Source organism: Lathamus discolor, chromosome Z (genome assembly GCF_037157495.1).
Source record: "Lathamus discolor isolate bLatDis1 chromosome Z, bLatDis1.hap1, whole genome shotgun sequence".
NCBI classification, from domain to species: Eukaryota; Metazoa; Chordata; class Aves; order Psittaciformes; family Psittacidae; genus Lathamus; species Lathamus discolor.
In genome coordinates, this window is record NC_088909.1 from 45,879,492 (window position 1) to 46,023,670 (window position 144,179).

A 144,179-nucleotide genomic window follows, 5' to 3' on the forward strand; every position below is an offset into this window, starting at 1 on the left:
TGTCTCCTTCATTTAAACCATTCTTTAGAAGTTTTAAATATAACCACTGAAATGCTTGCTAGATTTTTTTCCCCTTTTTTAACATATCCACATATTTTAAAAATGTGTTAATGTATTCTTATATAACTCAGATTAGGTTTCTGGGATTTTTAGAAATCCAGGTAATAAAATCCTTTTAAGACAGAAAAGTTATTAATTAAAAAGTATTTAAAATCAGTTTTCCTTTCATAATCTCTCTTCTTTCTGTATGTGCACATACTTTAATGCTTCATATTTCAGGCTGAGGCATCCCAGCCCATGGCAGGGAGATTGGAACTGGATGATCTTAAGGTCCTTTCCAACCATAACTATTTTGTGAGTCTATGATGTTGCTGCAAGCGTAAAAGATGCATTTTACACTATGACTTTATGTTCTACACAGCAGACTCGTAAGAATTTGTTTGTCCATTCTTGTACACTTCCATTAAGTATGTCTGGTTTTATTATGTTATGGAGTCATAACAGGATAATTAAAGAACAAATAATTCTTGCTGAAAACCCCAAGGAGAAAAAACTATGGTGACATAAGGATTACTGCCAATTAACTCTGCCTTGAGAATATATTGACATGTCAAAAACACTAGATTCATGTTTTTAAAAAATTAGGAAACCAAGCAATTCAGCAACAGGAATGCAAAGTAAACTGCTGAACTATAAAATTAAAGAAGGCAGAGGAAAATTATTTTTCCATTCTGCAATGGCCTAGCAATGGCCAGCAATATCAAATGCTCTGGCTTTCAGTGATAACAGAAAGGTTTTTTATACAGCGAACATTTAAAATCTGGGCTTGCCCTAATTTTATCTGTATAAGGTGCAGACATACAGCTGTACATAGTCACAGAAGTTAAGTAAAACATGCTCTCACACAGTCTTGGAGCACAAAAAAAGCTCCTACCTGGAGCTGGATGGACTGAGCACTGAAGACAAACTTTCTCTCCTTGGAAACTCCTGTACTTTCTACCTGACTTCTATGATGTGCAGGAGGGATACCACATCCTCAGGGTCCTTGACAAGAAAGACTGTTTTCTATAGAAAAGGGAAGTAGTATCTTATCTTGGTGAAGACCCTCATCCTGAAAAGGACACCTAGCACCAAACCCTACAAGTTTTCGCAGAATTGTAACATTCCTGAAATGCTTCAGACACTATTTTTTTATCTCCTTCCTTATAAGCTTTCCCTCAGCAAGAGTGGGCTTTCTATAGCAGACCTGAGCAGAAAGCAGTGAGGAAGTCTAATGCTTCCCTGCACTTAGAAAAGAATGTTCTTCTGGGGTTTCATCAGAGGCACTAGTCACAGGTGATGGCAGTAGATTCTTCTAGTAGCAATGAAATTTAGCAGACATCTGTTTCATGTGTGTTTGCCACAACTTTATGCCAAACTGGCATCTGAAAACGTTCTCTGTTTAGACCTGACTGGCATTTACTCTCGATGCTCCTCTATAGAATTAGTCTTTTTCCAGTGGCTATACTGGAGGGTTCTCTAAAAAGTTCCCCTTTGCTGCAGAGACTTATAACAACAACAACATACAACAAAAAGTCTGCTGCCTTCCTGGGACATACTATAGGTGTGGCTTTTGTTGTTTGGATATAGGTCTCATACTTGCTTAGGACTTGGGAATGAATTCTGTGGCCTATGATGTTTCAGTAGTATGTAGAATACATATTCTGTGCACCTCCTAAAATACTTATTGTATGGTTTTCTGTGATGGGAGGGATTTGGCCTTCTTCCCAAACCTCTGCCCTGGTGTGTCCTCTTACAAAATGGTTAGGAGTTTAATGATTTTAGTTCTAGTTCTGCCACAGACTTCATGTGTGACACTTGCACTTGTCCATACTACCTGTGTATTTATCAATTTGTTCACTAGACAATATTTGGGCTTCTGCCACATATTCTGAAGGGGTATTTATGAACACCTGTTTGAGAAAAAAACCACACTTCCTTGGGATTTTTTCAACTATTTGTGGGCTTGTGGTGTAAGACAGAAAAAAACCAACAAAACCAAACAAACCAAGAAGGATTTTTTTCTGTCTTTGAGAATACTTGCTCACAAAAACTTTATTAATGCAAGTTGAGTCAACTACCAGGGCCTTGCAGGCTCAGAGTATACTAAACTGCATTTATAACACTGCCCCTGGAAATCAGGGCTTACCTCTGGCTTTATCTGAGACTCAATTGCAGTACCTGCAATTTAGTACCTGTCCTATTTGCTTTAGGTGATGCCATAGTATTATGCTGGGTTGGCAGCATGACTACAGTTAGTTAAAGTCCCACCACTATAACAACCTTTTTTAAAAATTTTTTATTGATTAATTGGATGACTGATATGACCTTACAGATCTAGAATTAATAGTGAGTCAGTGCCAGTCCCAGAAGTAGGACTGCCTCTCAGAGATATTTCCTCATGCTCAACTTCAGAGCTGAAGAGACAAAGTGAATGTGTCAAGAAAATTCACTAAAAAGTTCTGGTTTTGTTAAATTCACAGAGAAGAGTAAGACTGTTGAATCCACTGTCAAAAAATACAAATCTGTGGCTCCATGTGTGTTAGTGAATGCATCCCACACTGATGCACTGAAGCTGAATGGTGATACAGCACAAAGTAGTCCAGATAGGCAAGTCTCACACAGACATGCGATGCTTCAACAAATAAGAAGCCTGCCTGGAGACAAGGAAGGAGTCAGTGGGCAGCTAGGCAAGAGATCAGATGACTTTGTATCAGGTTCCTCGTATCTGAAAGAAGTTATACGGAGATTTACTTAGGGTTTCTAAAATTGGTCAATGAATTTAACTCAACACAAAAATACATAGACCAAGACAAGAAACAGTAATTCGTGTAATTATTTCCTTACTCCTGATTTCTTACCATTTTGGAACATTCTTCTGTAGCCAATGGCCCGGTCCAGAATATTCTGTGTGACTCTTCCAAAACATTTTTCTTCCCAACCATTTACTGCCTTCAGCTCAGCTCATCATCTATTATGTATATTGATCTAACCGCCAAACCTTTCTGCTCTGCTATGAAAACAAGTTATTCTTTCTCTTCCTATAGGATTTCCTATGCATCTCTGTAAGTCCCTGTTCCAACACCTTGATTTCTTTGCGCCCCCTTTTTTTTTTTTCCTTCAGCGAGGAAGTTACTGTAAAGTTGTGAATTTACAGCACAGTCATTCTTCTGCACTAAATCCTTCACACTGCAGATGCTCTGAGGACAGAGGCAGGTCATTTCTTTTTACTGCAGCCATGCCAGATAAAATGGTTTCTAGCCATAGGTACCAAAAGTTTTTACCTGGTCCTCTGAATGAGGTGCTTTCATGAGTATATCTTAGTCCGCTCCCAGCAAAATGATTGGTTGATGTTTAAAATTGGGGTCTTTTTTTGGCAATTAAAGCCCACAGATTTGCTGATGGCAGCTGGGACAGCAGTCTGAGAAGAGGCAGTTCTCTGTCCTTATGGTATAGTTAGATGATATGGCATAACGCAGTTTAATGGTTCACTGAAACTAAAAGGGGTGGTCCTGGCCTGTTCAGCCCTCAACTTCCTCTCCCTTGCTCCCACCTAACCTGCATGCTGCCAGAGACCCCCTTAGAGGTGACAAACCACTCTTCTGACTGCAGAGTGAGCTGATTCAGCTCACTGAGCCAGCAGCAAACTAACCCCACAAAACAGTCAACAGGTTTTTGTTGGCTTAACAAACTCCACTGATTCACTTAGGGTCAAATGAGTGCCAGAGCTGTGCAATGGAGAGGATGAGACCACACAGCTTGAAGAAGGCCGGAGAAAAAGTGGGAAAACAAGGCCTGAAGAATAGGACTGCCCCTTTTGGCAGCAGCAAGCTGTTAGAGCAGCTCAAGTGTCTGGCTGAGCTGCACCCTCACCCTGCACAAAGGATACCCGCGTGAGAAAGTGTGCAGCAGTTAGCGTGCTGTAAAGTCACACCCCTGCATACTTCGCAGTAACTTCACTAGATCCATAGAAGTCTTTTGTTCTGTGTTTGTTCTCCAAATTCCCTCCCTCCAGGCAGGTAAGGGAAGTAGCTTCAGCTAATCTCCTTAGCATACCTATTGTCTAGCTAAAGTACAGTCATTATGTCCAACAAGCCTCCATTGTAACCCGTCTGGGAGAGAGAAGACACAATCCATGTGGGTTGGATACCCATTTGCCGGGACATTCAGAAGTACTGCAAGCCTGCCACATCAACTGGGACTCCTAAACCTCACCCATTCACCCCAGTCACTGCATTATGTCAGACTTCAAATTACTAGACATTGATTAGGTGGGATAAAGGTTTGCCAGCAAACTTCTTTTGGCTGAATGCACATACATTGCCCAGCAGAACATGTCGGGCCCCTTATCTAATTAATTCTGTAATTAACAGACATTGCCCAGTTTTGGAAAGATCAGCTTTTTTGTGAGCACAAGGGCGGCGAGTGACTGGGACAGAACATGTGGGTTTGAATTAAACTTTCAGTGATCAGTTTTGACCTTATTCCCTCTAGTAATTAGCAAGAATATTTTACTAGAATCAATGGCTTAACAACAATAGAGGCAGCTCCAGGATATGACTATTAGGCTGTAAACAGCCACTGTAGATGAAATATTTTCTAAGTCTACTGTGACTTGTTTATCACTGTATTCCCCTGCCTCTTCCAAGAAATTACTAAACTTCACCTCTTTCAGTAAAGGCCCCTCTAACTCACTTCTGCCTAACTGTGTTGAACTACTGACAGTGGAGAAAATACAGTCTTGCTAATTTGTCTCATTTTGGCCAGAATAGTCTAGGGAGTGCTCAAGTCAGGAAGAATATGATGTCCTGTCCCCAGGCAGATGATGGGCAGTACCTCTTTCACTGGCACACTGATCTGCAGAGTAAATGTCTATTTCTACCACTTCAGTCTCCCAGGGAGACATCCAGCAATGTCTTCAGAGTAAGAAACTTTTAGGAACCAATTACATATATATTGGATAAGCCATTAAAACATCACTTCATTTTAATGATTTGTATCTGTAAGAGGATTTAAATTAGTAATGGCTTATCAAAATTTACAGCTGAAGTTATTAAAAAAGAACTCTGAATTATTAAGAAAAATCATATACGTATGTATGTACATATGCTCACAGATGCACATACTCACATCACTGCAGGAAGAGCTGAAATCAGCTTGAGGTTTTTTGTCTCTCATAAAAGAAATGGCTCACACATGTCATCCAGCTTGAAAGTTTCCAAGAGAGCTGATTGCCAGCAATTATATTTTATGGTGCATTCTTTCACTCTATATTTGGTTTTGTTCATATGGAGTGCTCAGTGCAATACAAAGGCTTGCAGAGGGTTGGAATTCCTAGATCCCTTCTGAAAACTTGTTATTAACAGAGGCTGCTTAAAAGTACTTTCCATAGCTGCTGGCTGCTCCTGAAATGCATAACAAGAAGCTTTTGGGGGAGAAGGGGAGAATACCTTAAAAGAGAAAAAAAAAACCAAACCCAAACAAAAAAAGTATAAACAGAAGATAACACTATTTTTCCTCCTTCTTAGTAGGAGGTATAATGTCTTTATAAAGTAATAATTAAGAGAAAAAAACAATTACTGGTGCCTTATCTGGACCTTGCAGCTGTACTTCACCCTTTTGCATCAGTAGCATGTGTTTTAAGGTTATGAAAAACCATGAAAATTGCATCTTAAAAGGAGTTTTTGTCTTTTTCCTAGGATTTGATTGAAACAGGCAGCTACATTTTGTGTATATATAATTAGGCAGTAAAATAGGCTTTGAAGGCAGATTTCTGTTTAGTATGTGAGTCACATGCACAACAGTCTTTCATTCAACAACCAAAGACTGATCTTTTTAATGCCTCAAGTCGCTCGACATGTTTTCTGAATGCCACATCTTGGAGGAAAAAAAAAAAAAAAAAAAAAGAGGAAGAAAAAAAAAAAGAGAAGGAAAAAACCAAATCCCAACTAATCAGCTTTTAAGCCATATTTCTCTCTTTCTTTCTGTTTTTCCTCATTTCTCCAAATAAAAAACAATCTGAAAAGCCAATCTAGTTAGTCTGTGGTGATTTAACCTTATGACAAACTGATTTTTACCGCCTTTCTTTCCAGATTGTTGTCCAGGGCAGCACTGAATGCTGCACCAGCTCTAGGCATATCTAATCCCTCTCATAAAAGGCCATTGTGGTAGTAAAACTGAGACCAATGGCTTTTTCATTCTCCACCTCTCAGCTCTCCAAAGTAATGGCAATGGGGTGTCCTCTTCATGTTTTTCTTTTCAGATGCATAGTTTCTCCTTTTAATAAGGCTAAAATGAAGAGAAATAAAGGAACACAATCACATTTTACTCAAAGCTCTTTCTATAAATACCTTCTGGAGAACTGAATTTAGGAACAATTATCTGCAATCCAAGTTGTTCTGACAGTCTGAATACAGCACTGTACCCTTGGAAGTTTCTGATCATTCTGAACATGATAAAATGTTGGGAGATAATACTTAGGGCTTCATATTTTCTGCTTAGGGTCACACTGGCATTCTTCCTCACTGTGAAGCATGTGGAAGAAAGGATGTGGTAAGGTTAGTGCGTAACATTGGCACAGTTCTCACATAGTTCTCACACTTGCAAAATAATCACGTAGAAGTCATTGTCCACTTTGTGCACTTGCAATGCATTCCTGTCAACAATATTTTCCCCCAAAAGACAAATTATAACCCCGTATTTTTGCAAAAAACAAGTAAGTAGTGAGCCGTCTCCTCAAAAAGTGGTGTTGTTGGTTTTTTTTTTTTGTCAAAAAGCCTTGACCTCGGTGCTAGCTGTTTTAATTAATAATATAGCAACAGATTATATTTCAGAACTGGTTCACCCTTTTGAACAGCAGGACAAGAGAAAGTTGGTCTGCATTTGCTTACAAATTTTTACTTGACCTCAGAGGAATGCTTCTAACCAGCAAAATACAGAGTGTTAGATAAAAACATTTACAGCTAGAAACAGTTCACGCAAATTCATTTCTCCAAATAAAAATCACTGCATTTTAATACTTCTTATCGATCTCAGTGTATTTACAGATACTTTTTAACACAATTATTAAAATTAAAAACCAGCAACACTGTTTAAAAGCTGTAAAACCTTTATTTGGGCAAGATTTTAACACAAGTGTTTTGATTCTGAGGATATTACATTTGTGCATTTATAGAAGCAGAAAATTGAGAAGCAAAATTTTAAAATAAAAATTATGTAATTAATTCCTAAAGTTCAAATATGGACAGAAAGATATGGAGGATTATGTACTCGGCAAATACTATTTCATGGTCCAGAGCAGGGAGTAATTTCTAAGTATCATTGTCTTTTAAGTACAATTTGGAAATCTTCTGTTGGGCATGACTACGAGCTGGAATACACTCTGTAGAAGCAGTGATCCTCTCAGCATTTCTTCCAAGTTCTTTCCTAGTATTTCTGTGGGAAGATAGTTCAAAAAATAGCACTTGTGCCTTCAGGACACCACAGAAAACCTTAGGCTCCAGGAGGATCCCTTGAGCATCTCCTAAATTCCCAAGACTTCTGTAGCCAGAATTATGAAATGTACACCATGTATTTTTTCACACCCCAGTGGCTTCTCAGGGAGTAAGACAAAGAAGTCTGCTGCCATCCCCATTTGAAAGGTTTGGAAGCACAGAGCATCTTCATATAAGGCAGATAAAGCTGGGACCTGTGTGTGACTCTCTGGACTGCCTTTTCTGTAGTCCCAAAGAAGAGAGCAGTTGCAGTCAGTGGAAGGTCTGCTTGAATAGTACTTATTTGCAATATACATGTCTAAATCTAATGCAGATGTTGTTAATCACATTACACTTGATCTCAATATGCTTAACAAACATAGTCCTCAGGGCACGCTGAGAGATAAGTAATCCTTGTTACAGGAAACTGCAAGTGAGGAAGTAGAAGCATTGTGATGAAAAGATCCATGGGTTTCAAAGCCCAGATTGTGCAGAGGCTCACCAGCAAGAACAGATCACCTCTGCCTTGTGTCTGACATGAACAGCGCCAACTCAAGTCCATGTCGCTGCTTTAAAAGAAAGACACGAGCAATGCACTCAGTTTAGCTACAACTGTAACTTTCTTCCCAAAGAAGAAGAATGATCAGCCAGTGATGATGGTATTTGCTATTGTATCACAGCTGTGGTGTGGAACACCAGCTAGGTTTCATAGCCCCTGCTGTGGTTCAACTCCTAGATGTTGAACAAAGGAGTACTTGAACAAGTCCACTGGAGTAATGTACACATACCATACATTCACAGGGTAAGACATCACTGAAAACATTTCAAATGCTGTATAAAATTTTCTGGATTCTCAGGTGATTTATTGCCTTTTGTGGGAAATTCTCACAACATTAAAATTTTTTGTGATTTGATATTCCTTACCACTGAGCTTCTAATCCTCAAATCTTCTTTTCTTGCCGTTTTCTTAATCTATCAGGCTTCTCTTTTTAAATTAAACGTCTGCAATCCTACCTGTGCAGAAAACATTTAAAGGCTGGATGGGTCTTCTTGAACACCAAGTATGCAGTTCTGTGACTTTCCAGGTAGCTCCACAGAGAATGTCAACCTTGAAAGTGATTAATACCTCATCTGATCCAGGCTCTCCCTCCACTAAAAAACAGCTGCGTTATTTCTGGCTGAAGAATTAAGGAATCTTTTACATTCATGCATTGTTTCAGTCACCATTTCAAGGCGAGATGGCCAAGTCACAGACAGAAGTACTATGAACTTCCCAAGGGAAGTGAGACAGCTGAGAACAGACCACCCCAATTCCTCTGCACTATTAAGATCATCCTTCTCCTTTTGTATTTACACTGTCCTCTTTTTTGTCTCACTCTTCCAGTCTCAAATTCCCATCTCCTTCTTTCCTACTGCCTTGATCTCCATCTCCTCATGCTTCTTTTCCAGCAGGTCCCTTCTTCTTGTGCAGCCTGAAGGTACAAAACAAGGCCAGTCAGGAAAGCAAGAGGCCATGGTTGCCTGCTCTGGTAGACACAGGGAAGTCTTAGGGATACTGTCTTCACTTGCAGCTCCAGTGGCCCACAAGCTTCATTTGATAAAATGCCTCTTGGCCTGATTATCAAGATCTCTCTCACACATTCATCTTGCCCCAAAGCATTTATTTCTCCTTCCACATCTCTGCAGTTTTTATATCTACCAGATGTAATTTTACATCTACCAACTCCAAAACACATACTTCTTTGATAACTTCTTTGGTGAGTTTTCAGGGTCATTCCCCTTCAAGCTGTGTTCTGTCAAAAATGTATCAACAGGCTTCCTCATTCCTCCCCCAAGGATGACACACCTAACCTTGGCTTTGAAAACTTTTACAGATTCATCACTCCCTTCAACAACCAGTACACACTCTGCCTTTTAATCATCTTTATCTTACTCCTAGCCATGTACCATCTGATCTAATCTCTGGCCTATTTCTCACGTTCATCCAGCATCATACTTCTTGCTCTCCTTTCTTACTGGACAAAACCTTCCCACTGCCACTTCTGCTGCAGACTCCCTACATCTAAGCAGCTACATCTCTGCAAATTCCACTTCAAGACTCACCTTCCCCCTCCCTGTCCTATGACTCCTAGCCTTCTCTATAATAAAACAATCCAATCCTGTTCCCTAAGCTTCAGTTTCACTTCCCCATGCTCATCTGTTCCCTTGGAAAATCTAAGTATGGCACCCAGCCACTGGACTTTTAAACTTCTTCCACCTTAGCACTGCTAGAACAAGGATGCTGCTCGTCTAAAATACTGAATCTGCATCCATCATTTCTATTAAAAATTATAATTGACTGTAAAACATTAAACTATTTTGAATGAAAGTAGCTGTAAAAACCACACGGTGTAATTGAGTACTAAAGCTATGACAAAAGGCTATAATAGGTTTTAACATGTATTGCCTGTTTCTCATCATACACAGCCTATTAAGCAAGAAACACGTTTGTAATATTATATGAATGTTTACTCAATGCACTACATAAATAAATAAGCTGTTTTTTAAATTACTTGAGGAGAAATTGAGCATCTATACAGTGAACCAAAGGCTATATTCATGTTAGGGTAAAAGGTTTCTAGTTCAAATTCTACAGCAGAACTTCACAGAAGAGTTAAGTTACAAAACGGGAAACACTTACTAGGTCATTCAGTCCAGTTCTGATGCCAAAATGGAGCAATTCCCCATAGTATTTATTTTTAGTGCTTTTTCCAGCCTAATTTTCAACCCTGTGCAATGGGACTTAAGAACTTCCTTTGGGACATTATTTATTTCACTGATTAACATGTTACACTGCTACAGGTTTTAAAAACAATCTTCAACTCTTTATTTGGTGGGTTTTGTTTCTTCTTTGGTTATCCTCCCCCTGTGCTCTCAAAAGGATGAGAGCACCTTTTACACTCTCTCCCTACCCCCAAATAAATACACATACACACACACGAGTCTTTCATAAATCATTTCCTCCACTTGCCAGGCCATTTTTGTTGCTCTTCTATAAACAACACAGCAGCACTTTGTTTCCATATATAACCTGTATTTGTGTGCTGAAACATCAGAGGCACTGACCTTTAGCTCAGATATCAAATTGAGACTCCTTGTGAATGTTCAGATAAATGTAAAAGAGTCTGTGGACTGTTATAAAGAAGAAAACATTATTAGCATTGCCTCTGTAGAAAAAGAAAGTAGTATCTAATGCAAGTATCTGCCAAGTGTAAAATAACCTGACTGTATGTTTTTATTACCGGTTCCCACACTGGGCTGTGGATCACTGGCAGTCTGCAATGCCATATTAAATTATCCACAACTAATCCAAAGAGATGGCAGCTTGTGCCCATCAATTAAAAGTTTATCCACAAGACTATGCGATAATTCTGAGGATTTTAAGGATGTGCTGACCCAAAATTTCCAGATCAGTACGTTAAATTTCCCAGGGACTGCTTTCAAGTCTGCTGTAAGGGAACTCTTTATGTGCAAAACGTTGCATACAAGAGAAATGTCACCTATTGTTTACCTAATCGATCTGGCAAGTAGGAACTTGAAATAGGTTTTTGTCCTGGGCTCAGTGCCCGCTTAAGAAGCGTGGGACGGTGTCACCGTCGTGGACGTGCTGTGTGCGATACGGAAAACGTCTGCACACACGCGTACCTCTGCGACAGGAAACGCAGGAACAAAGGGTGCGGTTGGATGAGGTCGTCTGAGGGGAGGTGGCTGAGACCCAGCTGCAGATGATGGTCGGACAGTGTGGCGTCCTCATTTAGACATTACTGCATCTTGCAGTTGGCCCTACGGGGGCACAGCCAAGGGCGGAAAACAGCCCTTCCCGTACTTGTAGGTGCAAGCACTCGCTGCAGCCCTTACTTCCCGCTTACCGGCACAGGTACGTCGGGAAACCAGCGGCGCCACTGACCCCCTGCCCCGCAGTCAACACCGCCGCCGCCAGCCGCACACCCCCACCCAGCCTCAGCCAATGAGAGCTCGGCAAAGCGATTTCTGGAGAGCTGATTGGCCACTGCCCGATCCGCGCCCAGAGCGCTGGTGGGCGGGGCGCAGGGCCGGACGGGGGGAGCGGCACCGGGATGGGGGGGCCGGGCGCAGGGAGGCCGCTGTGCCGAGCTTCGGCCGGAGGAAGGGCGGGTGTGCGTTAGCGTGTGTGATGTGCGTGTCTGCGGGAGTAGGAAAAGGAGGAAGGGGAGGGGAGGACGGGGGTGCGAATGGGAACGCGTCGGGAGTATCAGTGGTCTGCAGCTGCATTAATTAAAGACAGATTTCCTATTTTAGACAAACATCACTAATTTATTGGCACTCTGTCTGCCTTGTAAAACGTGCATGAATGCAAAGTTGTAATTTAATTTGGCGAGCGGTCATAAATTAAGGCGAAAATAAGTCACACGGTGGGCACCGGCCTCCTTCTGCAGCTGGGGCAGTTCCCCCCAGGCAGGATGGAATGAGGTCAGTGGTCTTTTTGCAGCCATTCCTGGGAATCGGGTTCTGAAGAGGAACCACCGGCCCTCAGGCTGTTCTGCCACAGAAACGGGTGAATAAAACGGGTGAATAAAGCGTCCGCAAATCACATAGTGCCTTGGAGTGGCTCCTTACCCGTGTGGCCGTACACAAAAGCCAGGAGGGAAAGGAGGGACTCAGCTCTGAATTTTGTCACAAGCCTGTATTTTGCCCATCATCTGGCAGCTCTGGCTAGAGAAACGTCTCTCCCACTGACCGCCGCTTTTCAGAAATTAAAGTGATGCTGTAGCGCAGATAAAGCAGAGACATTTTTGCAATCTCTCCCAGCGGCTGTTCTTTGGCTAGTTAACAGACCATCTATTCAGAAGCAATTTTCTTTGGGCTGAAATTATGTGCTGACCGTAGCAGATCGCTTCCCATAATACCCCTTCCCCCACCCACTACTAAATACAAACTATCTCCTACTCACTGTATAATAATGTGAAAATGACTGTAATTTTGGAGATGAGAAGCAGCCCAAAGTGAAACATGTCTAAACAGAGGTCGATATTGAAAAATCAGGGCCATTACCTAAATATGAAAAACACATATTGTAAAGAAACAGGCACAGTGATCCACAACTAAGTAAACTAACAAAAAAAAAAAAAAAAAAAAAAGGTAGGCTTGGCGTTGCTGACCTGAACATTTTTGCTAACTAGTTGAATAAAATAATCCAAAAAGTTATCCCCGGGAATCCGTGATTTTCAGTACCTGTAACATCAGCACGTTCTTGTGTGTTCCCCAGCCTAAACTGCTAGTGTCTGGTCACGAGTGGGCCTCACCAATGCTCCAGCCATGTCTGCAGCCTTTTGCTGAGCTCTTTCCATCCCATCATCCCAGCGTTGTTGGAAGGCCACGGCAGGAATTTAGGGACGCGTTTGCACCCTAACGTGTGGCGTTTCTCGTCTGCGCTACTCACACTCGGTGCCTCTATTTTTCATTAAAATTTGGTTTTGGCCTTTGTAATGGCTTAAAAATTTAATGTGATCCAGGGCTTCCCTGGCAGTGAACTTCCCCTGTTCATGAACCATTCGTTACCAGCCACTGAGGGGAAGTGTTTTTACACCGGGAGGAACGGAGCTGGTTGTCCCCGCGCTGGCTAGGGGCCCCACGAGGCAGTGTGTCTCGGTGCCCTCGGCGAGATGGTGAGCGGAGGGCAACATTTCCGCCAGGGACGCTGCTCACGGTGGCTTTTACCCCCACTCGCCTCTCCCCCAGTCTTGTGCGTCGGTCCCCGGAGTCCCGGCAGCGAGCACGCTTTGCCCCTCCGGTACCGCACCGTTAGGCGACGAGGGCACTTCGCGTCCCGCTCGGCTGGAGGAGGTCCGAAAATGCGTTTCCCTACTCTGTCGCGGGTGTGCGGAACGCGGTAAACGCTACACTGTGACTTCCCGACAGACACCGTGACCTGGGCAGCGCGTGTCTGGCAGGGAAAACATCCCAGATCCATTTTTCACAGGGAAATCAAGGGGAAAAAGGGAAAACCAGGGAAAATGCAAGAAAGTCAGAGCTCAGGGCCATGAGAATGATCGGAGCCCGACCCCCGGCCCGGCGGCGGGCAGCGCCCCTTTCACCACCCCACCCTCCCGCCTGCGAAGGGTTAAACGCAATTTAACGCAGTGGTGTAGCATAATGGCTCCCAACCTAAACAAAAGGAATGATTAAGGGGGATATTTTCGAGCCACACAAAGCCCGATAGGGAAGATTTGTGTTACTAATTCCTGTGAAAGGATGTTCGCGCGGTAGTTACAGGGTCGCCGGCATTCACACCACAGCGCCCGCAGCCGTAAATCAGCAGCCCGGAGACAAAAGGGTTATTTTATGCGCCCCCCCCCCCCCGCCCCCGCCCCGCGAAAGGGAAAAGAGGGGGGAAAGAAAGACTAAAACCTGACCTGCACAACTTAAGTCATATTGTAAGAATGAACATGATATAAAATACGCGGGGGGTGGGGAGGGGGGGAGGGGACGCAAGGGTTAGGGGCTGGTCTGGGTGCTCCCCCACGAGCAGGGATGGGGAGCTTCGGCCCCTTCCTCCAGACAGTGCTTGCTTTTTTCCTCCACTGAGCACGAAAATAATTGCACATGTGTACCAGCAGCCCTCTCTCGCTGGCTTCAAGCTGTTATAATTTTGAATGAGGGGGCATTTAAAAATTATGAGTGAGGTTCTAAATTGCCTCTTTGAAACCGGCACAGAAAAATCATTCATCATCGCTCCGAAAACTGCCCTGAAATTAAATTAAAACGAAATGAGGGAGTCTTCCTCCCAACGTGTGAGTCTTGGCAGAGCTACTCTCCACCCTGGTTTTCTGATTTTTTGCGCCTCCTTCCTCTCTTTATCCTTTTTTTCTTTTTTTTTTTTTTTTTTTCCCTTTTCCTAAGCCCTAAATGTTATATGAGGTAATTGAAATGGGAAACATGATTTGTATCTGGCTGCAGCGGGAGGCTGCCGGCTGCAGCTCGACGCACGCTGAGGGCTGAAGAGCGATGGGAAAGGTTTTTTTTCTGGGGGGTGAGGGGGAAGAGGGATTGGTGGGGTGGGGGGGCGCGCCTAACGCCTGTGTGTACAGTGTGCGTGTGTCTCTCACCCTCGCCGGCAGGCAGGAGGAGCGGCGGACCAATCAGAGAGCCCGGTTTCATAAAAGCTGGCTCCTGATTGGCCGGCAGGGTAAGGGCATTGTGAACAAAGAAAAGTCCCTCTCAGGTACCGCGCTCCCCTGCCCCGGCCGCCCCGCGGCCCCTGCGCCCGCCGGCCAGCCCTCGAGGGGCCGGTGCGGGTCCTGCCTTCCCTTCTCACCACCCCCCGCCGCCGGGTTTGCTTTAATTTCGCTTATAGAGAGAAAGGAAGGTTCACGGTTATCTGGTGCTCTCTTCTTCCAAACACAATAAATCTGTTGGAAGATAGTAGGGTGGTTTTTTTTTATTTTTCTTCCCTAAAATAAAAAGCGGCTGCAACAAAAACACACTCAATGCAGTTAGAAGGAAAAGGTCAACTCGATCCAATACAGACCGTAAGTACGGTTGCGTGGTGTGTCTCTAGCACTTAGAGGGGATTTTTGTGGGTTTTTGTTTTTTTTTCTTTTTTTTTTTTTTTTTCTCTGCAAAGGGGAGTGCTAAAGAGTTCTGGGAGTTGTGACAACTAGGGATATATTTTTGGCTTTTAAAAAGAAGACGAAGGAAAGAATAATCCCACAAGCAGAATGAGTTATTTGAGGGAAGTAAGAGGGCGAGAGCGCTGTAGCCACACAAATCATACTTGACGGTGCACTTGGGGGGCGTAAAAGCGTTGTGCCTTTCTGCGGTATTAACTATCCAAGCGGGAGCGGTTCCAGCGACACAGCTCCCGACAAGCATGCGCCCCATTCGTCCGGGGAGCGGTGGGCACGGGCAGGGGGCCGCCGAGGGGGGTGGTGGTGGTGGTGGTGGTGGTGGTGAGCATCCCGGAGCGAGAGCCCCAGGACACCGGGGGTGCGAGTGGTTTAGCGGGAGCGCCCCGCCGGGACACCCCTTCCCCGTCTCCCGACGGCGGTGGCAGTGCCGCCCGCCCGTCGCGGTGCGGTGTTGTGCGTGTGCGGGGCCAGCCCGCGCTGCCGGGACACGGCTTGTCACCCGTTCCTGCTCTCACGACAGCCAATGGATCCCGCCGGCCTCACGTGACTTTGTAACGGAACCGCCGCGCCTCGGGGGTTGGCGGCGGCGGCCGCGAGCGCCCCTCCCCCCACACCCTTTGCCTTCACCCCTCCTCCCGCCGTCCGCCGCCGGCAATTCATTACGGCTTTTAGCTTCCCATCGCCGGCTAATTAAAAATACTAAGCTAGAGCGCCGAGACAGCCTGACGCGGGGAGGGCGGGGGGCCTGGAGCAGGCTGCGAGGTTTGCCAAGACGAGGTGGGAGCGATCTGTCCTCGAAAAAAGGTCGTCTGCTTTATCTCCTCGGACTCTAATTACCGAATTACTTACCGCGTGACTGATTAGCCCCAGCTCCCGGGGTTCTTCATTATTATTACTATTGTTGTTTATTTTCCGAGATAGCAATCTGAAACTCTCTATGCTTTTTTTTCCCCCCTTCTTTTTATCATTACTATTTTTCAAAGCGCTGATTGAGACGAGTGGGGGGAACACGGGGACAGAGAGCAAACACTCCCCCCCCCCATTCCCCTCCCCCCCCGAAATCGTATCTCTGGGAAAATATACTTCGTTAGAGAGCACGCTGACCCTCCCCCACTCCTACAAAATGTTTTGATAACCGGTTTATCAGATCAGTGATTCCCCCCCTCCCGCTCCTCCTCCTCGCTCCCCCTTCGTCTCTCCCTCCCCTCGTTTCCCCTTAAGTTACTTCAAGAAATCAGATCTGTCAGGACGGGCGAAAAAAATGCCACTTCCCAACTAACAGGCGGAATCCAGCCCAGATTTTCAGTCCTTTCTTCTTTTTTTCCTTCCTCCCTTTCACTAATTTATCCCGATGTTAGCACATTCTGTCTTGTAACACCCGGGCGCCTGTAGGTTTGTTTCATGGGATCATTACTTACTGATGAGGATGGCTCCCAGGTCCGGGGCTGAAGACGGAGTGTGAAGTTGGGGAAACAATTTATTTTATTTTTTTTCTCTTTTAAATTACTCTGATGATTATTACCTCTCGGTGCTTATTCAGGAAAAGCAAACAAACAAAAACCTGTTCCTTGATGCTTCAGTTCTGAATGTTACCTACCAGCTGGTAAAGTTGTGAGGCTCAGCATTTTTTTGGTTTTTTTTTTTTTTTTTTTCTTGGTCTTTAAACAAGGATTTAAAAAAAAAGCCTAAACAAACAAACAAAAAAGGACTTCTGATCCGTGTGCCAAAGTAGGGGGAGATATGTTATTGACCGATTTATACTGGCTGAGATGATACTTGCGCTCTACTTCTTGATCACTTGCTGTTTAAGTAAAATGAGGCACAGAGTTGTTGCTGAGACGAGTGGGAACAGCATTTTGATTTGCTGGTTTAATTAAAAAATGATAAAGAACTAAAGGTAAGCATTATGCATATATATATATATATATAACTATTTCAACAGTCGACTCGAGAAGGGAGAGATCCCTTTAAAAATCGTTTTAACTAAGCTTTGTCAAACACACACTCATTTGCGGTCACTGAGGCCACCTTGGTGCAGATCACTTAAAGTGTATGTCTTAATCAGTTTCCTGTACAGTCAGTAATACTATATTTAACAGCCCTAACAATTGTGTGACATAGGAGTACATTAGAACTGCTTTTAAAATTGTTACCTTGAGAATACAGGGTTTTTTTTTTTAAGAAAATAAACGTTTTTCTTTCTTTCTTTTTTTTTAACCAATGGAGTTTAATATTTTCCAGTAAACGTTTGTGTTTGTAGGTTGTTGGTGTTTAACAGAGGCTGTATTGTGGCAAAGAAAATAAGGTTTCCCACTTCCCTTAGCCCTCCCTTTCCCCCCACCCCAAGAGATTAAGTGTAAGGGGGGTAAAAGATAATACAGGAGAGTCACAAAACTTCAAGGGTCTGGTTTAAAGCCACAAAATCCGTGGAATGCAGCAAAGAGTGAATCTGTATTCTTACCTTTTTTTTTTTTTTTCTCCCTTTTGTGCCTAGGTGGTGGTCCAACGGGTTAGATTACAACATGTGCTCCAACAGCTAGGCACCATTTCTAAGACTCTATTCCTGAGCTTTCTGGATTTAAATACTAGAGTTTGGGGGTTTGGTTTTTTTTTTTGTTGTTGGCTTTTGTTTGTTTGTTTGTTTGTTTTGTTTTCCTTTTTGTGCACATGACTTTTTAAGGCAGGTTGTGGGTGTTGGTATGCAAAGTAGATTAAAGATACTCACTATAAAAGCATCATGGCCATTGCCTCCCATTTAACAAACTTGAGGGAGAAATGTGTCAATGGTGAATAATTTTGACCTCCCCTACCTCGCCCCCTTTTTATTAGTCCTATTATATTCTTGTTACACTCAGATAATAAATACTCGACTTTTCTCCTCCTCACAGGGCAAGGTGGATGTGGACTGCAGGTTGTGAATGTAGACACACCTGGGGGAGGAAGACAAGAAGAGTTGAACTTAAGAGAGCCCAGCGGAGATAAACGAATGTCCTCACATCTCCGACGGAAAGTTCATCGGATTTTGACTCTAGAGATCTCATCTTCAGGATGTCATTGAACACTTCTACTGCAGGAAAAGGTGTGGATCCAAACGCGGTTGACACTTACGACAGTGGCGATGATTGGGAAATCGGTGTTGGGAATTTAATTATTGATTTGGACGCCGATTTGGAGAAGGACAGACAGAAATTTGAGATGAATAATTCTACTAATACCACCAGCAACAGCAACACCAGCTCCAAGGATTGCGGGGGTCTGGCTTCCAGTGGTGCTAATGCTACCTCAGCCTTAGCTGATGGCCTAAAATTTGCTTCTGTTCAGCCATCAGCTCCCCAGGGGAATTCCTCTCACAAAGAGACTAGCAAATCAAAAGTGAAAAGGAGTAAAACTTCTAAGGATGCTAATAAATCTCTGCCTTCTGCTGCCTTGTATGGGATTCCCGAGATCAGCAGTGCTGGCAAGAGGCAGGAAGTCCAAGGGCGCCCTGGAGAGGCAACTGGCATGAATTCAGCACTGGGTCAAAGCGTGAGCAGTAACCCAAACAGCAATAATAACACCACCAGCAATAGCACCACCATTGCCTCTTGTGGGAAAAACAAAGAGGAGAAGCCAGGTAAAGCCCCAGGCAGCAGAGGCTCCAAGAGGGATAAGGATGGGGGAAAATCCAGGAAGGACAAGCAGCATGACCTGCAGCAGGGCCATCCCAATGGCAGTGGGGGTGGCAGCAGCCAGGCTCCCCCTGGGCACCTCTATGGCTTCGGGGCCAAGGGAGGCGGTGGTGGAAGAAGCAGTCCCTTCCAATGCACCTCCTCTGCCATGGGGGAAGTGAGCAAAAGTACCCCGGAGTCAGGGCTACTGGGAAACTCTATTTTGGTAAAGAAGGAAGAGGAGGAGGAGGACAGCCACAGGCGAATCAAGAAGTTGAAAACAGAAAAGGTAGGACAAAGCTCCTCTCCACATCTGCTCTTCTGTGTGTCCCTGTGTCTCTAATAACAGTACAGCAACTCTGTGTTTGGCTCCTTTGTCCTCTTTGGTGTATTTGTGATACACATCTGTTCTTCCACTTTCCCTTAAAAAAAGAAACACCAAGACCTCTTCCCTAGACAGAAGACCCCATGTTCTGAGTGTACTGCACTTCCTTATCTTCTCTCCCCATCCTTGGAACCTGGAGAATGTTTCTGTTTTGCCTGTCCACGATGCTGTTCCTTTTGATAGCACTCATCCAGAAGGAGAGACCTGGAAATGGCCCTGAGTGAGCTGTCCCTGGTTTTAGCAGAGGGCAGCAGTGTTGGTACCAGTGGGATGGCACGTGTTTGCAGGGTGGAGATCTGTGTGTTTGCCAAGGGGGGGGTGCATAGTTTTGGCTCCTGGAGCAGCAAGTCCCGTATTGTGCTGATCCTTTTCCACAACACCAGTGGGCATTCATGGCTGTTCCTCTCGAGAGTCTAAAGGGACCCTTCTCCCTTCTCCTGTCTGAAGCTGAGATTGTGCTTGGGGGGGCAAAACAGAAGGCATTGCCAGAGACCCCGGTCCCATTGTTGCTTTTTGTTTGAGACACAGGATGCCTATTGTACAAGGGGGTTCCTGTGGTACAACAGCAGCCCAGAGGCCCCAGGAACTGGTGTGGAGAGCAGGGAGGAGGGAGCCAGCAGACAGGCGGTGCCTCTCTTCTTCCTGGAAAGAGAGGGCTGGGAGGAAGGGAATGCACCTTGTGCTGAGATGCGTGCAAAGCAGCTTTCGGAACAGAGGGGAGCAGTTTGTCTCCTGTCTGGGGGAGCTTTCCTGTCTGAGACAGCTCTCAGGTGTGAGCTAGTCATTTATTGAGTGGTTGAAATGTATGAAAGAAATCCCATGAGTGTGTGTTTTTCTTCCTATTACGTTATGAAGGATGCTTTCTGTAAGAATAGATGGCCCACTCTTCTTTGGGAAGGGTGGAATGAGAGCTTGGCTTTTGTTAACTGCTGGCTCAAGGAGGTTCTGGTGTCAGTGGAAATTCTGTCTGTAGAGCAGAAGGTGGCTTCTGGAAGACCTTGGGGCAAGTGTTTGCCCTGAGATTACGAGTCCTATGGATTCTACAGGTTGTAAAATAAAGATAACCTGGTCTGCCTGAAAAATAAAGCAAATTGTCTGTCTCCCTGCCCGCCGAACAATCTCAGAGTATTAGATCGTGACTTTATTGTCAGCTGTTGGTCTTAAATTAATTGCTTTTACAACTTCCAGAATGAACATTCAGCGATGGGAAAACTTTTGGGTCAATGTTAACTGTATGGTCTGCAAGTGTCTGGGAGGGCTGGAGGTTGCAGACCTGTTACTAGCTTTTTTTGTATTTTGGTCATGTTGAAGGCTTTGTACTATTTAAATCTGCTGGAGGATTAGATCTGGGTGTTTATGACACCTGATACTTGCTAAAACTGGAAGATAATTTCAAGGGCTTCTGTTAAAGGCAAGGAACAGATTACATTTCATATTGTATGCATATTGCTGCTTTTAAGATAGCATATCTAGGGATGAATTTGAATGAGTATTGTGACCTTTTCTAAATGCAGACGAGAATCCAGGTTGCTGTAGTTCATGTGTTTATGTTTGTGCTTTTGGATTTATGAGAAGTTTTGTGCGCGGTGAAAAGGTGTCCTAAAATCTCATGGTCTCTTTATTAACTTAGTACAGTAGGCATTTACTTCTGTTGCCAATAGTCTTCAAATTGCAGTTCTCTAATCTGTTTTAACTATCTAGATAAATTGCCCTAATCCGGTCTTCACAATGGCTGTGGTTAAAGAGTCAGAGCCGTTTGATTGGATTCAGTGGCTGCCTGGAATGTGGGAGGTACTGCCCTTTTGCAACCCCCTTAGCCTTTTAATCTCTCAGCCAAATGTTCACATTCAACAATTTTGTTTAGCTGGCAATCTGAACATTTCAGGATCTCAAAGGCTGCTGTCATGGCAACAGAGATTAGAGGGTGGCGTGGTTTCTCCCGGTTTTGTGTTCTTTTAACTATGCTCAGACAGGAAACTGCATGAAGAATCCCTATACACACCAGTAATCCTATGTACGATGTAAATGGGACGGCATGCAGATTGAGAATGAACATGTATGGAATGCTCAGAGGCAGAGGTACGCGCTGTCTGGTGGCTCTTGCTCCAGGAGGAGGTTTGGAGCTTGCATTTCCAGCAACAGCCACTGCTGTTGGCACACACCGACTCTAACACAGACTTCACACATTAGAGTCGTGCAGTGTTAGCCATTGTCTGGCACAATGGTGTGCTTGCTTACTGTCTGAAGTAACATCCCTTAGTAAGTCTCACAATAATAAAGCTCGTTGCTGGCAATGATTGCGAGCTTAAGCACAGCCTGTGGCACTCTTAATAAAACTTAAGTGTATTATGTTTTGTTCCGGCTTCCCCACCCCCACCCCCCAGATGTTCAGTAATCATCAGAAAGATTTTTTATTTTTAAAAAGGTTTCAGATTCCTTAAGTGTTCTTGCTTTGCCTATACATTAGAACGTATCTGCTGTACTTGGCACAAAGCAGCTTGTGTCTGTAGATAACAAGCCCACATTTAAAAATCAATTTCAGGTTATCTTAATGTTGTGAAAGACATGTCTCACGAATTTGGATGTTTCCTCTTAGATACAAATGAGTTCATGCCTGCTGATTCAAAAATCTGCAGGTTTTTGTATGTGGTGTGCAATATAATACTGCATTTGTTTACAATTTGTGAAAAGCTTGGAGCAGATTCCCAGGAGTTTTAGTCACTGTTAAGCTTTCACAGTATGGTTCAGTGTCTATTTTTGGTCTATTTATTCTGTTTCCTTGCTGCAGAAAGGCATGTAAAGCATGATAAATTGGATCTTATGAAGCCTAATTAAATCAATGACTGTGTTCTGTTGGCTCTTTTATGCAGAAACCACAAGCATGTTGTAAAAGTCGCCACTCCCCTAATATGTGGATAAAGTCAAAGTATGCTGTAATTCTAAGATGTTTGAGCTATATTTGTGCAGCCCATTTTGTGGTTAAGCCACCAGTGACATGTCTGAATAAGTAGCTTTGACAGGTAGGCTAACCACTCCTAAGAATTTTGGTGTTAAAACCTGTCTCCATTTTTCCATTTCTCCTCCATACTGTTTTTAGCACAGTTACTGACTGTTTGTCAGCATGAACTCTTCATCTGTTTTAGCTAAGGTTTTTTTGTTTGTTTGTTTTGTGGGTTTTGTGTCTTTCACAGCTGCTACATTGAAAAGCATTCAGAGTATCTACAAGAATTTGCTTTGTGTGTGTTGCAGGGAGACTTTGGGATTCAGTCAGTCAGTTTATGCTGAGATACGGGAAAATTGTGTTTGACATGTGAAAATCAGTATATGTGAAAATAATGCAGAAGATACAAAGCTATAATCAGAGGTGTCTAGTTGCAGTTTTTAAATTAATCAGTCTAGTGATACTTCAGCATCGAATTTGTCTCTTGTATTGGCTTATTGCTTCTCATTAAGATTGCATTTTGCATCTGAAAGTCGTCTTCAGCAAATGAATATGTTGGCTGGTATTGTTTACTTTAGCTTTACTTTGTAATAGTTCGGATTAAGGATGTTTTGCACTTCATCAGGAAACTGCATTTTACCTATTGATGTAAGTCATTTAAGTACATGCTTTGATTAATTATGTTACGGAGAAATGCCTTTCATGTACTTTCCTTGCTGGCCTTGTGTGTAGTTTATTCACTGTGAAATAAAAGGGCAAGGAGGTCACTTGCTGTAATTAAAGAACAAAGTCTATTGTTGTTTGACAGCAAACTGTTTTGAAAACTACATAAGGGATTTAGCTGTTAAAAACATTGATAACTATGGGTGTCTAACAATAAGCACAGCTAAAGGTTCTTAAAGTTCTGTAGTGCTGTCTAGTAGTGTGAAGGTGCTTTTTGAGCTAGGTGAAGAGGTGTTGCCCTTTGGCCGAGGAAAGCTTTTTCGTGTGAACCTGCTGACCTCTGCTAATATGTATGACCAGAGCCTCTATTGAATTCCTGTGCAAAGCAAAGTTAGCGTAGCACAATGGATGCTGGTCTAGAACATTTATAAAATAGAGTAGGGAAGCTGATAACCTTACTCAGAACTACTGGAAAAAATATTTCACTTTGGGCATTGGTAATTTTTACGATTTTAATAACTTCATAAATAGCCAGTAAAAAGGGAAGGATTGATTGTCCAGGTGTCATGAGGTTAACCGTGTTCTCCATGTTAAAGGGCTTTCCAGCAAGACTGTTTTAATTACAGCTATATAAAGACTTGTTTTTCCAAAGTAGCATTTTATAGTCCAATAAATGAAATGTATGTTAAAAGTGCTAAGCAAAATCTCCCATAACCATAGAGGTGTTCAATAACCAGATTCAAGGAACATGGAAAGTCCCATCTGTTCCTAGTTTTCAGCATAAAACCAGGAATTGAATAGCTGAGATTTGCTCATATTTTTTTCCTTCTATTTTTTATTATTATTATCATTATTTAAAAAGTTCACTTGGCACTTTATAGAAGCTTTCTGAAATGCAGTAATACAGGAGAGACTGTGAAAACACATGTTCCTACATACAGTTAACCAGTTTCACTTTCATTTAAAGAGATTTCCAGAAGCTCAGTCATTGAAGAATTTATAACAGTGAATCACCTCCTGCAGGCCAACACAATAAGGGTCAGTTCTTCAAAGGTCGTACTATTTAGGTAGAACGTGAATTACTCTGTCAGGTTTTCCCTATGAGGTAAAAGGAAGCGGGGTGGGGGGGTCGGGTGAGGGGGAGGCGGCCTTTCAAAGGATAACTTTAGCAAGCTCTTATCAGTCACCTAATTGCTTATGATAAAACCATTGACTAAAATTTTCCATGCAGAGACTTTTCTGCTCTTCAGAGAAGTGTTCTAGAATTGTTGATAGGAGGAAAATGACTCTTTTAAAGATAACTTAAATTCTGAACTGTTAGGCAATGAGATTCTTGGCTGCAGCCCTGGATAAAAGACCATCCGGCCTTTGTTTGAGGTCTTTTACTGAAGCTAATGACTGGGCTTGTGCCTCCCTGAGATAAATGACATTATCTCTGAGTGGTCTGACAGGAAACAGACATGTTAATGGTGAAGCCGCGGGGAGGATCTGCTGTAGCTCTGACAAAAGAGTAAAGCGTGGACCCCTGGTTGTGATCATTAACACATAATGCATTCCAGCTTCTCCTACCAGGGTCTTAATAATTGGAAAGTTATTTTACTGACAGCAACATAAATCATAAATCTGAAATGTGCACTTTTTTCTTGTATGCTAAAATATTTTTCTTTTTATTTTCCTTTTTTTCCCCCTTAAGAAATAAGTGGTCTCTGTAGTACTGACTTTCTGTGGGAGATGCTGTGGCCTGCTTTCTGTTAATTGGACACAACCTTTCCATGTTGTATGCAGGTTCCCCTTTATTTGCTCTGTGTTATGCGTGCAATTTGTGTCTGTAAAAGTAGGCCGAAAGAGTAGAAGAAAAATCCATCTCCTCACATCTTACATGGTACATGAGGTATTGAGCACATTTTTGCAACCATCAACAGGAATACGGTCTCAGAAGTACTAACATTTTTGCTATCGCGAAGTCCACCTTTACATCTCTTTTGGATAAAAACACATACATTTTGGATTCCCATCACTCACCCTTGGAAAAAGTTTAGATTACGTCCGTAGTTACTTTGACAGCTTTGTGTGGCAGCCACGTGTTCTGTATTTCTCAGATACCAGTAGTATTCAGTTCTTGAATACAACAGCTGCATGTTTCAGATCTCTTCCATGGTATCAAGTTGGGATTGCTGGATATAACCAAGTTTTATAGTCTTGCCTTGCTCATTCATACAGATGATCCAACAACCAAGTTATTCTTTATGTAATATGCTCAGCACTGTACCAGCTTTATATTACACTTGTATAATGCTCTAATATACATGGTGATGATGTCACTGCTTTTCATGAAAGGCTGAAGAGACTCTGACCGCAACTGTGCTTTATTTCTTACAACTGAAATACATGAGTCCCCAGACAGGGGTCACACCTGTGGATCTGTGAATGCAGTGACCTCAGTTGAAGGGCTGGGCATAGTTTTGCTGAAAACCAGTGTTTGTTTTAGTGTGTTTATGTGTCAAGGGGTTATTTTTATTTCTTAGTAACAATCACAGAAAATGTGTTGACATTTTTAAAAAAATTTTGTCTTTACACAACATTCCTTGTTGGGTGAAAAACATCAAAATAGTGTTCCATGAAAATTTCAAAATGATGATGTAAGCACAAAAGGTAAATACCTTTTGAAATTTAGAGAAGTTTGTTATATTTGTTTTTCCGTTTCAGTTTGATGATTTTTTTTTTCTTTTTCCTTTTTTGCACCAGAGTGTTTCTGCCCAGTGGAGCTCTTTCATGGCGCAGTGTTTCACCAAAATAATGCAAGCTACGATTTTTTAATTTGATAAAAATGTGTTTAAAATAAGCTAATTTTAATAAAGGTAACAGTTTTTCGTAGCAGGACTTCACGAGTTTTCTTAATGAGATTTTAAATCACAAGATTTAAAAAAAAAAAATAAATTATTACACTCTTGAATTAAAACCACAATTTACTTCAGGCTGTAGTAACTTTTACTTCAGTGAATAGCCATTTGGGGAAATACGAAGATCAGACTGACTTTTGATTATGCTGTAGACAGGGTTTCAGTAAGACTCTGTGGCATTTTCTCTTTCAATTCTGACTAAATGGTCTTGGCAATTGGAACAAAACCTTTACATTTGAATAGAAGGTTGTAAAATTATTCAGAGTGACCTGACTGACAAGCAAGTTCTTGTAGGTTTTTTTCTCTGTTTTTTTGAAAGAACTGAGAGAAAATTCAGGGGAGTGGGAATAAGTGGTTTCCTCTCATGCCTCTGTTTGCGTGTACATGTACACATACATAATATGTATGCTTATATAGAAAACCATTTGATTAAACAACGTAAGTGAGAGTGTAGGGTAAGTTCCATGAAATGAAATAGAATTGATGACTGTACTTACTGGTTTTCCAGCTGCAGGCTAGCTATGGTGTTGATTAAATTTTCTCAAGTCTTAAGCCAACACTGCAAGTAAAGAAGTTATATTTCAGTGACAGAAGTTTTTAGTATGTCTGCTGTTCCTGTAAGTTGGCAAATACTGCTAAATCTCAAAGGAATCAGCATTTCTAGCATCTACCCGTAATGCTGACTGAGGCTGTTCAGATCAAAGCCCTTGGGAATTAGATGTGAATCTCGTTTCAGTGATTCTGAAGTGAAGACATTCTGTGTTGAATTGTATGTCCTTTATGATGAATCTTCCTGAACCATCCTGACTTGCCAGTCTTCAGAAAAAGAAGATACTGAACATTTGGTTCCTTATCTTCTCCCACCTTCTCCTCTCAGTGTTTGAGTCTTCCCAGTCTAGATCATATTCTTGGGCACAAACACAGCTTGGCTGAGATGTTTCTGTCTCCTGAGAATCTCCTCCAAATAATAACATAAGAAAACAGTCCTCGTGTGGGTGTTTGAAGTGTATGCCACTATTAGCATGTGGATGCAGTTGTTACAGTCGAAAGAGCGAACTAAAATCTATTGATTGTGGTTACTGGGTGCTTTCAAAACACTGGTATTCTAGTTGCTGAATTGTCTTGTCAAGTTAACCAGGAAACAGATGGCATTATGCCACAGAAGTGTATATTTACTTAAAGGAACTTTAGAGGTTTTGATGTGTTTTCTTTTCCTTACATTTCCCTCATGGCTTCTTTTTATTGAAGAGTAACATGAGGAGACCTGGTAGCAATTTTATTGCTTTCCCATAACAGTTTGAAATAATAGCTTGGTCTTTGGTTGCCAGTCAAACTTCTACCAGTCAGCTTGATTCTGTTTTTTATCATGTGGCAATGGAATATAAAAAGTATATGTTTGTAGTTTGCCCTCAGAAACTGGCTTTTTTGTTCATGCCTCAATTAGCAACAGAAGACTAAAGCTCCAATTGGTCACACTTTTGTAAACTCCTAGAGCTCGCTTTCTTCATTCTGATAAAAGAAAGCACCATGTTTAGGCTCAGTTTCCCAGGAAAGCTTGTGGCACATCTGGCCTCTTTAACTAGGAGGCTAGGCAGTTTGATTTTGCACACATTTAGTAATTTGCATTAGCCATTGATTTAATTCAAGGGTTTTGTTAAGTCCACCCCCTCAAAAAAAACCTACGACAAAGCCCAACAAACAAACATAAATTCACAGGATTCAGATGCCACCTTTACTGATAAATTTCAGTGCTGCTATGCCAAATGGGTGAAAAAAATACAACTGTCATGGGAGTGGTACCATCAGTGTCCATTAGATAAGCACAACTTTTACAGTCTTCAATGCTTCCCTCAGCCATTAAGAAGAGTGAAAACCAACTTGTAATCGCCTTTCTTATAGCGCTCAGGGCCAGACCAAATTATTTTTGGATTTCCTGTCACCCCCTTGGCTGATTTCTGTGGATGGCTTATATTAAAAGCAACAATAATGTTTGAATTGGAAGGGTTTTTTGGGTTTTCATTCTTCATAGAGAACTGTTTATTTGTGTGTGGTTCACCACACTACATGGATAGTGCTATCAAATCTGTGCTTTATTATAGGCTTATAGCAGTGGAGTAATGGCGGTAGTCATTTTGGGGTTTCATATTCTTGCCAATTCTTCCTTTTTGAAGGAGAAAATGAAACTAGATCTATATCTCTGTGACTAAAGATAATAGAAGCCAATACATTTAGAAATGGACCTCATTACTCAGAACTTTGTTTTGCTGTTAGTAATTTTAACTCTGACTTAGTAAATTTTCAGGGAGTTTAGTTAGCCCACGCTAATGATAAGGGTCTAATATTCCAGAACTATTTCTGTATATATTGAACATACCTGACATGAAGTTTTGCTGGTTAATTTTTTGCTCTGGGTTTAATGTTAGGCAGTGTGTGTTGAATTGCAGGGGAGTTCTGGAATTTGAAGGAAAAATGCTGGTTCAGTTTGAGAACAATGAAGGTGGTTTTCCACACCCAGTGTTACTAAAAATCTGAATTAGTGTTCTTGCCCACTTCAGCCAGTAGTAAGATGCAGTGTCATGTACTCGTGTTACTAGTTGCCTTTTAAACATAGGTTTGTATATGTGTATGTGTGTATGTATATCAATATATATTCTCATATATATGGGGGAGGTGCATATGTGTATAGATGCGTACATATAACATACGTGAAAAAAGAGCTGCTACTGTTTTATAAATGCAGCAACTGAGTCTGGATAATAGTCTATGTTTACATTTCATGTTCAGATCTTTTAACAATCTTTCCTGTGATGCTGCACCAGATGCCAGACATTGAAGGAGAAAGCAAGCAGCTGTTTCCATTACAGCATTGGTACATTAGCTTCTACACTTTATTTTGGTTTTTATATTCCCTTCCAATCTTTCCTAATCACCCTTTAAAAAGGATATTTCCCTCCTCTCTGTGATTTATCTGTCTGCAGGGTTCTGTGTTATTCTTAGCTTAAAAAATGTAAAATCTCTGTGGGGTTTTTTTCCATCTTAAGAACTTAATGCTTTGACTTGCTCACAAGGAGCAAGGGTTTACAGCCCTTTCTCAACTCAAGTCAATAGTTCATTGCATTACATCTGCGTAAACTCTACTTGAGATGAGTCCAGGTTACAAAACAGGGTCCAGTATGACCAATTTGATTGTTCTTGTAACAACTTGAGCTACTGTATGATTTATATTTTTTCTGCACACTGCCTGAATAGTGTTTTGTTCGTTCTTAGTCTTTCCTTCACCATCTCTCTCAAAATAATAGTTTCATGGCTGTATGCTGTTATTGCTGAGATGTGACTGAAAACTGCATTCACTACAGTGAAGCACATTCATTTTCATCTAGTACCTGTTTATTGCCTTGAGCACTGTAAATCTGTCAGCTCTTCACGATGCTTTCACCTCTTTCTTCATTGCTCCAGCTTCTAGTTTGACAATGTTCCCCTGAGGCAGAATTCTAATCTGCTTCCAATTAGTTGCAAAATGTGATTCAAATTTCCACATTATGGCTGCTGTTTTACTTGCACGCACACAACTAGAAACAAATTAATGCTCTTGAATATGTATTTTTGAGTCTTCAGATTTACTGTGGGAGGAAGAGTTGCCAACTATTTTCAAACTACTTCCAAGATTTACATTTTTCCTCAAACTGAAATATTTATTAGAGGCTTAAAATGCCTCTTACTATGTAATTTTACAAAACCTTCTCGGTTGGTTATTACGGAGTATATATTGCATGTCGCTAAATTAAAAGAAATAAAAAAGGACAATACTTACAGGTGAGGTTAAATTTTGGTTGTGAATGCTGTGCCAATTCACTATTTGAGGCACAAACCCTTCTCCCTCATCTCCCCCTCCACCACCCCTCCGCCTCCGCCTTCCCTTCCCCCTCCCTTCTCCTCTCTCCCTATTCTTTCTCCTTCTCTCCCATTTCTTTCTCCTTCTCTCCCTTTCTCCCTCTATCCCTTTTCTCTCTCTCTCGCTCTCTCCCTTTCTCCCTTTCTTTCTCTCCCTTTCTCCCCCATGCTCCCTCTCTCACTCTCCCTTGCTTGCTTTTGTCCTTTGCTTGCTCAATTTCCTGCTTGCTTTTAAGTAGTTTTGGAGAACAAACGTTCTTACCTGCCTCCAGCCTGCCTGCCACCTGCAATCTGCACCTCCAGAAGTTGTAATTTGGTTGGGGGGAGGGAGACAGAGACTCACTTGGTCATTGGTGAGTCTTAATAGGTGCAGTTAATTAAAAATTGTTTGTGTGTGTCCCTTTGTACGTGTCTGTACTTGTACGTACCTGCATATACATAAGTACCTGGGTATACTTTTAAAGTATTTTATATATATATTGAGTTTTCAGGTTTGTCGTGCAGTGTTCATATTCCTACAATCAGTTGCAATATGAATATGGCCTTTATTCTTGCATTGATTGGGGAGGAAGTTTTGAGTGGAAAGTGTAGAAATCTAGACTGAAACACCATGGAAAGGACTTGAATGTAAATGCAGGTGGGAGTCTGAATTTCAGACCTTGTTCAGGCAAAACTTGTGTCAGCGGGTCTGTGACAATTCGGCTCTATTGGCTGTCCACCTCAATGCCTTATGTCTGTAATTGCCTATATGGAGAAACACAGTGTGTTTAATTCAAGTATACCAGTAACTAAATTTATAGGTGCAAATCCTTAGTGGAGCTTAGCACTCTGTAGCTTGGCAGATTGATGTCAGCAGCCGTAATAGACTTTAAATAGGCTTGCAGAATTTCATTGGAAGTATATTGCTGAAGTTGATATTGCTAAGTACCTGTCATTTCTAAATTAGATTTACAACTGTAAATTTAGCTTTTCATTTGCAATAATTCACTTATTTATAGTCACATTTAAAAAAAATATTTCATTATGTTTACCATCCCACATTGAAGTGGTGGCCTGCTAGCCCTGTGTTGTATGTATAAATATCTGAATCAAGGTGAACACACATAGACAGGCTGTGTTTTGGTTCATAATCCCTGAGAACTTATTTTTCATCAAGAACAAAAATGTAAAAATAGGGGTAAGGGAAAATCACCTTTGTTTTACTTTGTTTTCTCTTGGGTTGTGAGGGACTCTTAACTGCAGAGATGAGAAGCCTAATGTGTTATTTATTTCTCTGAAGGTTTTGCTTAGCCTAGTAGGTCTCTGTGATTCACAACATCATTCTACAAGGGAACAATATATGCAAACATTGCGAAATGGTTCAGCAGCATGCTTTTTCCTTTTTTCCTCATACAACATCAAAGTCTTTGAGCTTCAGCTCTGTAGCCACGGTAAATTGCAGTTGTGGTTGTCAGTTATTGAGAAAAAAGTACAAGGACAAAATAGGAGTGGAAAAAAGAAGTATGCATTTGTAGCTTATAATAACTGACTTAAAGACATCCAGAGTTTTTAACCAGGACAGTACATAAAAAAACAGCCCCACACATCCACACCTATGTGTATACACACACACAACCACACATTATTAATTTATCTGGCAAAAGCCACTGTGCATCAGAGAAGCATTAAATGCTTTTGTTTATAGCTTATAGTTCTATAACCTCTAAATGAGCTTATTGCCTTTTAACTAGCACTAAATAATAGAAGAACCTATGAGCCTCCGCATTGGACAGCAGCCAAGAAGCCAAAGAAAGTAGGAAAAAAAAAAAAAAAGGAAAAAAAGAAAAAAAAAAAAAAGGCTGAATGGTTTAATTGTACAGCAAATCATTTGTTTACAGATTAAGACCTATTTGGTAGCCAAATAGGAGACAAGGAGATGAAAGTGAGGTGCTAAGGTACAGGAAATGAGCTTTATATTTTGTGACAAAGTCCTGCTATTTTTGCCTCCTGAAGCAGAGGAGGCAAGGAAAAAATGAATTGTTTAACAGCAAAGAAAGACTGCTGAGCAAAGTGCACATATTAAGTAGGAACAAAAGGGTGGGAGAAGGGAAGTGTTGGTGCACTTTGCATGCTGACAGGAATGTGACAACTGGGGTTGCTTCCAGCCAAGGGGCACCAGTTCGTGGCGAGAAGAGCTGCCCTATTTTGTTTTCTGTCTGAATGGGGTTGGGGAGAAATGCCTCTGTTAATGTGAGCAAACATAATAAATTTGCTTGAACCTTTCTCCCTGATACTCAGTTTTGCTTGCTCACAAGACCTTCCCTTCCCCCTTTCTTTTTCCCCTCTCCCCTTTATAAGGGCAAGTTTTTTTAAACTGGCCTTTGTTTCAGTATCGTAATTAATTAGTTGACAGTTCAAATGGTTAAGAAGTGCTTGTGATTCCTGCTTTATTGTTGTACAATATTTTTTAAAGACTACTTACTGGTGGCCTGTGAATTTGAAGATATTTTCATGAGTCATTGGTTTAAAGATCAAAGTCAAGAAAGCATTATAGCAGAAGTGGAGTAACTGCTACAGTAAAGGTTGTTTAAGCTTCTTCATTTGAACCTCCTCTTTTTATCTTTTGAGTTGAATTTTCTGTGACTTTGTTGCTGTAGTTTGCCCACCATGAAATCTGAATAGGGAAAATGTATACTAGGAGGAAAAAAATGTCATGGGAAAGAAAACATTTTATTCATACAGAACATCTGGGCTGCTAGTAGGTCAGTAAGCAAAGCCTTCTTAGAATATGTTACGATTGTGTGGCAGTTTGATATGACTTGATCAGATTATGAACCTCCTGAAGAATTATGTTTGGCCAATGTAAAACTGGCTGTAGATAGCCTGTTTTCCACCTTCAGTGGCAGTAGTAACTTTGCACGAAAGAGGTAGTATACGTCGCTGAGTTGGGCAAGTTGTGTCAGGTCATCTGAAGTCAGCATAAAATACACTTTTAGTTTAATCCCCTTTAAATTATAATAAAATGGACATTTTGGTTTTTATCCCTTTGACTAGTAGCAAGCCTATGTAAAGAAAAATCAAAAGATGCAGGAAAAAAAAAAACCAAGAACTTGTCTGTTGTTTATAGTTCAAATCTAGTACAGGAATAGGAAAGTTTTTAGTGTACATTATATTGTGTAGTTTCCATAAGGGGACAGGAAAAAAGTTAATGAGCTTCAGGTGTTCCCTTGTAAGTTCTTAGCAATACCATGTGTTGTTTTTTTTCATACTGCTTGATTGAAATTTACTGACCATACATGAAATGTTACTCTCCGGTTATATATAAACAAGCATGAAAAGATTTGCCAGTAACTTGTGCTATTAAAAATACTTCTCTCTCAAACTGCAGTGTACGAAGTAGTAACCCTAACGACAGTATTCTTCTTAATGGAAGATTCATAGTATTTGTACTATGTTCCTGGTGTATTTCTTGATCCAAAAAATAGGTGATAGATAATACATGGAGAAGTGCTTGTTCCTGTTTTTCCAGCAAGCAGGCTATTACATTTAGAGGTAGAACCTAGTTGCTTTGAAATGAGTAGCAACATTAGCACTGACACCTCTGCAAAGAGAATGCTGCCTTGCTAAGAATTGAGGTTTTTACATGCAGCCTAATTATATACATATTTGTGTGCGGTTATGTCCTTTTGTTTTCTCCCTAGGCAGTGAAATTACTGTTTCCATTGGAACATTAAATCAATCTGTTATCTGATATCTATTTGGTAAAATGAGCATTGACATTGAGTTTTAAGTGATTGAAAGCAGTGTTCTAAGTGACCCTTAGAACTTTATGTTCTGGTATTGTGATTTTGTTCGCATTGAATTTAAGAACTTGTATAACGGTACATTATAATGTATATTATAATGTATAATTATAATATAATTACATTGTGATGTATAATGGTACATTAAAAAGCAGAACTTTTATGTTCTGGTATTGTGATTTTGCTCGCATTGAATTTAAGAACTTGTATAATGTGACTGGCATAACTACAAAACCAGCCTATAATAGGACATTTGCAATAGGAAATGTTAAGGCATAGCCTCTGCGTGGTAATGTTTCTTTGCATCTACTTACAAGTATATAGTTTTATTGTTATTACTGCTTCTAGGAGATACACGGATGGTCTTTGCATTGCAGGTTAAAAATGATAGCATTGAAATAATGGGTGAAGTTTCATAAATTCGCAAGACAACATTATTCTTTTCTTGCAGGTATGAAAGGCTTGCTTACCTACAGGCAAATTCACTCCAGGCTGTCTTCCATTTTTGATCAATGTAGTGAAGTATGTAATAGAAAATTAAGGGTTTTCTTCCTCAGAAGTACTATATCCAAATTTTTCATAGATTTAATTAATTTCTCTGTCTCCTTGGAAGAGTAAAAAACATTAATTAAGCAATGTGGTCCTCAATGTGGGTCTCAGTAAATTCAAAAGGAGATACGCATTCTAAACCAACAACTGAAGACCAAGAAAATACATAATCTTGAGATATTTTGAAGTTTAATACAGCCTCAGTTTGATTTTTGTTATTTTTTAGTACCGGAAACTAAAGGATTGATGAAATTCTGAGAAAAAGGAAGTTGGTGAAATGATTTTAACTCATTAAGATAATAATAGTGCTGGATAATATTTATGGTAGCATAAGAGCTCCTCTTTCTTATAATCCATACAAATACAGTATTATGTTCAGAACTGAGTGAGCGGTGTGCTTAACCTACACTAACAAGTTTTCAGTATTTTGCAGAAGATAAACCTTTAAGTTTAAATGCAGAGGTCTGCGTGCATTTTTCTCTGTCCTATTTGGCTTGCATTGTATGGCCCATGGGTATTTTTGATCTGCTCTTGCCCCTGTTAATAGAGAGGAAGCACTGTATCTACTTACTTATGCGGATGAAAACCAGCCCCATGGATGAAGAATGTGTCACCTTTGGTGTTAATTCTTATACTTTAAGTATTTTCAGAGTTTTGACTTGGACATGGTTATATGATCTGGAAGCTGAAAGTCAGTATACCAGGTTTTCCAGGTAATTAGGCTGATTTGTTTTAGTCATTACTAAATTTGGAAAGCATTCACTGAGAGACCAGACTATGAGCAGGAAGGACATATTAGTTATTTTGAGATTGACCCTCCTTTAAAGCTTCATGTAAAAATAAACTAGTAGCCCACTTCAGAGTTGCATTACTGCATTCATTGATTTGGGGTATGAGAGCAAAGCATCATTGCAAGTCCTTTGAGTCAGGAAATATAATTTCTTTGGTTAGGTTTAAGTCAGCCTGCACTTAGTCCCCTACTTGTAAGACTAACTCCTCGTATATCACTATAGAAATTCTTCAATATCTTTATGGGCTTGCTGGCGTGGAAGTGGGCTATAGTAAGTCTTGTTTTCTTGATTTCCAAGACATATGGTCACATTTTTGTTCAGTTCTCTCACAACAGGTTTTGCACAACAACAAAAGACTGCAAATGTCTTGGCTGTACTGCATGTAGCCTTTGCATCTGGATGTGTAGTGAAGTTGTAGCTGTGAAACTGGTGTGAATGGAGGAGTGCAAGGACAAAACTGTAGCTGACTGCCAGAGCGTGCTTCAGCCTGCAGGTGTTGGTGGAACACTTTTGTTAGGCTTCTGAAAGTGAAACTCGAGCTGCAGTCCCATATGAGGTTATAATGGCATCTTCCCATAATACTACCAGTACTCATCGCTGATGAGTGCTTTCTTACTTTCTACAAGGTGGGTCATTCCCTAGCTATCTTATGTCAAATAAAATAAAAAGTCCAGATGATCACAGTGATGTTCTGCTTCTACCCAGATCCAGTGTGGCTGGTGTGAAAGGTGGGGTTACAGGGGCAACGTGAAGGGAAAGGCAGTGATCTCCAGAATAAGAGGTGGGCTGGTGATGAGTAGCTGGGTTTGATAGCATCCTTTTAATTTAGCTCAGTTGTGGCTGCAACAAGATGTGTGATTCCAGCCTAAATATATTGATTTTACTTGGGCCTTTAGACTGACATTTGCAATATCCTGGTTAACCAGAGGAATCTATTTATTTATTAAAAAAAAAAAAAAAAAGAAATCAAGATAAATGAGCACTAAAAGTCTTTCTACTTTATTGCATCACATTGTCTGCTTTCTTAATGAAGCCCATCACTGCTGTATATGTAATTCTGTCTCCCAATTTCTGCAAGCTGAGTGATTATTCTCACTTTTGTTTGTGTTTGTTCCTTAAATTTTAATATCACCATGTAGTGCCCCTTTAATTTTTTCCAATTTTGTGCTGTATTTAATGTTAGTAGAAGAGGTGTAGTACAGGGAGACGCTTTTCCTCAAGACATGTTCATTTGACAGGTTGTGTATGTAGCCAGATCTCTGGTTCCCTGGCATACTCTTTTCAGTTTTCCCTGTTGTTTGTGTGGACTTATCAACCCGTTACCAGCAAGAGAAAAGTATTTCCAAATTAGTAGGAAAACGTGTTGTGAAAGCACAAAAATATGTAGAAGTCTCCAGGGTAAGCTAAGTATCTGGAACATTTGACAGGGATTTCCTTTTTAAAAAGCTTTCATGAACCTGAAGGAACACAATGGTGCCTGTAGAAACCTGATTGCTGAAATCTTTGTCTCCTTTGCTGTCCTGTGTTGGCAGTCTCCATCTAGACCTCTTCTTTAGCAACATTTGAAACTTCTCATCTGTCTGTCTGGCACGAGGTGCTCTGGACGTAGCTAGGAAGAAAAATCACAAGAAGGACATGATTTACAGGCATGATTGTAGGAGCCAGAACTGAGTCACTTCATATGAATGAAGCTCACTTAAGTAAGATGAAAATTCACCCTTCAGTTCTTCAGAGGAAGCTGTCTGGGGGGAGGCTGGGCAACATCTGTCTTCTGGTCATGAAAAGGAACTTCTTAGTTTGTTTTCTTTCCCTCTGTTTCTACACTTACCACCATACCCTGGGAAACATATTTTTTGGAGCTGGCACAAGACAAGAGCAGCCTTATCTTTATGGCACTCTTGAGTGCTACGGCCTTTTGGGGATCTCTTATGGGTCTGTTGATTGCCCTGTATATGTGGTGAAATAGTTAATGGTAACCTATGGAGACAGGTAACATGCGATTCCTTGTGCAAGTGATGTAAGTTGATAGATTCTGTGCTTGTGTGTAAATCTATACTGTTGAGGGAGCCAGGTAGTGATGTGAGTGTAGAAATGGCATGCTGTTTCTGGCATTTAGTGCACATTGGCCCACTTTCTGTAAGCTGTGCTATGGTGAGGAGATAAAAAAGCGTCTCTTTGGAAAGGAAGAGGAAGCAAGAGAGTGCAAGCCCTCAGCGAGGGAAGGACAGCCACTTAGCGAACACTGAGTCTCTGTGTTGCCCACTTGAGGTTGTGACACAGAGTGACTCAAGAATCGTAGCTGCCTTGTCCTTCCATGGTCCTAGCCAGATTCTGCAAGGTGCTGTGTTTAATGCTGAAACGTAGCTTCTCAGTAACCAATATAAATTGACAAACATTTTATATGAACTCGTTCCTCTGAGATGTGTTTTCACAGTTCAGAGAAGCCTATGGCAAGAACGAATTACTGACGGGGTTTTCTTCACTACACCAGCATTTTCATATAGGTGCTTATGCTTGAAGTAACCTGGATTTCAAGATGCTTTAATCTCAGCAAGCGATGCCTCAGAAGCACAAGAGATGTATGTATATTGGCTGTTGCAGTACCAGAGGTTGAAAGCAGAACACCATCTTTCATGGTTACAGTTAACCTCTGGTTAAACTCCTGGCAGCTTTAACTGGCACTGTTGTCCCAAAAACTGGATCCTCAGAGACAAGACATTTGTTTATTCCAAGTTTGCACAGAAAAAGTGGTGGTATCCCACAAAGCTAGCACACCACCCCATACAAAATTCATGCATTTGTACAGTTCGGGTTTAGTAACTGCCTGTAGCCTTCCCACCTTTTTAGCAATTGGTCAGCTAATCTACGTGTGGCTACATCACTGATTTCTTACTACACATGCTCAGGGGAAGGGTCTTTTAATCTGGGCAGGAGACTTTTGACCTGTGGGTGTGATTTTTAGTAATATGATGAGGGTATAGTGAGGATAATTCATCTAAAGGGCACCCTAATCATGTTGTGCTGACATGCCGAAGTCGTATCTTGACAATGTCTCTGTGTTTCAGGATGTATAAGTCTTTAAGGGTTGCTTTGCCTGATTATAGATTTGTTAGTCATGTTTCTTAATCCTCCTACACAAAGGCAAAGCCTTCTCCCCAGCTGTCCGTGTTCATAGTCTCTTCTTTAGTCAGTGTTGTTGCCCGGTCATTCTGACCTTTTAGGAGGCTCTTGTATCAGTTCAGGCTTTTCCATATTGACACAAGTTTGAAGTTTTTTTACTATGTATCTATATAAGTCCCAATGTCTTTACTATATGTGTACAGAACCACCAGCCCCAACTCTCTCTTTTGGAGCTTCCTTTTCCAAATCTGTACATAGAGATACCATGGGAGTTGCCATGATGATAACTGATGCCATTTACAAGCCAGTGGAGGATTAGCTTAAATGATCTGGCCTGAGAAATGTGCTTTAGGTAGCTGTAGAATGAGGCAAAGATACTTAATGTATGAGGCAAATGAGTACGATAGTGACAAAAGTATTTCAAAACTGTTTTGCTTTCTCTAACCTCACTAAAAATTCAAAAAGCTCTATTAGTAAGCTAGAAATACTTTGTAGAGACCTATAGTTGCTTCCACATAAATGAGCTTGAAAAAGTGTGCGTAATTGGAGAAAACACGTTGCTGTAATGGGTGTGCTGTAAATCTTGGGCATTTAGAAAGTGGAGGTTCTCTTTAGTTTGCCCACAAAATCTGTGTCTAATTTAGTGTATATTTACGTTGCCTTTGATTATCAAACAGTTTCAAAGTACAGTGAAATAATGTTTGCTCCCAAGCTGTTGTCTTTCTGAAAAGCCGCTCTGTATCAGTTAATTAATGATGGTTATAGGGTCAGCATGTTGTTCGGTAAGTGAATTTCTCATGTTAATTAAAACGTGAATGTTATAATCTTAAAATACATTTATCTGACCTTTTAAAGGAACGGCTTTTGTGCTACTCTGTGCCACTGTTATAATGGATAGGAATCAAAATCTATTAATGACTACATTTTCTGTCTAATGAAATGAAGTGTGACAATCTCTTCCCAGTGTGTCAGTGCTGTTACAAGCAAAGGTCTTGCCAATATTAAAATTTGAACACCTCCTCCTTAGTCATCACTGCTGAATAAACTTGGTTTTGACTAACTTTACAGATTAGCAGTTTCTTACTGCCCGTATTGCTGTCCAGCACTCAAGGGTAGCCTAAAATGGCTGCAGATTATGATGTATGGCTGCTCTTGTGGAGCTGCAGCTGTGAATCTCAAAGAGGATGTAACCATGCAGAATCGCTCTTTTAGATGGTCATTAGTGCTGCGTAAGTACAAGCCTCTTTTTCAGATAGCATTTATTCTTCACGGTTCTTCTACTAGTATGTGATGGCAATGTCATTTGCCAAGCATTGAATAACAATGAATGTTTTATTGAAGTACAGTATTCTGAACCAGTGCTTTTTTAAGCTGTTGAAGTGCTTAATTTTCGTTTGACTGCTCCTTTTCATGCAAATGTGAGTGTAGCAGAAAAAGCCGATACATCCTCTTCTCTTCTGCTCGTGTGATGTATTGGACTAAGTGAAGGCTTGTGTGATGGAAGGAAACATAGCTTAATTTGTCAGTTATCCACTGGCATTCTATCTTACCCCAGTTTTAGTTCTCTTTCTTAATTTTGCTTAGAACAAATGTGAAAATAAAAGCAGAATGCTTTCTGTGTGATGCTAGGGAAAAAACAAGCCAAGAAACAACCTCCCTTGCTCCTAAACAGAATGAAGACCAAATTACTTTTACATGAACGAAAACAGGAATTAGGTTAAATATTTCAATGCATAGTTACTTCATTTGTCTTCCAAGGATCTCAAAGGACTTGGAGACATTACAAATTCGTTTCTGAAGGGCAGATTTTTAATGTGGCTAACATCTACAACTATGGTAAGATTTTTGAGCTGTCTAGCTCAACTAGAGCTCAACTAGAGCTCAACTAGCTCTACTTTTGCCATTATGAGAATCCGAGAGAAACTCATACACTCGCTGTGCTTTGTTCTTTTGAACATCTGGCCTCTTGTTTTGATTTGTGAGCTATTTTGAAAATTTGGCATCAGTTCTGCGTTTTAAGTTCTAATTAAGTATAGTACACTGTCTGGCCATAAGCTTCACAATACCCAGAGGGAAGGAAGGGAGGTTGGAGGGGAGGGAGTGAAGAAGCTATCCCCATTTTATAGTCAGTGAAATTGAGATGGTGAGATCATAGACTTATTGAAAATTGCCAATATATTACCACACTGAATAGCTCCATCAAAAGTGGCTTTTAGAGCCTAAATTCAGACCACAAGAAATGTGCCTGTGATACCACCACCCCTGGGTTTTAGAATCGCACAGCAAATTGTATTATGGCATGGGAATTACCCGTACTATGCCATAAGCACTATCTGCAGCTCTTCCCACATTATCATCAGACTCTTTAACATGATTTGTGAATGTGAAATAATACTTGTTTTTGGGGACAGAACAGCAGATACTGTGTTCTTTTCATGAAGCAGTAAACAAATACCCAAGTGCTGTGGTACTAATTTTAATAAAAGAGTGGAGACTTTTCTGTATCATACCTATCAAGATCAAAGGAGCTTGTGTTTATCTGATTCTTTTTGCCATTTTTTCTCTGTAGAAAAGTTCTAGGTTGCAATGTAAGAAATGTATGAAGCTCTTTGCCTTAACTGAAAGGCATTTCTGTTTCTGTGTCTTGGATGTTTGTGTATGTTTTTTTCCAGTGCGTTTGTATGTGCCTTTTCTTCTTTCTCTTTCCTCAGCACACAAGCAATGCGTCTTCAGGTATCTTTGATCCAGTCTTTCCTGCTTGCCCGTTACTCATATTGATTCTCTAGTGATAGAAGAAGCTTTGTTCTCAGTGCAGTTTTAAGAGTACATTATCAGAGCCTGTCACCTAAACATTATTGACGTCAAAGAGACCTTGCAAGACCACATAATTTTGTGAAAATACAAGCTGATTTGTATTTCGCATTTTGCAGTTCAGATACAAAAAGCAAAACTGACTGGATTGGTTTTAGTGCCCAAAAGGAGTGAAGCTTCAGAAGCAAAAAGTTACAAGAAAATTTTTCTTCCTTTTTCAGTAACCTAAAGTGGTAACAATAATAACACAAGCAAGGTAGCTTCATTTTTAGTGCCTTCATCCCCTTAGTGTAGTTTATTATTGATACCGTTTTCTACATTTTTAGGTGGAGTAGCTTACTCGGATTCAAAAGTTGAGTGTGCCATTAACTTCAGTGTCTGAGAGTAGTGTTTTGAACTACTTTGTTTGCAAATAGGCTTTGAACTAAAATATTGTGTTACTTACTGAAAACTGTTGTAAACCAATGAGCTTTTCATGTTTTGTTGTAGTACAGTATTTGTTTTAGTCAGTCCAATAAGAAGGAAAGGAAAGGTAGCAGAGGTGTAATAAACACTGGTTTGATTTGCACAGCACAGTACATTATAGAACTATAAAATTGCGTGATTAGCTAAGTCATTAACACTATCTTAAGGCGAGTAAGTGTTTAGAGTCTGACACAGTGCTGAAAACCTTTCTAATGGTGAATTTAAAAAGTAACTGGTGATGCTTGGAAAAAGATTCTGCTGTTGTGCATCATCGGGAGCTCTTTATTAAGGCTATCATCTGATTATTATATTCTAATACATTCCCTGTTTCACAGCGCTCTGTATCATTTTGACACTTCCTTGAGAACTGTACCGTGTAGAACCTGAACATTTATACAGGATCACCACTGAAAAAAAGTTAATAGATTTAAGTCCTGCTCTCCGCTTGATGAAAAGGTTCATTTTCACTTGCTCTTTTGTCCTGCTTTTATTGGCAGTGAGTTAGGAGACACAGTAAGAGCCAGTCTAAGAGTCATTAGAGTCAGTTAAAGTTTCCACTTCTCTAACAGCATCCCACTTATCCAGGTGCTGTGTTACTTATTTGTGCTCTTAAATCAAAATTTTCAATTATGACATGAGAGATCTCTGTCTGAGAGACATCTCAAAGGTCACAGATTTTTGTACGGAGACTGCTCAGTGCTTTCTGAGACGCAAAAGCTGGAAATTAAGAAAACCTTGACCCTGTTCTGAATACAGTCTAAAAATAGATCTAAATAGTACGAAAGAGCCTTGCTTTTTAATTTAATAGATAGTGGGAGGCCACTGCTGTCAAACTTTATTCATGTCACTTGGCACATTAAGTCCAACGTTTGGTATTAAAATGTATTAGTTCATTCGAATTTGAAAACAATGTTAGAGAACTTTTGGAAGACAAATTTCCTGTCCCAGCCAAATGAACAAAACCATGGTTTCTTAATAAATTTAACTTCTTTTCAATAATTTTGTTCTCTTATTTTTCTTTTTTTTTTTTTTTTTGCCATTATCAGCTGAACAATGGTTGAATCACTTGTTTTATGATGCATTCATGAAGTTATTGCTTTGGAAGACATCTGCCTGATAAAAGTTTTTTCCAGGTTAGCTTTTAAACAATTGAATTGCAAAATCGCTAGTCCTCGTAGAATGACAAAAAGAGAAAACACTTGGAAATGAAAAACTTCAGATATTTTAGGCTCACTCTCATAGCATGCTGTCTCTTTGGACATGTAAGAGAAACATACCCCTTTCGAATATATACTAGGGAGAATCTCTTCATTTAAAACAGTGGATTTACTCACAAAACGTGTCTAGGATAAGATAGAAAGTATTTCTAACATTGTCAGCTGTTAAGCTGCAACTGATAGATCTTTAAGGACCTGGTGTGCTCCAGGCATTGCTTTTACTATGGCAAAATAAAGAGCAAACCTAAGTGAGCAAAGGACTTTCACACAACTGTCAGGCATCAATGTGAGTTTAAAATCTTGCATGTCTTTGTCAGGAGTTGCCATCTCCGTGGCTATGCTGGCAGAATGATTGTGTGAGTGCTGTCTGTCCCCTTCAGTGCAAAGCCTACACTTAGCCTGTGGTTCCACGTCTGCAGGAGCCAATTTCAAACTGAGCTGTCACTGTCACACTTTTCCATGGGCCCTGGAGAGCTAACAGGCATCAAGATGAATCCCACCAAAAGTGTGAGACAAGTTGTGGGATATTTTTCCTTTTTGCCAGATGTGAGTTGTCCACATGTTCAGCTATAGAAACCCAAGGACTGATACAAGACTGTAACCTTAGTTAAAATGGCTATTCCAGCTGCTAATTAAAGGGTCAGTTCTACAGTATGAATCTGCTGTGTGAAACACTTCTGTCTGTGTGTCCTTCCATGTGTGATTGTGACCCTCTTAGCTATGTCATTTTGACTAACAATGTTATCCTCCAGTGGCATGTGTATGTGTAATGTTCTGGGTAAAAACAGCAGAAGGGAATGAGTATCTGTAAGACCACAGCAAAGTGGGAAAGTTCAGAAACTGGCTCATCTGACAAAGCATATGTTTCTGCCTGAAGGTGCAATATTCACATTACTGGCTTTGGGCAGCAAAGATGGTCCAAAAGGTTCCTGCTTCTTGTCCCCTCTTTGCTCAGAGGTTCATCAGTGGCAGTACCTCAGATAGCTTACATAAAGGCAGCCCTGCAAAGTCCCCACAGACTAAACTATCTCTTCCAAACTGCATACTCTTACATTTGGTATTGCTGGAATTAAACACAGGTTGTTTGCAACCATGCTGTCTCTCTATTTTTAGACCCTTGAGTAGGGTCCAGACAGGGTAATTGATGACTGGACAGTGATTGTGCCAGGCTTAAAGGCTATCCAGTTAATATTGCTGCATTTAAAATGCCTGCAGCAGGTTGTTTGAGATCCACCTCAGTAAGCATGTTTACATTTTTACAGGGGCATTACTGCTCCCTTTGGAGGTATACTCTTTTCTTTGTTTCCATTCATTTATGTGTAAGAGGAGTAAATTTCGAGTCAGGCACCCTTCATAGAAGCCAGTAAGATTTTTTTCTTCCCTAACCATTTGAAAATAGAAATGAACCTGAAGATGAGTTGGTGGTATTTCTACTTTAGTTTTATTAAGTCATTAGTGAGACAAGGGGCAAAATTAGCGAAACAGGGTAAACGGATGCCTTGAAGGCTGAGTAATTTGTTTATTATAGTAAACAGCTCTGGTTTTGAGTGAGAGAAAAGCCATCAAACACTTCTGTGCATGGATGTTCATTTCCAAATATCTGAATAATGATTGGCCGTATGATTGATAGATTCAGGAAAGGAATGCATAGAAGTTGTTGCTGTTATCCACCAAATAGAGCTTTTGCAGCCTTTCACAACTTCCCATATGTTAATGAAAAACATTTTCTGAGAAACTGGCAGCTTCGTGCTTTGTAGCTGATGCCAGCTTTCTTCATGGACCAGTTCAAGACAGAGCGAAGGGAAAAATGACTTCGTTTAGTGCGTGAATTACTCTGACAAGTTTTCACATTGCCCCTCCTTTTATTAATATTCTTTTTGATATGAGCTTGTAAAACAGAGGATTGGCAGTTAATCTCTGAGATCTCAAGGGTTTTTGGCAGTGGCCCGTAATTGATGTGTTCACATGGCTGTTGTCTGGCTACTAATGATTAGACAGCAGTGTTATCTCCCAGCTAAATCAGTGTTGCTTATAAATCATACTTGATAAACTGCAGTTTCATTTCTTCAAAGGATCTGTACATGTCTAGATAGTTTGATAGAGCCGCCAGAGTAATTTAATGATTTCACAACAGCTTAGATTAGGTTTACTTTTTGTTTCAGTTCAGCAAAATAATTTCTATCAAGTGTACAAAAACATTTCTTTTTGTTTGTTATAAGATCATCATGCATTTCTAGAATAGAAAGAATATGTACAACTAGGGCAGGGCAGAGAATAGTAGGTGTCAGTAACTGCAGAATATACCACAAAAAAAGGGGCGTATTTGGAGTTCTGATCTGTTTTGCTTTATTTGAACAGAAGGGGAGGTTTTGCAGCAGGTGTTGATCACAATGTTAGGCTATAAAAATTGTCTGTAAGACAAATGTGAGAATGGAGGATGTTAAAGGTTAGGTTGGTTTACTGAAACACAAGGTGTTTAACAATGGTGTCTGGGATTTTCTGGGTGAAATTGGGTCTTTGCGTACTTCCATTATTCTTTTTCAGCAAGACAGGAATGATAAGCCTTTACTGAAACTTCGTAAATGTAAACTTTTGTGTCTGTGTGCTCTCTGAGCATGCTAATGAGGATCCCAAAGTACTAAGGCAAAACTAATAGGGAAAAATGTCTGAGGGGGGAACATGAGAACAGAGATCTCAAAGTGACCTGTTTCTAAGCCACAAAAAGAACAAGATTTGGCTGTCTGTTCAGTATAACAGTCTGTAATCACATGATTTGGTGCTGATAGCGTAGATGCTGTCATGAAAGAGAATTAAGAAAACACTAAATCAGGGTTCTTCTCTCTGCCGAAACCGAATGGCCTCAGAGCTGAGGCAAGTAGGTAAGTAAATTTAGAAAGATCTTCCCTGCTGACTTCAGTTTATTTGCCTTCATACTGTAAGCTTAATCCTTCAGTCTCACTGTTAGGGGTTATTGGAATCTGCGTTAGTGCTATGTTTGGCTTAGACACAGAGAAAAAAAAAAAACCAAACAACCCAAAAACTGTTTGGAGGGAATAGGTATTGGCAGTTTGTCCTCACAAGGATTGTTTTTCTCTTCTCTGTTTGTTTCCAGAATCTTCACTGCACATGTATTATTTTCATTTTTTTTTTTTTTGAGCTCTTGAAAAATGATTTGAATTGCTAATTACTTCTCTCAGCGGTAGAACAATCAATCACAACATTCCATATTCTGTCCATAGTTATGTCTCAATGGAACTACTCTGGATTTACACCAGAGTAAAGGTGTACACTGAGAGGAAAAAGTGACCTACCATAATCTTTATTCCCCTAGTAAAAAAGTAAATACCTCATTTTTTTGAGGTAAATTTGAGAGTAAAGATTTTATTTTTGTTATCAACTATAGCAGTTCAACAGCAGATAGTTGCAGGGATAGCCAAATAATAATGCTTCAGCTCTTTTTTCAGTTCAGGAAAGCTGAAAGGTCATTTTAGAAGTGCTTTTTTTAGTGACCTGCTAAATAATCATGAATATGTGTATTCCATTCTTTAAAGTAATAATACAGTCTTGTTTTTTAAATAAATTTGGACATGGTAACATGCACTTGGTAGTCTTTGTAGCTGATATTGTAAAGTTGATCTAAGGAATATAGAAAAAAATTAACTTAATATGGGATCCTACACCCTATTGAAAAGCCAAAGTGGGAGACCAGGGTGATAATGCAGGAATTTATTAACCAAAGATCCACCTGTATCGCCCAAGAAGCCTAAGGGCTAGGTAAATTAAAAATCTTGTGGTCTGTAGAGACACTGATAAATATAGGGCCATGAAATCAAATGATAAATTTTCAGTACATGCTAAAAAATGTCATCCTTAGGAATCTAGTTAGGCAACTAAAAGCTTTTGATATACATAGACCTGCAGGGAAGCTCAGTTCTATTTCTGAGGATTATATAGATTCTTTGACAAGCTTTTGGGAGATAAATTAATAGTTCAGCTGATTTTTTCCAATAAAATGTACTGAGTTGAGGAAGCAACAGCCTGAATCCTAAAGTATGCAACTTTACACTCTCAAAGTACAGCAGTCAGCAAAGGGGTGAAAGGCAGCAATGCTTTTGACATACAGAAAGTTGAAGAGGTGTGAAGAAGCTATTTCTCGTCTGAGTCTTGTTTGCCACTGAATTGATTATACATTGTGGATTCCTGGAAAAACTCAAAAAATTGTATTGATTCTTTATGCCTTTGCACTCCAGAATGCCTGAAAAGGCAGATATTCCACCAAAGAAATGTCTTGCTTGACTGTTCAGAAAAATTTGTTTCTTGACTGTGGAATACATATGTCTCTAGACAGGATAGGTATCTTGAGAAAATTTCAGTGCTTGTTCTGTATTAAAGGTTAGCAAAGCACCCAAGCTGACTGAAGAAAATTTTGGAAGTGCAGACTGAGAAACTGACCAGGAGAAATGACATTTCAATGGAGAAAGGTGTTCTAGAGACATATGGACAAAATTATCTCAGTGAAAATGATTTTCTTGGGCTGAAAGAGGAGAACTGTCTTTACTAGAAATTTGCAGGTGGTGATCTGGGCATCCTTCCAGGACTCTGCCAAACTTCAGTTGACATACAGTGTTTCACAGATGCAGCCTTTGTCAGAAGGATATCACTGACAGCTGTCAAATGCTAAATCTTTCCCACAGTAAAATGACTGAATGGCTTTGGGAAATCCCAAGCATCCAAGTTAGAATAGATGGTATAAGAGAGGGCAAGAAATTTTCCTTGCCTGTTGTTTAATCGATGGATCCGGATGGAATGCACCCACGGGTGCTGAGGGAGCTGGCGGAGGTCATTGCTAGGCCACTTTCCATCATCTTTGGTAAGTCGTGGGAAACGGGCGAGGTGCCTGAGGATTGGCGGATGGCAAAGGTCACACCAATCTATAAGAAGGGCAAGAAGGAGGACCCGGGTAATTATAGACCGGTCAGCCTTACCTCCATCCCTGGAAAGGTGATGGAACAACTTATTCTTGACTCCATCACTAGGCATATCAAGGACGAGGGGGTCATTAAGAACAGCCAACATGGTTGTATGAGGGGGAAGTCATGTATGACCAACCTTATAGTCTTCTATGAGGAAGTGACTAGGTGGAGGGATGATGGTAGAGCGGTAGATGTAGTTTTTCTTGATTTCAGTAAGGCATTTGATACTGTCTCCCACAGCATCCTCATAGATAAGCTAAAGAAGTGTGGGCTTGACGATCAAGTAGTGAGGTGGATTGAGAACTGGTTGAAAGGAAGAAGGCAGAGAGTTGTGGTCAATGGCGCAGAATCTAGCTGGAGGTCTGTGACTAGTGGAGTTCCTCAGGGGTCGGTGCTGGGACCGGTGCTGTCTAATATTTTCATCAATGACCTGGATGAGGGAACTGAGTGCACCATCAGCAAGTTTGCTGATGACACAAAACTGGGAGGAGTGGCTGACACACCAGAGGACTGTGCTGCCATTCAGCGAGACCTGGACAGGCTGGAGAGTTGGGCGGGGAGAAACTTGATGAAATTTAACAAGGGCAAGTGTAGAGTCTTGCATCTGGGGAAGAACAACCCCATGTACCAGTACAGGTTGGGGGTTGACCTGCTGGAAAGTAGTGAAGGGGAAAGGGACCTGGGGGTCCTGGTGGATAGGAGGATGACCATGAGCCAGCAATGTGCTCTTGTGGCCAAGAAGGCAAATGGCATCTTAGGGTGCATTAGAAAGGGAGTGGTTAGTAGGTCAAGAGAGGTTCTCCTCCCCCTCTACTCAGCCTTGGTGAGGCCGCATCTGGAATATTGCGTCCAGTTCTGGGCCCCTCTGTTCAAGAAGGACAGGGAATTGCTTGAAGGAGTCCAGCGCAGAGCCACAAAGATGATTAAGGGAGTGGAACATCTCCCTTATGAGGAGAGGCTGAGGGAGCTGGGTCTCTTTAGCTTGGAGAAGAGGAGACTGAGGGGTGACCTCATCAATGTTTACAAATATGTAAAGGCTAGGTGTCAGGATGATGGAGCTAGGCTTTTTTCAGTGATATCCAGTGATAGGACAAGGGGCAATGGGTGTAAACTGGAGCATAGGAAGTTCCACATTAACATCAGGAAGAACTTCTTTACTGTAAGAGTGACAGAGCACTGGAACAGGTTGCCCAGGGGGGTTGTGGAGTCTCCTACACTGGAGATATTCAAGGCCCGCCTGGACAAGTTCCTGTGTGATGTACTGTAGGTTACCCTGCTCTTGCAGGGGGGTTGGACTAGATGATCTTTTGAGGTCCCTTCCAACCCTTGGGATTCTGTGATTCTGTTTAGCACCATTGTTTCTGCAGTAGAAGGTACTCAAAGCTTTGAGTTTTCATAATGGTTTTCATAGTATATTAATGCTGTCCTAAAAAACACAAACATTGTGGTGTCTGTGGTGGTGCTGTAGATTCAGGCACACAGTGTTGGAAGAGGTCTGCAAATCTACATGTAGGAAGAATATGTAGCTGTCAAAAGACTCTGAATTTGTAGAACTGTGTGTGCTGGTTCAGCAGTTATTGGGAGTGGCATAGAAGATCCTGAGTACAAGGGAGGATTTTTTTCCTTGTTCACTGTAATACAAGATTAATATCATAGAAGGAGTTTTAAATTAATTTTTTTGCTTAATAGCAAATACTCAACATATTGAAATTATTCCAAACATGAGAGATTTGCTTAGTGTTTCTTTTCGCTTGACTTTTTTCCCCGTTTTCTCTCCAGCTACTCTATTGAAGTCCAGAAGTTAAGACGTTAAGAGTAGGAAATACTTGGTATCTCCAAGCAGATACTACTGTGTTAACTTGTGTTCAATACAATTAAATGTCAGGTTTCTCATCCATGCTGCAATATTTATAAAGCACAAGTGTGGGGTTTTTTGTGTTTGGTTGGTTGGTTTGGTTTGGTTTTTTGTTTTGTTTTGTTTTATTCTCAGACATAGGTTTTCAAGTCTAAAATTTTGAATGACATTTAGGCAGTGTGAATCTCCTTCATCTTTCTTTTGTATTCAAGCTCTTGTGTTCCTCAACTAAATTGACCAAAATAAGTAACTTCCTTAGTAGCTCTGACTTTTCTGTGTTTTGAATTTAAGGCTTCTAATCGATAGTTTGTCCTGTGTCCAAAATTCTTCTCTACATCCATGTCTTGTAGTATTTCTTTCCTGTCCTTCATGGCACTGACATTTTCTTACAACAAATTGATGGAGAATGTTTGTTTGCCAAAAATGCCTGTATTAGGTAATAAGCATGGGTTTTAGTAAATGAAATACCTTTCGATAACGACCAGTATTTCAAACGTATAGTTAAATCCTTCTCATCTCAAAATTAATACTAGGTTATTTAAGAAAACAAAACATCACTTGATTATGGTGTCAAAAGGCTTCTGAGCAGCCTCACATGTGAATTTAGATACAAGAAATACTGAATTGAGATTAAATTGAGATTTTTTCAGATTACACTGAGATTCTTCATGGGGGTAGTTTCTGTTACATCACAGAATATGAAGAAATAGCTTTAGGTTTTAGATATGCAAATTCTTTGTAGGGCAAGGTTTGTAGCAAGGAAAGTTTTAAACGTCAATGAGATGTCTAGAAATGCGGACATACTCCTGAGCATACAGAATTTTTTTCCTTGTTACATTCTTCCATAGTTGTTTTCTTCCAAAGTCGCTTCATGGATTTCATTAGAATTACTTCTGATTTATGATGCTGTGCATGAGATTAGAGTGAGGTCTTCTGGGGTCACTGTTGCTTTAGAAAATTAATGTAGGGACAAGCATACTTTCATGTAAAACCAAAACAATTTCCCTTTCACCTTATCTAGAGAAATCTAAAGAAAGCAAAACTTCCATATAGGGCTGAATTCCTTTATTTCCTGTTTTCATTTCAGACATAGTGAGTCTGTCAAGTATTAATTCAGAACTCTTAAGAACTTGTCAATGTTATTTTCAAGGTTAGAGGTTTCTTATTCCATTCAGTCTTTATGTTGGTGTCTTTTTAAGGAAGGATTTATTTTTGCAAAGGGTCAGGCTTTGTTTTTTTAGACATATCCTGTAATGGGATTCAGATCTTCTTTCCACATTCTTTCAACTAGTGCAGACTTTCCCACTGGGAATGCTTACAGTAGATTTATTCTCAATTTGAAAAGCAGTGCTTTTTTGGAAGGGCTTATCCCAAGCCGTAAACCTGCTCCTCTACCTTTCTCCAGGCTGTATATTGGTAGATTGGATTAAATGGCTTCTGGCGTGTACATTTCAGAATCACCTGGTGGGTGATACTGCAGTAGCGTGTGACCCCATTTGGTAGGTTATGTCATCATTGAGACATGCCTTCAAAGGTACACCTCCATTGAGGAGGTGGAACTACACATACGTTCATAGTTATATACATGACCCATACTTTGTTGGGTCACAGAACGTGTCCTGGCTGCATGGTAGCTGTTTTGTAGCTTACATTTTGTCATTTGTGACAGAAACATTTTGCAGTGAAGATATGCACCCTCTGAAAGTTGGAATGAATGAAATACATAGATGCAGAATATTTCCACTTAATCATATGATTAAAAGTTAAGTGTTTAAATCTCTCTGAAAAATGATATTATTTTGAATACTACTGTAAATCTGCTTCTGTCAGGTTAGTACCATATCAAATAGGGCCATAGATGTTCTGGTATCTTGCTCTTCTTCCATTCAGATGAGTTTTCTACAGAAGTACGTGAGAGGTTCTGTCCCATAAAGACTTAAAATTCTCCCATTCCTGCAGGAATGGGAATATGATATGGCTGGTTGCAGTCGTATAAAGTTGGGCACTTTCTGGCTTGGAAAGTCCCCTCAATTCTGTGTACATATCTTCTTTGAGCTCAGCATTACACACTGGATTCTCTCCTGGTTATCAGGAAATTGTGTACAAGGACACAAAATGTTAATTTTCAGACATAATTTTAGAAGCTTACACTGCATCAGGAAGATGAACAGAACTTAATTCCGGCATGTAAAGTGCCTGAATAGCTGAGGGAGAATTCTGCTTATTAGAAAGTCTTGATAATATGTTCTCTCTCTTCCACATGCTTTTCTTCATAGTGACTAATGTTATGCAGTCACCGAATCTATCTATCATCTATCTATCATCCATCTATCTATCTATCTATTTATCTATCTATCTATCTATCTATCTATCTATCAATCATCTATCTATCTATCTAATCTATCTATCCATCCATCTAGCCATCTATCTATCTATCTATCTATCTATTTATTTATTTATTTATTTATTTATTTATTTTTCATGTTCAGATAGAGGAGAGGTCCATGGAGCACTCACTACATTGCTTGGCAAGCATTCTTCATTTTCTGGGAGCTTTCTACTGCTAAGAGCTGTAGCTCTCTGATATAATCAAGCACTTGGCAGTTAAAAGCTGCCATGAAAAACACTCCAGCTTTGCAGCCTTTGTCAGTAATCAGCTCCCAAAAGCTCTTGGAATTAGGTGAATGAAGACAATTTTGCTTGAATATTTCTGTCTTTTTTGGAGCCCTTTGATTATGTTTATAAAGAGAGTATCTGTGTAAATAGCTTTCCTCAGATTCAGATTTTCAGTCTCATACTGGAATCTCTCATGTGATAAACAGCAAGACTACTGCTCAGCGTGCGCTAACACCTGGGAATAATCATGCAAAAATAACAGTGAGAAACTGCAGAGCATCTGTTCTTGACATTAACTTTCCTCAGTTTGACAGACTGCCACCACCAGATGTTAGTCTTATGTGCCTTTTTTCTACTGGAGATGATGGCCTTCCTGCATCTCTTTGCCTCTAATGGCTTACATCAGTGCCCTTTGTAGAATTCATGAAAACAACTGTGTCACCACAATGACTGTGGAGAACCTCCACTTTGCTGTGCTGACATTATGATTATCAAACCAGACAGGATAATTTTAAAACATGGAAAACTGGAGCAATATTTAAGCTTAGCATATTTTTTCCTAATTAGTAAAGTCATACTTGTGCAGTGAACATGAGCCTCTGGGATAGTCAATGTCCACTTAATTCTCTACCAAAGTGGTACTGTTTTAATTCACAGAGCAACAGCACCTTTTACAGCAGTAGCTGCTCTTTGGCCACGTCCTGTGTGTTTCATGGACAACATGAAAATTTATTAGCATGTCTAAATAAACCAGAACTGAGTACAAATATTTGTAACAAAGAACTTGGTAGGCTACACTATCAGATCTGTGCTTTCTTTAGCTCCCCCTCACTGTTTATGATACTTGGAAAATGGAAGACACATCTGCAAATTCAGTCCACATTCATTTAAAACATTGGCTCATTTACTATGATAATAGCAAACATTTTGGTTTTTCTGTGGCTTTGTGATGAGTATATTTTATGGAAGAATGATGTTGCATGTGTAGTAGGCTTTGCACAGCTTTACAAAACACCACGTAAACTATCAAACATCAGCAGTTTATGGTTCTGTGAGGGGATGTGGCTTAGCTTTCCTTAAGCACTAGGCTCCATTTACCTTCCAGTTTCTGGTTCTATTCTAGCTTGAAAGAAGATATATTAGGAATTCCTCAGAATTAAGCCAGGGGTACACATTGACCCTGTTTCGCTGACAGAGACCCATTATGGAGCCCACGCCAAGGAGCAGGGCTCTGTGCCATCCAACTGTTTGCCTCCACTTGGCATCAGACAGACAGAAACTGTATCGCGTAGAATCCATATCCCTCCATTCTAGGCATACATGGTTATGATTTTATGTTATGCTTACTATTAAAAATCGCAAGTAACAGCTGCTGTTGGGGTCAGTTGATGTTTGACTCGCCCGTGTACATTCAAGCCTGCTCTGTAAAATGTTCTTGTCTGTGGTTTACCCCTGCAGTTGTGACGGCATAAAGAGAATAATCAAGCTATCATTGCTTGACTGCATTGTTTTTATGACACAGGAGCTCTGCTTTACTCAGTAGAGTTTTGCTGGTATTGGCAGTTTTTTACTCCTAATGGATGATTTTAGTATTCATGTTTTACTTTCATTTTTTCCCCCCGCCTTGTTCTATCTCTAACCTGAAGATTATGTTAGTCCTAAATAAAAGGAACCTCCAGCAAATGAAGAGGAGTTTAGAGAAGAATGTGGTTATAGGTCCCTTTTCTTTCTTCCTTAGTCCTAGTGTAATTGAGATCACAATCCAGGCTGATAATACAAAGACCCCACAAAACATTTTTTTTATGCATTTAGCACATTTAGAGCTTGTGTGCAGAAAATGCTGGCTTTCAGTTTGTATGCAGGAATGATGCTTAAAGCAGAAGAACTGTGACAATTTTTAAAAAGTTACTTTAATTTCCATTTTATTTTCTCCTTAGGAAAGTGGTCATGTGGTGAAGTAAGCTGATCTGTGATACAAAGGATACATAATACAAGAGTAATGCTCTTCTGTTTGTACTCCGAGTTGCCAGCTTGGCTTTAAAACAAAGCAGAATAAACTTCTGTCTGCATTAAGACACGTTTGAACACAACCTGTATGACATCATACAGTCAGTCATTATGTCTTTTCTGATGAGTCTTCTTAAGGGGTCCAAAATTATAAGCAGCATAGAGACATTTGATCATCTCTTTGAAAGCACCTAGAAAGCGGCCATTACAAAAAAATCATTGTATTGAAGAATGATTTCTTGGTGTGATATTGTCGTGGTTTAAGACCAGTCAGCCACACAGCGAGCCACTTGCTTACTCTCTCCCCTTCCTCCCCCCAGCTCCCAGAGGGTTGGGGAGGAGAATCGAAAGAATGTAACTCCCACGGGTTGGGAGAAGAACAGCCCAGTAACTAAGGTGTAACACAAACCACTACTGCTACCACCAATAATAATAATGATAAGGGAAATAACAAGGGAAGAGAGTACAACCGCTCACCACCCGCTGACTGATACCCAGCCCGATCCGAGCAGTGATCTAGCCCTTCCGGGTGGCTGCCTCCAGTTTATATAGTGGGCATGACGTGCTGTGGTATGGAATACCTCTTTGGCTAGTTTGGGTCAGGTGTCCTGTCTCTGCTTCCTCCTGGCTTCCCCCTGCTCCCTGGCAGAGCATGAGACTCAGAAAGTCCTTGGTCAGAGTAAACATTACTGAGCAACAACTAAAAACATCGGTGTTATCAGCGCTGTTCCCAGGCTGAAAGTCAAAAGCACAACACTGCACCGACTACTAAGAAGGAGAAAAATGACTGCTACTGCTGAACCCAGGATAGCATCCCCCCCTTATTCCATACCATTCACGTCATGTTCACATACCACATTTTCAATATGCCATCATTCTTATATATGTAAATATATATACATGCACAGAGAGGGAGAGAGAGAGATCAATTCTTAGTGCATGGACCAGCCCCTATAATGCTGTTGAGTCCATTCTGTCCATGATGTCTGGCTCCACCTCTTGTAACAGTCATTCAGAGCAGGAGAGGCTGTGTGCAGTGTTGGATCATTGCCTGCTGATGCTGATCGTTCCTTTACTGCAGAACTCGTCTGGTTTCTTCAAAGTTCATTCTCTGTTGGGATGAGGGTTAGAGGGAAGTCAGGGCCAGTCTCTGGTGTCCTGAAGACATCTAGTTGATGGGCTATAAAAGTATCATACAGCAGGCAACAGCATACAACTAAGTTCATTGGCTGTTTTCCCCTAAAATCAAATCCCCTTGAGGTACACATAAGACTTCCCCATCTTCCTGCTTTGCCCACCAAGTATATCCAGGTCTCTGAGCAAAAGCAATCCCATGAGTGGGTTTGCCTTTACCTGAAGCAGGAATAACCCAAACTGTCTTCCCCAGAAAATTCTTTATGTGCACCACAGGAACTTTGTCCCCCTCTACAATATGTAAAAGTTCTGACTGGGCTGGGCCAGCTCTGTTGGCAGATCCTCTGGTGTTGACCAACCAGGTGGCCTTTGGTAAGTGTGTATCCCAATGCTTGAAAGTTCCCCCACCCATTGCTCTCAGTGTGGTTTTTAACAGCCCATTGTACCGTTCGATTTTCCCAGAGACAGGTGCATGGTAGGGGATGTGATATACCCACTCAATGCCATGCTCTTTGGCCCAAATGTCTATAAGGCTGTTCCAGAAATAAGTCCCGTTAAGTCAACCCTTTGATCACGACCGCATCTGTATGTTGCATCTGTGCCCTGATGGCCTGAAGTATCATGGGCCCACTGGGCAAAGAATAATTCACCCTTATGTTATCAATCTAAGTCCATCTGAGCCACTTCAATCTTACCAGCTTTATCCACTTGTTGGTTGTTCTGGTGTTCCTCAGTGGCCCAACTCTTGGGTACATGAGCATCTACATGGTGTACCTTCACCACCAGGTTCTGCACCCGGGCAGTGATATCTTGCCACAGTGCAGCTGCCCAGATGGGTTTACCTCTGCATTGCCAGCTGCTTTGCTTCCATTGCTGCAACCACCCCCACAGGGCATTTGCCACCATCCATGAGTCAGTGTAGAGATAAAGTACTGGCCACTTTTCTCGTTCAGCAATGTTCAGGGCCAGCTGGATGGCTTTCACCTCGGCAAACTGACTTGATCCACCCTCTCCTTCAGCAGTTTCTGCAACTTGTCATCGAGGACTCCATACAGCTGCCTTCCATCTCCGATGCTTTCCCACAATATGGCAGGACCCATCAGTAAACAAGGCATACTGTTTTTCATTTTCTGACAGTTTGTTATATGGTGGGGCCTCTTCAGCACGCATCACTTCCTCCTCTGGTGACATTCCAAAATCTTTGCCTTCTGGCCAGTCCACAATGACTTCTAGAATGCCTGGACGACTGGGATTTCCTATTTGTGTAATTAGTGCAGCACACTTACTCCGTGTAGCATCAGTTGCATGATGTGTAGAGGAGACCCTGCCTTTGAACATCCAGCCCAGCATGGAGATGTGCTTCAGTGCCAATCACTTCCGAAGCAGCTCGAACCCCTTCATAGGCTGCCAGTATTTCTTTCTCAGTTGGGGTATAGCTGGCCTCAGATACTTTGTACCCCCGACTTCAAAAGCTGAGGGGTCAACCTTGAGTCTCCCCTGGAGCTTTCTGCCAGAGGCTCCAGGTAGGACTATCCTCCCCAGATGCGGTGTACAGCACATGTTTTACGTCTGGCCCTGTCCGGACTGGTCCAAGGGCCACTGCATGAACTATGTTGCGTTTAATTTGCTCAAAGGCTTGTTGTTGCTCAGGGCCCCATTTAAAATCATTCTTCTTCCAGGTCACATGATAGAGAGGGCTTACAATCAAACTGTAATTTGGGATGTGCATTCTCCAGAACCCCACAGCACCCAAAAAAGCTTGTGTTTCTGTCTTATTAGTTGGTGGAGACATTGCTGTTATCTTGTTGATCACATCTGTAGGGATCTGGCGACGTCCATCTTGCCATTTTATTCCCCAAAATTGAATCTCCTGTGCAGGTCCCTTGAACTTACTCCATTTTATGGCAAAACCGGCTTTCAGCAGGATTTGGATTATTTTCCTCCCTTTCTCAAAGACTTCTTCCTCTGTATCACCCCATACAATAATGTCATCAATGTATTGCAGGTGTTCTGGAGCTTGCCCCTGTTCCAGTGCAGTCTGGATCAGTCCAGGGCAGATGGCAGGGCTGTGTTTCCACCCCTGGGGCAGTTGGTTCCAAGTGAACTGCACACCCTCCAAGTAAAAGCAAACTGTGGCCTGCACTCTGCTGCCAAAGGAATTGAGAAAAATGCATTGGCAATATCAGTCGTGGCATGCCACTTGGCTGCCTTTGACTCTAATTCATAGTGAAGTTCTAGCATGTCCGGTATGGCAGCACTCAATGGCAGTGTGACTTCATCCAGGCCACGATAGTCTACTGTTAGTCTCCACTCTCCATTAGACTTTTGCACTGGCCATACGGGGCTATTAAAGGGTGAGCAGGTCCTACGGATCACTCCTTGACTCTCCACTTTACGGATCATCTTATGGATGGGAATCAGGGAGTCTCTGTTGGTGCAATATTGCCGCCAGTGCGCTGTTGTGGTTGCGATTGTTCTTCAACCTTCAGCAACCCCACACCAGAAGGATCTTCTGAGAGACCAGGCAAGGTGGACAGCTGCTTGATTTCCTCTCTCTCCAAAGCAGCAATACCAAAAGCCCATTGGTACCCTTTTGGGTCTTTGAAGTACCCTCTCCTAAGGTAGTCTATGCCGAGGATGCACTGAGCCTCTGGACCAGTCATAATGGGGTGCTTTTGCCACTTCCTCCCAGTCAGGCTGATTTCAGCCTCCAGCACAGTCAACCCTTAGGATCTTCCTGTCACTCCAGAAATATAGATGGGTTCCACCCCTTGACAGCTTGATGGCATTAGGGTACACTGTGCACCGGTATCTACTAAAGCCTTATACTTCTGTGGGACTGATGTGCCAGGCCATCTGATCCACACAGTCCAGTAAATCCAATTGTCCCCTACCTTCACCTGGCTGGAGGCAGGGTCCCTCTAATAGTGATCACAACATTGGTCAGTTATGTCTTGTTGACAGGGATTAGTCTTCTTTATCGCAGGAGCTGGAGTAAAATCATCTCTTCCACTCCATCTGGGAACCTGCTCACCAGAGACTGAAGCTGCAGCTTTCATGGGATGATCATCCTTGACCTTTGTTCTCCTCTTCAGTTCGCGCACCTGTTCCTCCGAAGCTGAGGTATGTTTTCCATCCCACTTCCTCATGTCTTCTCCATGATCCTGCAGGTAAAACCATAGGGTGGCCCGTGGCATATGCCTTCTATATCTTCTCTCTTGAGCAGTAGGACGCCTTTTGTCAATAGCTGAGACATGTTGGCACATGTGAGGAGCTGGATAGATCATCCCTCAATTGTTTTAATTCCTGGGACAGTTTTTCCACAGCTGAAATGATGGAAGGGGTGAGATTGTCTTCGAATTCTCGGAATCATGTACATTCATCTGGATCTGTGGGTCCATTCCTGCGATACGGCCTGTGATAGATCATCTCTGCAGTGGCTGATTCCCTCAGAGACTGGATGCCTTTCTCTAGAGTAGTCAACTTGGCCGAACGACTCATAACATTGTCCTTGTATGGAAACCTTTCTTTCACAGCTGCCAAGAGCTGCCTCCAAAGGCTGAGGGACTGTTTCTCTTTTGCAATTGCTTTGTCATTTCCCCCTTCTCTAGCAAGTGATCTCAGCTGCTTGGCTTCCATACCTCCTAGTTCATGACCATCAGCCCCATTGTCCCAGCATCGGAGCAAGCAGGTGATGAAGTGCTCGCCTGGATGATGGGTAAAATCTTGTCACGTATTCCATAGCTTGGTTGAGGTCCAAGGTTGAGAAGTCACCACTTCTTCTTCCTCTGATTCATGTGATGATGACTCCTGATCAGATGCTGTCCCGGGTAGTAAGTGCATTGCCATTGTTTCTTCATCTTGCTTCTTCATCTTTCTTGCCTCTTTTTTGCTTTTTCTCTTGCTTACAGGGACAACCGATATTGGCACAGATTGGTCCTCTGGCTTAGCTGCACTGATTATCACTGTGGTTGGAGTGGCTGCAGTATCTGTTGTTGGGGTTTGGGTAGCTGCTGTACTTGTCACTGGGGTTGGCATAGCTGCTGTGCTTGGAGGTGGAGTAGCTCTACTGTCGCGGTCAGAGTTTGAGTAGCTACTGTACTTGTCGCTGGGGCTGCTGCAGCTGCTATGCTTGGAGCTGGAGTAGCTGCGTTGTCTGTTGCTTTGCCATCAGATCCAGAGACCCTTTTTTTTTCCTTTGAAGGTGTTGGGTAGTGTTGAACAGGGCTCTGTAAACATAGGCCAAGCACCAGCACGTTGCCATGTTTTGTCCCTCTCTGGTATGACCAGAGTGGCGACACACCTCATTTAAGTGTTTTACTGATTTTTCTGGATTTTGCACTTGTTCAGTGGTGAAGTTCCAAAGCGCTGGAGGGGCCCAGTGGACTAGGTACTGTCCCACACACCCTGCCATTCATGGCTGTCGAGCCTCCAGGAAAATCTCTTCATCCTCCTATATCATCATCTAACCCTAGACAAGACCCAAACCCAACTCTGCTTAACTTTCAAGATCAGATGAAATGGTCGTGGATAAAACACATTGTGTATGTGTGCCAATATGGTGATCCCCATCACAATCAGCAGGCAGGTACCTAAAGGCCATTCAAAACCTTCACAACTCTCAAATGATGCTGTAAACAGTCTGGTGGGGAGGCTGGGAATGTAAGGGAATGTCTCCTTCAGGGGTCGACTGCCCGAGGAGGGGAAAATGATGTGTAATTGCTAAACACTTCCATTATATACCTCCCAAAGTATAGAGGTAGTGACCACATTGGGAACGCAAGCCAGATCAGTGTCATGGTCAATGAGTCTATTGTAGTACAAGTCATTACCATAAAGTACAATGAAACAAGAAGCTTAGCCCAAGACCCCCACCTGATAAACACTAACACAGCAAATATCAGCTGTAAGTAAGGTATGACATGCTGAAACTGAGAGATCAAGAGCAAGAATTTTGAGAGGCAATAAATCAGCATTGTGATGAGTGACTGTTAATCCGAAACAATGAATGCTTATCACAGATACAGTTAGACACACTCGAGTCAGATCTGTCATTATCTCAACCCTTCGAGCCCCATGTTGGGTGCCAAAAAGAACTGTTGTGGTTTAAGCCAAGTCAGCCATGCAGCCGCGTATCACTCCCTGCCCCTCTTCCTCCCAGCTCCCGGAGGAATGGGGAGGAGAATTGAAAGAATGTAACTCCCATGGGCTGAGATATGAACAGCCCAGTAACTAAGGTATAACACAAATCACTACTGCTACCACCAATAATAATGATAAGGGAAATAACAAGGGAAGAGAACACAACTGCTCACCACTTGCCGACCGATACCCAGCCTGACCTGAGCACTGATCTAACCCTTCCAGGTAACTTTTCCCAGTTTATATAGCGGGCATGACATGCTGTGGTATGGAATACCTCTTCGGTTAGTTTGGGTCAGGTGTCCTGTCTCTGCTTTCTCCTGGCTTCCCCTCCTCTCTGGCAAAGTATGAGACTCAGAAAGTCCTTGGTCAGAGTAAACATTACTGAGCAACAACTAAAACCATCGGTGTTATCAGCGCTATTCCCATTCTGAAAGTCAAAAGCACAGCACTGCACCAGCTACTAAGAAGGAGTTAAATGACTGCTACTGCTGAACTGAGGTCAGATATGTATAATCCAGTGGGCCAAATACACATGAATTTTAGGTGGTTGAGCTATCTGACTGGGCATACTCATACCCTTATTTAGCTATCTTTTATGTGACAAAGAACCTTATAAACCTTGCTAAGAGCCCTCAGGCCAAATCTGTATACAGCAGATCTTCTGGGTATATTGGAAGTCATATGGGAAAGATAACCTCTTCAGTTCATACATAGATATGACCTCTATGTGAATTGTCTATGTGCAGACTGCTTGTCTTGTTGAGTTACATTCTTCCAAAAAGTGCATTTTGAAAACCCTGAGAAATTTGCTGTTTGCCTTCTTGTAAAAGTCCTCATCTGTTATTTCAAGTAGAAAGATGTAAACATTATCTTTAAGCTGTTAGGTGGGTGATCCTAATGTATTTTAAATGATTGGGTAACAAGAGATTATATTTGATTCCATACGTATATTAGAATTGTTTCAGGTGCTAATTTCTCTGTGATGCACATGAAAAAATGGCATTTGTATGTCTTTGTACTGTCTTCATAAATGTTTTTCTTTAAATAGAAAAAGAAGTTCCCAGTTTGCAAAATTAATTTCCATCCATAAATCAGTCTCTGTCAGTGCCAAGAAAAAAGCGGCCTTAATGCTTGGTTTTAAAATGTATTATTATTTCATACTAGCGGTCTATGACAAGAGGAAATAGTCTTGCAGAAACTTAGCAATTTGCCTTGTTTAGCATGATAGATATTTTTGTACCTAATTTTTCATGTGCAGCATTTGGGCTGATGTCAAAAAAATTAAACTCATAAGACTGAAATTACCCATGATACGCCAAATCCCTGCATACACAAATGCAATCTCAGCAAACTGGGCTTCTTTTGGTTTTTAAAACTTTTTAATATTTTTGTTTTTTTTTTTTGTTTTTTTTTTTTTTGTTTTGTGTTGTTTTATGTCTCACAGCACCATTATAGTAAATTTATGTGTTGTTTTCAGGTTGATCCCCTGTTTACAGTACCTGCACCTCCACCTCCGATTTCCAGCAGTATCACGTCTCAGATTCTGCCTTCCTACTTTTCCCCATCTTCATCCAGTATTGCAGCACCAGTCGAGCAGCTTTTGGTACGGACTCGTTCAGTGGGTGTAAATACTTGTGAGGTTGGAGTAGTAACAGAACCCGAATGCCTTGGACCCTGTGAGCCTGGGACCAGTGTGAACCTGGAAGGAATTGTGTGGCATGAAACTGAAGAAGGTAAATTGTTTTTTCCATTAGGTTTGTCTATGAGATATGTGAATGAGGAGGAGACTTTGCTCTCTATGCCATGGTGATAACTAAGGTCTTGATAGTCTGTTGGCACACAGTTATGTACAATGGGAGTGACAGCTTTGTAGCTCAGTGAATTTTAATTTTTTAAAACATTACAGTTTTTTCCATTATTTAAGTAACTGTATTTTCCAATGACCTACCAGGCAGCCCCAGTTAAAATAGAATTGTTTCCTTGGTATATTGAGAAAAGCATACGGAGAAGTAGCTAATAGAATAGCACAAATGTGATATTTAAATGTAATCATGAGGGCGGTATATGTGATGGGAGTGGCTATATGAGTAGTTTAGATGAAAACTTTGAAAGCTGAATATTTTGGAATTCAGACATTATGATTAAAAAATGTCACTATTACATAAAACAGAAGTCCCTGAGACCCTGCAGAAATTCGTTTTGCTATGTGTATTGTTTGCATTTTGGTTATTTGAAACATGCTTTAAGAGGAAAGCATTCTTGCTTGAAGAGAAGTGTTCCATCTGGTGAAGAAGTGCTATCTAAACCAGAGTGTTTTCATTAATATCCTTTGAAGGCATTTGGCCAAGTAGGAGTGCTGGAGAGCTTTGGGAAATATTAAACGTTGATTTGCTATGATTTAGAACAAAGTAAGTAGGAAAGAGATTATGCTGTGACATGCAGATTTTTCCATTTTGGTTTTCAAAAGCTTATTATTAAAATACCAGCTTTCTCCAGTTGATGCTAAAAATACTGCATGTGTACACTAAACTTTTGCAATTTTGCTTCAGTAATACTGGATTTCTGTAGTAACAGCTGCCTGAGAGTCTTCCTTTGATTGTTCTTATGTTTGTTTTGAGGATTATTTAATTTTTAGTGGCCTACCTCCCTCTACAGAGAAAACAAGATTATTTACAAAGGGATATAATGAGAGAATACAACAGTGCATTGCATCATGATAAATCCTAACATCCTTCAGTCATACACACAACGGTGTTTGGCCCTCCGTAGTGATATATAAGACCTCACCAGAGTGCTCTATACTGTCCTCTCAAAAATCAATAGAGAGAGTCAGATTTACTTGCTTTTATGTGCTTTCATCCATCCATCTTTCTCTCTGTGTATTTCTGCAGCAGATTCATAAGGTAGATTGATCCTTTTAGATTGTTTTTAAAGCACAGTATAAATTCTGTTTAAAAATATCACTGCAGAGATGGCTGCCCTTAGCAGCTCCAATCTTCCTTGACTGGCCTGTTTTAACCAGAGCTGGAACGTGTGGGCACTGTGTTGACATGAAAGAGCAGTAGCTGTTAATAGTGTTATTCTTGCTGAATAAACTGAAGTTCTTACCCCGCTGAATTTAAGAAGCCTGCTTTGTTAAAGGTTTGGCACCAGAAATGAAGTATTAAAAAAAACATTCTGGTCAAGATGACATTCCATTTACCAGTGTCTTGGCACTCTACTAGTTTAAAAACTCTTGTTAGTTAATACAAATTAACTTCCTTAACCTTTCCCCAGTTTGCCTAGAACAATTTTCTGAAACAGCTCAAGAGTTCAATGACGGTATGTTTAAACAAAACGGTTTAGAATGTGCCTGTTTTCACGGCTTTACAAATACTGTTTGGCAACACTACAGCTATGAGTGACCACAATAATAGACAAAATGGGGTTCTGAAATACTCTAGAAACGTAGTTAGAATGTAGATTAAGAGACTGAAGATAATTGATAGAATTTATATTGCATGGTAGTACTGTGCCTTTTGTGGTTTATTGATTCAGAGCCCTGCTGACAAGAAAATAACATAAATTTTACTCTGTTTTTTTTGTTTTTTCCAGTGTTCACAATCAACACTGTATTACAAAAAATGAGTTCCTAATGATCACTTTTGCATTTTAATTAAGTTTTGACATTTAAGGCATACATGTATGTATACATTTATCTGTTTTCAAGTTTTCTGACATGTTCATGAAAGCAGCTACGTAGCAGCTTGTATGAAGCCACTTCTGCCAAATTTTAGAAAACAGGGTGCAGATGGGTCTTCTATTTATCTTGTAACAGAAGAAAGATTATCAGATACTCAGTTTTCTAGTTACGATTTTGACTGCAATTAGGCCAGAACATGACGTTTCCTAAATTGATGTAAATTCAGAATACTCTAACTGCCATCTTTGTAATTGGTGACATCTAAAACTATCTTGATGTTCATAATGACCAGCTGAAACAAAAAATGTCTTTTGTGATGCCCATATGTTTGTTTCATATTCACTCTTTTCACTGCTTTCCAAACCTATTAAAAACATACATGCAAACTGATACCTATCTAGCTGTCTATCTATGTAAGTTTTTAACGTAAAACAGTTCCAAGAAGTTAAGGTATGAACATTTCTGACTTTGATGTGTTTTGAGATATCTGAATTACTTTGTATCTGATTTTAGTAAGATAAGTTGTGAGGTGATTAGAATAGGCTTGTAGCATGTTTGCATACTCTATGGTACATGGGAACTGTGAACCAAAGGTGCTGCTGAGCAGCCATCCATATGCTGCATCAACTAGCTGTGGGAATGCACATACAAAAGGATGTGATGATCATGGTTATTATAATAAGAATGGTAGAGTGAGTAGAGAAAGATGAAATCATACAGTATACATAGAACTCATTATTGAATGTAATATATGCTTTAAAAAGGACAAGACATATACTTGAGAGTTCATGTTTTGAATGTTTTTGGTATCTGAAATAACCAGTTGTCTTTTAGGAATGTTAAACAAGTTATCATATTCTGTTGCATTAGTTCTTCAAGGTCAGGAAAAGAATGATATTTCATTTTATTAGTCATATTTTTATATGAAAAAAAGCAGCACTGGATTTCAGACAAAACTGGCAGATCAAAAGAGCGTTGTTACTACAGCTCTTTTCATTTATTCCATGCCAATCTATTCAGTTCACTTGATCGACAGATTTAATAAACCACACTATTTTTCCCAGCATGTTTCAATCTTAAGACGTGTAGAGGGAAGCTGGCATCTGAAGTCTGTCACATTTTATTACAGGGCTTTGTAACTAACCATAGTCGGTTACTCATATAATTGAGACTGCTAGTTATCACATGGGCATTTCTCAGTTGCACTAGTAAGTTGTGTAGTGTTTAATTTCTACATATGTGTGCTGTAGACATTTTTATATAACCATGCTTGATATTACTTGATAATGTGTCCACAGTGGTGTTAATGGCTCTAGATAATAATATTGAAGGAATTAGTTGAGGCTACCCTGAAGTAGTGGAATGAGAAATGGTTGTGGGCATGTCAACCTGAAAGTTGGCAGTTGATGCAGATGTTTGGCACCAGAAACTACCATCCAGTTACAGTAATACTCCTTCACAAAAAAAAAAACAAACAACAGCTTGGTAATGTTACTGGAGTGTGTTTTTTGGTTGGTTGGTTCTTATAATACTCTGTGGAACAGCTGCTAAAAGTCTGTACTTCTATACTAAGAAATAAGCTTTATCTGGAATCAGGTACTTACCAAATTGTGCAATAATCTTCTGGGAAAACAGTTTTGAAGAAAGCAGTAATTGTTTCTTACTGCCTAGAGGAAATAAAAATGACCCAGAAAAAAGGGAAACCACCAAGCAACTTTCTAAACTGCTTATTGCTTGCTTTTCTGTTTAGCTTCTCACACACAGTTGCCCTCTGTCATATCCTGGTTTTGGTTCTGTATCTAGCAGTAGAGTCTGCCTTTAGATGTGGGAAGCACTAGTTCTGATGATGATGTCCTGTTTGGCTCAAAATTGTGTAGGAGACAGCCATCCCTCACCTTGCTGCCTTTGTGTGCAGAAAGCTGTCTACGTGCAGCCTTAGAGTTCTTACGTTGCTGCACTGATATTTTTCCTCTTTGTGCAGCTGGAGTAGACCATGCTCTTGTTGTTCAGTAACAAGCAATGGGAAAATGAGTTGTATTTTTTAAAGTGTCCTCTTACTAGGTTTAGCTTGTTGATTTTTATGACTTGAGACTAGTTGTCAAACGTGAGAAATAGGACTCTGCTGGAACTCAGAGATCTGATCGGATCATCTCCAGGGTATTCCAAATTTATCCCAGCATCAGTTCTGACACTATTTTGCAGAAAATTTCAGCAAAGAAAAGAGAAACGAGAAGAAAGGAGAACACTTACATGACAAAGAAGCATGCCTAGTACTTGTTGCCTATGGGTTTCCCACCCAGCCCCTTTTGCAACTAATATGCATAGGTGTTTTTCGAAAACATAGCTGTTGCAAAGAGCTGATGTGGATTCTTTCCTTCCTTAAGATGTGGTGTTTGGTTTGCAAAAACTATTTTAAAAGAACAGCCTGTTTTAAATGTCTTTGATTATGTATGCGTTTGTACGTGTGTGGTAAGTAAGGGTGTGTATGTGCCTATAGAAAAAGAAGAATGAGAAATAGTCTGACTGCCTCTGATTCCTCTTAGCAATTCTTGTGGTTTAACACCCACATTTTCCTACTTTCACAAATACAAAGGTATGACGAAACAATGAAAATTGTAATGCCATGTTAAATATGTGAGCAAGCAAATGCAGAAATTTGAGATTTTTTAAAAAAATCTGTTTTATCAAAGAACATTACAGTAATTAATGGAAATGCCCCATCCCTGGCAGTGTTCAAGGTCAGGTTGGACAGGGCTTGGAGCAATCTAGTCTAGTGGAATATGTCCCTGCCCATGGCAGGGGGCTTGGAACTAGATGACCTTACGGTCCTTTCCAACCTGAACCATTCTATCATTCTGTTATGTTAAGATAAATATGATTAAATCACACTGTTGGTTTGGGATCAGGCAAGGTTTATAGAGACAGATAATAGGCTTTATTAAACCAAGTGATTCTATTAAACCAGTTGTAAAAAACAAGTAAGCTTTCAGACTGGATGCATTTATATTCTCTCCTTTCTGTGTAATACAGACCATTGACAGTAGGCTTTGATTTGGCATTGTTAACCACCGTATTCACTTCAGAACTGAAAGACAGTGGGTATTTTTATAGGAGAGAAGCATAAAGATCCCCATTGCTTGATAATCAGGCTTTATCATGTTTGTTTTACAGATAAGTGGTTTGTGGAGAAGATAGGGTTGGGTTTGTCAGCTGTTTTAACAGAACACCTAAAATCCAGCTTTTTCTACTGTCATGTGAGTTATCTGGTGACCAGAAAGAGTGTCAGCCAGTATGAAAATATCTGTTTTGAAAAAGTCTATATATGTGTTTATATTTTGAGATGTTACGGTTAATTTTTCCTCTTTCTACTGCCTGTGATATCAGACTCAATGAATCAGTGGATTTAAAAAAGCCTGAAATAGGTGAATTTTCATAGACCTCAAGTGTCTCTTAGTATTGTCCAAGGCACTTGGAGTTGGACACTAGTAAGTGTTACATAGAACCTTGTAGCAAAAGAGGAACAGGCTATAACTCACAAAGGTAAGCCAGAGACTTGCATAAAAATGTTTGTATTTTATGGAAGCTCTACCTACTTTATAAAAGGAGTTTGGGAGATTGAACCTGGGGATATACACAGGCTACATGAGAAAAATTCTAAGAGTTTAGTGTTGCAGGATTCGAACTGTGATACGAATTTAGCAGTAGGTAAACTGAGGGGTCTTTTTGATCTTCCCAGTCTTTTCCCTGACCTTATCAGTGTATGCATTTGTTTAGGGACATAAATTCTGACATTGTCCTGTAACTGGCTGCTGCAGTATTTATTGTGCATTTAAAATGTGTGATACTGGCCAGTGTTAAAGGCAAGGATAGAATTAGATGGGCTGCTTGTTCAAAGCCAGTATGGCAGTAACTAATTTTGATGTATTTTATTGCTGTAACACAAAATATTTGTGCTGAGAGAACAAGAAAGGGGACTGGTTTTGACCAAATCATGTAATCATTTAAGTTAGAAAAGACCTTTAAGATCATCAAGTCTAACCATTACCCCATTGGACACTTTCAGTTTTCCAATTAGAAAACCATTTGCAGTCTATCTGATACTAATTTCATATAAAACAAATGAAGCAAATAGAGCCCAACCCCATGTAGTTACAAAAGCTCCTTCAAATGGTTTTAAACTATTGGGACTGGCTCTTACGAACCAGGTGTACATGGTTGAATTGATGTGGCTTTAATGAGATGCCATGAATCAGCTGGGCTGTTGGTAACCAAACCTTTGCAGGCTCTTTGTTTACAGCAAACAGCAGATAAATCATGTTAGTATACACCTTCTCAGTGAAGCAGAAATGCAAAATAGGCTACGAATGTTCCCTGTTGGCAGAGCTGTGTGTCAGATGGGAGGTATTTTGACCTCTTTGAGTTTAATTCTGATTCTTTTTCAAAGCATTAATTTTTCTAGAAATATTCAATTACTCATTCATTTAAATAGTAATTCAAGTTTAAAGCATTTGTGTAGGTGATGGAAAACATCACAGATTAGTGAACATGGGGGAGAGAAGGAAGGAAAAAGATGAGGAACAAACACTGCTAATTTCCAGGCTTTCTTAATGGAGTCAAGCTAGTTCATTACCTCTTCCATTCCTGCCCAATACAATCGCTTCAGAAGATTTTTGAAAACTGCAGACCATGACTGCAAGAAAAGCACTTAAGAAATTTGTGTATAAATTAAATGTGGTATTTAAATGTCAGTGTTGCTCCTTGAACATACACACACTGCAGGGTCTAACTAGTGCTAGTCCTACAGCTTTGTTTGGAGAGGCTGTACATGGCTATTGCATGGAGGGATGTGTGATTTGTTTACTGCCTTGTGCTGTACATGGCTATTGCATGGAGGGATGTGTGATTTGTTTACTGCCTTGTGCTGTACATGGCTATTGCATGGAGGGATGTGTGATTCGTTTACTGCCTCGTGATTGCCTTGTTGCTTCGCTGTTAGAGATGCAGATGTAATGCTAAGCAGAGCATAGCCACAGTACAATTGCAATAACTGACCAAAAATATCCAAAGGATCTTATTTAGCCAGGATAGAAATGGCCGGCTTTTCTAAAGGAACTTTGCAAATGCCACATTTTACAGCTCAGTGAGAAGACTAGGTTCAACTCTTTTGGTATAACTTAAAGCAGAGAAAGAAAAAACTTAACAAATTCCAGACAGTGCTTACATAAAAAGTTTTATATTGCCAGGCTGCTACAAAGGAATACTCCCCTGCGCTGCTTGTACATACATAGAAAATTATCCCTTTTACAAACGAGCATATGGGGGTAGGAAGGGTGCGTTGAGAAAGGAAGGAGGCTAACTGAAATTGGAAACATTTGCTTGGAGCTATTTGAATGTGAAACTGAACTTGCTCAAGCAGTGAGGTTATGAACGCTGAAGGAGTTACTTTAAGAAAAGCAACAGTTTTGAGCATTTGCTGCTCAAAAGCAAAGTCTCAATAGCAGCACATTGCTTAGAAGTGAGACTATTCCAGTAAAAAATACTTTGCAACGTGGTGTTTGGATTTGTAGATAGAAGGGGGGAGAAGTGATTGCTAATGAAGGAAGTGTGTATACGTGCGAGTGTTTTCTTACAAAGTAAATACCACTGGAGTATGGAATGAAAGCACGACTAAAATGGGATATTCAACTGGTGTGGTTCAGGGATTAAACATCTGTATTAACCATTTATAAACTTATTATTAACTTATTTAAAGATGTTCTCACAGTCACTCTAACTTTGTACTAGTTTAACTACTTACGACAAGCTGTGGTCTTCCAATTTTGTTATACTCTTAAGTATTGCTGGTCTTCTGCAGTGGTGAGCAGCAGGAAGTTCTCTCAGTTGCAGAACTGTGTGTTTTCACTAATACAGATTAATACCACTTTAATAATTTTTTTTTTTTTTTTTACTAAATTTTCCTGTTGTTTCAGACTGTATAGTGGAAACCTGGTTTTGGCACTGGGACTAACTTGGTTGTATAAGATCAGTGGCTGGCCTCACAGCCAGCTTTTCATTTTTTATAGTCATTGGAAATTTACATTTTGTCACCCTGAGGGCATTTTATATTCATATAAGAATTATATTCATAATTCTTTCCAGTTATTTCTGATGTGGTCGTAACTAGCTACTGGCCTGGAACTCTTGGTGACAAGAGGCAATCCAAAAAGCAGAAGGAAAGCCTCCATTTAAAAAGTTTGAGCAGTGAAGAATTCTTTGGCCCTCGGGATTATTAAAAGATTACAGCTTATATTTTTGTTCTAAAAAAAGGAGATAGGAAAGGTAGAGGTTGAGTGTGATAGCAAAGAATATATAAAAAAAGGAAAGCTCAAGGGAAATTGCTTTCTTGATTTAGACTGAAAAACTAGGTCTAGATTTACTAAAGCTAGTGTTGCAATGGAAACCACAATTGATGTTCATCAATTTTATATCATCAAATGCCATGAGATTTAGGGGAAAAAAACACCAAAACCAAATGGAATAAACCCAGGTCAGTATTAGAGCACTTTGCTTTAATTCTGTGGGTTTGAGTTTGTTTTTTTTTAGGAGTATCAACTAAAGAGGAAACACTTGTATGTCCATCAGAAGTAACACTGATTTGTATTTACAAAATTATTTTTCGTAAATTTAAATCACAAAGAATTTTTAAGGGGATATAGCTATTGAAATAAAAGGGTATGGTATTAATTCACAAAGAATTTTTAAGGGGATATAGCTATTGAAATAAAAGGGTATGGTATTAATTTTTAATGGCAGAATTTACCACCCTTGTTAAAGATTTTATCAGAACAAAAAAGAATTTTTAAGAAAAGCCTTCTTTTCCCTTACTTTTGTTTTAATAGATACCAGTTACTTGTTATGCTTAGTTGGGAGGTTTACTAGGACTTTGCTTGGGGTGTTGTTTTCCGGTATTTAAGTGATTTTGTTTTGTTTGAGTTTTGTTGTTTCTCTGTGGGTGTTATCAGGCTGAGACCATTTGTTTTTTTTCCTAAGGACTTGGCTAATAGTATAAAAATCTCCATTAATAAAATGGAACTAAAGATAGTTGCAAGTACTTGGTGATTCTGTAGCTGGTCCCTAATACTGAGGACAAGGGTTGTGGAGAATCAGTTTCAAGTGGGGGCAGTTCCAGATCAGGCTCAGTTAATCTAGAGGTTTTTTGTTTTGTTTTTTCACCCGGTCATTTATACTTTAGCATTTAAGTGGGTAGAAACAAGTAATTACATTTTACTGCCTGTTTACTTTTCCCTACAGTGACTGGACCTGTGCTTCTTAACCTTGCATTCATATACAGCTGGCTTTTGTGGATCTTTTAAAGCCTGAGGCTGTGTGACCTGCTCTAGTTGGGAGGTTTTAGAAACAGAAAGAAACTCTCAAGTTTCACTAAATGAGCAATTTTCCTTAGGGAAGATATAAGCTGGTGTCAACCCTTAGCAGAGTTTTACTTCTAATGTGTATTACGGATTTAAAAAAAAAAACACACCCAACTTTCTAGGTCATTCTCTACAATTTTATTAAAGTCCTGAAAGTTACAGCTGCAGGTTCTGTGGCTTATGAGAAAGTTTTGCAATGAATTAACACTTGCTCCTTGAGGAATTTTCTCCAAACCATGACCTGTGGCAGTGGAGCAGTACACATATGTGAGCATCCAAGACAGTTTCACCCAGAAGAAACACTGGACATTGGTAGACTTCATTTAGCTTCAGAGTAGGTAAAGTGTCACGGGTTATAAGCCTGGGAAATAAGAAAAAAACAGACAGAAGAAACCAAAACACACATACAAAAAACCCAACCAAACAAAACAACCACAAAAAAAAAAAAAACAACAAAAAACAAACCACAAGCAAACAATTGTTCCTGGGTTGCAGATATTCCCAGCTAGGGACCTGTATTTAGAGGTGATACAACCTGAACTAAAAGCCTGTAGAAGCTACTGTTTGTTACTTAATGCAGATCAGATCATTTTGGTTGAATCCTGAAAGAGGGGATTACATTTCAGCATAGTCTGCACACACTTGAAAAAGCCTTTCATTTTTCCATTATTGTATAAAGGAAAGAAAAGTTTTCCTTGGTAGTCTTATAAAAATTAAGAATTCAGTATTTTTAAGTATGTCAGACTTGTGTGGTTCTGAAGTGGCAAGTATAGTTTAGTTCTTTGACAGTAGCTGATGTCTGAGCTTTTTCAACTTCACCAATTTTTGCCAGCCCCAGATAGGCCCCATTTCTTCCAGAGTGGAAGAAGGCTACCTAAGATGAAAGATCTTGGTTTTGAAACACAGTGGCATAGCAATTTGTTTCTCATTAGGCTGGCTAGTCAGGGTTTGTTAGAAATAGATTTAGCTGGGAAACTGTTCAAACATCATCCTGGTGGGGAGAGAAAAGGTGTCAGCAAAATTGTGCCTGCAAATGCTAGTGGAAGGCCGAGAGGTCCATGGAGAGCTGCCAGCTCCGAGGACTGAGCGTGTGAGGGCAGAGGCATTCACTGGACTGCAGGCGTTTCCTTCCAGCCTAAGTCTTTCAGAAACTTCTCACAGCAGACCTTCACATCTTATTTCAGAGCTGTCTCCTCAGTGTTGCGTGTGTATATGCTTGTGTGGCACAAAAGCGGCACAGACCAGGTTCTTTGAATTTTCCTCTCTCCAGTGCTCAAAATTCTGACATCCTCAACCATTGTGGTGTTATACCGAGGTATGGCTTCTTGCCGACCAGAGAAACTGCAGATGCCAGTGGACTTGAAACAGATTTTGAGTGACTACACCGCCCCTGCAAACACATTCCTACTGGCAGTGGGAGTGAAGTTGTGTAGCATTTCAGTAATTTATTTCATGGTACCCCATCTGGAGGTTTTTCCCCAAGAACCGACAGGCAGTTACTCCCTCAGATCAAGATTAAAGATGACACGGAGGTTCAGATTTAGCAAGTGATGGTGCATTTTTATAAAACATGAACTCTGTTAAGACTAATGCCCTTTCTTCTTACCTTGACTCTGCCCATGCAAGTGTCACGTGAAATTATTAAAAATAAGGGGGGAGAGGAACTCCTGAGGGGCAGGAGTAGATCTGTGCTTGGGTTTGTTCAGAGCAGTGGGTGTGATTGGGATATAGATGGTTCTGTTGGCCTAGACAAGCAAGTGGCAGGAAATAACTTAGAGAAAATGTTTTTATATCCCTAAAGCTTATCTTCAAGGAGCACAGTTAGTAATGCTGTTGTGAAACCTCCATTTGGACAGACATCTTGATGCAGGAAAAGCTGCTAATTTGTTTTCAGCTTCAAGGAGGTTTAGAGTCTTTGCATCCTTGGCAGTAACACACAATGTAATTGTTTCCCTTCTCCTTAATCTTCAGTCTAGTTGTATTGGCTTAGTGTATCTAGGAAAGGCTGGAATGTTCGCTGAATTAGCTGCACTGGATAGCTTCTCCTAACAGGCGAGAAGTTAATGCTGGGACTCTTCTGACTTTCTAGTATGTGAGGAGAACGCTCGCTGTTCCTTTCATGATTACATCTAGCCTCAGAAACCCTTTTGCGCAGAAAGGAAAATTAATTGTTGGGTATGAAAAGGAGGTGACAGAATTAATGTTCTTACACTGGCAACGTTACTCAGTTATTAGGGGCTCTCTGTAAATAACAGCTTTGCTTTCATCTATTTTCTGCCTCTTTCTTCCATGAAAGTAATTTTGTAACCCTACAATTTTTAAATACTTTAAAAAACCCTAACTGTGCGTGGGGAGATTTGTTTGCATTCCTATTATTCAGTTTGGCAATGTCTGTGGGCAGCAGCTGCTTACACTTTTGAAATATGTGCCATTAACATACCACTCTTTTAAACCTAACTAAATTCACCAAAAGTACAATCTTCAGAGAAAGGATACAGCATGTCATTCAGCAATTAAATTATTTTGTCAATCCAGTGGTTAAGCTTGGGTCAGCTTTGAAGGGTAAATTTCATTGCTGGGATACGTTCTTGGCTATGAATGAATGCATGAGTAATCTTTCTTTGAACCTTAAGATGCACAATAGACACAATAACTCTTGAGTTGAACTCTTGAGAGTGGGCTGATTTATGGGCAGCTATTGAAAGTGACTCTAGTCAAATTATTTTTTCATCTGTGAAGTAAAAACCTGTATTAATTACTGGATACCACTGCAATGGTAGACAGACAAAAGCTGTGCACAGCTTTATTTTGTTATTTTTTAATTTATGTATTAAAACAAAAAGTGGTACACTGCCATAAACTGAGAATCACTTGTCAGGGCTACAACAGGAAAATAGCTGAAGGCATTATTGACCTTAGCTGCTCAGACAGTTGATCTGTGTAAGTTACCTCCCATTTAGCAGAGACAACAGCAGGAGTTGTGTGCACTCCCCAGTGCCAGCAGGTTCACAAACCTGCATAAGCTAGCACTAATTTCATTGGCATTAATACTGTGATTGCAGGTGACCAAGGATCAATGACGCATTTGTTTCTGCCCTCCCTGCTCCAAGGGCTGTAGCCTCAAATGAAGGGCTGGGGCAGACAGGCAGGGGTTTACTATCACCTTCTGTATGAAGATTTGGCCATGTTTATCTGCTGGAAGGCTTAGTTTACTGGAAGGATCAAGAGAAGTCGGTTTTGTGATCAGTAATAAATGGCTTGGCACAGTGCCTTTTCAGTTCTGGGGGAGGAGGGACTGTTCTTGGCTCAATACCCATTTTTGTGTGTCTGCACAGTGCTAGGAGGTTTACTGATTATTGTAAGGCATTCTGCATTATTAAAATCGTGTCATGGAAGTTGTTTTTTAGGGAGTTCTTCAGAGAATTAGTTGCAGAAGGAGCAATTTGATTTTATTTTCTTTCAGTTAATGGGCCAAGCAGATGGGAAAGCAGACCTGGAGTAGTTTTGCTGGCTGGCTGCCACGATTCTGTAAATTTTGATTTGTATGGATATGTAGCAGTTTTATTTTTCCCTTTTTGGAAATGTACGCCTGTAAGTCTTTGGGAAATTAATCACTGGTTTCCTGTGAAATGTGCGCTTGTAAAACAAATGTTGTAGCAGACCCTGTATTGTGTCAATAAGGAAGTGTGACATCAGCAAACTCCATAGGCTGTCAAAGGCTAAAGCACTTTTAAAAGCATCATTCCTTCACAGCTCTCCAGAGAAAGGATTAAAAAATGACAGGAATTTGAACTGCAGTTCAGTACTGTTTCACTGTTTGCCTTTGCCACTCAGAAGGCACAGGGTTCATAATTCTATCCAAATAAAATTTTTAATGCCATTTGACCTTACACTGTCCTGTGTTTGAAATTAACAAGGCATTCAAATTTGAAAAATCTGTATTAACAGCTATGTGTGAGTTGATCAAAACTAGGAAATCCTAAATTTAACGTTCCACAAGGGAAAAATAAAAAATACAGCTCACGTAGCACCCTTGGTCTGTCTCCTCGTCGCTTCCTGCTACTTCCTGCACCTCCACACCAGAGTGACCTGCAAGGAAAGAGTTCCTTAAGCATTTATTAACTGTGGTATTGATAATGACATCACCACTAATTACATGCCAAGAGAGCTATGTTTAACAGTAAAAATGCTAGGGATTTAAGAACATGATTGACAGTCTGGGTCATAGTTCTTTTTTTGCAGCTTTTTTCCCTGGAAATTTAAAGAACTCAGATTCTCACTGTTCAGCATTTGAATCTCTGAGATCAAAAGGCAATTCCTTCAAAGAGTTTCCTGTTGTTATTTAAATGGTAATTGGCTCTATCCTCAGATTGACTGTGAGCATTTCAACTTTAGTAGGTTTGGGACTTTCATTATTTTCAGTTGCGTACTTCTAATGGAGGAGGTGATTTGGAGAATGACAAAGATTAATTGCAAATTTGGAAGCTAGGTACTAGTGACAAGAGTTGATAACTCAGGGGAAGGTGCATACACTATTTGCGCAACATATGTTCCATAATGAATGATTGTGCTGCTGTAATAGTCCGTCTCTTCTTTTCTAGTGACTTTCATATGTGAAGTAGTTCCTTACTGGCAGGTGAATATTTCTGTACAGTGTGGACTGTGAAGTAGACATAAAGTATGGGATTTGTTACACTATTTACCTGCAAACTTTCTGTTCAGTACAGTACGCTGCAGAGAAGGTCATTGCCATGAAACTCTGATCTGCAGGGAGGCAGTGCTTAAAGTGTAGTCATCTTTGGTGAATAGTTTCTATTGTAATGTTCAACACTTTCTGGTGTAGAAAAAATTATGATCCCATGATGTTTTTAGGAGACAGATCCAATATTTTTCTTTAAATCCTATTCTCTCCTTGCTGAACAGTTCATCTGTTGTGAAGTCTATTGCATTCAGCTGTCAATGTGAAGAAAAAACATGGAAATTGCTATCCTTGTTACCCAGGAGAGGCTAAAATGCTTTTACAAACAAATGTACTGCTGTATGATACCACTAAAACTGCAGTTAAGTAAACTGCCGTTGAAGAGCATGATGAGACGTGACTGCACTTCCTGTGATTGGTGACTTGGTTTTCTTACTGCTGGGTGGGTGGAAACCCCTAAGACCCGCTGGTATAATTACTGCTAAAGTGGCTAATCTGTATTCAGGAGTAAAATACCTTCGTGCCAAATATTAAACAACAGCCTGCAGACATTAGTCAGAGAAACAAACAGATGAATGTGTCAGTTTTCAAAATGCAGCAATTCAATTTGTATGAGTAAGGGAGAGAGGCAGCTGAGGAGTCTACAGCAGGGCCTTTGTATTGGTGATGTAGCACCAAGGACTGCATTAAGAACTTGGGGTATTTTCTGATAATGTTAGAGGTATATTCCCATTCACATGTTCATTTTCCACCGGCTTTAGACCACCCAACATCACATCTAACCTGCAGTCTTCTTTTCCTGCAGTCTCTTTTCTACCCTCCCCCAAACATATGGTGCATGTGTATTCATGCTTTTCTTTCTGTTCACGAAGGTATCCAGCTGGGAAAATATAGTGTGTACAATACTCTCTGCCTTCAACTGACATTTCTCATAAATTGCAACAGAAACACTGCTATCAGCAGCTTAATAGCAGGTATAATACAGCTGTACATATCAAGTCTCAGCAGGACACAGAAACTATGGTTACCAAATTTCCAAAGAGAAAGGGCTGTGAGGGAAAGTTTTTATATAAGAATAACTAGAGAAGGGGGTGAGAAAACATTTAAAATGGATCCATTGAAAGCTGCCTTTCTGGAAAGGAAAAAAAAAAAAGAGCTTATAGGGGCTGAGTCAGTGGCTTCAGCATTCACTTTCTGCTGAATTGTTGTTTTAGAAGACCTCACAAGAGGTTTTTATTATAAGTGGTGCAAAAAAAAAAAAAAAAAAAAACACACCAAAAAGCAGTGCAGCAGTCTTTTTCCTCTTTGGTCCTTAAAAATCTACCCTCCACACCCATTCCTTGAAATACTTTTTGAAAAACATATAATACTTAACTACTGCTGTAGTATAAGGCATTTATGACAAAGTCCTGGTCAGCCACAGTGCGTTTATGCAGGAAATACAGGTTAGGTGGAAATAGACTAGTAAATAGCTTATGTTCCTAGGCATAGGATTTAGTAAGTTTCTGTATTGCCCCCAGCAATATTTAAACCCAATGCTTGACTGAAGAAGGTCAGTCTAGATTAGAAAATAACTCAGAGCATCAGTTAGAAAATATATCATAATACTGAAATGAACTAATTAGGTGAGGATTTTTTGGTGGTGTTTTTTTGATTTTTTTTTTTTTTTTGGGGGGGGTGTGGGGTGAGGGGGTAGGAGGGAGTTGGTTTTGGGAAGAGCATCAAGTCACGAGATCTTGTTTATCACAAGTTGGTCTGTCTTTGTGACCATGGCAGAAAGGGCAGGAAATAATGATCTGAAATTGTGGCAAGAGAGATTCAAGTGAGACATTAGAAAAGTGTTTTTTAACAGCAAGGATAATGAGGCAGTGAAGTAGGGTGTCTAGCAGCTTGTGAAGTCTTCCATTTGAAGAAACTCTATGCAAACATCTTTTAGGATAGGCCCTGCTTCAGAAGTAGGTGGGTGAACTGGACAGCTACTTGAGGTCCTCCTAGCTCTATAGTTCAGTGCTTCTAAAAGCAGGATAGTTCATAATTGATTTGATTGGTTTTTCTACTTCTCACACAGGAATTTTGTAGGAAATTAGGACACAGTGTGTCACCTTTATTTTTTATTTTTTTTTTTAGATTTAAAATTAATTGAGTAGCATTAGTGAAATATTTTAAAATTGCAGTAAAAAGAAAATCGTGCTACCTAAACCAAGGCTATATATAAATTATAGCAGGCTGCTATTAATCAAGGACTCATGGGAACCAAGTACGGAACAGAGAACAACTCTTACAGACAGCCTAGTAATGTAGATACCAACTGCTGAATCTATACAGCTGAAGAAAAAAGGAGCGTGTTCAGGTACTGTTTGCTGGAAAGTTACCCCTGTGCTTGGCTTAAGCTAGTTTTTCACACCAATCCCTAGCTAGTAAATATCTCATAATTTTGAAGGATGCTTCTGCAGTAACCTTTGCTTTTTTGAAATGTAATCTTTCAAAGCTATCTTATGAGGAATGAAGGAAGGCAGTGTTATAAACATAGTACAGCATTTTAAGATCCAAGAATACCATTGAGTCTCAGTGAGGCACATAAATAAGACTAATCTTTCTTCTGTGAGGACAGCTGTTGGTTACAATTTGGAGAGTAATAAAGATATACTGCCCTTCTCCTTCAGTTTTTCAGACTGTTTTCAATGAAATATTTTTCCAGCAGTAAAGATGCATTAGCATTTTTGTTTGTTTGTTTCATTGTGGAGTATTGGTTTTATGCTGAGTTTGGCTTGGAAAGAAAAGAAAAATCTCTTCAAGGTCTCAAAGATACAGCCAGGTATATTTTATTTATGCCATCTTTAAGACAGTTAGTAGCCAGCCATAAAAAGACAGAATTTCACTCTTAGTCTTTCCACTTTCTTACTCTTTCCTCTTTTTTTCCTACCATCTTTTAGTAATAGTATTTACTATTTTCTTAGTTCTGTGTTGTTTTTCCTATAGCTGACTCTTGTGTGACAAAGGAAGAGTGAGCTTTACGAACAATGTTCTCTTTGATTCATCATTCAGTGGGGTTCTTTCTGCAGCCTTCCATTGCACTCTGGAAGTTTTATGAAGTCTAAAGATCTCATACAAATTTCTCAGTTGGTCAGCCATACAATTTTGTCAGAGAACAGTCTGTACTCATTTAATTATCTAACCATGAACCTTTGCCAGTGAAGAACTGGCTTGCAAATGCATTACACTCCTGTCTAGAAGCTACTAAAAGAAGGAGGGTAGATGTAACCTCTACAAATGCCTTGCATGATATTTATTAAAAACCTAGTTTACTCTCTTTTTCAAATATTCTTTTAGCCATTTTAGGTATTTTCAGATATTTGTTAAGAAAATATCAGTTCCTGTTATCACATCTTCAGTGCTCAAATCTCCACTGGTGTTCTTTATTTTGAAAACAAGATGTCCCCCTTCTGTGGAGTTTTCATAGGTCATTTCATCATTTCTTTCTCTAAAAGACATTTGCAGAATCTTTTAAACTAGAATAGGAAACGTCTTCCAGGAGGAAACATCCTCTTGCCGTCAGACAAAGGTCCTGCTTCAGTTCGCATAAGAAGTAGAAGGGCCTCCATGACCTTCTGTCCTTTAATAGTTAAAACAAAGCTATGTTCTTATTGTGGTCTAGTACTCTTTTCTATCTATGTCACAGAGGAGGGTGCGTAAGAAAGAAATCCAGCCTCTGTAATATAAGTAAATAGGTGACTAAAATACCCAAAGATCATTGCTAGAGCCTCTGAACACAGTGAAACTGTCAGGAAGAAGTGCCACAGCCTCTGCTGCCTTCTGGGTGAGGAGAGAGGCTTCTGCCAGGGAGTTGAGAAAGGCAGCCAACTGTCATTCCTTTCACACCTTCCTGAAGTGTTACAAACTTCTTGTTTTGACATCTGTTGTTACTACATTTGGTTGTCTGCTGCTCAAGGATGTAGTCCATCAAAAGGAACCCATGGGTGGATACATACGGATGTCTGATCTTTTCACCATTGGCACCCTTCTGTCAGTGCTGCCTTCTTTTCCTGATGAAATGCTCTGATTCTCGCAATTCTACTCAATCCTTCCTTCTAAACATCCTTAATCTGCTGTTGAATATTGCACAGAAAGCTTAGGGGAAAGAAAAATACAGTATTATTTTTGCTACTTACTGTTGTGGTTTCAGATGGTCATCTTCAGATGATACTGTGTCCTGAAACACAAATACTCCTCTTTGTAAAGCAGGTAGATGAGTTAAAAGATGACAACTATTATACAAATAGCATGGAGGACCCTGAGCAAGGAAGCAGTCTTTCCTTGCAGTTGTCTCCCAGCCTACAGGAGTGTGAACATCTGTCCTAGTGAACCTCCACAATTTGCAGGGGTATAGCAAAAAAATGCATTGGCTAAATGGTGCAACATTTACTTTAGGACTGACAGAGCTAGATTTTAGAGCGGTTTGATACATCATGCTGGTACTTCACAAAAAGGGGAGGTCCATGTGAGGTATGTAGATTATTCCGTGTAGTATAATGATGGAATTATTTCACTTGCTTCCTGCCTGACAGAAACCATTAGCTGTAGTGGCTTAGCTACTGTCTGAGCGAAGTTGTTCCGAGAAAGATTATCATGGTAGAGGAGAGAGGTTGGGAAATTAATGCTTTGGAGGATTTGAAGAGAAAGAACAAAACACTCCCAGAAGCCTTGCTTTTGTGGCCTGTCAGAAGCAGCTTGCTTCATGTGGTCAGAGAGAACGTAAATGACAATAAAACATGCAGTGAAGGGCTATACTTAATCTGAGTAAATGTTATGCATAAAATCTCTATTACGCTTTTCTCTTCCGGCTTGTTGCAGGCATATATTTTCAGACATTCAGTACATTTCACCCTCCCTCCCTTTTGCTCCTGTTAAAGGTTGCAAAAAATTTAAATTAGCTGTCATTTTCAGTATCATACATAGAAGATGAAGGGTTATACTGGTATGACCTGGTAACAGTTACCCTAGTTCAGACATACCATTGCTTTTTTTTTCTCCCCTCATCAGTTACAGCATATTACAAAGCACAGTTCACAGTGTAGTGGGGATCCTGTTCACAATCACTATCATCACAAAGATGGGAAATAAAAATGTTCCTTGGCAAGCTATCAAAGGAGCTGCGGGTGAGGAGTAGAAATCAAAATTAGGCTCTTGGGGCTTTTGGTCAATGTATGATGCCCTCCCCAGCACAAGTCTGTGTAACAGAACGAAGGGGAGAATTTTCCTCATTAATTCATGTGACAAGGAAGTGAAACAAACCACACAGCTTGTACTACAAAATTTTTATTGCTTCATAAATTTTATTGAGATAGAAATTAACCAGTTTCCTCTGTGTTTTAAACAGAGTCGGTTTGTGTTTACTGACATGGGGGAAGCTCATCTGTGTTCAAGAACAGATCTGTTTTCTGTTAGAAAAGGCAGTTTCTGAAAGTCAGAACTTCAGAGATATTTTTAATACTATCATGTATTAACTTGACACAGCATGCTTAAGAATCTGTGGTTTGGAATTTCTTAACAACAGTTTTTCTGCCTGATTTGGTTTTGTGATAAGCAGTGAAGTATCAAGAAAGATTACAAGAAATTACAAGAAAACCACTGTGAGATGCAGCATATGTGCCAAAGTCTAGAAATGTTTATATGCATTTCCAGAAACTTTTCAGCACTGCATCCACATTAGGGCTGCTGCCATGTTTACTGAAGGATTTGAATTATGTTTTCCTGCTCACTTAGGAAGGAACATAAGCATGGGTGCATTTACATTGTGGCAAACATATTCAAGAATCTCTTCCATTTAATCTGTATTATTCATTAAGAGTTTTAAGCTGCTCTAAAACATATGGAATATACACAGCTTTATTTGGGTGGTTCAATACAGACAGGTGTGTATTTGAAATGGAAGCTTAATGAGTTGTGACTATCTGAAAAATTAAAATGTACAGGCAGAGCCCTTGAAACATCACCCTTTTTCCCTCTCTATTTTTACAATAATGATTGTACAAGATGGGATTTGCATCTTTGAGCAATGTGTTAAATACTTCCAAATCTCCTTGAAATCAATTTTGTGTGATCACACATGCAGATTGAAAACCATGACTTTGAGATTTACGTTCTGTGAATAAAATTTACGTTCCCTGAAAAGCAAAGAAGGCTGTCATTTCATGCTTCCTAACATTCATTGTCTATTTTTCCTCAGTACACATAAGCCCAGCGCGCATGCTCACAGTCTAGAGGAACAGCTTTCTGCTCTGTCTATTTTGTTTTATAAAAGCCCTGTTTTCTTTATTGCCCTTATCTATTATATCTGTAAAATTTATTTAAGCAATGACAAATTTCTCTTTTGGGCCTGGAGTCTAAAAGAATAACTACTGCCTTGCTGTTGGTTAAAGATTTGTTGGTTATGACTGTTTATTAAATTGCAAGGATTTGTGGGTGAGGGTAGCTGTCTAAAGCTGCTGTTGAGTAGGTGGGTTATGGGCTGTACTTAGTGAGTATACATCATTAGAGAGACGAATGTGCTTCAGCAGCCTCTTGTTTTGTTCAGCTAAAATGGGTGTTGATTTTGGAAAGCTCAGCAAAATCACTTGTCTTTTTTCTAAATCAGATGTCATTCATCCTACAGAGCACCCATGAAAAACAGCATTTGTTTAAATATAGCAGCATTACTTCTCAGCTTTGTAAGCTGACAAGAATAGCATTACATTTATTTCCCGTTTAAAAAAAAAAAAAGCTCAGGCTGAATGTGGTGCCTGTGAGAGCTAATTGACAGCACTGTAAACGGGAATCCTTGTACACTGCAAATGTTCAGTCCAGGGTGCTGTAGCATGTACATTTTCATACTGCTTTGCCAGTTTCAGCCACGGTTTATGTCCCCATACAGACAAGAAATTTAATGCTGCATGCATTGCTCTTATTCTTAAGAAATGAAAGAAGAGACTATTTATAGGGATAAGCACTTGAGTAACTAATACGGTGACTGATCTACAGAAATAAACTGAAAGGCCTGTTGTGTTTTTAATTTTTATTATGCCACTTCAGCACTACCAGTACTTACTGTTCTGTTTATTCAGGTGTCCACCTAAATAACTCTGAAACTCCAAAATCAGCAGAATCTGAAAACAAGCTATTCGATGGGCTACAAATTACATGTTCTTCTAATTCTTCAGGGTGTAAATATGCTTTCAGCTGAGAGCCAGGGAGGGAGAGGGAGCCTTCATTTGAAGCAAGTTTTTAGTCTGTACTTGATCTCTTCTGGTTTTGTATGAAAAGCTGCATGGGACTGAATGACAGCTGAAAAGGCAAGCTGCTGTATCAGGGGATTTAGCAGAAGGAAGCTGATGTGCTTTCAGCCAGCACCTTCCCAGAAAGCTCTCTGAATCTCTTACCAGTTCAGTCCAATCATGAAATCAGTGCACTAAAAATATGTGGATGAAGCAGATCAACTGAAAGTATGGTGTCACCCTTTAAGATGGTGAATAAGTATTCACTTATGGCTATCACAGTTTCTATTCTGTAATTTAAAATGTGATTATCCTTTCCTAAAAGTTAAAGTTATAATGGTCTAAGACTATTCCTCGGTTAATTTAAAAAAAATAATAAAAAAAAATAAAAGGAAATGAAAAAGAGCGACCCTTTTCCTTCTGTTTCTTCACAGAATCACACAGAATCACAGAATCCCAAGGGTTGGAAGGGACCTCAAAAGATCATCTAGTCCAACCCTCCCACAAGAGCAGGGTAACCTACAGTACATCACACAGGAACTTGTCCAGGCGGGCCTTGAATATCTCCAGTGTAGGAGACTCCACAACCCCCCTGGGCAACCTGTTCCAGTGCTCTGTCACTCTTACAGTAAAGACGTTCTTCCTGATGTTAATGTGGAACTTCCTATGCTCCAGTTTACACCCATTGCCCCTTGTCCTATCACTGGATATCACTGAAAAAAGCCTAGCTCCATCATCCTGACACCTAGCCTTTACATATTTGTAAACATTGATGAGGTCACCCCTCAGTCTCCTCTTCTCCAAGCTAAAGAGACCCAGCTCCCTCAGCCTCTCCTCATAAGGGAGATGTTCCACTCCCTTAATCATCTTTGTGGCTCTGCGCTGGACTCCTTCAAGCAATTCCCTGTCCTTCTTGAACAGAGGGGCCCAGAACTGGATGCAGTATTCCAGATGCGGCCTCACCAAGGCTGAGTAGAGGGGGAGAAGAACCTCTCTTGACCTACTAACCACACCCCTTCTAATGCACCCCAAGGTGCCATTTGCCTTCTTGGCCGCAAGAGCACATTGCTGGCTCATGGTCATCCTCCTATCCACCAGGACCCCCAGGTCCCTTTCCCGTTCGCTACTTTCCAGCAGGTCAACCCCCAACCTGTACTGGTACATGGGGTTGTTCTTCCCCAGATGCAAGACTCTACACTTGCCCTTGTTAAATTTCATCAAGTTTCTCCCCGCCCAACTCTCCAGCCTGTCCAGGTCTCGCTGAATGGCAGCACAGTCCTCTGGTGTGTCAGCCACTCCTCCCAGTTTTGTGTCATCAGCAAACTTGCTGAGGGTGCACTCAGTTCCCTCATCCAGGTCATTGATGAAAATATTAGACAGCACCGGTCCCAGCACCGACCCCTGAGGAACTCCACTAGTCACAGACCTCCAGCTAGATTCTGCGCCATTGACCACAACTCTCTGCCTTCTTCCTTTCAACCAGTTCTCAATCCACCTCACTACTTGATCGTCAAGCCCACACTTCCTTAGCTTATCTATGAGGATGCTGTGGGAGACAGTATCAAATGCCTTACTGAAATCAAGAAAAACTACATCTACCGCTCTACCATCATCCCTCCACCTAGTCACTTCCTCATAGAAGGCTATAAGGTTGGTCATACATGACTTCCCCCTCATACAACCATGTTGGCTGTTCTTAATGACCCCCTCATCCTTGATATGCCTAGTGATGGAGTCAAGAATAAGTTGTTCCATCATCTTTCCAGGGATGGAGGTAAGGCTGACCGGTCTATAATTACCCGGGTCCTCCTTCTTGCCCTTCTTATAGATTGGTGTGACCTTTGCCATGCGCCAATCCTCAGGCACCTCGCCCGTTTCCCACGACTTACCAAAGATGATGGAGAGTGGCCTAGCAATGACCTCCGCCAGCTCCCTCAGCACCCGTGGGTGCATTCCATCCGGACCCATCGATTTACAGATGTCCAGATTGCATAGCTGATCCCTAACCCAATCCTCATCTACCAAAGCAAACTCCTTTGTCCTGACTCCTTCTGGGGCTATAGAAATCCGGGGCCCTCGGGGAGATTCTGCAGGAGTAAAGACAGAGGCAAAGAAGGCATTCAGCACCTCTGCCTTCTTTATATCCTCTGTCTCCAGGGCACCCACTTCGTTCAGCAGTGGGCCTATATTGCCTCTTGTGTTAGTTTTATTTGCTATGTATTTGAAGAAGCCCTTTCTATTGTCTTTAACCCGACTAGCAAGATTGAGTTCCAAGGAGGCCTTAGCTGTCCTAATTGCCTTCCTACATCCTCTAACAACTGTCCTATATTCCTCCCAAGCGGCCAGCCCCTCCTTACATAATCCATAGATTCTCCTTTTCCACTTGAGTTTGCCCAGCAGCTCCTTGTTTAACCACGCTGGTCTCCTAGATCCCTTACTTGACTTCCTACTCATTGGGACGCTCCGATCCTGAGCTTGGAAGAAGCGGTCCTTGAATGCTAACCAACTATCTTGAGCCCCTTTACCGCCTAGTACACTTTCCCATGAGACTTCCCTTAGCAGTTGACTGAAGAGGCCAAAGTTGGCCCTTCGGAAATCCAGAACTGTGGCTTTGCTAGGTGTTCTATTCCTCCCACACAGGATCCTAAACTCCACCATCTCATGGTCACTGCAGCCAAGGCTGCCATTGACCGTCACCACTTCGACCAAACCCTCCTTGTTGGCGAGTACTAAATCTAGCAGCGCTGCTCTCCTAGTTGGTACGTCCACCATTTGCATTAAGAAATTATCATCAATGCACTCGAGGAACCTCCTAGACTGTGAATGACTGGCTGTGTGAGTCTTCCAGGGAAACTGATCTCTGGAGTTACTGCAGTTGGTTTATGCTAGTTGATCACAAGTTCTATTCATACCACTGGAACCTCCTTAAAAAATGCTTTCTGGTTGTTTTTTGTTTGTTTTTCTTTCCAGTTTTAACTTTGATAAATAGGAAAAAAAAGATATGGAAGACTTTATGCAATGTTGAAATTCTTACACATAAAAAAAAAAGGTTTATGCACCTTTGATGACAGCACGTTATGACTCTGTAAATGACCTGTTGGTGGTACTAAGGTGCATGCAACTGAAGTGATTCACAGTTGTTTAAAAACAATAGTAATAACTAGCGGTGAATGTTTTCAAAGACAAGTCAGTATTCTTTTATGTCAGACATGTAGGAGTCCCAGTTAAATGCTCTTCAGACCTAAGGAGAGTGCTAGGGAAAAATAATGACATCATGATTAGTTCTGAAAGTGTTTTTCCATTTTGAGCACAATGTGGTATTGATCTTGAAATACTATAGAGCGACTAAAGAATGTACCTGTTTGTCTGCAGTTACCATTAGCATGGTTTCACAAGGGATATTTCTGATCACGTCTGGTTTGGTCACTGGTTTTCTAATACACAAGTTATGTTATGGAACATTTGTTCCATACGAAACACCAATATTTGTATGACGGTTCTGTGAGACCGAAAGGTTATCATTCCTGGTGTCCATAAAATTATCCTAGGAAATGTAAAGATGATGAGTATAGCTGTTTCAGTGTTACACCTTTCTTTCATGTAAGTATGTGTCTAGGGGCTGATCTTTGTTATGAATTATTATTAGCAATTAGGAATATGTTACTTTCACGGAAAAGGCTTTAGGGCCATTGTTGTGCAGCTCAGAGTCAATAAACTCTGAGCTGCTCATAATAGCCATTCTTTCTCATTGAAGCCTTGGACTTGCTCTAACTTCATCAGAGAAGAGAAAAAGAGAATAATGTGAACAATAGGAGCCGTGAAGTTTAACTTAGGCCTAATGTGAGGGGGCTGTAGAAGCTGTCAGGGAGCTTGATTAATTGGCTTTCAGGCTGTTGTCCTTAGCGCAAAGCAATAATGTTCCTGCCTCTTTTGAGGGGGCTGGATGTACCACCTGGGGTCAGAGCTTATCAGCCTCAGGGGCCAACGTTTTAGATGAGGCCAAAGTGCAGTCAGTAGTTTATGTAGAAATTTGTGTGTAGATTCTGGAGTAAAGCAAGCTTTATCTTGGTATTGTTTGTCTGACCAGGGAAAGAATTGAATCATATCTGAAAGTCCAGCCTCCTTTTTTTTTTTTTTTTTTTTCCCTTTTGTCTTTTAGTAACATGGGAAAATAGTCTCCTAAAATACAGAAATGTGTTTCTGTCATCATGCCGCTTGTACTTTAATGAGGGAGAGCATACCTGTAATGAGTGATGTTTCACTGCCAAGAGAAATGTCGAGAATTTTAACTGATTGTATTAGGATTCCTAGAACCTGAAGGTTTTACTTACATTTTATACAACAGTGGTTTGTCCTCAAGAGCCTAAATAGTTTTGTTTCTAAACCCATGAGGGTCAAAAGTTGATCAGCTCTAGTGCATGAAAAAGCCAAGAGAAGTTGTAGTAGCAGCACAGATCACAGCAGTCAGAGACAACAAGCCAGGCTCTTCTTAGTAAGTGGAGAAATGAAGACAGCCTGCACAAAAAGAGGCTTACAAGAAAATAGTCCAACCAGTTCCTGGCAGAAGTGAAGCCTACCAGAAAGTGTGCTGATCGCTAGTGGGCAGTCAGTTTGCCAGTACCTTTCTTTTGCATTGCATCAGTATTCATGAACAGCTGCAATAAGCCAGCTGGTTAACTAGATGTTTTACTAGTTGTCGTAGTTTAAGCCCAGTCAGTAACTCAGAGCCATGTATCCGCTCGCTCCCTGCCCCCTTTCTTCCCCCCAGCTCCCAGAGGGCTGGGGAGGAGAATCAGAAGAATGTAACTCTCACGAATTGAGGTAAGAACAGTCAAGTAACTAAGGTATAACACAAATCACTACTGCTACCACCAATAATAATAATGATAAGGGAAATAACAATGGAAGAGAATACAACTGCTCACCACCCACCGACCGATACCCGGCCCGACCCGAGCAGTGATCTCACCCTTCTGGGTAGCTGCCCCCAGTTTATATAGTGGGCATGATGTGCTGTGGTGTGGAATACCTCCTTGGCTAGTTTGGGTCAGGTGTCCTGTCTCTGCTTCCTCCTGGCTTCCTCCTCCTCCCTGGGAGAGCATGAGACTCAGAAAGTCCTTGATCAGACTAAATATTACTGAGCAGCAACTAAAAACATCGGTGTTATCAGCGCTGTTCCCAGGCTGAAAGTCAAAAACAGAGCGCCGCACCAGCTACTAAGAAGGAGAAAAAAACGACTGCTACTGCTGAACCCAGGACAGTATCCACCCCTTACTCCATACCATTCATGTCATGCTCAGATCCCACATTTTCCATATACCATTACTCTTATCTCATATATATATACATGTATATACACATCCACACAACAGAGAGAGAGAGAGAGAAATCATTCCTTAGTGCATGGACCAATCCCTATGAAGCTGCTGAGTCCATTCTGTCCATGATGTTGGGCTCCCATCTGTTGTAAGAGTCTTTCAGAACAGGAGAGAGAGAGTGTGATGTCGTCAATCTGCCAGGCCTCCCCATATTTGTGCTTCAGCCTTCAGCCTTCATACCAAAGAGGCTTTAACTGCTTGGCTTGCTTAATTGCAGCACGTTTCACAGTCATGAATAACCTGGGCAATAGCATCCACTGCTAAGTCCATCCCTCGATCATGAGTCCATCTATATGTTGCATCTCTGCCCTGATGGCCTGAGGTGTCATGGGCCCACCAGGCTCAAAATAATTCACCCTCCCCTTCAGCAGTTTCTGTAACTTGTCGCTGGGGACTCCATAGGGCTGCCTTCCATCTCCAACACTTCCAAAGCATTGGAAGGGCCCAGTGGACTAGATACTCGCCCATACTGTCTCACACACCCTGCCACTCATGACTGTCCAGCCTTGTGGAAGATCTCTTGGTCCTGCTATATCGTCATCTAATCCTAGACAAGGCCCAAACATGACTCCGCTTAACTTTCGAGGTCAGACGAAAGGGTCGTGGATAAACCACAATCTGTATATGTGCCACCATGGTGATCCCCATCACAATCAGCAGGCAGGTCTCAAGGGTACCCAAAAAGGCCATTCAGAACCTTCGTAACTCTCAAATGACACTGCTGTACTTGTCGCTGGGGCTGGTGTAGCTGCTGTGCTTGGAGCTGGAGTAGCTGCACTGTCTGCTGTGGTCAAAGTTAAGAGTCACTGCTGTACTTGTCACTGGGGTTGGTGTACCTGCTGTTGTTGGAATTGGAGTAGTTGCGTTATCTCTTGTAGTCAGAGTTTGAGTAGCTGCTGTACTTGTCACTGGGGTGTGAGGGAATGTCTCCCTCATAGGCTGACCACCCGAGGAGGGGAAAAAAGATGTGTAATTGCTAAACACTTCTATTATATACCTCCCGAGGTATAGAGGTAGTGACCACGCCGGGAACGCAAGCCAGATCAGTTTCATGATCAGTGAGTCTGTTGTATTACAAGTCATTACCATAAAGTACAATGAAGCAAGAAGCTTAGCCCAAGACCCCCAGCCGATAAACACTAACTCAGCAAATACTGGCTGTAAGTAAGATATGACATGCTGAAACTCTTGAGATCATGAACAATAACTTTGAGAGCCAATAAATCAGCATTGTGACAAGTGACTATTAATCCGAAACAATGAATGCTTATCACAGATACAATTAGACACACTCGAGTCAGATCTGTCGTTATCTCAACCCTTCGTGCCCCATGTTGGGTGCCAAAAAGGACTGTCATGGTTTAAGTCTAGTCAGTAACTCAGAACCACATAGCCACTTGCTCCCTCCTCCACTATCTCCCCCCGCCCCCCTCCCCCCCCAGAGGGCTAGGGAGAAGAATCGAAAGAATGTAACTGCCACAGGTTGAGATAAGAACAGCCCGGTAGCTAAGGTATAACACAAATCACTACTGCTACCACCAATAACAATAATGATAAGGGAAATAACAAGGGAAGAGAGTACAACCGCTCACCACCCACCAACTGATACCCGGCCCGACCCGAGCAGTGATCTCACCCTTCTGAGTAACTGCCCCCAGCTTATATAGCGGGCATGATGTGCTGTGGTATGGAATACCTCTTTGGCTAGTTTGGGTCAGGTGTCCTGTCTCTGCTTCCTCCCAGCTTCCCTTCCTCCCTGCAGAGCATGAGACTCAGAAAGTCCTTGGTCAGAGTAAACACTACATAGCAACAACTAAAACCATCGGTGTTGTCAGCGCTGTTCCCAGGCTGAAAGTCAAAAACACAGCGCTGCACCAGCTACTAAGAAGGAGAAAAAAAATGACTGCTACTGCTGAACCCAGGACACTAGTTTAACCACTTGGGAGAGAATTTAAAACAGAGGATAGAAAATCACAGTGAATGGTCTCTGCAGAACTGACACCTATTGAAGTTCATTAGTTGATAAGTAGTTCACTTTTGTTCTGTTCCAGGAAAATGACTACTTTGCTTCAGTAGATGCTAACAAAAGCTGTTTTACCTTTCTTCTGCTCAAGGAGAGCTATTAGTCACAGTTCATTAGGCTTGTTTGCAAAACAGAACTGGTATCTTAAGTGTGTTACTGAAATACTTGTAAAATGTTCTGGGCTTCTTTTCCCTCACAAAATTAGAAGAATTTTGTGACAGGAAGGACAGCACTATCTACTATTCTTTTAAGGAAAAAGCTAGTTTGTGGGATGAGAACTGTAGAAATTATGTAGCATTTAGACTTGGCAATGCATAGTGTTTGTTTTGTGGTTTTCAAATCTAGAAGTTGGACTTTCAAGCATAGTTTTGTTTTTAATCTGCTAACTATAGCAACAAAAGACCTTACAACAAGGTAACTCCAAATATGAAATGCAATTTTATAAGAAGGAGAGCCTCAGTATGTGTAAGGTGCTTGGTCTGATTTTCTTAGACGAAGGAAGAAGTGGAATGGTGGGCCTTACCATACTGTACTGAACTGGTTCCTTCTTATTCACAGTTACAGTATTCATAGCACTCTAATGCAGATCACATGCTTGACTATACACCACTTTCCGCTTTTTATTTTACTGTGATGTTTTATAGTGGGGTATTGCTGTGTTAAGATCTTTATTAATTATTCTTTATTACCTTCACAAACATAGAATATGTGTCCTTGCAAGTCCCACAAACTCAACAAAATAAGAAGTGGTACTTGTCTACTGTTAGCTGTAGCAAGAAAGCCTGAGGGAGTTCTGTAAAAGAAATTCAAAATGCTAGGGCTTTTTCTCCTCCCCTGTGTCTTCGATGTCTCTGTCTCAGGTGTTTACTTACCTTTTTCCCAGGCTGAGGACAATGAAGTCTTCATGTAATAAAGGAAGCTTAATGCAGAGAGATGTAAATTCAGTTCAGTAGACTTCAGTATTTTCAGCCACTGCTTTAAATTGCTATTTTAAATTCCAGTGAGTGGAATAATAGAGAAGTTACCATGCCTAGTAACTGCAGTTGGCCTGTGTAAAGAATGGCTTGTTAGGAGGCTTTATGATTTACTGAGGCCACAGCTGGCTGCCGGCAGAGCTACAGGAGTGTGTTCTGTCTTGGGCCTGGTAGCTAGAGATGAAAAGGATCCAAAGTTGGCACAAAAGCAAATAAATGCTTTGACTTTGAATAAAGCATCATAATTTATAAGAGGCTCTGCTTCTCAATCCCAGTGAGGTACATGGATCAGCAGCAGCTCTTTGAGGCTGAACAGAATTGTCTGCCTGGCTTGACTGCAATTCTGGTATCTGCAGTGTACAGATTTGGAAGCATTTTCATGGTTTCAGCTTGGAATTGTTTCTTTATCCATGCTGTTTCTTTTCCATGAATTATCCCTCTTCTGTCTTCATTCCTTTATGTTTCATTAGCTGCTCTACTGTTTGATAAATAATTGTACCACGATTTGCACCTGGCAGCTCTTTATCATGATGTAGAGCACTGGGGAGCTAATCACCAAAGACACCTGAAGGTTTATAGGTGCATTTTGTCATCTGTTATTTGCTTGGCTTTTACTCTTTTAAGTGAATTTTTCCTGCAGTGGCAGAGTTCAGAGCTGGGATGCAAGCTTCTACTGAGATGTCCTAATAACCAAAAATGTATGCGTTCCTTAAGTTGTTTCTTTTCTTTCCCTTTTTTCTTTTTTTTTAATATACACATGCATACACACATAAATATATACCAGCTTCTCTATTTCTGAAGCTGTTTCTCAACAGTCTGCTGATGAAAACAGTATTTCTGTGGTCTGGTGTTTGAGATGAAGAATAGAAATGAGGCAGATAAGTATTAAAGAAACTCCTAAATGCTTTTCAGGGTGAAAAATAATGGTTTTGGTTTTCCCTTCTCTTAGTTCTTGTATTTAAGCAATATTACTTTTCCCTACACTCCATTCTTGTTTGTCTTTGCCATTTACTTGCTTTTAAGGGAGAAAGAGTTTGGGAGAGAAAAATAGCTGAAGAGATCCTGTAATTAACATGAACTGCAGGAAGTGTGACAGACAAGTTGAAAAGCCCTATGTTCGGTTGCTTATCTCAAGTGACATATGGTCCTAGAGTACAAGGAGAGGCAGTGGATTGTGAGTCTTCTTTTTCTTCCACTGTAGTGGAAGGCAGGAGAGTGTCTATGTGTTCTACAGGGCAGGAATACAGAAGCTGAAATAACACTTCCTGAGAAGCAAGTGGAAAATTAAAGGGATTACAGAGCAGCATTTCCTTCTTCTAAAACTGAGACTATGTGACATTTTTCAGTGTCAGGCTATATGAATCACAGTTATGATTACTGAAGTAGAAGAGAAAAAATCTGCTCAAAACAAAATATTTCTGAAACAGATTTGGTTTTCTTCAGAACACACAGATGTTATTTTCAACTTGCATTTTTAGTGTCAGCTGAAATAAAGCAAGATTTCTTTAATTCTTGAGCTTCAATAGAACAGTGAAGTGGTTCAGTTACTCTGGCCAAAGAAAAGGTAAGGTTTGTACAAAAACAAATCTTTAGTTGTACTCCGGAGGTTAGAAGCCTATGGTTAGTTTATAATAACATTGACTGCACATTTTCCGGTAAACACTGCAAACATGTGGTCTGACATTCAAGAGGTGTAACAGCAATTTATCCAAAAGTTTCCCTAGTCCTGCCAAAATCTAATCACTTTGGTATAAATCTGACAGGAGAAAATTATGTTGGTCACTGTGGCTTCATAGTTTTCAAAATCACCATTCTAAGTAGCTCATATTTTAGTAGAACTATTCAGTTGTGGATAAACCTACAAGCCGTTTGGGACCCAATCTGATGTACTTTCTGGGGTATTACCCAGTTTTCATTGAGTCTTTTATTGCTCTGTTAATGAATGTAATATTTAGCCTTGTATTTGATTAGGACCATTTGTTTTTCTTTCAGCTCTCCATTTGTATCTAGGTCTTGCTTACTGGTTATCTGCTAGGCAGGCTGTCTTTAGAAGAAACATACACTGAAAAAATTATAGTGACATTATTATTATGACTGATAAGGGACATAAGCTCTTTGATTAGAAGCTGCCCTGTTTTCGAGAGCCAGCCTGCCTTTATCATTTCAGTCACAGCTTTGTCCAGAGGCACTACCATTTCAGCTCACCCTCAGGAACAAGTCTTCCTAATGTGCTGTTTTGTTTTACACTAAAGCTGGAAAAGGATAACGTTACTAGGGAGGCAAGAGAAATAAAAGAAACCAGAGCTTCTTTTAGCTGACTGTTCCACTGAATATTGACCAGCTGTCTTCACGAGAGCAAAATAGATGGTGGTGAATAAGCTAGAGTCTAGTTTTCCAAGAAGCTGAGTGATTTTCCCAAATCAATACAGCTCATCAGGCTTCAGAACAAAGGCTGCAGGAGACACGACAGTGATGGAAGTGGCTGTGTGGTTTTTGTTTGTTCTTTTTGTTTTGTTTTGTTTGTTTTTAATTTTTATTTTTATATTAAGCACATGGGCTTCTAGGGAAACAGGCCTTCAGTTATTTCAGTCTTTTCTATATGCTCTCAGATAAATCTCTAGATTAAGAAAATATATTACAGTTATTATTGAGTGGGACAAAAAAGGTGTCTCCAGCTCCCTGGCTTTAAGCAATACCAATTGCTGCTTCTTGCCTGCACGCAGATGAGAATATGTAATGCAAGTCCAGGAATGTTATGTTTTGTTTGTGTATCGCTGAAGGTGTAATATAACAGCTTTTTCAAGCAAGGGTGGTGGCTGATACTGTAAACACACTGTTCTGATGACTTCATAATGAAGAAGGACAAAAAGGGCATGCCATTTGAATAAAGTATCCATTAAATTTAACATTACTTAGAACTCTTTGGAAAATCACATGTATATGAACTAAGTTTATTATGCTGTCGAAGAACCTGCTGCAGTTTATGCAGTTAAAGCAATCCCAACCTGCTTTAGCCACCAACAGGGCAAAATTACCTCAAACAGCAGGTTTTAGCCTATCAGCCCTTTAACCTTTAAGCTTACTATGCTTTCATAAAGTACTAAATTAACACCACAGCTAAAATTCTCAAAGGTTTATGACTGTACCAGCAGTATTTCATTATGCTGCTTTTCCTTAATGCTATCCAAGCTTCTCAACTTCATTGCTATATACAGTATTTGTTCAGATAAAGTGCAGTGTCCAGCATGACTAATTGCAGGTCTGTGCTCCAGAGGATTTGATTACAGGATGTGGTTAAAGTGACTTTTCAAACATTTGGCACAGCAGTAGGGCTCTCAAAGAAGAAAACCCAACAAAATAAAAAAAACCCCACCTCATAGTCTTGCATTTATTTCCAGGCCACCTGACAGTCATTATATTCTCAGGCTTGCTGATCTTGATGTCTGTTACATGTGCACCTGCTGTACATACAGTTAAGTTCTTGTGCTGTGCTAGACAGAGAGGGTGATTAAAGTAGTACATAAATTGTATGTCTACGAGATAAGTATTCAATGTAGAAGAGTAGACTTTATAGGTAGAATGTTTACTGTTAATTTTAGATTACTTTCTTGATGGAAGCAATCAGGAAGAAATAAGCCATTTGCATTTCAAGTCTAATATAAACATTGTTCTGTGTTTCTTACAGACTGGATGAGCTGCAGGTGTTTATGTGGATCTGGGATTGATGATGTGGTGGATATTGTGAGCCAAATGAGTTACACTGCTCTTACTAAACCGATGGCAGTAAAAAAGCTTGAGATAATCGTAAAATTACATATTTTCATCTTGTACTTCACACACTTTAGTTGCTGTTAGAACAATGATGTCAAACAGATATATGTGGGATTAAAAATTCTGGTATGCCAGCTGCAGAATGAAGTGTGTTTAATCTGTAGTGGTAGTGTACTCACTGATGACAGACTTACCGTGGTTTTGCTATAGGAGGCATGTCTCTATTATTTGTACTTGGCAAGGCTGTGACAAAAGGCAAATGGAATCAGGTTTGCAAACAAATTGTGAAACTAATGATTATAAAGATATGAGAAATTGATTTTGCTGTAACGTTACATCAAGTGATGATGTGATGCCTTCTCAGTACTGAGAATTGCATCTGATCCTTGAAGAGCTTCTATGCCACAGGAATATTGCTATAAGAACTTGTCATATTAAACTTTTAAGAAGTAATTTTATAAAAGTTACTACAAAACACAGTATACTTTAGTAGATCTTCCCCTGGCATCAGCAAGATTTGTCTTAAAATTATACTCAGAATGGTAAAGGCAGTAGGCAGAACTGTTAAACAAATGGGAATTTTGAGCAAGTGGGACTCCAAGTGACTTACGTGGATTTTTAAACATAAGTGATGCTTAGTGACTGAAAAGCAAACAAATGATTCCTGGTTTTGGAAAATCATTTAAATATTCTTCGACAAGTCAGTTACGGAAGTGTTCAGAAAGACTATGTGCAGAGCTGCTTTTTCCAGAATTTTGCTGATGCTTTTGAGCAGCTTCTCTGCTAAGAACAGCGGGAGCAGCAACTTTTACAAAAATGAAGGCATATCCATTCACCCGTTCAGATAACTGGTCTTTTGAGTTTTCTGGGTAATTAATCGACTTGAACTAAAGCAGAATTTTGTAGCAGTTGCTGTGAGCACAAAAGCAGCCTATGCTGTAAACATTGAGTCAGGCTTTCTAGTCTGATTAATTGTGTAATGTCTACTTATATTGGATTCGAATAGGTTTGTTTTCTAAAGCCAGTATTTTAAAAAACTGGGGCCTGTGTTTAAGATATTAATGTGATAATTTGATTCCTAACCACATGATCTCATTTTCAAAGTTTTGAATACAAAGTGTAAAAATTCTTGGCTGATCTTCATTGCAGAAAACAGAATCGGGAAAGCAAAAGACTCAATATTAGTATCTGGTTTGGAATAGATCCTTCATTCTTTTGTTCTTTAGTTGGAGCATCTGCAAGAATGTGTCGTGTTAGATTTACGTAGATCCTTATGAGCTTGATGTGGCTGCTGTAAGTGTGGTTTTAAGGTAGTCAACATGAATAGTGCCCTGGCTTGGTACTGAAGATGCCTTGTGATAACGATACTTTTATATAGCACATCTGCATTCATTAGGCTGACTTTAAAAGAGCATGGCTCCTTTTTTCAAATAGTGAACAGCAAATTTAAGTAGTTCATTTCCAATTTGTGATGATATATTTCATCATGTTATGTTACATACACTGTGAAGGAAACTCCAAAATATGGAATATTTTCTTGGTCCTAGCAGGCTAAAGCAATTCCCCTTGATGAGGGGGGACCTCGTTGTGGTGGGTGCTAGATAACATCCACTTTCACCATACATTAAGTTTTTTGTGTATAGCTAATGGTACGGATTTTGGCAGAAAAGGTAATTGACTAATGTAAGTGAACTGTGAAACTTCCAGGGAACATGAACGCATTCTCTTTTGTTAGACACCATTTTGTAAACATGTAGGAATTACATGTAACACCACTTTACTTTGTTTGCTTCTTAATGATACAAGTACCATGTGTAGAAACAGCTGAAATTTTTATTATTCTTGTCTGCTTTAATTTAGGATAGGCTGGTGGAAGTTATTGCTAATTTCAGATATACTGTAACTGTAAATAGTTACACTAATTTGTATTGTTTATGCACTGGAACAGGTTGCCCAAAGAAGTGGTAAATGCTGCATCCCTGGCAGTGTTCAAGGCCAGGTTAGACAGAGCCTTGGGGGACATGGTCTAGTGTGAGGTGTCCCTGCCCATGGCAGGAGGGTTGGAGCTTCCAACCCTAACTATTCTATGATTCTATTCTGTAATTTGCAAATGGAATGATAAACCAAAATAAGAAATTTACACCATCATGTGGGATGTTTTCCTTTATTGCATCCAACTCTCATGAACTTTGCTCTGTTAATTGGTGAAACTCTGGAGTTGACACCCTCACTTGTTGGAAGAAACATGTGCATGTATTCTGAATGTATTCATTATTGTTTGATCTGACCTCCCAAGAACTGGATTAGGTATTTGGCCAGGTGTCCTGAACTGGAAATTTACAGTTCTGATACCCTCACCCTCATTGCATTACAAGCATCTGATTTCTTCTCCCATTCTTCAGTAATGGTTACTTTAAAGAGTTTAGTTTCTTGGGCTTTTTTTTTTTTTTTTTTTTTTTTTTGAAATAAAAATACATCTCTTTATTCAGACAATATGAAACCTGTGGGTTCCTCAGACTGTCTTCACATTTTCACTCCTATTCAGGCAATGCTAAATGAATGATTGTTACATGATGTGTACTCTAATGTATAATGTAATGGGAAGTCTCATTACAGGGACTTCTTATGACTTGACACAGACCTAGTGAGGTTTGATCCTGTGTGTGATATGTTACTTACTTTTATTAGATGGAGGCAGTATGTGGAGAGCTATGCCCCAGACACACAAGCTCAAAAGAGGTGTTGGAACAAATCTGAGAGGGTTAGCGCACCTATGACTGTCTGCCAAGTGTACTCAGATGCAATACTCGGAGGTGAACTGAAGGCTGCTGTAGTACTATTTGTGTACTGCCTCTGAGACAGTGCAGAGAGGTCCCAGCAAAGGTTCTTGTTCTGGGCTTGAACTCTGTGCCAGAACAAATACTTTGAATCAAATAAATGACTGGATGCAGCAAGAATAATCTTTTCAGTACTGCAACTGGTATACAGTGTGCATTTCTCATCTCCATTTTAATTTTCCAGTGCTGTAGTCTAATAAGCCTCCAGTTGCATGTTTCCTTAGGGGTCAGTTTTGCCTCCCATGCTACATACATTTTTTTAACCCATTTCTGTGATAATTGTATAATATTAAATGAGCTACCTTTGCTAGCCATTCATGCCATCTTATCAGTGGCTGAGTGTAAGCTGTTCATTAGGGAAATGAAATTTATTCCTTGCCAGTTACTGTAACACAGCATGGAGATTAATCTTCCCTCCTAATTGCATAGTGTGGCCTTTGCTAAGGCTAACAAACTTAATGAGATGCTAAATGTTACTGTCTTTAAGGGAGGAACTTAGTTGTGTTTGCTTTTGAAGTATTGACTTTCTTAGGCTGGAAGGTCATTTGAATGTCTTCTAAGAATTGCTGAAATATGTATTGATTTCAGGGGTTATTATTATTTTATGTACTCTACACTTTCTACCTTCTGCCCTCTATTAATAGGTAACAGACTATCCCTAGGCTTGTTATCTAAATTAATAAATTACTAAAGCAGATAGATAGCCAAGATCCCCTCAAATACTGAGGATTTAGGAATCCACCCTGAGTTAAAAAAAAACAACAACCTCCAAACCTAAAAGAACCTTAATTACATTTTTAGCAGGAAGATAAAGGTGTACTGGCTGAGGAAAAAAATTAATGACACAGTTAATACTCATAGGGAAGCCAGAGAGCCCTCCTTCGTACATTGAGGAGGAGATTGGACCAACAGTGGGTAAATGGACAGGAGGGAGCAACGGTGCTGGTGCCGGGAGATGGGTACATTGTGTCACAGAATTTAGTGATGGGAAATACCCGCGGTTTTCACTCGTGGAGTTACGGAGTCAGCTGACAAGCTGTTAGGTGGAAGGAACGCGTCAAGGTTACCAGAGAAATCGGTAACCACATTCCTTCTCCTCTGGTGTGGAGCGGCAAGTGGGAGCAAAGCCTGCAGCTGCTTGTTGCGAGAAACCCAACTCCCTGCCGTGCGCTCTTCCACGGGGATCAGTCCCGCACTTCCGAGCGGGCGTAGCGGTTTCCAGACGAGCCGTCACGCGGGGGATGCGGCACGGAGTCGGCTGTACCGCGACCGACCTCTCCCCTCCCAGACCGGGGACGGTTTTGCCGAACCTGCAGTGCCGCGGACGGACTCCTTCGCCCGCTCAACACCCAGCAGGCACCGTCCGAGCCCGGGAGGCGGCAGAGAACAGCTCTGGCGCTGCCGTGCCTGACGCCAGTCTGGCTTGGCTTGGTTTGGCTTGGCTTGGCTTGGCTTGGCTTGGCTTGGCTTGGCTTGGCTTGGTTTGGCTTGACTTGGCTTGGCTTGGCTTGGCTTGGCTTGGCTCAGCTCTGCCCCGCCCCCAGTTCGCCTGGCCTCAGCCACCAATGGGCCGGCGGCGACGGCACCACAGCTCAGGGCGGGCCAATCAGCAGCCGGAGCTGCGCGGGCCAATGGCAGCGGGAGCCGAAGCGCCCCGCGGGGTTGGGGTCTAGAGGGCCCTTCAGCGGCGGCGGGAGTGCGGTTGGGTCCCTTCAGTGGGCCTTCCCCAGCGCCTGTCCCCGGCCTTTCCGGTGGAGGTCTCGGTCGAAGGGGCGAGGGTAAAACATGTTTGCTTTGTTTTCCAGGCTGGGTAGGTCATAAAAATACAGCATAGCTATTTAACCGTGATCATTCCAGGTGTTTGGCGCCTGGCCGTGGGAGCCGATTGTCGTTCACCCTTCAAGCCAGTTTGCCCCAGCACACAGAATTCCAGTCGCCTTATCATAATGGCAATATAACCATATGGGGAGTCACTTTCAAATCTGCTACAGAGCGTTTTCAAGGAAATCCCTCCTTCCCCTGTACCTCCACTAACAGCGCAAATGCTTCCCCGCTGTTAAAAGGCCCCTGAGGAAATCAGTGGCTGGTTGCATGTTTACCTTTGTGTGGTAGAGGGGGGATCGCTTTAGTGGGAAATTAGGAACGGCACCGGTAAGTTAAAGTGAAAAGACGGGATGGAAACATTCTGGCACCATGCCTTTATTATATCTGCTGTAGAAATGCTACAGTTTCAACAAGGAAAGCGTGGGGGAAAATCAAGTCACGAGTCTGGCAGCTGTGTGGTAGTGTCTTCACACCTCTCATAAGCTGGAAACATTTTGCGCAGTGCTTGTCTTTGCTAAGTGAAATGTGTTTTCTTCATGTGTTTAGCCCATGGTGGGGGGGGTTAGAACTAGATGATCTTGGGTCCTAACCATTCTATGTTTCTATGATTTCACTGTACGTTCTAATGAGATGGTTGGTTCAATAACCTTATGTTTATCTGTAGAAATGAAAACATCAAAGGGGTGATTATGCCATCTAGTCCGTAAACCCTATGAAAAATTATGTGAAGAAGTGTTTGATGGCAACCTGAAAACATTTGAATGACATCCCCCATGTGTATTTTATTGTTACATATTATATTCTTACCATGCACACATTTTATATGTATAATTCTAATAAACCAAAATTCACGGTCTTCTCTAGGTGGGCATATGAATTTAGATTTAATAACAGTCACAAGTGGAAAAACAATTAACTTACAGTGTATTTGTTTAAAAGATCCCTCTTTTTATGTAACTGTATTGCAGTTCCAGTTAGATTTACTGTGTGGTGGCTGTTTAATGAGTAGTCCACTTGCTTTCCACAGAAGAAGAAACAAAACAAATAATATACATTTCCATCTAAATCTGCTGAACACAGCCTGCAGTACATACATGCGTATGTTTGTGTATTTGGATATATGCAATTTCAAATAAATAGAAGCATCATTATCATACTGTTCAAAGCAGATTCTTCTCAGTCACCTACTGATTTAAACACTGTAGCTGGCGCTTAGTTTATGCTGGCTGGCTGCCAAACGAGAGCAGTTATGTTCAATAATAGCAAAATTAAGAGGTGAGTGTTGCTGTTTTACAGCAGGACATGGCAAAACCCATTTCCTTCTGTCAGCTGTATCTTGATTACACACACAGTCACACAGGCACACACTCACGCATGCATACACATTCTCCTAGTTGACATTTGCTGTCTTTCCTGTGGTTTTTAACTTGAGGTAACTGAAACCAGAAAAAAAGGCAGAATATAGACCACAGTGTTTGAAAGCAAATGAGAGAAAAGGCTCTCTCTTTGTGGGGAAGGAGAGAAATAATGAAAAAAGACCAAACAAAGAAGCCTACACCAATTATTGTTCTGACTGTGATACTTTGTTTTACTTCTGCTGGCAGGTGTCCTGGTGGTAAATGTTACATGGAGGAACAAGACTTACGTGGGAACACTGCTGGACTGCACAAAGCATGACTGGGCCCCTCCTAGGTGGGAAATCCTTCTGGGTCTCTTTTTTTCTTGGCTGTATTTTAACCCTCAGTTTCTGTCAAGACACTGCGCAGAGATTAATAAAAAACAACTGCTTATAATTAGAAGCATGCACCAGTGAAAGGAGCAATTAGTATCATAGAATAGTTAGGGTTGGAAAGGACCTTAAGATCATCTAGTTCCAACCCCCCTGCAGTGGGCAGGGTCGCCTCACACCATGTCACCCAAGACTCTGTCCAGCCTGGCCGTGAACTGCCAGGGACAGAACATTTATGGCTTCTCTGGGCAACCTGTTCCAGTGCCTCACCACTCTCGCAGTAAAGAACTTCCTTATATATATCCTGAACTTACCCTGTTTAAGTTTGAACTGGTTGCCCCTTGCCTACACTGAAATGTGGGGTGGAAGTTTGGTTTGGTTTTTTTTTTTTTTGGTTTGTGTTTTTGCAAGGGAAGGGGAAATGCACAGGATTGAGTCAGAGGGCAGTTAATTTAAAAATGCATTTCAGTAAGCTTGGAAAAATTCTCTTTCCATTGTTCTAATTAGGTTTCCTAATTGTTCTTACTGGTTTTGTTCTTTTTAAATTACTTTCCCTTTGAGACTGTAACATTTTAGTTCGGCAGAAGGATATCTTTCCTTTAACAAGTACAGATATTCTGTTGTGGGAAGTGGTGTTGTTTTGGCATTTATTCAGTCCACAGCTGATAAAATCTGCTCTTGTTCATTCAGGTTCTGTGAGTCGCCAACAAGTGACCTAGAGATGCGTGGAGGGCGCGGCAGAGGGAAGCGCGCAAGGTCCGCTGCAGCTGCAGCTGTACCTGGCAACGAGGCCAGTTTTGCAGAGTCAAGAGGACTTCAGAATAAGAACCGTGGTGGTGCCAATGGGAAGGGCAGGAGGGGCAGCCTTAACTCAAGTGGGCGCAGGACACCCCCAAACTGCGCCATGGATGAAGTCAAAGCCAGCCCCTCAGCCGCCAATAAGAGGAAAACTAAGCCTCCAATGGAGCTAGATTTGAACTCCAGTTCTGAGGACAATAAATCTGGAAAACGTGTTCGTACTAACTCTAGAAGCACTCCCACCACCCCACAGGGGAAACCCGAGACTACTTTTTTGGACCAAGGCTGCTCTTCTCCTGTGCTGATCGACTGTCCTCACCCCAACTGCAACAAAAAGTACAAGCACATTAATGGACTACGATACCATCAGGCTCATGCACATTTAGACCCAGAAAACAAACTGGAGTTTGAGCCTGACAGTGAAGACAAAATTTCAGACTGCGAGGAAGCACTGACTAATGTGGCCCTTGAATGCAGTGAACCAAGCACAAATTTGCCAGGCTTTGATCCAGTGAAAGCACCAACATCTCCTTCCTCCATCACTACCCCAGGAACCCCCAGGGGAAAAAGGGAACTGACCAGCAACAGCCCTGCTTCAGTTATCAGTTCCAAAACCGGAAAGAATTCTGGCAAAAAGAAAGGTCTCAACAGTGAATTGAACAGCCTTCCTGTGATTTCTAATATGGCAGCCACACTGGATAATTGCTCGGTAGTTGATGGCAGCTTGCAAACCGAAATGCCAAAACTGGAGGCTGAAGGGTTAATTGACAAGAAGAGTTTGGGTGATAAAGGCAAGAAAGCAAACAATTGCAAAGTGGATAAAAACCTTTCCAAACTGAAAACAGCCAGGCCCATTGCTCCAGCGCCAGCACCGACTCCTCCCCAGTTAATAGCTATACCTACTACAGCCTTTACAACCACAACCACGGGGACAATACCGGGATTGCCCTCTCTAACAACTACTATTGTTCAGGCTACACCAAAGAGCCCTCCACTAAAGCCTATTCAACCAAAGCCTACAATTATGGGAGAGCCAAGCACTGTAAACCCAGCTCTCACATCACTCAAAGACAAAAAGAAAAAGGAGAAGCGAAAGCTGAAGGACAAAGAAAGCAAAGAGATGGGAAGCCCCAAGATGGATTCTAAGCTGGGAAAGCTGGAAGATTCAAAAGGGTCTGGGAAAGACTTATCTGGACATTTTTTAAAGGACCATCTCAACAAGAATGAAGTGCTAGCTAATGGACTGTCAGAGTCTCAGGAGAGCAGGATGGCAAGTATCAAGGCTGAAGCTGATAAGGTTTACACATTCACAGACAATGCACCCAGCCCTTCCATAGGGAGTGCCTCCAGGATGGAATGCAGCACTTTGGTGAATGGACAGTCTGCCATGGCGTCACTGCATGTGTTGACACAAAACGGTGCAGAAAGCACGGCCACTAAAACCAACAGCCCCGCTTACTCAGATATTTCTGATGCAGCTGATGATGGCGGCTCTGACAGCAGGTCAGAGGGCATGAGGTCAAAGGCCAGCTCTCCGTCGGATATTATTTCTAATAAGGACGGTGTTGTAAAAGGACATTCTTCAACCACAGCACAGCCAGCTCAAGCAAAAGAGTCCCATTCTCCTTATTACCATGGCTACGATCCTTATTATTCCCCAAGTTACCTGCACTCTGGACAGGTCAGTGCCCCAGCAGCTGGGAACAGCAGTACCGCACAGGGACTGAAGATCAAAAAAGAGGCTGAGGAAGAGGCTGAAAAGAAAGAGAAGGCAGAACTGTCAGATGCTAAGAAAAGTGAAAGCACTTCCTCTAATTTGCAGCCACAACATCAGTCAGTGATAACTCAAAGACACCCTGCACTTGCTCAGTCACTTTACTATGGACAGTATGCCTATGGGCTCTATATGGACCAAAAGTCCTTAATGGCCTCTAACCCTGCTTACAGGCAGCAGTATGAAAAATACTATGAGGACCAGAGACTAGCAGAACAGAAAATGGCACAAACTGGGAGGGACTGTGAAAGAAAGAATGACCCCCCCTTGAAGGAGATTGGGAAGGATGACAACAAGCAGAAGAATATTCCATCTGCCACTATTTCAAAGGCCCCTTCAACTCCAGAGTCCAGCAAAAATAACACTAAAACAGGGTCATCAGTTCCTAACAAAGGTGAGGAGACAAGCAAATCACAGATCCTTTCCAATCACCAGCAGCAACTTCAGGCTGACAGCTTCAAAGCCAAACAAATGGAAAACCACCAGCTTATAAAGGAGGCTGTGGAGATGAAATCTGTTATGGACTCCATGAAGCAAACGGGAGTAGATCCAACGACAAGATTTAAACAGGTGAGATTACATGAAAGGCAACAAGAGTGTCTTGATTTATCCTTAAGTTGAGGTTTTGTCCCTGAATCTGCTATGTTCTTCTACCTTTGCAGCCAAAAAAGCTCCATCATCCTTTTTTCATAGTACTGCAGTCTGAATAGACCTTTCAGTTGAGCTGTTTGAAAAGAAGAAAAAAAAAAATCTAGCAAGGTGGTGAAAGAACCCAGGCTGAAGACCTGAATAGACTATATTAAATTACATGCATGAATAAAATAGAATTAGATTTCTCCTTTAGATGTAAATTGTAAAGCAATTTGCTTAGTTCAGAAATGTGAAATTTCAAGCAAAATAAGCGGCTTTTATTGTGAGGGGAGTTAAAGTAGATTTGAAAGATGTTTTGAAGTGGGTTTTTTTTTGTTAAATGACAGTTGGCATTTACTAAAGATGGGTGAACTGGTTCTTTGAAGAGCTGGCTTGAAGCTCAGCTCTTTATCTTAACCGAAGGTGACCTTTTTGAAGCAGTTAAGTTCCCCATCTCTCCTCAACGAACCTCAAGCCCCCACAGACCTACATAATGGATGAAATCCTCTGTCCATTGAAGCTGGTAATAGTTTTGCCATTGACTTCAGTGGCACCAGAATTTCATCCAGTGGCTTCATGCTAGCCTTCTTAGATGTCACGTTGCCTTCATTTGAGACAATGCAACAACCACCTTCATGCTCTGAACCTGAGCCTCAGTGCTTGATACTTGCATGTTCCAGTGTACAGTACATCCCAGACTTCACCCTTAGGGACATGTAAAGGAGGTGGGATGGTACAGCCTCAAGTAGGAGAAGATTTCTGCTGATTCAAATGGGTATTTGAACCAGACTGCCCAAGTGTCCAGTTTTGTGCTTATGTTTCTGTTGCGTGTGCCATAAATCAGAGACAGTGTTTATAATTAGCTCTTACATATTCTGTATTAGAAAAAAAGTCTTCCAGTTATAGCTCAGTACCAATTCGGTGTAGTCTTGTAACAGAACTCACCTACTTAATTCTAGAACATGTTTATAAACTAGTCTATGTAATATATTATGCAAAAATGTATTTATGATACCTTGTGCATGTTCAGGACCATGTGGTCCTGATCCTGTAAAAACTTATCCATGTGTAATTTTACAAACTTGGAATAAGACTGTCAGCCGAAGAAGTCTGCCTTAATGTATGACTTCCACTGATTCCTGAATGTTTTTAATATCAGAGGCCGCATTAGTATCTTTCCAGCTAGGTCAGTTTTTTCAGGTTCATTGTTTCAGGTAATCTAAGTGCTTTGGCATATTGTTAGCCAGCTTTAATTTTGTGGTTCACAGATACTTTTTTCTCTCTAGTGGGAAAATCTCTCTGTGGGATTGAATTAAAATGCTCTATGAATAGTGTGGTCTCAGAACTTTGATACAATGTGTATGTATTTATATGTAGTTAAAGACATGAAAAGGGATATAAGATGAAGCAGTTGAATTGAATTTTATTAATCGTCTCTTGCTTCTTCACGGGAATACTTTTTGGCTTTGAGCTCAAGGCACTCTGTAGCAAGGAAATCTTTCCTGTATATAACAGGGATATGTTATTAAAGCAGCTATTAAAAAATATTAGCTGAAGTAGGGGAAATATCGATAATGATCTTATTCCAACATCTAAATTCAGAACAAAATTGCTTTTTCTCCTCCATATTAGGATCCAGATTCACGAACATGGCATCATTATGTCTATCAGCCCAAATACCTTGATCAGCAAAAATCTGAAGAACTTGATCGTGAGAAAAAGTTAAAAGAAGACAGCCCTAGAAAAACACCTAACAAAGAAAGTTCCCTACCTAACCTTCCTGTCTCATTAGCAAGCATTAAAGAGGAGCCTAAAGAGGTCAAGCGTTCTGATTCTCAATCAGTGGATGAGAGCAAGATAAAAAACGATGATCGTAAGACTCCTGTAAATTGGAAGGACTCTCGGGGTGCTAGAGTAGCAGTTTCCTCACCAATGAGTCAGCATCAGTCGTATATCCAGTACTTGCATGCTTATCCTTATCCACAGATGTACGATCCCAGCCATCCAGCCTATCGCGCAGTCTCTCCTGTCCTAATGCACAGCTATCCTGGTATGTATTCTGAAATTTCCCATGCATGCTAGTTAAGATTTACACCTCAAACTGCAGTAAAGCCTGCATTTTAATGTTTCTGTTAGTAGCTAGGGTAAATTACAAGCTTCAAGGGTGACATTTGTTTTGCTTGTTCTTCCACTAGAGAAAGTTCTGTAGATGAAACTGTTTAATACAAGATGTTCCTTTTATGAACTGTCACAGTTCCCAGCTACAGTTTTCTCAGCCCTTGACAGTCTGCTATTGCTGTTAGACTGACAGATAGTTTATTGCCTATAAAAATATTCTAAGCATTTACTGTCAGAACCATTACAGTTACTATTCCTTTCACTTAAAGAGGACTCATAAATGTCTGAAGTGGCTATCAGCTCAACCCTCTTTATAACCTCCATTCATCAGGGTAAATTAGGGTGAAGAAATTGAAGAGCAAAGATGCCATTTGATAGTCATGTGATCTATTTTTGATGTTATCCTTTATCTTGGCATCCCCTCCTCCCACCTTGATATAACCAATATATGAAACCAATAACTCAGTGTGGTATTGATTGTTTACCTGCAGGGGCCTATCTCTCCCCAGGATTTCATTATCCAGTTTATGGGAAGATGTCAGGGAGAGAAGAGACGGAGAAAGTCAATACCAGTCCAAGCATCAATGCAAAATCAGCCACTGAGTCCAAAGCACTGGATTTGCTCCAGCAGCATGCCAACCAATACCGCAGCAAGTCCCCTGTTGTAAGACTTCATCTGTTGTTACTGAAGAGTGGTACATATGGGAAGGGATAGAGAACATAATTTTAAGAAGCCCACAATCTGGCATCAAGCTCTGAGTGCATGATTCTTCTTTATAGTACGGCTTAAAATAAAAGCAATTTATAGTCAGGGTGCTTCTGTGGCATAAACTGGAAGTGACACATGAAACACAGTTCTGTGCTCAGAATCTTTCTATCTTGAATGGACTCATACAGAAACACAGATTCAGAGACTCCTGGTGCAGTTTATTACAGTTAAACAGGAAGCTCCTGTTTGGAAACAGATAATGAAATGACAGGTTGGGCGGTGGGATTTGGTAATATCCCCTCCATATATTTCCCAAGAAGCTGTATCTTCCAAATAGCAGACTACCAGCCCCTGTTTCTGAAGATTTTCTTACTGGAGTGAATACTGTTATTTTACTTTCAGATAAGCTGGTGCTAGTTTTAATTGTGAGCAAGTCACTGACTCTGATTATGTTTTTAAAAGGGCTTTCTTGCTATTCAGACTGGCTTGATCCCCAGAGTGCATTAGAGGGCTGAGGATTCATTTATGCCAGCTTTCAGCAGCTCAGTTTGGTTGTTCCTACATTGGCAAGTCAGACAAGCTTAAGGGAGCCCAAAACTAGAAGTCATCATGGTGGCTTCAGGCTGCAGTCTGTTGCCTCAAAATTACTGTGTCTGGGAATATCTTTCATTAGCCAGATACACCAGCTTTAGATTAGAATCAAATGCAAATAATATAGCAGAGAAAATACTTATTCAGAAGAGATCTGCATCATCATATGAATTCGTAAGGTTGATGCCAGGCAATAGCAAGTGTGGTTTGATTGTTGTTTCATCCCTTCTAAATCCTCACATCAGTTTTCTTACACTTCCTTTTACAAGCCTGTGGAAAAATCAGCAGCTGAGCGGGAACGGGAAGCAGAAAGGGAACGAGACCGTCATTCTCCTTTTAGCCAGCGACATCTCCATACGCACCATCATACACATGTTGGAATGGGTTACCCCCTTATACCTGGACAGTATGACCCATTTCAAGGTGAGTAGGTGATTTCCAGTGGTGGGATGAGCTTGCCTCATCAACTTGTTACCTTGACATTGGAAATCACAACAATGTGAAGCATTTTGGATAGAGATCCCTTTGTTAATCAGAAGTGCTTTACATTTAGGAAGAAGGCTTGAAAGTTCACAGCATTGACTAACATGACTAAATGAAGAGCCTTATGCCTGAGAAATACCACGCTTTATTTCCAAAACTGGGTGTTAGAGCATTGTTACAGATGCACCAGTTAGGCTGTCATTCATGTGAATGTTTTGATTCCTACTTCAAACTGACATTAACTGGCTGAAAGGCAGTAAAAAAAGCAAACCAAACAACCCCCTTTTTGTATAATTAGGGTTGTGTAAGCAATGGAAGAAGTGTAGCAAAGACAAAGGCTTTTTATACTGAACATATTTTATGTACAAGGCATCGCAGTCACAAGGCTTTCAGCTTGTTATAATTTGATCACCTGAAAGAGGACTCTTTGTATTTTGGCAAATGCAGTGCACAAAGCTGCAGTCAGAGAAGAAGTAGCACAGTAAGATACGATTCATTCTCCCGAGGTTTTATACCAGTCTTTGACTGTTTTTCTCTAACTCTGGACTCTAGCTGAATTAAAAAGAGATTTCCTCCCATGCAGCAAAGTACATGCTATCACAATTGGTGGTTAAATGACATTAATTCATTACATTCACTTGGTGCCCCAGCAGTTATTTTTCCTGTGTAAAAGGCTTGACATTTCTCAGTTTGATTCAGTGATTCCGTATGCCTTTTGGGATGCATAATGCTTGTTCAGTAGGAAAACTGTAAAAATGGTAAATTATTATGAAAGTATTGTATTCTGAGCAGCTGGCATGTCATTTCTATAATTCACTGTGACTTTTGATTCTTGTTGTTTCCTGGTACTTATTATTTCTGCTGAGCTTCCTATTCAGGAACTCACACAAACCACTTAGCATCATGCAGTGCAGTACTTGGAAAGGAATAAAATAAGTAGCAATGCTGTATTTTCTTGTAAAATATATATCAAGGAAAATTCAGTTTACTGTATGAATGCATTTGATCATACTGGACAAACGGTGTTTTAACGCTGTTGCCTGAAATACTTGCCATTTATGTAGTGTTAAAACCCCACCATTTTCTGATGGTGAGATTTTTTTGTCCATTTGCCTTACTTTGTGCCTAATACTTCCGAGCACAAAAATCCATTAAACCCAGAAGTACGTCAACATTCCTTCATTTCTTCTTTCCCTCAGGACTGACCTCTGCTGCCCTCGTTGCCACTCAGCAGGTGGCTGCGCAGGCATCTGCATCTGGTATGTTTCCTGCACAAAGAAGGTAAATAGCCAGTAAATCTTACACTTTATATCTTTGCCAGATATAGAGATGAAGAAACAAATCATAGATTTTATAGCCTGATGGTCTAAAGTATGGCACAGTTTTTAAGGGTGAAGAAAAACTTGGGACTTTGGATTAATTGTAGTTTTATTTTCTTTAAGGTGACACTTTGTCCTTAGTTGTAGCCTTTAACTGTAACATAGATCATTAGCAAGGGACAAGTAGTCTGTTTCCTGAGATTTTCCACAGACTATGTTTTAAGAATTGGTATTAAGAGAAAACAAATCATTATGAAATATAATTTAAGATACAAATTTTTTGTTAGAGGGGTTTAAAGTTCATATTCAGTTAGAAATTTAGGATTTTATCTGTCCTTGAAGTCTGCCTGGTTTGCTGATTTTGCTGTCAGAGCAGTTTGCTTGGGAGTCCACTAGACGCGACATCATATTTAAGTTACATGCCCATTCTACACATTTACCCTTAAATTATTTATTAGCTTTTCAGTAGAATTTACTATTCCAACCACCTGTCTTCCAGAGGAAAGACTCTTCTGTATTACAGTGATCCCATATTGAATGAAAAAGCCAAGATATCCTTAACAGAGGGCTTCTTTCATCACTGCCATGTTAAGTCTGAGTTTAATACATTCCATGGCTATGGCTGTCTTTCTAAAGCTGACTCTGAAAATAAGAAGTGTGTGAGGCTTGTAGCTAGAATTATTTGCGTGAGAAAGGTTTGAAGCCCTGGGGGAGCTGATGGTGTCAGAACCCAGAAGATAAATTCTGGCACAAATTACTTGTTAGTGTGTTGTTCCTGGCAGGGGAGGGATGAAGACATGGCTTGCTGTCTTTCCTTCTTGGGATTGAGAGTACTGTGCAGATTTCATTTTGTGGTGTATCCAAGGGGCAGAAAAAAACCTAGGAGGAAAGGATACTGCATGCTAAAACATTCTTTTTTCTCTTTTCAGAGAATGATGAGTTTGGAAATGTACATTGTCATGTGACTGGATCACATGAGGAAGCGCTTTATTACAGACATCAGTTCCATGGTGTTAATTTGAAATGCCTTAATGGCAGGCAAAAACCAGTCATTTCATTTTTGTAAATTGCAGATTTTATCACAGAGTAACAAATGTTGCTGTAATTAGACTTCTGTTTTTCTATATATATATATATATATGCATATATATATATACATATATATAAAAATATATATATTCTTTACTTTTTTTGTATCAGTACCAAGGCTCGCACACAGGGTCTGCTGCTAAATTGCGAACCACACAGTAAAAGGAGATATGTATTTGTCATGTTTAGAAAGCGTTTAGAAACCACAAAAGGCTGTTTCTTTTCTTCTTCCTTTTTTTTCTCTTTTTTCTTTTTGTTTGTTTTTTTTTGTTTGTTTGTTTGTGTTTGTTGTTTTTTTTTCCTTTTCTTTCGAATTGTAAATAAATAATGTTATGTATCAGTGTGCCTGAACCTTGCATACCCTTCTGGTATTTCCCATAAGCTCTCAGAGAGGCTAACTGTGATGACACTTTGGTACAACGTAGACGTCTATTTGGTGGCTCCTATTAAGATGCATCAGTGTAAAATGTTACTGTATTCACTGTTTCATTGTAATTGTGTATTGTGAAAAATATAACTTTGGAAGGCATGGGGATTCTAGTACCACAAAAACTGTGTTGTATATAATGTATAGATTTTAAATGGAGATAATGAGCATCTGTGAATAATGAAATGTCATTTTTGATAATCTTGAATGGTGGATAACCTAATAGCCTGCATACCAGAAGACACCTGTGATTGTTCTATTACTTGAATAGTCCTGCAGTCTTTTTTTTAATGTTTACAATTACCCAGTTTTAGAAGAGAGACTTTAATGCCATTGTCTGGTTACTTGTTTTATGCTGTAATCTAGTTTATTTTATGTAAAACGTATATTGAATGCTTTCATTTTTATACCTGCCTTAAACAATTTGGCAATCATAATAAATAAAAGGTTGGTTTTATACTTCCATGGTGCCTATGGCCCACTTTGAAAGATGTGTCACAGGCAAAGACAGCAGAGGCTGCAGCTGCCACACAGGTACTAGTGTGTGTGTGCCCTGAGGCCCTCCCTGGGGCTCACTTACTGATGTGGACTTGCAGCCATCCCTGCCTCCCCACCTGGGCTGGCCTCTACCAGTGGGTACAGTGGGGCCCAATCCAGATGACAATGGGCCTGTTTCAGTTGACCCTGACAGGCTTGAGTAAGGCCCATAGTAACACCTTGGATGCTATTAAAAACTTTCTTAAATATCTTATGACTGGTTTAGAGCAGCTCTGTGTGCTGTAAATTATAGACAATTTTTTTCCTATTATACCTGTATTATCCCACCTCCAAAATGAATAGATGCCTAAAAACAGAGGACCTGACAATTAAAAAAAAAAAGTCCTTTGCTGTGCTTAACCTGCATTAGCACAGAGTACTTATTTTATGTGGCTATGCCACCTGTTTTGTTACAGTGCAGTTAACACCGTGCATGGTAATACGAAATCACTAATCATGATACGGAAAAAAATCAAATTTGCTGGTCAGGTTTCCAAGGCTTTAACTTTTATCCTTTCCTTCTTATCCCTGTTATACTGATTGTCAAAACGGTTTTTTAAAGTTTTACTGTTGTGTTTGGGTTTGTGTTTGTTTTTTGACAGGGTGAATTACTGCAAGTTAAAGCTTGTTCTTGAAGTTGGTTCCATTTCTTCTTCTACCTTGTGAATACATAATACAGAAGGATGAATTAAAGATTCCCAACAGACAAGCACAGTTGGACTTTTTATATTACTATGATGAATCTGTCATTAATATTGCTATAATTGTTTTATTTTTATAGGCATAAAATCAGTTCCCTTAGTGACGAGTTATAAGGTTTATTGATTTTTACTACACATCATTCATCTGTGGCTTACACTTATTGTCTTGTTCTGAACACATTCGGAAGTCTCACAGTGGTGGCATACTACAAATTAGCCTCATAAAAAATGGGAACGAAGGGGTGTTTTCTTTCGAAAGGGGATATTGTGAATGCAGGGCTCTTGAAATAATAAATGCCTTATTACTTCTATAGTAAAGGCTCAGATGACTTTTGTATTGAAATGTACCATTTACTTTCTTTTCTCCAGCCTCGACCATTACTGTTTCTGCAGCAAACAGATCTTACAAATTCACACTGTTGGTGACTTTGCTTTAGTGTGGTTTAAGATTGAGTGTTGTAAGTACCTGGAATGAATTACTCTGATACAGCGTAAGCAACAGTTAAAATTGCAATTAATGGTATAGCTTTATTACATCCTTGAAGTCTGTAAGAGCAACTAACATCCATTGCCATTTATTGTCTTCCTAAGGTTACTGTCTTCCTTTTATTGTTATAGCTTTCCTTTTGGTTTAACACTTGCCGTGCGACCTCCTTAAGAGGCTGTGCAACAGTGAGTATGACTCCCTGGTTCAACACTCCCCGAAGCCAAAAGAGATCCACACCTATCTCCAAGCATTGACATGTAGCTGGGCATGGTCATTTTCAGCACTAATCATCCAATGGATGATGAAACTGGAGCAGTAATATGAAGATGACAATTTACAAACCTGGGAACTAAGAGCTGCAGAGGCTGGTCCCTGCAAAGGGGCAGCTGAAGCAGCGTGGTACAAATATATTTGCATTCTTTTCCACAGGAAGGGCTTATGCTTCTTGTTGACACCTCCAGCTGACACTCCTAACACTGCTCTTCTGGCAGCAGTAATCTGTGACCCTGCTGCTATATTTCATCCAGATGTTACTGGATACCTTGCAAAAGTGAAACAAGGCTTATGTATTGTGCTTACTCGAGTTTCTAGCCTATCTGTGGAATGCAGCTACAGAAATGAAAGGTCATTCAGCAGCAGCCTACCACACAAACCCAAAGAAACAGCCAGGGAGTTACTGCCTTTGGTGCTTGCACTGGGAAAAATTGGATGTGAACAGAGAAGGGGTTAGAGGTTTTTGTCCTGAAGCAGGACAGGGGTCTAACTGACTGAGCTGGCTGGCTACCAGAGCTGGACTAGAGCTGGGAAAATGGGGGCTAGGAGTAATATTTCTCCAGTTTTCTAATTTTAGATTCCCTGGTGGCTTTAGGGAACACCTGAGAACTCGCAGAGCTAATTCTGTGCCATGTAATTGCCCCATCACTTCTGAAAGGTGCACTGGTTGAGCTAGTCCTGCTTGTCACTGTTGCAAGTGCTGGCAGGGGAAGTGTCCCCAAAGGACATGAAATTAAGAGAGCCCCTGTATCTACCCTGAAACACACCAGAGACTGTTGATAGCACAAACACTGTCATGAGCAAAGAAAAGCACAATGCCCTCCTGCAGCTCTCTACCCTCGCTCTTCTCACGGAACCAGCAAAATAGTCAAGGAATCTAGTTCGTATTTCCTTCTGGCATCATAGTCTTGTCACTATCTTTATCACAACTGGCAAATGTAACTGTCCTCATCTTTCTGCCTCCCAATTTCACTCTAGTGTTTGCTTACCACACTCTCTTAGTCCTTCTTTTCTTCTCTCCCCTCTGTACCCCACTTACCCACTTAATAAGCCCTCTCACATTCGATATCATCAAAACTCACTCTATGCAGCTAAAAGCCTGCATATATTTCTGATCTCACGTTGACATCCCTGTTTTACTTTTCTTTCATTTTATCATGTTTCTTCTTTGACCTGTGTTTTTTTCTGTATCTTATGATGTATGTATCCTGTCTCTCTTCAGCCTGAAGTGTTTGGGACAGAGAGCATGTCTCACTTTAGAGTCATATAGATTAGTTCATGCATATATTCCCTCTGAATAATAGCTATAGCGTCACATTGATGATAGCGCAAGATGCTATGAGTAGCTACAGCAAACCATTATTAACAAGGAGTTTAAGGTAAATGGCAAAAAACTGTTGCAGTTTAAAAAGGCATTTTGAAACCACCTAATGCGTCAAAAATTAGGAATGATACCAAGCCCACACAGGAAGTCTGAAGCTGTACCTCCCTATCTCAGAAGAACCCAGAGACATGCAGTCATTAGACCAGCTTTGTTCTCCTTCAGAACGAGAGCTCTATTTTCTTCATTTGTTTCTATTTTAGCCCTTCACCTAGTTTTCTGGACTAAATGCTCTAACATTACTCAAGGTGAATTACAATTCTCCTTGATGTAGGGGTTTTATTTGGGTGGGGTTTTTGGGGGGTTGTTGTTTGTTTTTTTTTTTTTTCCCCCATCATAGCTTCAGTCTTTTCTCTAAGTTTTCTTTTAGGGTATGTTATTATTACCAAGACATGCTAAAGGTTTTCATTCATGAGAGGGGACATCAGCTGATGTTGTGCATGTCGCAGTGGTGGGAAGGCAGACACCATTAAAATCCTCACTGAATTACTGGCTGCTAGTAATTTTTGTGCAACATGTGCTAAATGAAACGTGCTAAAATGTGCTTTTCAATCTCATGAGTAACTCTGGAACTTCTTGTCTGGACTGATGAATTAGCAAACTTAAGGATTTAACAGAGATAATTCTTACTTGCAGCCTGACAATATTTACCATGCAGAAAGCTTGTTATTCTCCACTATAATATTGTAGAGAGGGGCTCTGGGGGCTTTGAAAGCAGATTTTGTTGCAGACAAATGAACTCCTACAGACCAAGCCAGTACCTGTAGTTCTGTTCCAGTAGTTTCATAGTCATTTCAGCAGCGTTCTGCAGCCATTTTGGATGGTATAATGGTGCCTGCTAATTATATGATTTCCATCATTTGAGTTTGGAATAGTGCTTGTTGCTTTGAGCATAATGCTCCAGGATTTCTTAATGAAGCTGAATGGCACAGCAATACCTGCTTAAAAAAAGAAAAAAACAAAACAAATCAAAAAAAGCAAACCAAAAACAAAACAAAAAACAAACAAACAAACAAAAAAAAACCCAGCACTAAATCAGGAAGCAAAGGTTCTCTGAAAGCCTGTTTAAACCCTTAATTCAGGAGACTAATTTTAAAGCATGGGTCTTGACAGGAAGAGTAAATGACTGCAATTCTCTTAATTGTTTTCAGGGCCCTGAGGGCCCTATTAAGCCTTTTCAGCCCTGCCCAGACTCCCATGGAGCCTTCCCAACCACAGCTCAAGGGTCTAGGACCTTGTTTCAGCTCAGCCCATGGCTGTCCATCCACCCCAGGGCCACCTGATGCCCTGGGCTGGGGCTGTACTCCAGCTGCCTTGCTCCCTGGCTGGGGTTGGTGGGATGGGATTTGCCAGCCCCTAGCAGTCCCCAGCCCTGGTGGTGCTCTTATGGTTGTGAAGAAGGAGGTGCAGTTTCTGCTCTTACAGGACTTGATTTAGTTTGTTTCTAATAGAATAGTATGTGGGGAACGGGCTTTAGTAAGACCCTTACTGATATCTTCTTAATTAGACAAATGAAAGGCAAAAGAGGAATTTCGGTTTTATGTTCCAAAGCAAATGCTACCAGAATAGTGGAAGTGAGATGAAGAATAAAAAGCCCTGGATTTGACTGATTGAAAAACCTCTTGCAGATTTAACAGGCTGCCATAAAAAAAAAAAAAACAAAAAAAAAACCTGTCCTTTTTTTCCTTATTTTTTGCCCCTTTATTCTCAGTAGTATAAACTGGGATTTGAGTCTAGAAATGGCAGTGACACTAGAAATAACTTGAGAGGAGGGAGGAATTTTCAGTTCTTTACATCCTATATGGGTGACTGAAAGGAGATTTGCAATTGGCTTTAAAAGGAGTTGGCCTCACATCTGCTCAAAGTAAGCACCTTCCTTACACAGAACATGTTTGTCCTTGGTAAGGTCCCTATTTAACAAGTGGTCTTCTCTGATGCTGGCTTCAGAAACACGACTCACCCTCCTTGCTTTCGGGCTCCATGTTCCCCAGAAGAGAGTGGGAAGAATCAGATCAAGGGGTGGGTGAACAGCAGAGACATTTGAAGTTTCTACTTTCCCATTGCTTACACATGCCAGAGCAAGGCTTTTACAATCTCATTTTGTCCACACCTTTTCCCAGCTCTAAGTCAGTTGAAGTGTTTGTAGGAATGAGCCTCATCAAGCCACTGAGTTTTTAAACAGAGCTCCAGACAGTAAAGGTCATTAAAATGTCAGTGACACAATATGTCTCCCCATGCCATACACTAAACATAGCAATTTAATACTAAGCTTTGCCACAAGTATCTTCTGTGCTAATTCATGATCTTCCTGCTTGGAAAGAAGCTGGCTTCCTTTAACAGAGAATCTGCCAAATCCTCAGCCTCTGTAAATGGTCTGTGGCTTTGCTAAAACCAGCTGACCACTTTCCCTTTTATCTGCCAAAATTCTGTCCCCATTTCAGGAGTTACTTCCCTCAAGAACTAAGGTGCAGAAGAAATTGCTAAAAATAGCAAAACAGAATCCACTTTTTTTTTTTTTTTTTTTTTTTTTTTTTGGTGCTGGAACACTTCCCATTAGGTTTGGGTGTTTCTGCAACTCAGATAAGAATGAAGTCGCTTGAGGCTGAGCAGTAATTGCTGTTCAGCATAGCTCCTTATTTCTTCTGTGAGTACATGCACACAGAAGTCGCTCTCTGATGTTCATGTACCCACTCTCTCCTTTGTTAGAGGTTCGCACATAAATGCTATATGAATGATTTAACACTAATTTGGTTAGGGGGTTGTTTTGTAACCCACTGGCGATAAAATAGCTATTTGGGTACTAATGACTGCTCAGATTTTGAGTTTTATCTCTGCACCTCACGCTTTGGTCACAAGCTTTTAAAACCCATTCCACTTCTAAAAGGGTTACTTCGCCTAAGTTGTGGATATGCTAAAAGAGCAGTATGTATATGGGCCTGGCAAATCATTCAAGATTTATACAGAAAGGTGAGGGAATGATAAAAGCTGGTCCTGATAGCTAGGGAAGACAAGAGGCTTTGACATAAAGGTCACCTAGATGAAAACATCTGAGTCTTCTCTAAAGACCCCAAGTATGAGCTCAGTACTGAGCATTTGGAGAGTCACAGGTCCAGCAAGGTCACACAAGCAGAACAAGGAGCAGTCTCATCTCATAAGTCACTGTGCAAGCACAGGTGAGTCCCTAAGCACTGACACTGGGGACTGCAATGGCTCCTGGTAAATAAATCTCCAGCACTGGACAGGCAGATTTTCTTTACGCATCTAACACGGAGTACATGTCCTGGGAGCCAGTCTGGCTGTCCTAAAGCACATGGGTGCTTGCTACAGGCTCACATGCTGCCAGCTTATGAGCTGCCATCTTGGCATGCTCTGCTCTCTTCAGTGGCACAGGTCTGCAGCATCAACAGATGGGGTGTTCATGATCCAAAGGGTAGCAAGAGGTATTACATCTGAGCAATTTACAGAAGATGAGACAAGAGAAAGCATGAGGCAGCAGTAAAGTCCAAGCATGGCCTTGACAACTTTTTCTGTAGAAGCCATTATAACATACTCACATGCAGCTCTGCTGCCCGAAGGGAAAATGATTTCACCAGCTTCCAACTGCTGTACACTAAGTGCCTGTGAAGACAGGAGTAAAGAGGAGCCTGGCTTTTACAGAGAAAGAGAACTTTATTGCGGAGTAGAAAATCATCAGCCAGGAGACTGTATGCAGCAAACCAGAAGTGTGTAATTCCATTTGCACTTCCTCTCATGGCAGCGAGTTGAAACCTTTGGTCCTGTTCTCTATTATTGTTTGTTGTCATTAAGTAGATCAACTTCTGCATTCTTTCCAGGCCCATTACATGGCAGTATTAGATTACTCGCCACCAGCCATATCTCCTAATTAATCGTTCTATACATGTTTAAGAAGCCGTCTTGAATATTTTCCTCTATGAGGAGGGTATTTCCATCATGGGACATGTTAGTTCCATCCTTTCTAGATGCTTTTCCTTTGACAGCTATATTTTCAGGCATTATACTTCAGCATGTAGCTTAGATGAGCTCTCATCAACATCTTCAGGAGGCAGTATTTCATATGTTCCTAAGTTTAAAGTTGTTACTAGACTTTCATATTGTCCTGGGTTCAGCAGTAGCAGTCATTTTTTTCTCCTTCTTAGTAGCTGGTGTGGCGCTCTGTTTTTGACTTTCAGCCTGGAAACAGAGCTGATAACACCGATGGTTTTAGTTGTTGCTGAGTAATGTTTACTCTGACCAAGGACTTTGTGAGTCTCATGCTCTGCCAGGGAGCAGGGGGAAGCCAGGAGGAAGCAGAGACAGGACACCTGACCCAAACTAACCAAAGAGGTATTCCATACTACAGCACATCATGCCCACTATATAAACTGGGGGCAGTCACCCAGAAGGGTGAGATCACTGCTCGGGTCAGGCTGGGTATTGGTCTGTGAGTGGTGAGTGGTTGTATTCTCTTCCCTTGTTATTTCCCTTATCATTATTATTGGTGGTGGTAGCAGTAGTGATTTGTGTTATACCTTAGTTACTAAACTGTTCTTACCTCAGTCCTTGGGAGTTGCATTCTTTGGATTCTCCTCCCCAGCCCTCCGCGAGCTGGGGGGAGGAAGGGGAGGAAGTGAGCAAGCAGCTACATGGTTCTGAGTTACGGCGGGGTTAAACCACGACACATGTTAAGTGCTATAGACATTTAGTTAAGTTTTGCGAGTGGGGGTTGATGTTTTATCTCCCCCCCCCCCCAAAAAAAAAAAAAAAAAAACAAAACAAACCTGCTCATTTGAAAGGGAAAAATAAATTTCCAGGAATTCAACTTTGTCAGCTTTGTTTTTGGTTTGGGTTTTTTTCCTTTTCCCCCCTATTTCTTTGAAACAACAAAATTCACTCAGAGATCATTCAGATTCTTGGCAGCATCTGGTAGCAGATCCAAAAGAAAACAAATTTCACAACAGGTCATTGATTTAATGGAAACAACATTTATCAACAATATGATTACCAGTCTAGCTCACACTAAAGCTCATTTGGCTAGTTTACAGTGATCAGTAGGAAGAGAATAAAAAATCTCTATATATGAAATCTGTAAAGCAAACATATGACATTGGTTTCAGGAGAAGGTTTAGGCAAGGCAGTGAGGGACACAGACCACTACACCATCGTTCTTTCACACACACACGCCCCTTTTCAGATTATGCTTTGCCCGTGGCTTGCTTCTTATTTTACTGTGTTCTGTTACTATCCATTAGTCCCCAATGATAGCTTCAAGGTTGGATGCTCTACTTGAATCAACAGCTGAATTACCCCTATCTTCTGACACTCTCAAAACCAAATTGCTAGCTAATCACCAAGGAAGAGAGACTTGAAGAACAGCAAATAGTTCTGTGACCAGTGTAGATAATAAAGACCAATTTTCAATGGCCTTGCCTGTTTAGACTCTCAGATGTTCCATAAAGTTTGAACTTCTTATTTTTTTCTTACATGAGTCCACTAACAGGCTGTCTCTCTTTTGCGTGCTTACCAATACTTCTGAAATTACAGTGTCTTTGGAGTATCTGGTCTAATTGCGACTGGTCAATGGACTCAGATGTTATGTGCAAGACAAAGGTTATATGCATGTTGTGTGACCTGCAGGAATCTCCTCTGCGTGGCCCTCTTATGTATGTACCCAGAGCAGTCAAAAACCTTAAAGACGGCAGTGAGCAGAACAGTATCTTTTCCTCTCACAAAGATGGGGTGAGAGGCATGGGCCCTCTTTCTGAAATTAGTCCAGTCTCTTGTAGCATGCTCTGCACCATAAGTAAGATGCAGAACATTTCTGGCATCGTAGCTTTTATAAAGCATAGCAAGTAGCAGTGTTTGTAATTTGTTTGGGTTTAGGGTAAACCTATGAACAAGGAAAATTGAAATAAGCTTAGGTCATGGCTTTTCACTCCTAAATCCATCAATAATCACAAAAATGTAAAACTTTGAAGCAGTCCATTATATTTATGTGTTTAGCTGTAGTATTTACATGTCCCTATTACATACACATAGGCAAAAAAAGGAGCCTGGGTATAAGAAAAGCTATGGCCATGGTGGTTTTTAAATACTTTTGGGTGCCAACAAACAGCAATGATTTCTTTCTACCTTTTATAAATAAGCTAGTTAAGATACAAAAAGGAACAAAGAATCATTTTTGAAAGATTTGGGTAGTAACAACATAATGGATTCATTATCTAAAGTTCAGCCACAACAAGGAGGAAAAAAACCCAACAATCCCCCTTGTGTATGCTGAAGAGCTTTTCAGTTTCATAAAAAAATCAATACCATATTCACACTAATGTTTGCTTGCATAAAATATTGACTGTATTCACACTGGCGGTTTTACATAAAGACTTAAAAGCAATCTTGATTGTCTGAAAGGTTCTAATTGTTTTTCCTCTTTCCTGAAAGAGTAATGAAAGGACAACTAAAAAGCAGAACTATATAGTTATTTTATAACTGGCACTAACAAATTTCACCAATTACAGAGTCCATTCTGTAAGCAATGAATGTGTGGCTCCCAATTAATCTAGTGTGCCTCCAGGCAAGGTCTAAATCAGCTGGATACAGCTAAAGCAATTTGCACACAGCTAAAACAAATTGGAAAATAAGTGTTCCATGCTACTGCCTATCTTTCCAAGCCAAATACACAATCAGTATTCCGGCAGCAGCCCTCTGTCATATTATTTGCAGCTATCAATTTTAATTATAACAATTATTGATTGGTTGGGAAAGTGAATAATCTAATGTTCAAATGAGGTTGGTGTAGTTGCTGAGGATCTTTTTTCCCTGTCATGCACATATACATTTAGCGTTAGGAAATACCAAGTACCACAGTACTGAGCTCAGAAAACCACCACTTATGTTGCAGTGGTGATTTTTTTGTTTGTTTGTTTTTTTGTTTGTTACAACAAACATCCAGTTTAAGGATTCACCAGTCTGCTGTGTAGAAAGGTCAACATGAATTGGATTAGGCCGTGAGAGGACTCAGTTGAGGAACATAAGCCAATACTTTCAAGCTTGGGCACCTAAAGTCAGACTCCTATTTTCTTATCTACCCAAATGAATGAACTATGGCGAGAATGCTGCTGTTGCCCATTGACACCAGCTATTTTGCTAACCTACTTACTTTCAGACACAAGCTGTTTCTTCTTTTAGAACAATGCTTCTCTTGGAAAAGAGAAAACGGAAATATCTAGCTCACTCTGCACTAACAAGCTTTATGTGTTTCAGCTATATAAATAGCTGGGGGAAGAGTACATCCTGACTTGAGCAGGGTCAAGTCAAGCCACAAAGGCTGAACACAAACATTCTGAATCTGAATATTTGGTACAGGCTGATCTGCACTGCTAGTCGAGTGCCCTTTGTAGTGTCTCTGAAAACATTTTGTTTCAATTTGAAGTGATCCACTGAACATTCAGCTAATAACTACTGTATCCCAAAGTAGGCTTGAAAGAGTGCTGCAGACTGCATCTGTCTGGGGAGAGCAACAGGAGAGTTTCCTCCACACCTCCTGCTCCTCCTGAGCTGTAACCTCAGGAGGCAGAGGGAAGAGCTTTGGCAAATTTAACTCCAGGGCTCTAGGATGCTGTTGCCACGTGTACCCAGCTTGCTCCATGGCTGAATATGCTCATTGTGCTGGGGACAGGCACTGCGGCATGACACAGAGTTGCCTTATGTCTGCCCTGGGCTGCATTGAACCCAGCCCCAGCAAAGAAAATGGGGGCACAGCTATGCTGCCTGGCTGGCTGCTTCTCACAACGGCAAAAAGGTAAGGAGGGCATCTGGGGCCCTTCTTACTTTTTTTTTAAAGCTTTAAAGCTCTGGGCTACCACTGAGGCAGATGGGCAGGATCAGACCCAAGGTCACAGCGTAACTCATTTACCTGCTTTTGAGTTTAAAGTTGTGTTCTAAGTACGGGGGGTTGGGGGGAATTGTGCAGTTTTGCAATAATGGCCACCGGATAACTGGCATGGCAGGTGGTGCATTACGCTGATGCCTGGAAACCGGATGGATGAGACACTGGGAAGAAAGGTCAGCTGCTGCAATTAGTTTTATCAAGACAGAATGATTTCAAGGACCTGCACAAGAAATTAGCTATGCAACTCCCCCGTCTTCGCAAAGCCTGGGACAGCTAATCACCTGCTTTGAAAATGCGAGCAAATGCATCCTTGAATTGGACTCATCGGAAGGCAAAACAATTTGGCTTATTGCAAATTGCAATGGAAAAAGAGGAAAAAGATAGCGAGGACGTGGTAATGAATCCTGAATGTGCCAAACGTGGAAATGGCTGTGTCTGATAACAATCTTGCTTTTTGAGAGGAAAAAAATAGTGCTGAGGAACACCCCTTCCCCTCCCACCCTACCCCCTTCCCCCCCCAGCAATTTCCTGTTTAATAGTATTTAGCACTATAGTTGTAATAAAGAACCATGAAAAATTATAGATTGCAGTCCTTTAATCTGGCATATAACAGTGTGATTCGCATTTTGTTAGGCCATAAATTGGTAATCTCACAGTTTCTCTGTTATTTAAAACATAGTATTAGTATGAAAATTGCTGTGTCTTTCCATAACTTTGGGATCAGAAATGTATGTCAAAGGATCCTGCTTCATCTGCAATAAGTGCTTTTCACTTCAGATTAGTATATATTCATTTGCCCTGTCAGCTTATGCAGATGGAGCAGGACTCAAACCACACAGGGTCAAGTAGGAGAGACCAATTAGGCAAAGTTATTTTTAAGATCTGGAGGGCATGGGGTCAGCACACTAGGGAGATTTAAGCACCTAAAGATGTAGATACGTGTCTTATGTATTTTCAGAAGTGCTATCACACTGCAGCCAAGGGGAGTTAAGCATCTGACAGCTATCTTGTGAAACACATTTTAAGCTTCCTGCAAAGTTTTCCTGAGCGCTCTTGGATATCCAGCTGCTCCTGCCATAGGAGGGTTCAGACCACATAGCAGAGGCCACAAGTAGTTTCACATTCCCACCTGTGCTATCTCAAATCTGTTGAGATTTAGCTTCATGGCCAGGATTCATTTAGCAGCCTTCGGATGTGCTTATGTTGCCCAGGAGGACATATGTACATTGTCAATCCTGGGAGTTCAAAGCGCCAGGGAATCTATCAGGAGCCAGGAAAGCCAGTGGCCATGGGTGAGCAAGCTGCACTCAGGCATAGTGTGGAGATCTACTCATTCAACACTCTTCTCTGTGCCCTGCATAAAGGAAGGTCAAAAGAACATAAACCCAACCACTTTCCAGCTAGCTCAGTCATCAGCAGTAGCCACAGGCAACTGCTAAGAGAACAGCAAGAGCGGGAACATACTTATGCTAATACTCCCCCATCTTCTGACAATTTTCAGCCAAAGAATTTTCTATCATGTTTTTAATATGCAATCATTTACAAACTTTTTTTTCTCAAAGTGCTTGTTCAATCTCCTCTTGAATTCATTATAAACATTTTGTATCCACAATGTCCTCCTTTACTAGGGAATCTCCGACATGCATTGTCCATTCCATTAAGACCCTCTGCTTGTCCTGGATTCAGTCCCTTTTTGTTTGATGACTCTGGCTTCTTGTACTGGGTGCAACAACAACCGATTTCTTCCCTAGTCATCTTTCCCCTATAACTCTTATTATTTTATAGGCTTTAACATATTCCACTGTAAGTAATCTTTTTTCCAGACTAAAGAAAGACTCCCAGCCCATTTTCTTTTTTTTTTTTTTTTTTTTTTTCCTGTATGGAACCTGTTAATTATCCTTGTCATTTTTCTCTGAACCTTTTCTATTTCTAGATTGTTGTTGAGACTCATAGCTAGCTGTCCATTGTACAACAGCCCATTTGTTCCTTCCTTAAACTTCCTGGATTTTAGCCAGTGATTTTTCTGTATTTGTTTTTATGATGGTGGGATTCTTTAAAAGGCATGGTGAAGTTCCCTGTCAAAAGCCTTTTGGAAAGCCAAGCAGACAACACCACAGGGGCAATCTGGTTCAATCACCTTTTTCTCACTGATCTCCTGATTGTCAAGAGGTTTGTAAGACAGGACTTCCCTTGCCAGGAAAGGCATACAGAAGCCAAGCTTGGAAACGCATTTTGTGTTCGTATCCAGCATGAAGAGGAAATAAGTCATTTAGAGTGGGCACTTTTATGGGCACTTTGACATTTTAATCTAGTTCTGTGTCTGGTTTTGTGTATTGTCTTCTGCTTGAAGATCTGTGGAGGTCTGAACTCCAACATCGAGCTCTAAGAAGGTTTGATTAAATGAGGTTGCTCAGGGCTGAAGATATTTGTCTTCAAAGATGGACATCCCACACCTCCCTAGGCCTCTGTTCCAGCATTTCACCACCTTCACAGTGAAAATTGTCTTTATTATAGCTAGTTGAAATTTCCCATGTTTCAGCTTGTATCCTTTTGTCTTTTCTCTTACCCCTATCTAGCTTTGAAAGGGTCTGGCTCCATTTCTTCTACATCCTTTCAGTAGGTAGCCATAGACATCAGTCAAATTTCCCTTCAGCCTTCCTTTCTCACACCTCAACAAATCCTGTTCTTTTTAACCAAAAAAGAAGTGATGCATTGGTTTCAGAGCAGCAGCAGCATGTTTCAGTTCTTGTTCTTACTAATGGATGGGACAGGGCCAAGATGTGACTGTTTTCCACATAGTATTGGAAGAAATCCTTAACAAGTTTTTAATTAAGTTACTCACAAATAGGTGGTTAGATTTAAAGAACTTCGCTAGATGTCAGTGACTAATTCCTGAAGCATTGCTGAATGTTGTAATATGTAAAGTACATATCAGGGTAGAGACCATGTGCACAACAAAGTTCAGTCCTAATAGAATAATGACCCCAGAGGGGGTCATCAAAAGCTAGTAGAAATTAAAGCGATTCAGGATGCTCTAACTTGGACTGCAGTGATTTCAATACTGTCATCCATCAGAGTGGATCTGCAAAAACTTGCTGAGATTTTAACTGCTGGTTTGCACACTTGAGGTCTTACAGCCGCCAGCGGGTGTGTTGCTCTTGATATTCCTGTGGTTCCCAGCAGAAGGGATGTGGTTTCTCATGGGGAAGGCAGAGAGAGCCTTCTCCAAGGCACTGGGTATTTGTTCCTCTGTCTGACAGTGTAGACACTACACCACACAATTCTCTGCCATTTCGCTATTTCAGATGTATAAACCTACCAGTGAGTAAAGTGAGAAGGTGAGATGAGTCTTTTCAGTCTGCTGGTGATACACAGGTTCATCTCTCAATCACTACACAGAGCACACTGTGTTTGAGTGTGGTGCAAGGTAGATAAAGGCAAATCAGCTGAAGCAATTGTGGAGAACAGGAAAAAAAAAAGAGCCACCAACAATACAAACAAACAAACAAACCCCCCAAAACCCAGGCCTTCTCCAGAGCAGCTGCTTCCATAAAATTACTGCTATTTTAACAGGAAAGAAACTTGGCAGCTCACATGAGACTTTGGCCACAGCAAATACAACACTGTCTGCTTAAATTGCGATCCAGATCTGAAATCTAAAACATTCAGAGCCAAGAATTTGAATCCAGGTTGTGTGTCCTCACATCTACAGTCATGACATTTATTGCACTTCTCTACCATTTCCAAAAAGTGTGTTTAGTGAGTGTCAGATGAGGAACAGTGCTGCAGTTCCATCTTTTCTTTCAGACAGTTACATGACAGCAATTCAGACCACAGAGCTAACTCCAGATAACACTGCCTGAACATATGCTGATGTCACCTGCAGGAAAAGTGGGTGAGTCCTCATGTGTTTGTCAGGCAGTTCAGTGGCCTTTGCACCTGTAGGTGTAGGTGCTATCTTCCTGTTCTGGCTTGTTCACAAATTCATTTTAGCTGCTATAGGAGTTCTGTGAGGCTCTTGTGCAGGCAAGTACACAGAAGTTTGTATCCACAAATCTCCTTTAAAAGTATATTAGTATTACTTGCACATGTGTGTATAAGAAATAGTTCTGCATAAAGGGAACAACTGGAATCTGATCCATTATATAATTCCAATGTTGAATATAGTATTTTTTCAAAGTGCTTACATTTCACATATGCCTTTGTTCATATGGTTTTCAGAGACAATATTAGGACTCTGGTATAATACTTCATCTCGGCTTTCAGAGACAACAGTGCTAAAACCGCTAAATGATATCAAGCAAATCTGGAGAATGTGAAAAATAAATAATTAAAAAAAGAGCAGCTGAGGGTTTTTTTGACAACTTTACTGCTGAACATGACCTAAACTGAATAATGCATCCATTTAATGAGAACTTAAGTCTCTTACAGTGGGTTTGTAATGTGATAGAACATCTGTAAGGTGTCTTTTGAAAAGGAGAAAATTGGACTTGATGCAAAATTTAATAGAATAAAGGCTCATTAAAAAGCTTAGACCTGATTTTACTGGGGAGGGGACAATGGAGGCCACAAGGATGATCAGGAGTCTGCATCATCTCTCTTATGAGAAAAGACTGCAGGAGCTGGGCCTGCAATCTACAGTCAATTAGTCTAGAGAAGAGACACTGAGAGAGGATCTCATTAATGCAGATCAATATCTCAAAATTGGGTGCTAAGAGGATGGTGCCAGACCTTTCAGTGGTGACCAGTAACAGGACAAGGAGCCATAAATTAAAACAAGAAGTTTCACCTCAACATGGGGAAGAACTTTATGTTGAGGGTGGCAGAGCACTGAAACAGGCTGTCCGGGGGGGTATGGACTCTCCCTCCCTGGAGACTTTCAAAACCCACCTGGACAAGTTCCTGTGTAACCTGCTCTGGGTGATCCTGCTTTAGCAGGGTGTCTGGGATGTCCAGAGGTCCCTTCCAACACTAATGATTCTGTGATATATATGTATCTATAAGTATGTGTATACATGCATATCTATGTGTAAAACTACATTACAGATTTTCAGACAGTTAAAGACACATTTTATTTTTCAAAGGCAGAAGTAAAATAATCAGTTAACAGTTCTGTAAGTGCAGAAAACCGAGTAAAGGCTATTTTTAACTAAACCATTGAGGATTCAGGAGTCTCATCAGCATATGCAGATACTGTGGATGTAGAAGTAGCAAGCTGCTGTTGACCGCTGTTCGAAAGCGCACCCCAGCATCGGCTGATGCCTGTGTCAGGTTTTCCTTGTTGTACCAGAAGCAATAAATTGCACCACTGTCATCAGAGCAGTGAGATAAACCATCTTCTCTGGCATACAAGGAGGAGAGCATCAGGTGGAGAGCTGTGGAGTGGCTCTTTAGTTGGTTGAAGGACATTTACAGGTTTTGGGGAGTGTGTTTGGTTCTTCTCATTCCTAGCTATTTCTAATTTGTTTTAAAATATTTTAATGTGCGTAGGATAACCTGCTGGCTTTCAACACATATTTAGCCAACACTCCAGAGAGGTCCTGCCACTTTTCTTTCCCAAGCAGTGTTATTTGGCCTGAAGCAGTGCCAGCTAAGGGCAGGCTTCAGGGTGGCAGAGGTAGGATTTTCTTTTGTATGCCTAGCAGCTTTGGGCACTTCATCTCCCACCTCCCAGCCTCTCATCACATCCATTGAGTGTATGAATCTGTTAATGCACTGCACATTTTGAGAAGGTAGGAGCCACCACCACCAGCAAGGGTCAGTGGAATGATAAGAATGTTGTCATAGCCAAGTTTGTTTTGTTAGTATGTCCTTTTCTTTTTTTTTTTTTTTTTGCTACTTCAGTTCCATTCCCTTCTCAGCAGATGAATTATACAGATTTACATTCATTGTGTCAGGGATGCTGACCTCCCTGATTAATTCAAATTCACAGTGATGTCAAGGGTATAAAGGTAATTTGGCCCAGTGGATCAAACACAGAGTAAAAAACATACTATTTCCACAGAAATTAATGGAATTTGTTTTCACTTAATGCAGGGCTGACTGTGGTTCAGTGACACTGAATTTCACAGATTTGCATTGATTTGCTAATGAGAAATTTACACCACCATTTACTTGCTTCTAAATTTGACCCTTTCGCTTCAGCTTGAATTGATGATTACTGTGGGAACAGAGGAAACTGGATTCGGTTCTCTGGAGTGTACACAATTCTGTGAGCAAACTACAGAAAAAAAATCCAAGGATTAAAAAAGAGCCACTGAACAAACAGCAGCAGAAAGAGCATCTGTCTGATAGCTTAAATTGTGAGTAGCATGTGATCACCAGAGCTCAATTGTAAATGCTGGGGAGCTTCCATATGAAAATTTAATGTGCTATTGATGAGAGCTGGGCATACACAAGTCTGATTTTAATAAGCTCCTGAAAGGTGGTCTAAACCCCAACCAGTTTCCCTGGCTCTTCTGTGGAGGGCTTCACTGAAGCGATCCCTCTGGGAGCCTTCTGTGGAGTGCTGGACCCTTGCACACTGGCTGCAGCACAGGAAAAGCCTGCACAAATCACATCCTTCAGACCTGAGCTGCAGTGCAGGCACCAGGGGTTTGGAAGCAGTTCACAATGTGCTGCTGAACCTTCCTGCACAGCTGACCTGCTTTAACTGAAGGAAAGAAAACCCACACTAACATGTGAGAAAAGGAAGTCAAAATGATCTCATTCATAGAGCTTTCTCCCATTTATGTAAGCGGTGTTGAACCCCACAGAATAGCATGTTTTTCTCTGGGCCACGCAGGGTTGTCTGCGTAATTTTTCTCATTCTTAACCTTTGCCTCCCTGTGGGACTGAAGTGCAAGACAAAGCCAGGACTCTGCATTCTTCCCTTATATCTTAGCTACAATAATGAGGAGGTGTCAGGGTTAAAAATGTTTGCACACTCACGGGACAACTCGCATGTACAGAGCTGTTCTGGCTTTGCTGTCTGTGAGCTGCAAGGACTGACTGACTTGTCTACAAGAGTCCATATGTAGCAGGCAGTCATAGCCACCTACGCTTAAGTTGTTGAGTTTAAATTAATGATAAAAATTAGCTTCTAAATAATAAAGTCCCCAAAGCAAAACTTGCATCTAATACTATTAATTGGCTTTGCATTAGTTCTTCTCTGTAATGCCATGTTAGTGCAGCAGCACATCAATTATTGAGCAATATTTGAATCATTCTGAAGTAAGTAATACATTCTTTTGCCAGCTCCTTTAGATAGGAAATATCTCTTCTAGTATGTTACACTTTAAAAATCTTCATTATTTAAAATAACATATTTTGTTTGCTCTTCTGCATTAAATAGTTCTGAATTTTTATGAAGACAATGCTACAACTGCTCTGCAGGTTCAGAAGAAAAGTATTTATCTTATTTTTAATCTAATAACTAAAGTTTTTCAAAATTATGCCTCTTAGCAAAGTGTATTCCTACTATTCTATTGCTGTATTGTTGGACAGCTTAGTAAATTGCTTTTTAAAGGAGTCTACCTGGATTGAATTAATTATTTATGACACTAATAAACTAAGTAGTCATAAAACAATATCGATTGTGCCAACATGCATCTTGAATCTGTCTCTCTGTTGAATAACTAATACTCACATTCCTCTGAAAAAGAAATCAGCCTTTCTGTCACTTTATATGTTATATATGTGGTGTAAAAGATTAAATTACCTTGCCTCAAAATAAAGGCAGCGGTATACTACAGTAGAAATATAAGAGTGACAACTTTATTCCTTCACTATTTTATTATTCTACAAAACCTATTTCTTCTTTTAGCGAAGGTTTTGGTATTTTGTAAGACCTCTTTGGTGTTGCCTTATAAGAAATGCATTAAAGTATGTATTCCATTGAATTTATCAAACAAATATTCCTCTTATCTCCTGGTATTTTAGGATGTTCAGGCAAGAGATACAGCTCATCAACAGAGAGATCTTAAGGTGTAAATCAAAACATCACGGCCTACGTAAATAAACACTCACACACAGCTGAACATATTCACGAACAAAACCCCCAAGGAATATATGTATGTTCACCTGTCGAAGTTTAAACCGAGACACACAGCTCGTTCACTCACTCCCACCCCCCTTTTTCTCCCTCTTTCTTTCCTTCCCACCCCCCAGCTCCCAGAAGGATGGGGAGGAGATTTGAGAGAATGTAACTCCCCCGGGCTGAGATAAGAACAGCCCAGTAACTAAGGTGTAACACAAACCACTACTGCTACCACCAATGATAATAATGATAAGAGAAAATAACAAGAGAGAAGAATACAATACCACTGCCAAATGAGTTCGTCCCCCCTGAAAAGAGCCCGTGCCCTTCCGGGTAACTCCCAGTTACCTCCCTGGGCATGACGTGCTGTGGTATGGAATACCTCTTTGGCTAGTTTGGGTCAGGTGTCCTGTCCCTGCTTCCTCCCGGCCTCCCCTCGTCCCTGGCCGAGCATGAGACTCACAAAGTCCTTAGTCAGGGTAAATATTACTTGGCAACAATTAAAAATAATCGGTATTATCAGCTCTGTTTCCAGGCTGAAAGTCAAAACACAGCTCTGCACCAGCTACCAAGAAGGAGAAAAACTGACTGCTACTGCTGAACCCAGGACAGTATCCACCCCTTACTCCATACCATTCACGTCATGCTCAGATCCTATATTTTCAATATACCATCTCTCTTACATATATATACATCCACATACACACACAGACAGAGAGAAAAAAATCATTTCTTAGTGCATGGACCAATCCCTATAATGCTGTTGAGTCCATTTGGTCCATGATGTCAAGTTCTATCCCTTGTAACAGTCTTTCAGGGCAGGAAAGGCTGTGCGCAGTGTTGGATCGTTGCCTGCTGATGCTGATTGTTCCTTCACTGCAGAACTCATCTGGTTTCTTCAAAGTTCATTCTCTGTTGGGATGATGGTTGGAGGGAAGTCAGGGCCAGTCTCTGGTGACCTGAAGACATCTAGTTGATGGGCTATAAAAGTATTATACAGCAGGCAACAGCATACAACTAAGTTCACTGGCTGTTTTCCCCTAAAATCAAATCCCCTTGAGGTATACATCTTCCCTCATTAACCACCAAGTATAGCCGGGTCCCTGAGCAAAACCAATCCCACGAGTGGGTTTGCCTTTACCTGAAGCAGCAATAACCCAGACTGTCTTCCCCAGCAAATTCTTCATGTGCACCACAGGAACTTTGTCCCCCTCTACAATATGTAAAAGTTCTGACTGCGCTGGGCCAGCTCTGTTGGCAGATCCTCTGGTGTTGACCAACCAGGTGGCCTTTGGTAAGTGTGTATCCCAATGCTTGAAAGTTTCCCCACCCATTGCTCTCAGTGTGGTTTTTAACAGCCCATTGTACCGTTTGATTTTCCCAGAGGCTGGTGCATGGTAGGGGATGTGATATACCCACTAAATGCCATGCTCTTTGGCACAAGTGTCCACAAGGTTATTCCGGAAATGAGTCCCATTGTCTGACTCAGTTCTCTCTGGGGTGCCGTGTTGCCACAAAATCTGTTTCTCAAGGCCCAGGATAGTGTTTCGGGCAGTGGCGTGGTGCACAGGGTATGTTTCCAGCCATCCGCTGGTTGTTTCCACCATAGTAAGCGCATGGCAACTTGGCGGGTTGGTGGGAGTGTGATATAATCAATGTGCCAGGCCTCCCCATATTTGTACTTCAGCCATCGTACTCCATACTGAAGAGGCTTTCGCCATTTGGCTTGTTTAATTGCAGCACATGTTTCACAGTCATGAATAACCTGGGCAATAGTGTCCATTGTTAAGTCCACCCCTCGGTCACGGGCCCATCTATGTGTTGCATCTCTGCCCTGATGGCCTGAAGTGTCATGGGCCCACTGGGCCAAAAATAATCCACCTTTACGTTGCCAATCTAAGTCCATCTGAGCCACTTCAATCTTAGCAGCTTTACCCACTTGTTGGTTGTTCTGGTGTTCCCCAGTGGCCCGACTCTTGGGTACATGAGCATCTACACGGCGTGCCTTCACCACCAGGTTCTGCACCCGGGCAGCGATATCTTGCCACAGTGCAGCAGCCCAGATGGGTTTACCTCTGCATTGCCAGCTGCTCTGCTTCCATTGCTGCAACCACCCCCACAGGGCATTTGCCACCATCCATGCATGAGTCAGTGTAGAGATAAAGTACTGGCCACTTCTCTCGTTCAGCAATGTCCAGGGCCAGCTGGATGGCTTTCACCTCAGCAAAATGACTCGATTCGCCCTCTCCTTCAGCAGTTTCTGCAACTTGTCGTCGGGGACTCCATACGGCTGCCTTCCATCTCCGATGCTTTCCCACAATATGGCAGGACCCATCAGTAAACAAGGCATACTGCTTTTCACTTTCTGACAGTTTGTTATATGGTGGGGCCTCTTCAGCACGCATCACCTCCTCCTCTGGTGACTTTCCAAAATCATTGCCCTCTGGCCAGTCCATGATGACTTCTAGAATGCCTGGATGACTGGGATTTCCTATTCGAGCTCGTTGTGTAATTAGTGCAGCCCACTTACTCCATGTAGCATCAGTTGCATGATGTGTAGAGGAGACCCTGCCTTTGAACATCCAGCCCAGTACGGGCAACCGGGGTGCCAGGAGGAGCTGTGCTTCAGTGTCAATCACTTCTGAAGCAGCTTGAACCCCTTCATAGGCTGCCAGTATCTCTTTCTCAGTTGGGGTATAGCTGGCCTCCGATCCTTTGTATCCCTGACCACAAAAGCTGAGCGGTCGACCTCGAGTCTCCCTTGGAGCTTTCTGCCAGAGGCTCCAGGTGGGACCATTCTCCCCAGCTGCAGTGTACAGCACAATTTTTATGTCTGGCCCTGTCCCCACTGGTCCGAGGGCTACTGCATGAACTATCTCGTGTTTAATTTGCTCAAAGGCTTGTTGTTGCTCAGGGCCACATTTAAAATCATTCTTCTTCCAGGTCACATGATAGAGAGGGCTTACAATTGAACTGTAATTTGGGATGTGCATTCTCCAGAACCCCACAGCACCCAAGAAAGCTTGTGTTTCTGTCTTATTGGTTGGTGGAGACATTGCTGTTATCTTGTTGATCACATCTGTGGGGATCTGGCAACGTCCATCTTGCCATTTTATTCTACAAAACTGAATCTCCTATGCAGGTCCCTTGACCTTAGTCCGTTTTATGGCAAAACCGGCTTTCAGCAGGATTTGGATAATTTTTCTCCCTTTCTCAAAGACTTCTTGCTCTGTATCACCCCATACAATAATGTCATCAATGTATTGCAGGTGTTCTGGAGCTTGCCCCTGTTCCAGTGCAGTCTGGATCAGTCCAGGGCAGACGGCAGGGCTGTGATTCCACCCCTGGGGCAGTCATTTCCAAGTGAACTGCACACCCCTCCAAGTAAAAGCAAACTGTGGCCTGCACTCTGCTGCCAAAGGAATTGAGAAAAATGCGTTGGCAATATCAGTCGTGGCATGCCACTTGGCTGCCTTTGGCTCTAATTCATAGTGAAGTTCTAGCATGTCCAGTACGGCAGCAGTCAATGGCAGTGTGACTTCATTCAGGCCACGATAGTCTACTGTTAGTCTCCACTCTCCATTAGACTTTTGAACTGGCCATATGGGGCTATTAAAGGGTGAGCAGGTCCTGCTGATCACTCCCTGACTCTCCAGTCTACTAATCAGCTAATGGATAGGAATCAGGGAGTCTCTGTTGGTGCGACATTGCCGCCGGTGCACTGTTGTGGTCATGATTGGCACTTGTTGTTCTTCAACCTTCAGCAACCCCACACCAGAAGGATCTTCTGAGAGACCAGGCAAGGTGGACATCTGCTCAATTTCCTCAGTCTCCAAAGCAGCAATACCAAAAGCCCATTGGTAACCTTTTGGGTGTTTGAAGTACTCTCTCCTGAGGCAGTCTATGCTGAGGATGCACTGAGCCCCTGGACCAGTCACAATGGGGTGCTTTTGCCACTTCCTCCCAGTCAGGCTGATTTCAGCCTCCAGTACAGTCAACTCTTGGGATCCTCCTGTCACTCCAGAAATATAGATGGGTTCCACCCCTTGACAGCTTGATGATATCAGGGTACACTGTGCACCGGTATCCACTAGAGCCTTATACTTCTGTGGGACTGATGTGCCAGGCCATCTGATCCACACAGTCCAGTAAATCCGATTGTCCCCTACCTCAACTTGGCTGGAGGCAGGGCCCCTCTAATAGGCATCACAACATTGAACACTTAAGTTTATGTTGAAAGGGATTATTCTTCGCTATCACAGGAGCTGGAGTAAAATCAGCTCTTCCACTCCATCTGGGAACCTGCTCACCAGAGACTGAAGCCGCAGTTCTCATGGGATGATGAGTCTTGGTCCTTGCTCCCCTCTTCAATTCACTCATCTGTTCCTCCAAAGCTGAAGTAGGTTTTCCATCCCACTTCCTCATGTCTTCTCCATGATCCTGCAGGTAAAACCATAGGGTGGCCTGTGGCTTATACCTTCTGTATCTTCTCTCTAGAAGAAGCGGACGCCTTTTGTTAATAGCTGAGACGTGTGTTGGTACACGTGAGGAGCTGGATAAATCAGATAGATCGTCCCTCAATTGTTCGAGATCCTGGGACAGTTTTTCCACAGCTGAGATAATGGAAGGGGTGAGGTTGTCTTCGAACTCTCAGAGTTTATGAATCATTTCATCCACTGTTAGTGGTACTATGTCATTCCAGATTACTGTTGCCAATGAATGGACATACGATGAAGGTGCATTCCGTGTTAGTTTTCGCCACATGGGTTGTGTACATTTGACTTCATCTGGGTCTATGGGTATATCCCCGTTATTTGACTTGATGTGATAGGTCATCTATATGATGGCTGATTCCCTCAGAGACTGGATGCCTTTAGAATCATAGAATCATAGAATAGTTAGTGTTGGAAAGGACCTCAAGATCATCTAGTTCCAACCACCCTGCCATGGGCAGGGACATCTCACACTAAACCATCCCACCCAAGGCCAACCTTGAATCAGCCAACCTGGCCTTGAAAGGTTACTACTTTGTGGACTTTGTCTAAAGTAGTCCACTTGGCCGAACAACTCATGACATCATTCTTGTATGGAAACCTTTCTTTCACAGCTGCCAAGAGCTGCCTCCAAAGACTGAGGGACTGTTTCTCTTTTGCAGTTGTTTTGTCAGTTCCTCCTTCTCTAGCAAGTGATCCCAGCTGCCTGGCTTCCCTTCCTTCTAGCTCATGACCATCAGCCCCATTGTCCCAGCATTAGAGCAACCAGGTGATGATGTGCTCCCCTGGCTGATGGATAAAATCTTCTTGCATATTCTGTAGCTCGCTTGTGGTCCGAGGTTGAGAAGTCACCTTTTCTTCTTCTTCTTCTTCATCATGTGATGATGACCCCTGAGCAGATGCTGGATCGGGTGGTGAATACGTTGTTTCTTCATCTTGCTTCACCCTTCTTGCCTCTTTTTTGCTTTGTCTCTTGCTTACAGGGACAACCGATATTGGTACAAATTGGTCCTCTGGTTTAGCTGCAGTGATTATCACTGTGGTTTGAGTAGCAACTGTACTTGTCGCTGCGGGTGGTGTAGCTGCTGTGTTTGGAGCTGCAGTAGCCGTGCTGTCTGTTGCAGCCAAAGTTTGAGTAGGTGCTGTACTTGTCGCTGAGGTAGCTGCGCTGTCTATTGCTGGGGTAGCTGCGCTGCCCATTGCAGCCAAAGTTTTGGTAGTGACTGTACTTGTCACTGGGGGTGGTATAGCTGCTGTATTTGTCACTGGGGTGGCTGCGCTGACTGTTGCTTTGCCCTCAGATGCAGGGGCAGTTTTTTTCTTTTTGAAGGTGCTGGATGGTGTTGAACAAGGCCCTGTAAGCATAGGCCAAGCCCCAGCACGTTGCCATGATTTGTCCATCTCTGGTAGGGCCAGACTGACCACACACCTCATTTAAGTGTTTTACTAATTCTTCTGGATTTTGCACTTGTTCGGTGGTAAAATTCGAAAGTACTGGAGGGGCCCACTGACCTAGATACTTGCCTGTACTATCCCATACACCCTGCCACTCATGGCTGTCCAGCCTCAGGGAAAATCTCTTTGTCCTCCTATACCGTCCTTTAACCCCAGACAAAGCCGAAACCTGACTCTGCTTAACTTTTGAGATGAGATAAAATGGTCGTGGGCACTTCTTTTGTGCCCAATACATGTGGTGTTAAACTGAAACCAGTTGCAGGGAGTCACAGATCAAACCAGGTACAAATTCAGGATGCTACAAGTTTTAAGACTGTCCTTGGCAAAATTGTAGTGCACGTCCTCTTGTAAGTTATTATACCCAGGCATGAGGTGGATAAGAATTTGAATGGGAAAAGCCAACACAGATTTACCGAGGATAAATGGTGCATGACTAATCTGGTCACCTTCTACGGTGAAACAGCTTGCTCAGTGATCAGTGGAGAGCTGAGGACATCACTTAGCTTGATTTTAGCAGAGTGTTTGAAACAACCTTCCTCAATGTCCTTGCTGACAAGCTATAGTGATATGGACTAGACTCTTTGGATCACAAGATGTATGGAAAACTGTCTGAACTGAGTATGGTGGTTAGTGGCTCAAAGTCAAACTGTTTACGACTCACAAGTAGAGCTCCTCCGGGTGAGTACAGGGACCAGTGGCACCCAATATCCTTATAACCGACCAAGATGATAGAACTGAATGCATTTGCTCCAAGTTTGTGTATAACACTAAAATGGGAAGACCTGTGCATAAACAGGAAGGGATGACCACTGTATAGACGCCCATTGACACACAGAAAGATTGGGTTGTAAAGAACTACGTGGGGTTTAACAAACGCAAACATGAATTCCTGCTTTTTGGACACAGTAATTAAAAGCAAAGGCACAGGCTGCGGTCTGACTAGAAGGGCCCTGAGGTTCCTGGGGACAGCAAGTTGAGCTTGAACTAGTAGCATGCCTTTGGCAAGGCAGGCCAGTTCTGGGCCAAATTTTGTACTAGCCTTGAAATCTGGATAGCCAGACTCATATAACATGTCTGATAAGCCCTATTTCTTCATTATCAGATTTCTCCTTTCTAGTCACTGTCTCCATTCTGGCGCCTCTGATGTTTCTATTCCAATTCTGAGTCTTGTAGCATCCATTCTGTCTTCCTCTGGATTCCTTACTTCATGATCTTTGCATCTAGTTGTACGAAAACCTAATTTTTTTTCACTGAGTGAAATGGTATTTTCTCACATAAACTTCTGACATTTAAATCTTCAGGACAATATTCCCTTTGTGAGAAAATCCTTTAACTCTATAACCTCAGCCTTTACTAATATTTGTATTCATGTTGGAACTATGCCCTTTTCCCCAAGCTGTAAATTTCTCCAGGTGACTAATAACTGCAGAATGTTCAAGTGTTTGATGGATTATGAAATTGTTTAGCTGACCCCCTTGTACAGCAGGATTGCAGGGAACATATGGAGGGAAATCAAACATTGTGTCTAATTCATGATCCTTCCATTAATTTGTTAGTCTCCTTATCAAAACTGATGGAAGGTACCATAATGTTGCATAAACAAAAGCTCTCAGCAGAAATTTCTAAGTGTAGGACTCCACAGAACAATGCAGTGTTGTTTTGATGGATGACCCCAGAAAGTAGATAGAAGAATTCTTTCAAAACAGACCTTATAATATTGAAGGATGCAACCTTTTTTTCACAATACTGAGATGATATCATGTATAGAAGGCTCCAAGATGGACATATACTTGTAAGCACAGAGGATTAGAGTGCAATTTTAGAAATTCCTAAAATCTATCTTTAGGTAAATTCTAGATTTAATGATTTTCTAATGGTGCTCACACTCTTCAGCAACAGAAGGTATTTCTGTGTAATTACTTTCAGATATCTTTGCAAAACTTTGAAATCATTGTTTTCAGATGGCGACTATGGACAACAAGCTGCACTTGACACTTAAAGGAATCCTTACAGCAAACTGCAGTTTGGGCTTGATGAGCATAGTATGAAGGGAACTCAACTTTGGACCCAGTAACTTGGGTCACAGGCCCTAGGCAGATTTTGCTACTCCCCCACCTCCTCCTAACCCCACCACACCCATTTAGTAATTTTAGGGCTTTTTTTATCACTTCTTCCTCATGTGGCTATGACTAGCATTTCGCTCATCCTGGGACACTTTCCAGATGAATTTGCAGTCTTTTGTTTCCAGTTTCCAAGCATCTCTGAGACTTTGTGCTTGCTAGGACTTCCATGTACACCTTCTGGCACTTTCTGGATCTGACCTGCCTATGATCCTCAGCTACTACTTCTTTCTGAATGCTTGGTGTTGACACTATTTAGCAATGAATAAAAAGAATAGCTGTATTACTGGAGCACTGGAGAGTTACTATTTTGTTCAATCTGGTCTGAGGACATCACTGCATCTTTTGGGACAGAGAATTATTTCCCAGGTATGTGACATGTTATTTCCAGTGTCTATACATTACTGATGAATTAATGTCTATACCTGAGTGTGCAAGAAAACATGACAGCTTGTTTGCATCTCATTTAGTCAAAGCACAGTGTATTTCAGACTCACCATCCATGGCACTCTTCTAGACTGTTTTGTCTCATTTGTGCTATAAAATCAGGTGCCTAAATTTTTTAGCCTGAATGTCAAAGGAGACGTTTTACTAACAGTCTTTGCCAAGAACAGTTAGACTAAGCTAATGGAAGCCAGTTGTCTTAGTCTTTCTCTGAGAGCTGGGTATGAGCCATTCAACCAGGGTATCAAAGAGTTGAGTAACATGACAGGGGTGAGCAAAGTTTTACAGGAAGATGGATATCTTCTCCAGACCTGCCTGCTCTCTCTCTCTACTTCACTGATGAACTGGCCTTGGAGAACAGGAGAGTACCAAAGAAGACTATAGCTGCCTCAATCATAACTTGAACCTGCAGAATCACTGAGGAAGGGAGGATGAACATTGGTTGAAAGACACGTGTAGATGTTCTTGTTTCTGCATGGATCTGTGAGGCTCCTGCTCTGTCCAAGAATGAAGTGTTTTAAAAATTCCTCTACAGACCTTGTGTGTTCTTTTCTTTAATTATAGTTTCCAAGGAGAAACACTTTTGTCCAGAGTGCCATGAAAAAGTAGCTCTTGGAAATCTGTATGAACTATAAAGGAAACTTTGTAATGGGGATCTTTTCACTGATATGGTCATGACCCTCGTCACAAGGGAGAAGAAGGCTGTCAGCAAGGAGTACACACCCACAATACACCCAGGTGTCTCACAGGTAGAAAATAATTGGGATCTTTTGTGTGGGAAATCACAAGGTCCAAACCCTGGGTAGCTTGATACCCAAGCGTGTGGTAAGACTCAGCTAGTGCTGTAGTGTAAGTAAAAAGAGGTGAAAGAGCAAAATGGGAGGATACCATTTCTGTCAAGGGAAATGTATCCTCTGGAGCAGGACAAGAAGGACCCTCTCAGGCATGAGAGGGTAGGAGACGCCATATGTTGAAGAGGAAAAGATGGAAGACTAGGATTTGGGGAAATCCTGTAATTAGAAAGAGATAAAGGGAGGGATGCAATGTCAAGGAAAAGGAGACTTTGGGGGTAAAGGATAAAGTATGTGGTAAGGACGAGCAAGAAAGAAACAGTAGAATGCAATGGAAAACATACAAAAGGAAAGAAGAGAAAGATCTTAGGATAAGGAGACTGGAAGTGTATGGGTCAGTGAAGGGTGCAGGGCACAAAAGCAGAGAGGAATTAATGGAAAAGAAATGCTTTTTTTTTTTTGTCAGAGAGAAGAAGAGCAAATATTTACAGAAGAGAAAGGCAGGAGAAAAACAAGCAGAACAATAAAAAAAAAAGATGAATAATGCAGAAATTAATTGAATGAATCAGAACTAATAGAAAAGGAGAGGGAAAAGCCTGAAGAGAATAAAAATATAAGTCAATATTCAGAAAAAAGGTTGGCTGATTTTAATTCTATTTATTTGTTTGTCTATATTTAATAGTCTTTCTTCAAGAGGTGTATCTTCCTGTGTTTAAGTATTAAAACCACTAGCAACCTATAGACTATTGTTCAACATTTATCGCATTTCATGATTATATTGCTTGTGGAAAAGCTTTTACTACTGCTACTTTAACAAAATCTGAATAAAAGAAGGAATTGGTAGGAAAGGATACCTTATAGGAAAAGTGACCCCCCCTTCCTCCCCCCCCGTCCCTTATTTTTTCTAATTATTCTTTCAGAGTGGAATTAAGTTTAATTTGATGTCTTTTAATTAAGAGGCCAAAAAAGAGCTAATTTCTTTTTGAATAACACTTTTTTCTTATAAGCCCCTTGTTTACAGCCCATCTGAAATCTGAGGATCCCATACCTTGCTCTTTTGCAACACAGCAAGATCAGCAGCTTATGTTTAAGATATCGTGTTTCTTTTCTGAGTCTCTTGCTAGGGTACTTAGCAGAGAATGATTAAAACCTGTGCTCTGTTAGAACTGTTGCAGTGTTTAAACAGGGAAGTCTGTGTTTATTTAAGAGAATGGGGAAATGGTTATCTTGACAGATTAGACTGAAAAAACAGGACAGCTGGAGTCTGGCACAGATGTCCAAATTTGCCATTCAGCTGTTTTTTTGAGCTCCTCTAAATAAAACTTGTGTGTTTGTGCGTTTGTGCATTTGCTCTGTTTGACACCTGACTGAGGAATGTGACTAAGCACTACTGCCAGGGATTACATGTCTCCCACGGGCAAGTGTTCACAGGGCTGAAATTTCTTCATGTCTGTCTAACTGTGTCATAGCTTGCTAAGGGAATACAGGAGAAACATTTCAAAGTGGATTAAAGCCCTTGCAAAAAGGTTGGTTTGTAATGAAAAGGCTGTTTTGGACAGAAAACCAGTGAATATTTTTAGAGTTGAGTTTTCTAGTGTCTCCATTCACTTAGTGGCAGAACATGTGGATGTGAGAAACATATAAGCCATTTGCACGACACATTGCAGCCTCCCAAATGTAAAGCACATCTCAACAGAGAGAAATGTTACATCCCTAATCAGTGTCAGATGATCATTTTCTAATACATTTAAGATGCATGCTTCACTTGATAAATTCATACAACTGTCTACTCACTTTATCAATTTCCATTAGTGTTATCATCCTAAATTAGTTGTCCTCACATTACTTCCATAATAGAAAAGGCACTTTCAAAGGCACTGCCATTTTCATATCTTTAAAAACCTTCTTATCTGTAAATAAAGTTTTGTTCTGTTTAATTAACGTTAAACCTAAAAACAATAGCAAGAATTTGAAAGATAAAGGCCATTGACCTTCCAGAAGAGGTCACTACACTGTTCAGGTTTATGTGCATGTAAGGGCATGTATTTGCACAGTGTCACATGCGAGAAATGCTTTGCTTGGTGTGCTTATTCTGTGTACATGTACATAAAGTTAGCGTGTGCCATAGGGTCCCAAAAGTAGATCAGAAATCCATACCAGACCCCATAAAAACAGCAGTGCATGGCACCTTATGAGGGGGATATATGACTACTGTTATAACAATTGCCTTTGAACCCAACCTTCACAAAGACTCTGAAGAATTTAACCTATATATGTCTGTGAGATTACAATTGTTTGTTCCAACTATTAATGGCAAATATATAGCTAGAATGAGAAGAAGGCTTTTTTTTTTTTTTTGAGAAATGTCTAAAAATCCATTGGTCAGTCATTTCGACTTGTCACACTGATGTTGGACAGCTATTAAATAAAGCACCTGTGACAGAGGGATTATTGCCAATCATTTGTCTTTTTACAGATCTAGAGTTCAAATAGTGTTCTATTCTGATTAAAGATGCATACCTATTACAAATATGAGGTACCTTATAAATACACTATAAATATGAAAATTAGACTGCTTTGGGGCTCAGGTTTCCACACAGCCCCATAAAAAATTGAATTTTAAAACCTGTTTTTTTGTCCTAGAACTTTGATGAGATATACTACTACCTGCTCAGCTAACAGTTTAACTTATATCAGCATCTGCTGAGTACCATGGCATTATTTGAAGCAGTTATGAAACTGAAGCCATAGTCAATCTTTACTTGAAACTTAACAGGCGTTTTGGCATTTTTTTTGGGGGGGAGCTGTTTGAACTGTCTGTTTGACATTAGAAGAAGCATGAAAAGGCTAAGGACCTTATGGGAGAATGTGTTTATGTCAGGGGACTTCTATTTAGCTGCTGATAGGATTTTACCTATTTCTTATATTATAACTTGCTGATTTTTATTTTTTTTTCCCAAGCCTTTGACTTGAAAATTATGTTTCAGAGATCATATGCAAAAGGTCCTGTGAGAGGTGAGCCAACTGCTTATGGTTGAAGTTGTTGGCTTGAAACAGCTGACTGCCTCAAGGTGCTTTAAGATCTTTTGGTTTTTTAAAGTATGTCTGTGCCAGTGTTCAAAAAGTGATTCTGTGCCTAAACAGTTGGACCAGTTAAATTTGTTTTGTGTGTCACGGTGCAGAAATAACTCCACCAGCTTTGCAAGGGGGAGAAAACAGGAATTCAGGGTTAGTGCAGCTTGTTATCTGAGGTTATGAGGCCAACTTATCTTCAACTTCACAGAATAATACTACAACAAACGATAAACTCTGTACTCACTTGGAACAAGGAGTTGAGTAACTGTCAAGAAAACAAGAACAAACCAAGACAAAACAACTGAATTTCCTTCTCTAATAGGACATTAAGGGAGTAACACCAGATGTTACCTATCTTGACTTACTTTAATGTAATTCTGACTGTGTATTACATGGTGTTTCCAAGTACAAGTGAAAGAGGTGTGGTGTTGATTATCTGTTGTGAAGTAGGAACAAACGTGACTGGTAGACTGTTTGGAGAATAGCTATCAACAATTCTTGGTCAAACTTTGAATTTGTACTGAGAAGGGATTCCCATTCAGCTGCACTGAGGCCACTCTTCAGTATATTAGTAATTTACACAATTAAATAGAGTATATGCCCTTTTAAAACATATGATTCGTACCAAACCATAATGGGCTGGAAGTACATTAAAGATGGGACTGGAGTGCTAAATAACCTTCATAAGCTGGAAAAGTGCCATGCAAACCATACACAAAGCCTGATGCATAGGTAAAGAAAATAAACTGTTCAAGTAGCGGTTATGTAGTGACTCTGTAGGGGTTTATCACTGATCAGAGTGAACAATGTCACCAATGTCATGCTATTGTGAAAGCATCAACACATCATGCTGGGGTATGGAACAGCATGAAACACAAGAAATAACAATCCCTTTCTACTGAGCACTAGGAAGAATTCAGCTCCAAGCCTCGTCTGTCTTTTCGCCATTACATCTCT

At 40.9% G+C, this 144,179-nt stretch overlaps 1 protein-coding gene across 5 annotated transcripts; it reads left to right on the top strand.

The window, feature by feature from the left end:
- The first annotated feature begins 14,776 nt into the window (after nt 1–14,776).
- Nucleotides 14,777–111,062, top strand: ZNF608 (zinc finger protein 608). 5 transcript variants are annotated; one of them, XM_065662953.1, is made up of 10 exons: nt 14,777–15,058; nt 18,046–19,093; nt 61,527–61,782; nt 101,501–101,588; nt 102,316–104,767; nt 106,460–106,877; nt 107,437–107,609; nt 108,515–108,668; nt 109,928–110,009; nt 110,977–111,062. In XM_065662953.1, the coding sequence occupies exons 2-10, from the start codon at nt 18,206–18,208 to the stop codon at nt 110,981–110,983; spliced, it is 4,518 nt and encodes a 1,505-aa protein (XP_065519025.1). In that variant the 5' UTR covers nt 14,777–15,058; nt 18,046–18,205; the 3' UTR covers nt 110,984–111,062. The 5 variants fall into 5 exon arrangements, with proteins under 5 accessions (XP_065519025.1, XP_065519028.1, XP_065519029.1 ...); XM_065662956.1 differs by having other exon boundaries at nt 107,455–107,609; XM_065662957.1 differs by having other exon boundaries at nt 106,814–106,877.
- The last annotated feature ends 33,117 nt before the right edge of the window (nt 111,063–144,179 follow it).

Bases quoted from the DNA above. Each gene is read 5' to 3' on its own strand.
- ZNF608 (XM_065662953.1), top strand. From the start codon at position 18,206: ATGTCATTGAACACTTCTACTGCAGGAAAAGGTGTGGATCCAAACGCG. The intron at 19,094-61,526 runs GTAGGACAAAGC...TGTTGTTTTCAG, and splicing joins AGAAGTTGAAAACAGAAAAG to GTTGATCCCCTGTTTACAGT. The intron at 108,669-109,927 runs GTGAGTAGGTGA...TCTTTCCCTCAG, and splicing joins ACAGTATGACCCATTTCAAG to GACTGACCTCTGCTGCCCTC.